This window comes from Lemur catta, chromosome 4 (genome assembly GCF_020740605.2).
Source record: "Lemur catta isolate mLemCat1 chromosome 4, mLemCat1.pri, whole genome shotgun sequence".
Classification (NCBI taxonomy): domain Eukaryota; kingdom Metazoa; phylum Chordata; class Mammalia; order Primates; family Lemuridae; genus Lemur; species Lemur catta.
In genome coordinates, this window is record NC_059131.1 from 90,502,545 (window position 1) to 90,646,723 (window position 144,179).

The window sequence follows — 144,179 nt, forward strand, 5'->3', positions numbered from 1 at the left end:
GAAATCCCCCAATTTGTCTTACTAATCAGGTTTTTAAACTTTTATGTTCTTTTTCTCATTTCAAATTCATGCACATCTAATTGTAATTTCTGTAATGTGCTTGGTTTAGACAGGAATATTTAGAGAACAAGGATGTAGAAGGTGCTACGGTGGCTTCCAAAGCATAGGTAGCACTCTGACTTCCAAGTGAATGGAGCTGGAGGTCACCCAATTTCCCCAAAATGTAGCTTTTTGTTCTGTGACATACCTTCTAGTTTTGATGCAAAAGCATCTGTTCTTTATCTAATGTCTCAAGGAGAATGTAAAGCAGTCATCTAACTTTGAATCCTTTGCTTTGGTTGGTTCGTTATTCTATAGTATCGTTGCTACTTAAAAATTCCATTTTTATAGCCCAATTATCTTTCTGGACCGAGTTCCATGTTTTAATATCCATTACTGTTATTGGGTTAGAATTGAACACATCAGCTAAAAAGGACTAAAATGGTATTACTGTGTCGCAGATGATTCTGGGAATGGTGCTTTGATTTATAGCTTTGGATGTCCTTTTCTTTAGTTTGAGAAAACATAAAAGCCAGTTTGAAGTCATTTACCTAATTTAGTGGATACATTTGTCTGATATTATATTAATGGAGAAGTGCTATTTGCCACTTGGAAGAAATCCATGATCTTGTACGGATCCTGCCTCCATAGAGGGGACTCACTTAATTCCTTCACTCCCAGCCACTTGTGCCTTTTAATTTCAGTCCTCGCTCTTTGAGGATAGGTCTCCACCAGCAAAAGCAGCTAATCCCTTTTCTGTGATGAAGCAAAAGAAGGAAATCAGAATAGGGATGTTAAAAGCATTTTATATTGAATTATTATTCTATCTTGTTCAGCAAAAAATGAAAGTGACCTGCTAAAAAGATTTTGCAAGCAGTTTCTGTAGAGGCTCATAATGGCAGGACTTACTGATATTTCAAACTGGGAGCCACAACTTCTATTAACTGGCCCCCTCCCCTTGCCTTCCCACTCTCCCACCCCACCACCATTGGCTCTAGTATGTTGGGACCACAGAACAATTTGCTTTGGATGTATTTGTTTTCTCATTACTCTTTTGAATGAACATAGGTGAAATTCTTTTATGGTCATTTTCAAGCTTTCATGTATTTGCGTAGCTCAGAGCAAATGAAGAGAGACTTCTGTGTTTGTAAGCCTGTTTAATTTTTAGAAAAAAACAATTATGTTGGAATTTGCTAAACTTGATGTGCTTCTATGTTAAGAACTAAAGGTAAATAGTATTATTAATGAATTTTTCGAATTTTGAAATAACTATTTTCTGTTTTCTTGCTTTTAAACTTCTTTCCTGTCATAGTCGACTGCATTCGAACAACCTGTACTGTGATTGCCACCTGGCTTGGCTCTCCGACTGGCTTCGCCAAAGGCCTCGGGTCGGCCTGTACACTCAGTGCATGGGCCCGTCCCACCTGAGAGGCCATAACGTAGCTGAGGTTCAAAAACGAGAATTTGTATGCAGTGGTAAGGGAGAAAGAAGGGTTATGTTATCCTATTGTTGTATGCTATCACGTAATGGAATGTGAAGAGTGCATGCTTCAAAGCCTTTGATGTTGTTCACTAACGTGCAATTATGCACTAATCACTCTATGGAGGTCCTCTTTTTTAGTGATAATAATAATATTTTCTAAGATGTTTGTACACTGGTTGGCAACTACTGATTACTTGCATCTAAATTATAATCAAAGATTTTTCAGTTTTTACTCCAGGGAAATACAGGAAATTCCTAGACTGTGGTTTTACTTGTGACTCATTATTTTACCTTTAAGTAACAATTATAGCTACTTTTACATTAATAATTGAAAAATTATTAGATAATTCTGGATCCTTGTTGTGAAATTCAAAGAAAAACGCAACCATAGTTGCAAAGTGTACTTTTCCTGTATACATACATAGTAATGGTTCAATTTTACTTAAAACAAGTGACTAGCTATAGTAACAAAAATCTGAAAACAAAAATAAGACATGGGCTATGTCTAATTTCAATAGCTAACATTTACTGAGTTTTTCTATGTGCTTAAGCAGCAATCTAAGTATTTCACGTATATTTACTGCATTCTACTTCCTTCATAACATCTGTATGAGAAATGTATTATTATCTCTATATTAGAGATTAAAATGCTGTGAAAAAGAATAACCTTCCAAAGGTTATATAGTTGAGTCCAAGGATCCCTACTTAGCCAGTCTGATTCCTGTTTTTATTTATATTTATGTATATAGTAATATATTTGTTTATATATCCACATTATTACATAACGTATTTTATGAATATAGAGCTGGTTCTGCTTCAGAAGTGTCTATTCAAAATATAATAAAACAAATTATTATTTTTATGTATATAAAATACAGATAATGCATCATAAATAGTTGAGTGTTTTTGAAAAAGCCATGGGGAGACATTGCTAGCACTTGATTCTATTTTATTGTTATCTTTTGGACCCTTTTATGTATTTTTCCACACATTTTATATGCTAAACAAAATTCTCTTACAATATCATGGAATGTTTGATTGCTTTTTAAAAAATTAAATAATGAAATAACTAACAGTTCGTTACTAACCACTGTTTTCTCTCTTCACTTTTTCCTTCCTGTTTTCTAGATGAGGAAGAAGGCAAGTTCACGTTTCTTTTTTAGACTGAGGATATTTTTGTAGAGTTTGAGAGCTTGTTTAAAGGGACAGGGATAACAATAGCTAGCAGCCTCTTTCTGGGACATCACCTTCACTGGGGACCTTTCCCAGCAGGGGGGCATGGGCAGTCCGTGTTCTCTAGAAACCATGAATTTGCAGATGCCTATTTGGTAGAGCCCTGCTGACATTCTGGTGCTCATCTTCCAAGCAGTAAAATCTCATGTCAAAATAGCTTTGTTTCCAAATACTGAGTAGTAAAAAATACATACCTGAAGGTAACTACTTGTGCTAAAATTTTAATCATGTGAAGCTCAAAAAAGAATTATATAGATTAACAATTACATAGTGACATGACACAAATTGTTATAATAACTTCAAAGAAAGTGGTAATTTTTTACCTATCCAGACATAATATTTAGGGTTATCTAATTTTACTCCACATTCATGATTACTTAATTTGAGTAACAGTTATATTCTACCAAGATGGAAGTGTTATTATTTTCCTTTTGTTTTTTAAGACAAAGTAAATTAAACCACATAAATTTCTTAAAGACCAAACCCTATCTGAGCTTATTTGAAATGAATATATGTTAGTTTGAAATTGCTGGGGTTTTTTTTTGGGGGGGGGGGACTGGAAATCAGAATAATTTTGAATAGAGTTCTGGTTTTAAAACTGAATTTAGCCCATCTCAATTTTTTTCAAGTTTTAAAAATTACCGCTTTTATGACCACATTTTAAAATCTCATTTGCTTTATCTCATTTGCTTTGTTGACCTAAAAAGATAAATGCATGCCTGCTAACATACTATTTTAGAAATATAGGACCATTTTATGATCAGGTATTTAGAGAAATTTATTTCTGTCACGTGCTTTATTATTTAAGCTAAGTCTGCATGTTTCACAATTATGAAATTCAAGAGGAAAAATATAATTTCTGTTCATTTCTTTTTTAGGTCACCAGTCATTTATGGCTCCTTCTTGTAGCGTTTTGCACTGCCCTGCCGCTTGCACCTGTAGCAACAATATCGTAGACTGTCGTGGGAAAGGTCTCACTGAGATCCCCACAAATCTGCCAGAGACCATCACAGAAATGTATGTGCCCCCAAATTTTTTCTTATCCCTCCACCTCCCCAGTGAATCAAACCTTAATTTTCTTTAGGAGATTCTGGGTTTATCAAAGGCACATCTGATCAATTAACTTAAACAAATGTTCCTTTCAGAAGTGTATTGACCTTTACTCTGTTCAATTAAATACATATCTTGTTAAAGTGGCTAGGATTTGGTGGGGGCCGGGGAAAAGGTAGAATTAAAAGGAATGCATTTTAAGGAATAATAGTATTTTCTCCACCTCAAGAAGGGGTCATTAGGCTATTTAGGAAAAATAAAATAATTAGGATGGTTTGTGTCTTGTCCATCCTCTCTGATCTGTAGATCTGCTGTTATCCATTTCCAGTTTAGTGCAGTGGGAGTACAAAGAGAGATAGAGCTGCTTTAATACACCATAGAAACAAGAGAGCAAGATGCTGCTCTGCCTCCTCAAAAGCTCATGTTTTAAAATGCAGTTTCACTAGTTTGTTCTAATTGATAGTTCAATGCAAAGTGTAAAAACGATAATATTATTAAGTCAAGTATAAAGATTTTTTTTAATTAGTGGGAATTTTAGCCTATTTGGGCCAATAACTACCTCCATCAAAAGTGAAATTCTCATAAGGTATTGTATACGTGTTTTGTGTGCAGCTGCTGAATGCGTTTCTATGTCCTTGCCAAATATAAGTCATGTGGATAAAACAAGGTCACATATGATGCAAAATGGAATGCTTTTACCATCTGGAGAAGTAAGCACTAGGGAAAATCTTTACCTCAATATCCATTTATTAAGAAAGCCCCTCTTAACCACCCAGCCCATCATATTACTGTTTTATAAGCTGCTTCTATATTGTAACTAAAGAAATGGTTTTGGATGTTCTTGGATGAAATAATAAAATAGGAACAGCTTCGTGTGATAGGCCTACAAAGTAGGCAAAAAAAAAAATGTTATTTTTAAAAACTTCTCATTTTTTAACCAGTTTGTTTAATTGCTATAATAATGTAACTGCTCTAATTTACTTTATATGAAAATAACCTTAGTTCACAAGACCTATGACCATTATTTTAAAGTTCCTAATATGTGCTTTACAGTGGGCTTAGAGCTTCTCAGTGTAAGACATGATTCTCTGCAGAAACTCTAGAATCTGTAGAGATTTGACACAGATGCCAAATAATGTAGGCACATAATAATATTATTCTCATCAAAATTTAAATTGTTGTGACACTACCTCTCCAATATAAGACATTTGTAAGTATTTTTTTAGCTGAATCTTGAAAGAAGAATAAGATACAGTTTGGGATGAGTGGGTGACGTTCCTGAAAGAGAAATGTTGGCAGCAAAGGGCAGAGGTGGCAGTGAGCATTATGTTTGAGAGATTGTGCAGTTGAACCTAATTAGAACAACAGGTGCATGTTGTGACATCATGGAAAATAATGCCCTAAAAAGGACATCTGCATCTAATTTTAAAGCCACAGATAACTTAAGGCCTTTAAGCTTAGTCAGAAGATATTAGATGTGATAAAGTAGATAGTAGAAAGACATAGTGAATTTTTTATATTCATTTATCCAGGCATTTATTTAAGTAACCACTTACTAAATAAAGGCACTATGAATTCTCCAGAGATCTTCCATCAAGTAGCTAACAAATTTGACATGCAAATTAAAAACTATGAAATGAAGTACAAAGTAAAAAAGTCAGTGTACACTATTTTGGTCATGGGTACACCCAAAGCCCAGACCTCACCACTATACAACATACCCATGTAACAAAACTTGACTGTATTCTCCTAAATCTATTGAAATAAAAAAAAAATGTTCTAAGAGATGAACACATCAAGTTCAAGGTATTATAGAGGACATAAAGTGGAGGGCAAGATACAGTGGTTAATTACAATCAGAAAGTTTTCATTGGAACCCCAGGTTTACCTACCATTTACTGTCTGTGAGACTATGGTAAGTTACTTGTCCTCTATGAGCCTGTCTCCTCATCTAAAACTAGGGGTTACCGTCAGTTTGAGATTAAATAATTAACACGTGTACAGCTATATGTGATTAGCATAGTCATTATATAAATGATACATTAATCATGGAAGCCTTCTTGTGGAAGTTAACATCCAAGCTAGGCCTTGAAAGATAGGTAGCAAATGGAAATACAGAGATGAGAAAGAGGATTTCAGAATTAATAGATGACCACGAGCACAGGCAATAGGAAGGAAAGTACCAGACATTCTCAAGCAGGACCTGGTTGGTATTTGATGCCTGAGATAGTACTGGAAAATGAAGTTGGAAAGGTAGATTGGAGCCAATTCATGGAAGCTCTTGTTAGTATAAGGATCTTAGACTTTATTTGGAATGCATTAGCATAGGAATCTTCTAGAAGAATTAGTGTGATAGATGTCTGCCAGTGATTTGGCGAAAGGAGAGAATGCAAGACGGGATGTCAGAAGAGCAGGAGCTAGTCAGTAACAGTAGGAATGGTGATGTGGAAACAGACATGATAGCTAATGTACAGGCAGAATTAATGGGACTTGACATTTAATGAGATGAGGGAGTAATGGAGAAAAATAAACCAAAGATGATGCTGATGCCAGAGTTTCAGGTATGAGTGATAGGCAGGTTGTGGTTATATCATTGCATTTAAGAAGCTGAGGAACAGACCAATCCTGGGGAGAATGATGATGGTGAGCTCAATCTGTAAAATACTGAAATACTAATGACACATCCAGCAGCACTAAAAGAATACATCTTATAATAATTTTGGAGCAAGACAAAAACTTGAGACAAGTATTTCAGGGTAATTAACATGATAAAAAAACCAAGTTGATAGTTGAAGCCATCAATTTTCCAATGGGAAGGAGAGTAAGAAAAGAGATGCCCAAGAACCTAAATAAAAACAGCAAAGGGCTCTAACAGGTCAGGGAGGAAGGGGTTTCTAGGAAAAATGATTTGCAGAGGCAGATACTGCTGCTAATGAACCAAGCTGAGATCTAAGAGAAGGTCTTTGAACTTGTCCAGCATATTGTTCTTGGAGGATTCAATTTTGATAGAATGTTAGGTAAGTAAGCCACTTTTTAGAGTGTTAAGAAAGGAAGTATTGATGAATATTGGAGAGAGCGGATATGGAGCAGTTTGAAGAGTTTGGCTGAGAAAAGATTTTTAAAAAATCCTTTTAAAAAAAGACAGTTGTTGCTATAAAGGAAAAACTTGGGTTTATTTTAAGATGAAAAAGCCTGCAACCATTAGAAAGTCAGAAGGGAAGAATAGGTTTAAAGAGAAATGTGAAAGGGTTAGAATTGAATAAGATACATGTGGGGGCAAGATGATTCTGGACACAGGAGGGAATCGATCCAATCCAGATCATAGGAAGGGAGAACAAAAAGCTGCTGTAGGTAGACAAAAGGAGAGAATAAGTTGTAGACATAACATATTGAAAGCAATATGAGACATTTAAAATGGTTTATGTTATGTAGTCTATTTTATTTTTTATTGTAATGCTTTTCTTCTATTTAGTATGCTCTTTAGATTTTGTGTAATGGTTGGATTTAGTAGCATAGAAGTTACACTAAATAACATGTCCCATTGGGTTTGCCATGTTGAGGAGGTGGTGTAGCAGGTAATGATACAATAAATTAAATTTATAAGGAGAGATGAAAACATATGTGAAGCTCTAGGTGAATTTTACTTCTCTGATTATTACATTATCAGCTTTGTCAGTAGAGCATCTGGTAATAAATTATATTGATCTTCAACTCCAACAAAATACCTCCATTTTCATTCATTATAGTCCATAACTTACTAGCTTAGTAATTCATTTTTTATTACTCTCTTATTTTTTATAAGAATAAAGAACATCAGTAAGATTATGAAATGTGGAAATGAAGCTATATACATCTTTATATCTTTATAGATTCAAGATTTTTAATACATGATGAACTGAAAATTATAAATTCCCCTCCATATTACTCACATATATTTCTTAAGTCTGGATTTTTACCATAAATTGTCAGTAGAATTTCTTTATTGTAAGTTATCAAATATTTCATTTAACAATGTTGACTTGATTTCATGCTGTGTGATGTCTTTATTCTTGCACCTGTCTCAATATAATTATAGGAAAAAAGAAAGCATGTATATGCTATATAGGAGTGATAAACTGCCTATAAATCTAGGTAGAAAAACATAACTCATCCTTTTTTATTCTACATTGTGTTTGCAACTACAAATTCATACTTCTGGTATACACTAACACAATTATTTGTTAAACTATAGAAATGAAATATTCTTTTAAAGTCAGAATTGAAATAATTTGGAGAAGGAATAATAGAAAGAGACTAACATTTATCTAATACCTGCACTGCTGTATACTGTATACACGTAATATAATTTGATCTTCTCATTGACCTGTGATGGGGTATTTCTGAAATTAAATAAAATATGAAAACAATGCAGAGGCATATGCCAGATAAAGACTGGTGGTTTTCTCCAAGAGGCCTCGTTATACTGATTACTTCACCATGGTCCGGGAGCTGCCTTCCCATTTGTAGGCTAGAAATCTGATTTTGACTGCACCTAATTATCACATTTTGTAATTATGTAAGTATTTGTGTGTTTCTTTTTTAACATCTGTCTTCCCTACTAAAGTTATAAGCTCTACAAAGGCAGGAACCAGTTCTGTTCTGATCACTGCTGGATACCCAGCAAGAAATTTAGTACCTTAGCACATAGCAAGCACTTGATAAATATTTTTTGGGTGAATGGATAACTTAAAAATTAAATATGTAGAGTAATTTGTCTCTGAAAAGGTGGAGCTGTATTAACCAAGATTAATAAATAAAACCATAAGGAGCAGCCTATTATCAGCTGTAAGCAAATTGGTAAATTTTAAGTATAATATCAGTTAAGAGAAAAGTTAAATGAATAGAATGTTTAATGGCATGAGCTAAAATCCGGCTAGAATACTAAAACTTCATTAATAAAATTTCCTTGTTCCTCATACTGGTTTGGATTCCACTCTCTACATATTTCTAGATCTTTTTCTTTGTTCTCAGCTGACCAAACCAGCATCTAATAGATATCTTTTTGTTGAGATATAATAATTAGTTCAATCATATTACAAATAAGTTTTAGACATCTTTCTCTAAAGTCATATTTCCTCTGTACGGAAACCTATAGACATTTAACTCAAATTTCTCAAAGACTGACAATTTTAGTTTTTAAGAAAAAATGTTTTCATTATTTATTAAAAAAACGAGTCAAAAAAATTAAGAAATTTCTTAAAGAAAAAAAATCAATTGGGAAGCGGTTAAGTTGGCTTCAATCTTCATTTTTTTTTTATTCCAAAGCCTGTGTTCCTTCCTTGATCAAGCTGTAAGAGAGGTAACCATAGTTTGGTCTTGCTGGGAGAAAAAAATTGAAAAAAATCATGAAGAGACTGATATTCAAAAACAGGACAAAAGATATGTTAAGAAATTTACCTACGAAGAGAACTTAGAAGAAGCAGAGAGAAAAACAAAGTGTTAACATAGAAGAATGTTTGCAAAACTGAGAGCTGCTTTATATTACTTTGTATCTAGAACTACTAATTGTCATCTTTCCTATTCTCTGTCAAATGTTCTCATATCTGAATTTTCTCTGCACAAAACTCATCAAAGTTTAATATTTTAATTAATGTGAAACTATCCCATTAGACTGCAAGCTTGATGAAGGCAAAACCATGTCTATTTTCCTCACCATTTCTGCCCTAATACTTAGCGTAGTGTGGGTGGGGAGAACAGTGTTGTGAGAAGGTGGAGGAGGTCTCAGGCATGCCATCTGGAGAGCCTCCAACTCTCCATTTTTCATGGTAAAAAAAAAAAAAAAGTGACAAAGCAATATGGACCAATGTCGACAATATAGAGGGGGAAAATAGAATGTGTAATGTAATAAAATCAGGTGTAAAATAAAGAAGCTGTTGCTCCCTGAAAACCTTCCCAGCCCTTTGCTGCTTTGAACTCTGCTGATTGAAAACTAGGTTCGCAAACAGATGGAATGCCACAGGCAAGTCTATACATGCTCTGGTCCTTGGCAACAAAATCACTAACAGCAAATTGATTATATATGTCAAATCTTAAGAATTAATTTCTTAAGTCATATTTTGACTTATAAAATTTTGAACATGATTTGTTGGATTGCTATAAGGTGGACATTTAGTTCATTCAATCCAGTTATAAGTTTCCTATGGCATATGGCCTTTTCAAACCATTATGCAACAGTTTCATAAATCGTGGAGCATAGTTATAAAGAACACATGTTGTACAATTTAGTATGTCTTGTTTATTCTCATGTCCTCCTGCGTTTATACTTGGCTTCGTTTTCAAGGCTCAGAAGCTGGGAGCCTCACAGTTCTTTCTGTTCACTTATCTGAAAGGAGATCAGGGAAATGTTCAAATTGAGAAGAGAAAGGAAGGTAGCGGAGTTCACAGACATAAAACCAATCTTGTGAGAGTTGTTTCGATGTTTTCAAAGATGTATTGCAGCATCTAAGAAGCTATAAGACTTTTGTTAGACATGCTATTCAAATAGGTAAAATATAAAGGAAATGCAATTTGTTGAGTAAACTCACTGAACTACTTTTACTGGTCCAGTAATAAAGAAGGCTCTTTCAAAGAGAATCGTAATGATGAAGATTGAATATTAGATTTGGAAGCACTTTTGTCCCTTTACTTTCCTCTTGATAGCTTGCATGCATAATTATAAAGAAATGAAAGTAAGAATGATTTTTCAATACTATATTTGATTTCAACCTGCATTTATAATGTGGAACACAACCTTAAAAATTTCTTTTTTGTCCATTTCTATTTACATAAATGCTTCCTCTCATATATACTTCACCCTTTTTGCATGCTATTTCTGCATTGCTCTCTCAAAAATTTGAATCCTCAATTATATTAAATAATACTTACTTGGTTTTGATCCACATATTTCAGAGTCATCTGACTTTCTGTATATAAAGATATGCAAATTAAATTTCATCAACTTGTCTTTAAATAGCCTATTCTGTGCTGGTTGATTTAAAAGAATTACAGATACTCATGAAATTAAGCATCACCTTTAGATTGTTTAAGCACATACTTAGTAATATTTCAACTAATAGTACATCTTTCATGCTGTGTAGTTAGTTGATTTTATTTTAATTATGCTAAATTTTTAAAAATAAATTTAAAAAATAAACCCACTGTACACTTTGGCCAATGTTTCATAGCACATGTAGATAAACTTGACTTTGTTATCTAGATAGTATTGATAAAATATCTAAGGCAAATGGTACCATTTTTTAATGTAACTTGGTATAAAAGAAGTAAGTAGTCAATAATCTGAGTTTGTCTTGTTAAATAACAAGTAGGTTGATCATTTCAAAGTGCAATTGTTTTGACTGTGAAAGAATTTAGTTGTAATAAAATGCAATAGAAAATAGGCAGAGTTAAGAAAATGTTATAAAAGTAAAAATATGAGCAATTCTACTTCAGTTCATAGTTTTATCAGAGCACTTGTTAACTGGAACACTTGTTAGCATTTTGCAGTTTTACATATTCCTGATATTTTTATTCCTTCAGATCCACCCACAGAATTAGCTAACCTATAGCATGGCTTTGGCTTTGCATTTTATATTTTTTACAATTCTGTACTCTTCAGATTAGATAATATATAAAACTCTCAATATTTTATGTCTTTTAGAAATATGGATGACATAATACTTTTTACAAAGCATCTTGTGTAGGAGTTAACATGTTCTTTATGGTAAAAAATTTGCCAAAACATTTTTGAAATTGTTCATTTCTTTACTACTGAAACAATATAGAAAGCTATATATTCTCCAAAGGTTAGCAGAAACCTTTTAATTTTTTGTACTTTAGAAAACAGTTTTGTTAGTGTTTTTAACATAAACCTGGTTTTAGAAAAGTAGCTATGATTCTGATGTAGGGAATTCGAATTATAGTCTCAAATTTTGCTCTGAGATCCTCATAATAGCAGAAACTACATATGTATTCCCTATATGCCATTAAATTACTAGCCGAAGAACATACACAAGTCAATATTAGTTGAACTCTGATTATATGCTAGCATACATATGGTTAGAAAAACAAAATGCCATGATTCTTTTCTAGAATTTTGAAAAATTAGATGAGTAGTCATAAAGTCATTTTATATAAAAGAAGTTTTTTTTCATGTAAACATTAGTCATCATTTTTATTTCCTAATGTTTTTTGGGTTGTATTTTCTTAAGTTTTCATATCATGATTTCATAAGAAGGGCCCATAAAATGATACAATAATTTAGCTTCTTATAAACTGCATAGTGCCAATTCATTATTCAGCATAGAAAGCAGAGCTCTCCAATATGCTACCTCAGAACAAATGTCTCATGTTAATTCTTAGCTGTCAGTATCCACATTTAGTATACTCCCTCAGCAACTTTAATTCTGCGGCAAAACTATGTAAGATAAATTATGTAAAATACATTTATAGATAGATTAAACTATCTTTCAGTAGTTCCATAGGCTATGGTTGAGTTCACTGTTAGTCACTGGGGTGTTTTCATCTATATTTTGGGAGAATTCCCAATTTCATAGGTATATCCTGAGTAATCTTTAATTGCCATTGAAAGAATAGTAGAATAGAAAATACTCTACCACTGAAAGAATAGTAGAAAAATTATCTTTAAAGGGCTATATATATTCATTACATGCAAAGAAACCATTTTTATTAAGACTTTGTGTTCATGATAAGAAAATTATTTATTTGTACCTATTTCCCCCTACTTATTTCTTATTTGTACCTAATTTCTCCCAAAATTATGTATGTAACATATATGTAATACGTACATATACCCATACATGCAAACACTTTGTATGCTTTTTTTGGTTGAGTTGTGTGATTATTTAAGCAGAAAGCTATATAATGGCTTTTTTAAGAGGAAAAATACAGGAGATTGAATCAAGTTTTTGTAATATTAATAGTTAAGAAGTAGAAATGAGTATAATGAAACTATAAATAAATTGGAGAAAAAGAAATATTAAAATGACAAGGGCAGAGATTAAAGTGGTAAGGAAAAACAGAAACCCCAACTTGTTTCTCTTAAAAAGTCCTAAGAATTTGATTAGTACTATTGCAACAGAAGAAAGACATTTAGAAAAATAGCATTTTTGTTTCATGTACTGCATACTCAACAAACATTTCTGAGTGCCTACTCTGCATCAGAACACAGGCCCAGACTTCAAAATGTTTACAGTGGAGAGAATTGAAGCTTTATACAAACAGAAATTTTAAAACTATATAAGTAATAGAACACATATGAACAAAGAACATAGAGGAGGCCAACCTTGATCTGCCTGGGAGAATCAAGTAATCTTCAGGTAAGAGGATGTGTTTTGCAGGCGGAGAAATTGGGGACTTTGCTAGACAGAGGAAAGAGCGCATGCAAAGTCCCAAGAAAGTGATAGGGTACTTTGTTTTGGAGGAATTAAACATTTCTAGTTGTTAGAACATACAGCAGAAGCCAAATCTTGGAGAGACTTCTTCAAGTCATGATGGCAGTAGGATACAAGGAAAATTTTTGAGCATGGTAGTAGCATGATTAGATTTATTTGTTAGGAAAAATCACTCTAAGATGGAGTGGAGAGGAATTTGGAGGAAAGAAGCCTGCTGAGAATGTGCAGCAACAGTCTCTATAGTGATGATGAAGGTAAGCTGAGCAGCAGATAGTGATGAGAAATTATTCCAAGAGGTAACTCTAGTGCTAATGCAGTTGATTTCCCCCTAGAACTTCCACAGGAAAAAACTGGAAACCCTGCAAATGTAAATTAAAATAAGACCTGTGCAGACTCTAACATATAAATGAAGATACTGCTGGGGTCACAGTCATAGTATTATTCATTCTCAGAATGAATGAATGTGTCATTTGCTTTTTCAACAATTATGTTATAGATTTATGGCTAATCAGCTGGAAAGACTGAGTTGAAAGTTTATGTAGTTCAAATACTACTAGTGATCGCAGTGTTATCTAAACTTTAGGAAAGAGATGATGGATAACTTGGGAGAAAACTCAGTGCAGGGATAGGGAAGAATGCAAACTACTATCTACTCATCAACTAATTGTTAAGTGATGTATAAAGATGATTTTTGTAAATTTTTGTAATTTTTTTAAAACAAAAATGATTAGCAAATGGGTGACTTATCTTAGTGCATAATTCATAGTGTCTACATTTCATTTAGTTATTAATGAGAAACAAAACAGAACCTCTAAGTGTTTTTCTTTCTTGGGTTGATAAAAAAATTATATATGAAAACAAAATGTTAGTGACATTGTGAATATACTCTGTCCCCCTGAAATCAGTGGGCCATGTGCCTAAGCCCATTTCTTTGCTCTAAGCTAAACCATTTGATTGCGTATATTGAGTATATCTTTGCATTTAAATAGGTGTCCATGTGAATACATACATGAAAATTTTAATACTCACTCAGAAAGCACACACATACACTCATGCACACACACACTCATGCACTCACACATAGTTTGGTTTTATTTAAATGCTTTAAGACCAAATGGAAAAAGAATCATTTCTCAACTATAAAAACATCAATTAAATTTATGCTAAGGGGAATGTATCCTAAAATGACATCATAAGAAATAAAATAAAATTAAGGAAATGAATAATTTTCAGGAACAAGTTCATCCCAAGACAGGGATGCCTGATAACCAATTAGTATAGACACAATCTTAAGGCAAAAATGCTAGCTATATGCAAAGTCTGTCCCTCTAGAGGTCAGTATTCACTCAGCTGCTGAAGATAGTTATTAAATTTATAAATTTCTGGAGACTGCAATTACAAAACAGAAATAATATTGTAGGCTAAAATATGTTTGGTCATTTTATGGAGGGACATATAAAGGATTTCAGTGGACTTCATTTACTGCCAAAGCTGGACATAACATCCCAGAAATATAAAGTACTTATGCTGGAATTATTATGTAATAGACAAGAGAATCCTTATTGTCAAAGAAATATTGTTATTTCCTCCTTTCCAAATGCTGGGCCAATGTTACCTATGATGAGAATGTATTGCTTATACCGAGCAATTTAAGATTCAGAAGCTGGAGTCATTCTTCCTCCCTCCTCTCACTCCATTAAATCTCGGCTTTATTCTCTGGCAGCTGTTTTTGCCATTTACGTTAAAAGCAGATGGAGAAAATGCAAAGAACTGTCAGTTTTATTGCCATGTATAATCAGCATCTGGGCTGTATGTTACAGAAACAATCAATCCAAACAAATACTTTACTGGATTTTATAAAAACTTTTTTTGTGTTTCTAAGATAGTCCCCAAATCAGAGAAAGTGTTATATTTTAATCATGTTGATCATGGACATTGCAAGCAGTTATATTGTTTCAGCTTCAGTGTGAATGGTATGTGTGTATGTTTTTGATATACAGTTACTGAGTTATCTGCAATCTTGTACTGCTAATTTGTTTGAAAACATCGTTTGGAGCCATATATATTTATTTCACATTAGAGATAAAATCATGTGTCAGGTTTAGTCTTTTGTATAATGTGTGAGTGTGTGTGTGTGTGTGTGTACAGTAGTCCCCCCTTATCCACGGTTTTGCTTTCTGTAGTTCTACAGTTCACAGTCAACCAGGATCAGAAAATATTAACAGTATTTTGAAAGAAAAGGAGAGACCAGATTCACATAACTTTTATTACAGTACATTGTTAATAATTTTTCTATTTTATTATGACTTGTTAATCTCTTACTATGCCTAGTTTATAAGTTAAACTTCATCATAGGTATGAATATATATGAACAAACATAGCATACATAGGGTTCAGTACTATCCATGGTTTCAGGATCCACTGGAGGTCTTGGAATGTATCCCCTGTGGGTAACGGGGAACTACTATACGTGCTGTAGACTTTTTATTATGTAGTGCTATGTATTATATTTGTGATTAGCTAATACACATATATAGCCCCATATTTTTATTCTTTTGCTGTTTTGGGGTAATAAGCAAAATACCATTTTTTTTACACTTCCTATAATTTTGACCAAAACATTTATGGTAAGTTCTATATTCCCCATTTTTCAGAAGGAGAAACTGACACACAGGAGAAACAAAGTAACTTTTGCAATGTCTACAGAGCTAATCACTGGCAGATTCTGAATTTAATTCAAGTCTATATGAGTCCAAAGCTCATAATTTTAATCATTAAATGACATTTTTTTTATTTTTACATATTTATGTATACAAAGCATATAAATACCTCCTGAGGAGGGCTATTTAAGAATTGGCATATGGATGTTATTTTCTATAGTTTTTTAAAATAATATAATTTTTGAAACATTGAGAATAATGTCTAAGAATTAAATGCTAGTGAGCTGTAAGTGTCATTTAAATCATGCTTAAATATTCTTCCATACCTTGTAAATAGCTTCAGAACTAGTTGGGGTTTTTTAATTGCCCAATCATACTTACATTGTTTACTCATGAAAGATCTGCTCACTGCTAACCACTGCAGAGTATTTTATATGTCACAGAGCCCAGCAGTCCACAGGTGACAGAATTGGAATTCATTGAGCTAAAAATTGTACCTACACATAATTGACATGTTCTAAAGGTCTTGAATATTAAAGCAGAGGGTTAGTACGTGATTTTCTATTTTCTATAATTTTTGAAATAGACATCATAAAATGATAGATACTGTTTGTCTTTTATTCTTTAGGAACTCTAAAGTTTTAAAGACATGTAGGATAAAAGAGCAGTACTTAGCAGGAGAAAAAAATTAGATGTGTAGCGGGGAAGAAGGGTCTTTTATTGGCTAAACATTCTTCTGAGTTTCTTTTTTTAATAGGAGCAGTTGGAAAACTATCTCCATTTTCTCATATTATTGAGCATGCAACGAAAATTTCCTTCTAATTTTGGAGTGGTAATAGCCATTGCTTTTGGGGGGGGGTTGTGCATGTGTGTGTGTGTTTGATAGAATGTTTTGCAATCATTCACATAAATTTTGTGTAGACAAAGGGGCTGGCCCCTTTTACATAAAAATATCTTCCTTTTAATATGTGTTTTATTGGATTTTCTTCCACATTCACTTTGCTAAATCTATTTTTATTTTGAAACTCACAATATTGAATTTTCTCTGAAGGACTAGCATTTGGAACTCTCTTAATTACGGTGAATTTTATCCACAGTATGCAAATATATCTTAGCCATTACACTTCCTATGTTTGTAACCCTGGAATGTTTTTAATTAGCTTCTTTATGGAACAGTGTATTCAAATTTTCACTCTATAAAATTCAGCCAATTCTATGCTATTAAGGCATAAAATTAGGGGACAGCAATGCTACAAAATGTAAATTTCATTTGCTTTTTTTTTTTTTCTTTAACCTGAAACTCTAATATTTCTATTCCTTCACTTTTATAATCTGGTTTATATACTTTCTCCCTTTTTGTAGGAAGAAGGGCACCATTTGAGATGAATGTTGTTTGCAGTTTATCAAATATATTCTAAAGTTCTTATAATACAAAAGAAAAGCACTTTATCCTAAAGACCTAAAAGTTGACAAGAAGTATAATTAGTTTCTTGTTTTTCCACTAAAGAAAAGACAACAGACATTCTGAAATGTTTTAAAATTTATTATTTGACATTTGTCAGTAGTAGAATATTTTCCTACTTAAGAATCTGTCTCTTTGAATGAAGGATGCAATTATGTCTTGCTTTAATGAACTGCTGAGACAGTATGATAAATACCAATTAGCTGCTGAGTCAGTGTAAATAACAATATAAGCTCTGTTTCAAATACTTTCTTTTCTTGGAACCAAGTTGAAAATAAATAGATAAATAAAAGTGAGCAAATCCATTGTACATGTCATTGTTCAGCTTTCTGTTGTGTATGTTGTAAATGAAATAGTCTGCAATGTAAAGATGAAGTCATGGTAAATTGCAGTAACAAATGATACATGCAATACACTATGTTACATTTGAAGTGTTATTTTTGCATATAAAATAGAGTACTATTTCATCATGAATTCTCTTTGTTTTATTAATTTTTGAGTATATATTTTCTAACAAAATTTATTGTATGTCTTTTTTGTTTTGTTTGCTTTAAGAGTGATATTTATCAATGAAATTCATAGTAGATTAAACACAAATTATCATAATGACATATATTTGAGTGCCATTAGAAAAACTTATGATCATTGTAAGTATTCTAGACTGTGAGACTCTAAAATAATAAATGAATTTTAAAATTTCTAAGGAAGATCTTCATTTACATAAAATTATGGAATTAGTTTGACCACATTTGTCAAAGTTATTGACATTTCAGAAGTCTCAGTGATGAATATAGCATTTTAATAAAAGTTATATCAAGGAAATTAGCTTTGAAATCTGACTGGAAATGTAGGCTCTTTAACAATAAAACCTCCATGAGGGTATGAACAAGTCTGCTTTTGATCACCATTGAATTCCAATCATATAGCACAATATTTTGTGCAAAGTAGACATTAAATATTTATAAGGCAAATGAATGAATTAATAAGTACTGGTTTCTTTAGATTATTTTTAAGAAACTGAAATGATATCTATGGAAAGTAATTATATTAACTAGTTTTGCATTACTGTTAAAAGAAATCTATTAGTCATTAAGAATTACTGATTTTTCCTTATCATAGTGCTATGTTATTGTGAGCAAATCTTTAACACATTGAAATGATATTTTGTTGGCCAGGACTCAAAGAAAGTCATCTAACTGGTCAATAATGTTCCACCTATAGCTTATTTTCTTTGTATTTTTATTGATTACATTTTAAGCCCTTAAAATTTAACTTTAAGAATGTATCAAGGTAAAATAAAGTTTCTCTAAACCATCTATTCAGAACATTCTACTCAATAATATAATAGTGAAATGATTTAAATACCCTTTGCACTGTTTAGAACTTTTGGAAAAAAAATACCCTTACTTAAGACCTAGATAAATAGTGCAGATGCTAAATCAATATTTTCTTTGTAGGATTTATTCCTGTTTTATAGAGTAAATCTGCCCTTAGCAGCCAACAACCTGGTGAGCAGGGTTATGTGAAAAATGTGTAGAATACAGTGAAATAAAAACAGAGGAGTTTAGAGCATGTCGTTGGGTATATAGGGAAAAGCACAACTAATCATACCTGAGAAAATGAAGGCTTCCAAAGGAGATCATGCTTTAATTGTCTTAAAATAACTAAACAATATTAATAATAGTGTAAAATTGTCACTAACCTAAATGTCTAATAGGGAAGGATTAAGGAAAGGGTATATTTTGACAATGAAATACTATGAAGCCATTAAAAGTAATGTTTTCCAAAATTTTTAACAATATAGGAAAACATGTATGATATGATATTGGCTATAAAGATGTAAAAATTCTGTATATGGTAAGTCCTCAATTGTTTAAAACATGTAAGTAAAAAAGAAACTATAGTAAAATTCACTGATCTGAGTAGTATATTATAAATTATTTTAATTGTTTTCCTTACATAGTTTTACATTTCTCAAACTTCTGTCTTTTGAAGAGGGAGAAATCATGACAAAATTTAAGATTATAGAAAAGTGATTTTACTTTTTGTATGAGAGAGGAGGGGATGGAAACCTGGGAAATAACTGTATTCAGGGGATTAAATAGTGAAACCATAATTGACATAGAGAAGAGAAAGAATTGAGAATTAGTACAGTAAGAACCAGGGCCAGATAGTGTCACATCCTAAGAGAAGAAGGATTCTTAGCAATATCAAATGTTACAGTGAGTTCAAGAGTGATGAAAATTGTGGAGACGCATTGCATATGGAGATAAAGAGGTCCGGAGAGTGAACCCTGAAACTGTTAAAGAACCCGTGGCACTGTGAGAAGGGCTTTGGAATCAGAAAACACCAAAATGTAGGCGATTTGATTTAACCTCATAGGTATATTTGGTTTATTTGATTTTATTCATTAAATGTTAGTAATATATATATGGATGTTAAACTACTACCAACATTCAATAAAATGAGCCAATGTATATGACACATATATAGTCAATATATATTGTCATTTATGTATACATATGTATGTATATGTATATATGAGGGCTGTCTGGAAAGTATACAGCCATTGTTAATATAATTTTTCATATTACATGGCTGGATACCTTCCAGACAGCCCTCTTATATATGCATATATATTTTTTTAATCCAGGCTGGAAAATAGTGCTCATTTCAGGTGAGCTTTATTTTTCTGTTGAAGATGAATTCTATTCTTCTACTTAAAAATAGAGGAATTTAATATGGTGAATGAGTTAAACAGTCGTAGGAAGATGACAGAGAGAAAAAGCTGCTACCTGCCCAGGGCTACAAAGAAGGAAGAAGAAGGTGATGTTATACAAAGTTAGGAGGCGGCCCCCAGCAGGAACTAAAATTAAGAAGGAGAGGAGACTGCTGCCGTGAAATCTCCTGATCAGAGAAGAGGAAAAATACCCTGGCTTGTCCCCTCCCGCCATCCCTCAGTCTCCCACCGGTGTTTCTCATTGGCCAAATCTCACAGGAGCCAGTTGGCAAGTGATCTGGGATATATGAATCACTGGAGTCAGCTCTCTGGGATACAGAGCAGAACAGAAGAGAAGGGGGCGGGAAATGTTTGTGAGGATGTTTATATGTTTATAAAGGAGGCTGAGAGGCAACATTTTTTGATGGACTAAAATATTTACCAAAAGGCTTCGTGAAATCTACTTCTTTCTGTCTTTCATAACTAGATGGGTAAAATCTTGTCTTTCTCTGTTAGCAGGACCGTAGAGTAGATGATGTCAGAGAGTTATTTTCAACTCTGTGATTTTAGTGTATCATAAAAGTACTTCAGTTGTGTTTTAGAATGCACTTTGCTGCAGTGATTTTTATGTGAAATATTCAGATAGTGAATTGACGTAGTTCAGACTGTCTTACTGAAAATCTCTGTAGCACTTATGGATTTAGAATTTAAGATTTTGCCTCATAAGAACCTTCAAAATTAATTTTGTGAGTATAACAGTTATTTTTTTAATCTATAATATGCTTTCTGTAGAAGAAGTAAAAGGTTTATAAAATTTAATATTGAACAGTAATTTTCTATGTGGAAGAGTTTTATGATTATCTCTGAAACATGTTATATGTCTATTCAGTGTTAGTACATATTTCTCTTGCTTATATTTAGGTTATTAAAATGTACTCCCAAATTAATTTCTTAAAGGTGTTTTCTCTTTTATACAAAGTCCATATTTAAATATTGATGGACCTGTAAAATTTAAAAATCTGAATATTTTATTATTTTTATAATTGCCTTATGTTTAACCCCAACTTATTTCACATTTGAAAAGCACGATTAATTTTAGTAGTCATTTTTGAGGAAGAAAAGAAAATATCACTCATGAAGAGCATCAACTTTGCTTCGTGACATGAATCTTGAGACTTAAACATGTCTGAGAGTTCACATTTCCATTTAAAAATTGAATTTTTTTATTGCAGACGTTTGGAACAGAACTCAATCAAAGTCATCCCTCCTGGAGCTTTCTCACCATATAAAAAGCTTAGAAGAATGTGAGTGAACAATATTCTAGAGTACACATAATTTTAAAAATTATACAGGTCATGACCACTCAAAGAAACCTAAGCATGAATATTTAAGTATTTGACAGTTTAATATTAAGTGATGTGCCTATCTGAATGCTAGTTCTATAATAATATTTTAAACTTCATACCTGAACTGTGTAATTTTTAAATTTCTCTTTAATTTAACATATTGATTCATACAAACTTGAATGCATGTGATCAATACATTATGCACATTCTTAGGTGTTCTGTTGTAATAATAAGACATGGCATCTTTAATAATAATTTCGGAAAATAGACAATGGTTGTTTTAAAAAGCGTGATTTCTTTTTTTAAATTTAGGATTCTTCAAATGCTTTATGTTGCACATTTTATACATGTATTGATAGGTACAAAACCAACATGTAAAAGCCACAAATAGCTTTCTCCTGCAGTAAATCTCACTGACATGCTATTTAATTTAACCTAACCTTATTTCTAATTTAGCGACCTGAGCAATAATCAGATTTCTGAACTTGCACCAGATGCCTTCCAAGGACTGCGCTCTCTCAATTCACTGTAAGTGTTGACAGCATCACTGAAGCAAAGCAGAAGCCACGACAAACAGTGGCTGCATTTTTATATCTGGGTTTAAAAATATACTCTCAATTTTTATTGTGGAATATGAACTATGAATAGTGTTAATGATTATTAATTATTTATTAATTCTATCGTCTTTATGGAGGACTGCTACTAAAATTAACCACTTTTTTGGAATATATATTTTATGATTTGATAATTTTGCTGTTAAGAGAGCAAGAGTTAGAGCCCCTTTTTTGAATTTTTTTTTCTTTCTAAAAGAAAGGGGGAATGTTTATTTTGGAAAGCAGAGAGCCACTGTGTCTGAAGACAATATCAGTCCCCTTTAAAACGATGCTGGGTGAAGTCTTGCTGAGAACAGATGAGGATGACCAGTGAGAGGCCCCCTCTACTCCTTGTTTCATCGTTTTATGACTTTCCTGAAAGAACCAGCTTTAATCTCTCACAGAACAAAGATAAGAAAGTATGACAGCTTTTTAATGTCAAGAGGACTTTCAGGAAGATAGCTATGTAAATTAAAGAAGTTCTCAAATAAGTTTGTAGAGGCTGTTATGTCTTCGAGCTTGTAAAATTTCTTCAAAAGTCCACTAAGTAAAGTAACCTTTATATCACATTTTAAAGTTGGAAAGTGGAGGCTGGCTTCTTTTTTTTTTAAGAGTTGATGCTCAGAGAAGGGTTCTTATTGATGTAAATTCCTGCAGAGCTCTTTCAAATTTCCTAAGTCAGTGGTGGCCATAAGGATGCCAGGATGCACATGTGTGAGACCCAGATAAACCCCTGCGGTGTGTAGAACAGTTTGCTCTCATGCCTACCAGGAGAGAACTAGAGTGTAGTGCTCATCTGGGCCCATGGTGTTCAGATTGCTATTATGGTCTCCTCAAAACCCTACAGTTTTCTTTAAAGGAAGAAAATGGAAAACTGTCACTTAACCTGCAATATGTGCTTGGGTTCATTTTTGGTTGTTTTTTGTTTTAGAGGGTTTTGGCTAGAGGAAGCCCAAAACTAGAGGAACAATTGTCAGCAGGAAATGTAGAGAGTGTAGTCATGTGTTGCTTACAGGCTGGAATGTCAGGTTCTGAAATAACAAATTTTAAGATAAAACTCAGTTAAATCACCCAGTCATGTTGTTCATAAAGTACTGTTAATACCATCCTGGACTGTGGTAATTCTATCCGAAGGTAATGTTGACAACCTCCTAGCCTTACAGGACAGAACAAAAGTCAAATCAGCATACCAATTCCTGGTCCTTGAATTCTTTGTGCCTCAAAGATAATCATTATATATAAAGAAGGAGAGAAATATGTGGAGAATTCTTATTTATATCTGCTTGCTTGTAGTATTTACTATTAAGCTCTTGCCTTAATAATGTTAATTGAGTGTTTTGAGGTTGTGAGAATTAAAAGATAAAAAGAAATAAAAAAGTAAACAATAAATAGAACAACTTAATAATTTATCACTTACCTCAATACATTATACTATGTTTATTAACACATATAGTTATGACTATATTATGAATTATTGTGTAATAAGCTATTAAAATAATAAAATAATAACAAAGAGTAAAAGGAATGATAATACATGTAGCAGGTACAGGAACTGCCTTAAGATTTCCCTGTTGTGTCAAAGGACTATAAAAATTCTCTATCAGCATAATTGTATACTTCAGATAGTATGCTGAGTAGAAGTCATATATGAGAAAACTAGAGAAGGTACTCAATTTGGTATTCTTGGTATTTGAATGATATTATCCAAATCCTTCTTGTACTTATTTTCTTTTCACCCAAATTCACTTTTATCTTTCAATTTTTTTTTAAGTTTTCTTTGCCTTTTAAGAGTGTAGCACAAATTCTCACCAGCCTTCTTCAACTTTGTATCTTTATGTGATGATATGTCTTTCCCTCATTTTTATAGATTTTGGCCCTATTTCTTTGACTGTCATCCTACTTCTCTGTCCTGGTCTTTGGATTTTTGATATTTCAACTCATTTTCATTGCTGCCATTTTGATCCTATTGCTGTGTAAATCACTGGCCCCAACCCTAGTATTGCTGTAACTTTTTGTAGAGAAATCTCATTTCCATTACATTCAGTATGACTTTATGATCATATTATTATGGAAGATAGTCTATATGCCAATAACAGCTATACAGATAGATTTCCTCTATCCTGTGATTTCCTCTTTCTATTCACCATTTACCCATCTTGTCTCATTAACGATAAGCATCTATTATTTTTTAACATGGTCTTAAAACAGAATGATCTGTTGGGAAAAAATAGTTTCATATATAAATATGATGCATCTCCTGGGTAATCCTTTTTCGTGCTACCTGAGCCAACCTTTGAAGCAAAAGTTTCAAATAGATGTTCTACTAAATTGTTCATCTGTTGATTCTTATGTGGGACCCCCACAATTTGTATGCATCTTTGTTCCTTTCTAAGTTGTAATGGATTCAAAATATGAGACTCTTCCAGTATTCAAAAATTACTCTTTTAGACTGCTTTTTGAAGCCATACCTAATTCATCTCAGTCATATCAGTGCCTGGTACATGGGTAAATGATGAACATTCAAAGAATAACAGTTGTATTCAATTTAATTGGCCACCAAACTTAGAACCTAGCAAAGTTGCTGGCATATAGTAAGTGCAAAATATCTCCTGTTGAGTGAATTAATTGAATGATACTGAATTGAATATCCTGAATCGCCATCTAAATCTGTACAGTTATATTTCCAAATGCCTTCTCTTCTCTTATTCTTGACCTCAAAACATATTTATTCATGCTTGGTTCCTTCTTAATTTCCTTTCCAACTGTCTCTGACAATATATAATTCTCTCCTTTGTTATCTGATTTTTAAAATTATTTCTCCTCTAATTGATTTACCTTTCTAAAAAAATCTACATTCTATACAAATGAAATCTTATGTTATACTTTATGGCTGTATCACTAAAATCCAAAGAGAGAAATGGAATGTCTCTGTGTACCAGACAGCAACCAGTTTTATTTATTCTCTTGAGAATTTTCTTCATATTTTGTAATACATCACACCTTTCTCTGACATCTTCAAAGGGAACCAACTTTTCCCTCACTCTTACTTATCTCTTTTGTATTGTTAGTTTCTTCTTTTTCAGACAGAAATCATGTACTGCTGCCAAACATATTAATTATTTAGAGTCTCATTCCATATTTTTCTTTTATATATCATGATATCTGTTTGATTCTTTTTCAAAAGAATACTTTTCTGATTTTTGAAAGTAATATATACTTATTGTAGAGAATATAAAGATACATAAAAATATATAGATACAAATTCAAGTCATCTCTGAATGGCAAATCACCTGCCATCTAAATATTTTCTACTTTTTTTGTATATGTGTATATATTTCACTCAAAATTAATATAATACTATAAATACTATTTTGTATTTCTTTTTAAATTAATGTTATATCATGATGACTTTTATGTCACTAGATACTCTCCAAAACTTGATGTTTATCAATGTGAAATATGTATTTAACCAATCCCCTATTTGGGGATTTGAGAACATTTTATTAGTACTTAATTTTTTACTGTTACAATTATGCCATAATTAACATTTTGCACATAAAATATTGTGTTTGTCTCTGATTATTACCTTAAATTGAACTCCTAACAGTAGAACCACTAAGTTAAAATTCATATAACATCTTTATGACTTTTTATACCTATTGTAAAAATGTCCCCGCAAAATATAGTCTCTATCTTTTTATACACTTAGTTCTTTTCCCCATACTTTAGGGCTAAAAATAGATGGACATCATCCTAGACCTATTGTTTGTAAAGGATATGATGAGTCAACCATTTCCATTCATTTGCTCTTGAAATCTCACATCACCCTTTTTGTTAATTTTACTCCTTAATTTGTTTTCCTGCTGATTTATCATATAATTTCACTTGTCCGTCCAAAGTTTGAGCCTCACTATATGCGAAAACCTATGCTAGGTGTACTGAGGTGATTAAGTCATGGTCCTTGCCCTTAGTGTCTATACTTAGTGTCAGATCAGAGGTGGGTACCGTAATGATTCATTCCAGTTTATATTTCCTTGAGAATATAAATTTTGAATGTAAATTTCAACAATTATCCTAAATTCATATTCATAATCACTGTCTTCACAGATCTTACGTTTCCCAAGCATACACATTATATGTTTAAAAGAAAAGCTGTACATTTATAAGTTCCTTCTACTGTCTACCAGTATTATCAGCCCAAACCTCTTCTTTTTAAGGATTCTATCATTAGTGTTCTTCTTTGTTATATTATGAATTATATTACTTTTTTTAATCTTCCTTTGTTTTTCTGTGTTTTCCAAATTTTCTCCAGTAAGCATACATCTGATCTGTAAGCAGGGAAAAGACATTTGCAAATGAAGTTTGTTTACTGAACTGTAACTGCTATGATATATTGAATGCCTACTGTCTCCTCTATGCCTGAATACATATGTATTAGATAAATTTGCTATGCAAGTTTGGTGTCTGATTTTTTCCATTTGAAACATTTTTTTCAGTGTTCTCTATGGAAATAAAATTACAGAACTCCCAAAAAGTTTATTTGAAGGACTGTTTTCTTTACAGCTACTGTAAGTATTTGATTGTTTTGGATCTTTTAAACCTAATAATATCTATTAGTCAGTTTACCATCTCATATTTTCATGGAAGCTTCAGAAAAAATTGACCCAAAATTATATAGTTTAATAAAACAGAAAAGATTAGTCTAGTAAAGCTAACGTTGAAGATGGTTCTTTACTTGAGGACACAATGTTTTGGAATTGTCCCAAAACTTTTCTCTCTACACTTTCATGAATGTATTCATTCTGGCTGTTCTATCATTTAAATCTTGTACGATCCCTGCCCTTGTGAAACATCTCTGTTTTGATGTAAGCGGTAGTTGGAACCAAGAGAGATACGGTGATATGCTTATCGATCTTAGTCTGAAGAATCTGCAGGAGCTGCAGTATTGGAATAACTTCCCCAAACACAACGATGGTGGCAGTGAGCTATAATATAGCAGTACTCCTCAGACTAACATTTAGTGAGAGAATTATCTGTAAATCAAAGACCACTCTGCTTAGACAATAGCTATTACTCATTTGTCTTGAAAGAAGTATCTACTATACATATTTACAAGAAGCAGATTTGATCCCATATTTTAATGCATGCTTATAAAAACATGCAAATACTAAGATTGTTAGTGTTCGATCATCAAAATTCTGTTTAAATCATCGAACATTTATAATATAGCTCATTTGGGGTAGAGACTGGCCTTGATGTTTTGGATATAAAGATAAGTGTGATGTAATTTCTTTTCTAAACTAGCTCACAGTCTGTCTCTTTTAAAATTCTTAAGTTTAAAATGTTATTTTTCTCTTTGGGGCATATTTATTTGTTGGTGTTTATTTGGTAAATACTTATTACTAATCCCACAATCTTCCTAAATGTAGATTTTGTTCCTTTCTTGATAAACTTACATTCATAATTATGTTTTATTATCCATGTCTTAAACTTTTTCACCACTATGCACAAATGTATTTTATATCATCTCCCAGTTCACACACACACAAACGAATGGATCAAAATGTTAACAAAAAAATATTGAACATTACTATGTGAGGCTCTCTCCTTTCTCTTTCTGTCACCCCTCCCATTATCTCTCTCTCTTTTTTCTCCCTCCCTTCCCCTCTCTCCCCTCTCCTCTCCTCTCTTTTTCTTTTTCTCTTCTATTCTCTTCTCTTTTCTTTCTTTCTTTTTGTGAGACAGGTTTTTGCTCTGTTGACCAGGCTGGAGTGCAGTGGTGTGATCGTAGCTCACTGCAGCCTCTAACTCCTGGGCTCAAGCAATCCTCCTGCCTCAGCCTCCCAAGTAGTTGGGACCACAACCACGTGCCACCATGCCCTGCTAATTTTATTATTTTTTGTAGAGATGGGATCTCGCTATGTTGCCCAGGCTGGTCTCAGACTTCTGGCCTCAAGTAATTTTCCTACTTTGGCCTCCCACAGTGCTGAGATTATAGACATGAGCCACCATGCCCAGCTCTCTCTGCTTCCTTAATGCTATATAACCCAATAAATTTATTTTACAATAGACCAGTGAGTCATGAAAAATACTGGTTTTGTGACCTAATGACTTTATTTGGGTTTCAGTTATTTTAATCATTGCAGTAAAATTATCAAATATAGTTTCTGATATGGTAAAATCATTCTATTTATGTTAGATACACATAGTAGATATAGCTTGGTGCTGTAGCCAAGTATTGCCCGCTTGTCACTCACCTCCCTGCCACTTTCCCACATTTTACTAGAATTACCCTCCATGCCAGTTACTCACAATCACTCTCATGATCACTGCCCTATTTAAGACCAACACTTAAAAGTCCACCTTGTTTTTCTTTCCAAACACACTTATTGGTGGTTGATGCAAAAAACATGCTAATAAAATCTGGAGGTCTGTATGTAGATAAACCTTATTTATAAAGCCACTTTTATAATGTTCCATCTCTAGCTTAAGGCTCATTCTTAAGCCTGCTGGGGGTGACGGTGGGGGTGGGGAATGGCATGATTATCTCTTTATAGTTAGCTGAAAACTTGATAAAGTTATTTATCTTAGTTTTGTTTGACCAGATGAGAAATTAGGGAGAAGAAACAGGTAAATGAAAGAAACAAAAGAAATTGATATTCAGTAGTTATTTTCCTATACCTTGGACCACATTGATTTAAAAGAGTACAGACTGCAGAGAGGCAGGATGCCGCAAACAGCATCTTGTTTCAGTTGCTTCAGGCTCCCCACCAGTTCCTTGTCCTCGGTTTGGCAGTTTGCTCTCTACCTCCTTTATGCAGGTAGCTTATGAACTGAGGAACATGGTCAGTGTTACTTGTGTTGTGGCGCAAAGGTCTAGGTATAGAATTAATCGATGCCTACCCCTAACCATCCCTCAAGGGCTTTTGAAAAAGTATTAGCTATAACAGGAAGAAAACCAAAACTTTGGCTCCTGATGAGGGATCAAAGAGCACAGTGAAGAGAGGCACCAGGAGAAAGTCATGGCTTTGCATATCTATGGAGCACCTAAAAAGCAAGCAAGTAAAATGGAAATACCTTATGTTAATTAAAGACAGAGATCATTTTGTTGTCAAAAGAGAAAACATTCTTTAGTATGTTAGATAATGAGGGATGCCCAAACCACATGGCATGTATTTTTTGAGCTACTAAATATTTGTCTAAGTTCTACATATCAAAGCCCTATGAACTAGATGGTGAGGAAGAAAAAGAGCATCAAAAAATGTCCTGCCCAAAGAGGATGAAACTGTCACTGGGCAATCAGGCGGGCCTGTGTGAAACAGCTGACAAGAGGGCCTAACACAGAATAGTATCCTTAGGAACCCAGAGGGAGGGGCGCTTTAGTTGAGGGGAAGTCCTGCTCTGGAGGAGGCTGGGGAAAGTGGACAGCAGGGTAAGTAGATCCCCAAAGGTGAACCCAGCATGAACTAAAGCTCAGACACAGTCACGTCAAACCTACAAGGATGATGGTTGCCAAAGTATGACCTGTAGACCACAATTTTACAGAATATGGATATAGTTTATGGGAAAAAATGAGTTTGTGGGATATTGTGTTAAAAAGCTAAGCAGTTTATAATACAGGACTAAAACCTTTACTGCAGTAATGTACCATGTCACTCTCCAAGAGGGTTGTGAAGTCCTCATTCAACCACAAATATTTCTCGAGCCTTTCATACACGGTAGGCATTTGGGAAATAAAAGAGAGCAAAAGAGACAAAGACCCCTGATCCCCGGCCCGGTGGGGGAGGCATACAAATGACAGTCAGCAATAACAAAATAAATAAGTTATGTATGAGAGGAAGAAATACATACTTTAGGAAATGGGAAAAAAATACGTCAAAGTAAAGGAAGTTGAGAGTGCTAGGGGGTTGGGAAGGTGGCAGAGTCAGGCTGCGTGTATTAGGGGGTGGTCAGGGGAGGCTGGGTTGAGAAGGGAAGACGTGCATAGGCCTGAGGAAGCAGAGTGACTGCAAAGACATCTGGGAGAAGAATATTCCAGACAGAAAATAAGAGCGTCTGGTGTGTTTGAAAAAGAGCCAGGAGGCCAGTGGCCGGAGCTGACAGCCAGAGGAGAGAACTAGGAGGCTGCAGAGTCCAGAAGGGTGGGCCATGGTCCGGCTATTGTGAGGACGTAGGCTTTTGCTCAGAGCCAGTTGGGAGCTGGTGTGTGGTTCTGAGAGCAGAGTGGCACGATCTGACCCATGTTTACAAGGATCACTCTGGCTGCTGTTTTGAGAATAAACTAAACTTTTTTCCCACAGGGCAGTTTGAGGGACTAAGAATGTTTTATGGCGTTTGTATGATGTCCTTGCTAATAGAGGCTGGATCTCACTCACCTCTGTCTACTATTCTGCCTCTACGTCTTCCAGGGAAAATGTTTAATAATTTCTCATTGAATACATATATAAGTACCACTGGATTGAGATTCATTTGACCACATGACTCTTGCTTTATCAAGTAAAATCCCAAATCTCCAAACCATAACGCCTAAATTATTCAAGTTAAAATGTTAGTGTTGAGGTTAAAAGAAATGTATTTCTTAATTGGGTTTTGTCAAGGAGGACAAAATCTTGCAGGTGAGTTAATGAGCTGCTACACGTTAATTCTACAACTATTTGATCAAACAGATTATTGAATGCCAACAAGATAAACTGCCTTCGGGTAGATGCTTTTCAGGATCTCCACAACTTGAACCTTCTCTCCTTATATGACAACAAGCTTCAGACCATCGCCAAGGGGACTTTCTCACCTCTTCGGGCCATTCAAACTATGTACGTATAAATGATTTGGATCAAATCTGATGACTGTTGTTTTCACTCTGAATGTGAGAACTGATTCAGTTGCAAGTCGTATATGAAACTGTTCTGTGTGTGTCTCTGAAAGGCATTTGGCCCAGAACCCCTTTATTTGCGACTGCCATCTCAAGTGGCTGGCGGATTATCTCCATACCAACCCGATTGAGACCAGCGGTGCCCGCTGCACCAGCCCCCGCCGTCTGGCAAACAAAAGAATTGGACAGATCAAAAGCAAGAAATTCCGTTGTTCAGGTAATTTCTTCCTTAGTGCGGCATTTCCGCTGGGACTAAAAACAAGGGCTACATGAGACCTAACAAAAGCAGCTGGCCTTCGGCTGATGACTAAATATTATAGAATTATATTTTTCTTCTACTCGTGAAGAAAAAAATAAAGAGAACTGTAGACACAGTTCATAGTAATACTTCTGTATGTGACATTTTTAACACATAACACACAGCAGACGAGATAGAATATCCACCAAGTTAAAAAGATGCCTATATACTTCATACTCCTTACCCAGGGTTCTCATGTTTGTTACTATGACCAACCTACAGTGATTAATCATGTTTTTATTTCTTCAGAAAGTGAACTGAGGCCTGATTACGTGGTTTACTCAGGCTCAGGAGTAGAAGGGCAATGGGGACACTCCTGATCCTTGCTTCTCACTCTGAATGCACTCTCTCATTTTGCATAGTACTGTGAGGATACTTTTTCCCCCCTACAAAAGGCCATTTTTTAACATTTTGGGAATATTGCATTTATTTATAAAAAGCTAAATATAAATACATTGCATTCCTATTAAATAGAAAGCTTACCTCATTGAAATTTACTATTTGCTTTGATCTAATCTTTCCTATTTCCTTATGATAGAATAATTCTATATGTTTTTGGTAGTATGCTACCTAACTATCGAAGGCGTATTTCACATTCGGCAGTTAATTCATACTAAAAAGCTAATATCGAAACCAAGCTGATTATTATCCATAGTTATAGATGCATTTACTACTCACTGTACATTATTGTACTTCAGCCACAGCTGTGAATATACATTTTTCACTTAATTATCTATAGTAACTGTAGTCCATTCTTAATCTAATATAACTCATATCTCTGCTTGCTGACATTCAGGTGCGTCTTCTATTTTTTTTTCTCTTTTTTTATTTAGCTAAAGAACAGTATTTCATTCCAGGTAGGTTTTGCTCGGTGGTAGGACTAACTGCAGACACCCTTTTCTCACCTTATAAAATATACCTTCTAAAACTTTGATATGCATGCTTTTGAAAGTACAGTGGATACTCTATAGATAGATTGACTTATGCATAGATCACTTGTAGCTGTTTCCTGAAAACCTGACCTTTGCATGCAGCTTCTGATATTAAACATATATATTATTAAACTCCACCTTTTTCTCCTTCTTTTTTACTTTGGCACATTATCTAAAATTTCTCACAGTAGCTGAAATGTTTGAACCTATGGCTTTCTACTTAAATCATTTTTCTCTTTACATTGTATATCTGATCTTTCAACCTGTTTTTAAAATATAGCTTATTGAGCTAGTTTTAAAGACAGAGACCTTTCTGTTGTTAAAGAGCTAGTTCTACATGAAATCAGTTACAAACACACAGAATTGCATTTTCAATCATGAGATTTACTTTTATATAGCTTTTTTATACTAAAAAAAGTATACTTTACTTTTTGTCTTACTTTTACTTTTTTGCTTCACTTTTTATACAAAACAGTAGCTTTCTGCTGATTTATATACAGTTGTTCCTTGTTTGTGACTTTACATTCTTGCATATCCAGAATTACATTATAACTTCACAAAAAGAATATTGATGTCAGATGTGAAAGTATCATAAGTTCTTGGGGACTAAATGTCTTGAATAATTTAGGCAGATGGATAAAATGTTTCTAAGACAAGTAATTGCAATGTTTTACCACTTCAATCATAACACTATCAAGACTGATGATTGTAGAGCTAGCTCTTTAGAATGTTCCTTTATTTATTTTTCCTTGCCTGCCAATTGTGTAAAATGCCTCTTTGACTTGTTTGTTTTAAACCATTATATAAAAACATATTAAGTATTGTTTGGCCGTATTCACCATCTCCTGGGTATATATAAGACTATAATACATTTTGAGAGCTATAGATAAAAAGATATTTCTTTAGTATTGGTATGCAACACCATACATATTTTTGTAAGAAAAGTTCTGGGTTTGGTCTCTATTTTAAGGAGATATTTGTTGCTTGCCATTATCGAATTATAATTTGAATATTTTAATGAATTTAACAGATTTAGTTATGTTACTTATTTTGAGCTTGAATGATCAATAATATTTTATATGTTATACTGGCCTCATAGCAAATAACATGTTGAAAAGAACAGTTAGTTGGCCTTCATTGACAACCTTTAAAATTAATTACTTTTACCCAATTAAGTAGAAAGTCATTTGATATCTATTACTTACCCAGAAAAAGATGTATTCTAAACAGACCATTCACAGAATGAAATATTAATATAATTTAAATCCCCAAATTATAGTAATTAATATAATTACCAAATTATTCAAACTATTCCATTTAAATATACTTTAATAATTTAGAAATTAATATTTCTGTTTCACCAAATAAAGAACAAAAGTCAAGCGTTTTTGTTTGCTTGTTTGTTTTTGTTTTTATGGGGTTTTCTTTGAGACAGGGTCTTGTTATGTTTCCCCTGGCTAGAGAGCAGTGACATCATCATAGCTCACTTTAGTCTCCAACTCCTCGGCTCAAGCGATCCTCCTGCCATAGCCTCCTGAGTACCTGGGACTACAGGTGTGCACTACCATGCCTGGCTTAAGTTTTTAATTTATTTTTTGTAGAGACAGTATCTCACTATTGCTCAGGCTGGTCTTGAACTTCTGGGCTCAAATGATCCTCCCGCTTCAGCCTCCCAAAATGCTGGGATTACAGGTGTAAGCCACCATGCTCAGCCAAAAGTCAAGTTGTTTTCATAAATTCTGATACACTTTTTGCCTCTTACTGACAGTAGCCAAGATAGGTTTTGGAAAGTTTCTTTATAATCAGATATCGTGTCTTAATTTGACTTTCTGATAACTTAATTTACATTATTTAAAATAATAATTGTAAAAACCAGGACTCAGAAGGATTCTTTGGGCATCCTCCTCCTTTTCTCCCAAAATTTTAATTAAAATTTGAGCCTACCTAAGGAACCACCATAAAATAAGCATTATTGTCAATGCATTGAATGGAGATCATTTGAAATGTAAGATATCCAGTGTGTTTGTCACTTAGATTTTGTATACCCTCATTTTAATATTTCAAGTTGGTGTAAAGCTTAAATCACAATAGAACAGATTCTCAATAAATACCATGGTGTTAACTGCAAATGTATTGAAGTTATTATATTCAGCATTGCAAGCTTCTTAGATTCTAATCCATTTCCACTAAAGTGACATTGTATGTTGGAAAGGTCATTAGTAAGTATACCCCAGAACCTAAGGATTAACCCAAATGTGCTAATGATAGTTGTTGAGGATCTACATAATTAGTTTTCCATTCACTTTTACATATGTACTTGCCTAATACGATTCTATGTGGCATGCTAAATATTACAGTGATAACTCAAAAGAAAATCTGTCTTGCAGAGAGTTCATCTTTTAAAGGAATCGACAGAAGCTTAATTTGTACTATCCATCTTTTATGCCATTTGCTTTTCTTATAAGACCACCATGCTTCAAAATATCATAACATTTTACAAAGCATGACAACTCCCATCACACCATGCTATTTTTCTATAATTACCATAATAAAGAAAGAAGGAAGAGACCTTAGTTTTATATAGATGCATATTAATCTTAATTGGGATTACTCTGTCTTTCTTTCCTTCTTGGTGATCTTTACTTTTGCAGGAATTCACCATTTTGGCTGTAAGTAAAAGTGTCTGATCTGAAACATAATGTCCTCCCTTTTCAATCCTGATGTACCTTCTTCTAGTCTTGGTCTTTTGCACCTATTTTTTTTTTTTTTCAAGAAGAAACCACAGATCTTTTGAGCTTCTCTGTTGTCCTTGTAGCTTACCTCAACTTCTTCCTGGATGTTGTTCCCGAAAGCTGTTGTTTCCATTCTGCAGTTCTGAGGAACGGTGGCGGCACCTCTCAGTATAGCCCCTTCTTTGTGTTTCCAGGAAATCTTCGGTAGTAATACTCTTACTATGGTCATAAACATTCTGCGGGAAGAATGCATGTCATGTAAACAGTATTACATTTCCAGAACGTCTGTAGCTTTTTCTCCTACTTCCCTTCATCTTTCCTCTTGGTCTTACCTTTGGCCTAGTGGTTGGTGTAGTGATAATGTAGCGAGATTTTCTGTTGTGCTTGATCTAACCATGTGGTTGCCAGGTATGAGTAAAACATGGTTCCGTCAAGCACCATGGAACGTCACGCAGCTTTCTACAGCATGACAAGCTGCTGAGGCTTAAATCAGGATTTACTTGTCTCTTTCTATAAAATAAAAATGAAAAAAAGAGGGCTTTTTAGGCATTTCTGAGATTATGTGAGAGGGAGAGAATAGTCAAAGTCCATAGAAAATTTAAAAGCCTGAGTACATCCATTTGCCTTGAAAGCCCTAATTTACAATGATATATAGAATGCTTATTACCGGATACATTTCAATTCTTGACTCAGAGAAAAAAAATAAACTTTTTAACAATTAATACCCATTGTGTGATTAGCTGTGAAATAGGCTAGAATGGCTCAGAACTGGATCAGCAGAAAGTACAGCTGTGAAAAGCTGAAATTTATTAATGTTTTCCTGTCATGTGAATCTGGTCACTCTTTTTTCCAGAAAATTCCAAGCCTTTCTCTTAACCCTCTCCTGACATCCATTGACCAAAATTCCCCAAGTTGTCTCCCTGCTACATAATCTATAGTGATCTTTTTTCTTCCTACAAATTAAAAAAAAATCTAACCTTCAGACTCAGTTATCTTTTTTTTTTTTTTTGGCTTGAATTCTCAATAGGTACAGAAGATTATCGATCAAAATTAAGTGGGGACTGCTTTGCAGATTTGGCTTGCCCTGAAAAGTGCCGCTGTGAAGGGACCACAGTGGATTGCTCCAATCAAAAACTCAACAAAATCCCAGACCACATTCCCCAGTACACTGCAGAGCTGTAAGTTCATCCCCCGACAAAATCCTGGTTGGGAGGAAGGAAATGAAGGCATCAAAGCATAGGAATTTTTGTTTTGCCATTTTTATTCTCAGTAATCACATGAATTTTAATTAATACACATTACATTGGCATACCTCTTCTTTATACAACAATATATTAGAGGGTATCTTAGTTCCTCAATCTCTGCAAAGATAAAATTACACAAATTAATTTATCTTTCAAAATTCAGTTAGCACTTTATAATGCTAATAATAATAGTGTTTATTTGGTATTATTTATGCCCAAACCTATTTGTAAGCACTTAAGAGATTTTTAATGTATTTAATCCTTACAGCAACCAAATAAAGTTGTTTGAGAGTCACCATTTTGAATCTCTGTTAATTATGAATCTGAAGAGTCATTTTTTATCTACTTTTGTACTTCATTGGCTCACAGGTAGAAGGATTCAGTGATTATCAAGTATTAAAGTGGGAAGGGTAGCTTTTTTCTGAATAACAACATAGCAGGAATAGCTGAAAAGACAACTCTTTGGGGAATAGCCAAACCGTATGACCTGATTTATGTTTACAACTCTAACATAGGACCTAGCACATAGTAGTCACTAAAATATGTTTGTTGAATCATTTATAGATTCTATGCGCATGTATGGTCTGCCTTTACTGACTTTATTTATAAAAAGAAGACCTTTCATGTTAGCAGTCCAGAAATTCAAGAAAAACCTAGTGAAATCTCATCATTTTCTAAACATCTCAGCCATGTTTGTGTATAGCACCATCTGGCATTTGTCATTTACTGCTTTGCAAAGTTGGTTGTCTCTTTATGTGTGTATAATCCTTCTGCCTTCAACTAGATTATAGCCCCTTGATGACAGGGATTGTGTGTTATAGTTTATCTCCCACTGGGTCTGTATTTATGCCTCTTACTTAATGAATTTTAAGCAATTTGAATAATTAAAAATAATGTCTTTCAAAGAATTGACAGAAACTAACTAGCTTGTGGTTATAATAATGCTTTTTTTATTCCTATTAATTCATGAAGCTGTATCATAGCTCAAGGACTTTTAGAAATGCATGGGACCATACAAAAAAAGCACTAAACTCTATTTTTATAGTCATGTAAGGATTTGTGCTTATTACCAACAATGCTACAAAGAATTGATATCTTCCAGCATGCTAGCACCTTAAGAAGTCTTACTTGTTAAGGGAGAATTATAGTACAAACTAGCCTCTAACTGATACTTCAGCAAACATGTATGTTTTAAGAAATTTATAATTTTTAAATAGTACATATAAAGTCAGTACTGAAAAGAAAATATTTGCAAAACATACATCCAATAAAGGATTTATATCCAGAATATATAAAGAACTCTTATAATTCATAGATATTAATAAAAAGGTACATTGCCCAATGAAAAAATGGTTGAATTATCTATATTGAAATCTTCTTCTCCAAAGAAGATATACAAATGGCCAACAAAACACATGAAAAGATGTTCAATATCTTTAGTTTTTGGGGAAATACAAACCAAAACCACAATGAGGTACCAATTCACACCCACTGGAATGGCTATAAAAACAAACAAAAAAAAGACAATAGTATAGTAGAAGAAATTGGAACCCTCATACATTACTGGTATGAATATAAAATGGTACAGCTTTTTTGGAACACAGTTTGGCTATTCTCCAAAGAGTTAAGCATAGATTTATCATATGATCCATCAGTTCTACCCCTAAATGTATGTACAAAAAGTTGAAAACATAAATTTTGTACAGCAACATTCATAGCAGCATTATTCATAGCAGTCAAAAAGTGGAAGCAACACAAATGTCAGCTAACCCATGGATGGACACAGAGAGTGTGGCATGCCCATGCAGTGGAATATTATTCAGTTATAAAAATAACGAGGTACTGATATGTGCTGCAACACAAATGAACCTTTAAAACATGACACAAAGTAAAAGAAGCCAGACACAAAAGGCACATTTTATGTGATTCCATTTATATGAAATGTCCAGAACAGGAAAATCAATAAAGATGGAAAATAAATTAATGGTTGCCAATGAGTAGTGGGGAGGAGCAATTGGGAGTGACTGGTAATGAGTATGGGGTTTTGGGGGGGATGGTGAAAATATTCTGAAATTAGATAGCAGAGTATATGAATTCTGTCCTTATGATCTGAGAATTGCATTTTAATAAAGCTGTAAATTTAAAAAATATATGGAGCAAGCAATTAGGAAAAAATGTCTAAAGATGCATCTTGGATTTGGGGGTGGTATTGGAAAAAAGTCTGAGAAACTTTGTTCTAGAGATTACTGAATGAGAAATGGTTTTGGTTTTTGGTTTTTCTTACTGTGTCCTTCTTAATATATTTTATTTTGATAAATAAAATTTGGGTAAAATAGAAAAAAAACAGTATATTATACAAATCTTCTGTGATATGTGCACTATATTTTATTTTCGGGTTACCATTAAATAATGTTATAATTCAGTTTGATAAATAAAACATAATCCCTTACTAACTGTTGATAATGAAACTTTTCTGTTCTTTAATTTTTTCTCCAGGCGTCTCAATAATAATGAATTTACAGTACTAGAAGCCACAGGAATCTTTAAGAAACTTCCTCAGTTACGTAAAATGTGAGTCATTTGTTAACTATCTTTTTGAATTTCAGTAGTGTTTTGTTATGTGTTTCCCATTCATTTATAGTTTTAAGTTTCTTTGCAAATTGGAAAATATAAAAAAAATCCAGGGAAATTTCCATACAATGACCACCCGTGACATGAATTTAGGGTAATCTCTGCGAAGGACTTTTCTATGTGTTCAAACAATGTCAGCCACGTTTTCTGTGTAGTAGAGCCTTAGCATCTTTCGTTAACTCAGACAGCTGGTCTGTTATGTGGCCACAGCAGGAATCCAGCAATCTAAGCACATTAAAATGGGTTTAGTCATGTTTTGTAACTTCCTTTACTATTCCCCAAACCATGCTGTTATTTCTTTTTCAGCACATTGATGTCAACTATTTGACTTTTTGCTTCATTAAACTTTCATTAGAAGATAGTCAAAATTAATGATTGGCAAACTGGCTTGATAGCTCATCTGTGTTATTACATGTCCACAACTCATATTTTAAAATAAGTTCATAAGCTCAGCAGTTTCAACAGCACTCATTGGGGACTCCACACCCTTGAGAAGGCCTGAGAGAGGAACAGGACAGAAGCCAGGAGTGTAAGGCCAGTGGAGCACCCCCCACACATAAGGAAGCGCCAGCAGGAGGAAAGAAGCATGGCTCCATGATACATGGATGTCCACAATATGTAACTGACCCACGGTCACAGAGACTGTACATGGTGGAGTAGCCTGAACCCACTACCTGTGCACTTGACCTCCATGTTATGCTGCCTCTCAAAGGGTTTCTCATTTCTTCATTGCCATCCTTTGCATTGGTCCTAAATACACCTTCTTTTTAGCTATAAGATGATTTCCAATGCAGCAAATATTTACTGAGCAGCTACTATGTGCGATGCTTTGAGAGAAATATAAAGATAAATACAAATGACCCTTGTTTAGGGGGCACTTCTGGTCTTGGAGGGAACAGTGAGAAAAAGAAAGAAAGTCTATAGAAAAGTGTTACGTGGACTGGACATCCTTGGCCTCTGGGCAAACACTGTAGTGTTTGGTACTATATGTAATACTGACAGTTAAGTTGGTTGTTTTAACACATTAAAGGAGAAGTTCACCTGGGGATGAACTCACATTCAAGTGAGTTATTTCTGATGCTATCCAAACACTAATAATTTTATCCCATCTTTCTCTCTATGCAATTGACTTCTTTCAGTCATTAATTCATTAAACAGTTTTAATCAAGGACATTTCTTTGAAAAGTTCCTTATTAAGTTCTGTGGAAGGCATAAAGGTTTATGTAACCCAATACCTGACCTCAAGAATTTTATACCCCTGGGGACCCTTGTAGATTTTGACATGGATCAGGCTGGTATTTTTTTACCCACAGACATTCCCTCTTAGTATTTTTGTCCCTTTGTCTTGATGGGACAGAGAAATGGTGTCTTTTCAAAGCCCTGGCAGGGTGGAGCAGTGAAAAGCTTAAAAACTGTAGAAGACTTTGTTCAGTAGAAGGAAACCATCAGACATGTTGTTTCTGTGCCCTCATTGTAAAAGAGGAATGATTTAAAATCTTTGTTCCAACAATTTTTCCTTAGAAACTTTAGCAACAATAAGATCACAGATATTGAGGAGGGAGCATTTGAAGGAGCATCTGGTGTAAATGAAATACTTCTTACAAGTAATCGTTTGGAGAATGTTCGGCATAAGATGTTCAAGGGATTGGAAAGCCTCAAAACTTTGTAAGTATTCTTATTTGCACCGCAATTCTTCCAGCAAAGAATTGTAGTTCGTTGTTCATTATAATCCTGGGAGGGGGCTCCTCTGACTTCCCCCACCCCACTCCCTCTGTCTCTCTTTCACACCCTCTCTGTCACACACACAAACACATACACACACACACACACACACACACATTTTGTGAATGCAAATGGCCCCCTCCTCCAATTCTCCTGCCTTCAGTGTATTAATAGCAAATGGTCAGGAGAGTCCCTCGTGGCTGCTGTCTCTTCAACAAAATAGACCATCCTCACTCTAATGTTTGTATGGCTCTGGTCCCCCTGTCCTGCCTCACAATGATCATTCTCTTTCCTTTCCCTCAAACACCTGTGTCTTACACTCCCTCTTGTCCCAAGGTCTCTAAGCTTTAGAATCTCCTGCAACCCCTACAGTGGAATAACTCTAGCTTATCTGGAGACTACCTTTGTCTGCCCCTGCAAGGTCTTAATGTAGGAAAAGACTGGCTGCTGGTGTACCTTTTACTCTGTTTCAAAGAAAACATGCTAAATAAGACTTGTATCTACTTGCTCAGGGATAGGGAAGTTAGGAAAAAGAAATTCTATGTTTCCAAAAAGGTTTTTGGCCTAGGAGGGTGGGGATTAGATTGAATAGTATATACAACATTTTTGTATTACTTGAATTTTCTACACTGCATATATATACATACACACATGTATATATACGCACATATATACATATATATTTTTATCTTTAAAGTATATAATTATATTTGACAAAAGTGGTGCCCTAAAAACTGGAAGAGACTAACCAAACTCTGAAGCCTCTGGAAGACATAAAGGAAAATATTTGTAACCAAGAAGCAGCTGTTGGCGATTGTAGTGGAGAGAGGCCCGAGCCGCACTCTCTCCTCTAAATCCTCAACCTGCCCTGTGCAGCTTCCGAGAGCCACGTACAACCAGGGGTGCTGACAGCTGAGGGAGTCCACTGCCCTCTGTTTATCTGATGCAGAGGGAGAAGGGCATTCCCATAGCCAGGGGGATGTGCTACTAGCATCCCCAATTCAAACTCCACCATAAAAAGACCCTGCACATTAGAGCAGAAGTGTGCTCCATGTGCTTTGCAGGGGTAGCTTGGAACTTAACCGTATAGCAGGACCAGTCTGGAACCTGCCGACCCCTCCCAAGGGCTAACTTGGAGCCATTTTAAAATCACATACAAACATCCCCTCAGCCCTTTTGTGGAAGAGATACTGAGGAGTGTGTAGGAGGAGGACAGAGAAGATGTGCCATGGTGGCTGCATCTAACCTCCCCTGGAGCTGCCTCAGGTAACTTGGCAAAACACAAATCTTGTAACAAGAATCCTCCTTTCTTAGAAAATATTAATATTTGTGGGACTATTTTTTGCTACTGGAACTTGCTTCTTTGCAGAGCAGTACCCTGGAGTGGGGTGAAAGGAGTAGGCTATAACTCTACCTTTATTAATCTGTTGAGGCTGTCATAGCAAGACTCCACAGACTGGGCAGCTTGAACAACAGAAATTTATTTTCTCACCTTTCTAGAGGCAAGAAGTTCAAGATCAAGGTGTTGACAAGGTGGATTTCTAGTGAGGCCTCTCTTCTTGGCTTGTAGATGGCCACCTTCTCACGGTGTCCTTGCATGGCCTTTCCTCTGTGTGTTCATGGACAGAGAGTGAGCCTCTGATGTCTCCTGTTTTCCTGATAAGGATGGCAGTCCTGTCAGACTCGGGCCCTGCCCTTATGACCTCACTTAACCTTAATTATCTCTCTAAAGTCCCTCTCTCCAAATATAGCCATGCATTGAGTAATGACAAGGACGCAGTCTGAGAATATGTCATTAGGCCGTTTTGACGTTGTGCAAACACCATAGAGTGCACTTAGACAAACCTAGATGTGACAGCCTAGTGCTCCCGGCTGCAAACCGGGACTGCGTGGGACTGCACTGAACACTGAAGGCAGCTGTAACACAAGGGGAAGTATTTGGATGTCTAAACATAGAAGAAGTACAGTATAAAAGATAAAAATAGTACACCTGTAGAGGGCTCTTACCATGAATGAAGCTTCCAGGGATAGTAGTTGCTCTGGGTTAGTCCGTGAGTGAGTGACGGGTGAATGTGAAGGCTTCAGACGTTACTATACACTTCCGTTGACTTTACAAACACTGTACACTTAGGCTGCACTAAGTTTATTTTACAAAGTTTTTTTCTTCAATAAGTAACTATTTACTTTATAAACATTTTCATTTTTTTCAAACTTTTAACTCCTTTGTAATAACAGTTGGCTTAAAACACACATTGTACAAAAATATTTTCTTTCCTTTATCCTTATTTTATAAGATACTTTCTATTTTTAACATTTTTTAAAACTTTTTTGTTAAGAACCAAGCCACATATGCCTTAGCCTAGGCCTATATAAGGTCAGGATCATCAATATCACTATCTTCCACTTTTACATTCTGTCCTACTAGAAGGTCTTCAGGGGCAACAATGCACATGTGCTGTCATGTGCAATGGTAACAACGCCTTCTCCTGGAATCCCTCCTGAAGAACCTGCCTGAGGCCACTTTACAGTTAACACACACACACACACACACACACACACACACACACAAGTAGAAATGCACTCTAAAATAATAAAAAATGTGATATATAGTAAATACAAAAACCAGTAACAGTCATTTATTGTCATCATTGAGTATCATGTACTGTACATAATTATACGTGCTAAACTTTTATATGACTAGCAGGACAATAGGTTTGTTTACAGGAGCATTTCCACAAACAAGTAAGTAATTGTTGTGCTCAGACATTATGATGGCTATGATGTCATGAAGCAATAGGAAATTCTCAACTCCATTACAATCCTATTGGACCACCTTTGTACTTCCATCCTTGACCGAAGCGTTGCTATGTACAGCCACATTTAGGGGTTAGAGGTTCAACATACGAATGGGAGGGCACAATTCAGTTTATAACATCACCCCCAAAACTTACCAAACTATTTCTTCTGACTAATTGCATTCATGAGACTCTCTCTGAGAGTTCTCTAAATTCAGTTTTCCCCTTTCATTATATTTCTGTGGATGTTTTTGTGCTGCTTACGTTTCAGCACCTGAGACAGGTACCCACTGGCTCTCTCCTTAATCCAGCCGTGCCACAGCAAGGATATCAGAGCAATTTAGAGCCAAACAGGGTATTCAAAGTCCTAAAGTGGTTTAGCTGGACTTACCTATTCGGGTGTCTTTTTGCTTGGAGCTGTGAAGATTTTGACAGCACATCCCCATTCCCTCTACACTTTTTAACCCTCTCGGACTAATAGGCCGCTTAGTAGTTTGTATCCATATTTCAGTGAGTCTTTGAATTCCTTGACATTGCAGATGAACTTTTGTGCATATGTGTGCTTATAGATTTTTCCAGCAACAAAGAGTAAAATTTTCTTCCACTTCTCTCAGGGGTCTGTGACTCCAGAAAGATTAAAACCTAGTACTCTTTATTATTTATGAAAAGGAAAGCACTGATAAGAGTTCTTTTCTGTTTTGCATTTGTTTCCTAACGTAAAATGATGCCTTGATAAGAAGAGCACCATCTTTTCTTCTTCTCTGTAACTTAGCAGAATGCAAAGGTTTATATTTCTTATTTATTAGTGGGGAATCTAGTATTTTAAAGTGACACTGTGTTGTTTATTTTTGCCTCCCTTTTTTACATTCTGCAGTCTTTTAGTAGAGTAGTTAACTTGTGTTTAGAAAAATTAAGGAATAAATTAACTTTTTAGGAATTCTGAATAAGATTTACTGCAACTACAAATAAAGACTTAGCAAAGAAATGAGAACTGAGCCAATACTACAGCAGTGATAAGGAAATGACTATAGTGTTAATCCTATTAATGGCAGTGTTTAAAAAATGTCAGAATTTTTTCAGAGCACCCCCATTTAAAGTGTACTGTGGGCCAGGTTTAGTGGCTCACACTTGTAATCCCAGCACTTAGGGAGGCTGAGGCAGGAGAATTGCTTGAGCCCAGGAGTTCCAGACTAGCCTGAGCAATATAGTGAAACCATGTCTCTACAAAAAAAAAAAAAATTACCTGGTCCTTGTGGCATGTGCCTGTGGTCCTAGGTACATGGAGGCTGACGATGTGGGAAGATCACTTGAGCACAGAAGCTCCAAGTTACAGTGAGCAGTGATCACACCACTGCGCTCAAGCCTGAGCAGCAGAGAGAGTCAACTGGGATCTGTTATTCTTGCCATTTATTAAGTTTTAGTTATAAAGAAAATAATTTGTACATGTTTTGTGGATACTCATTTAACTTTGGCTTTCCCAGCCCATGTTTGACATTGACTTCGTGTCTCAGTCCCTGAGATACCCTCAATTCTTCATCTGCAGTGACTATTGATTCTTTTCTGCCTCCTTTTTGTTCAACCTTAAATGTAAGACTACCCAGAATACACAAATCACAGGGCTCCAAGGTCTCAGAGAGCTGTAGGTGAATTAGGACATTATGTAATCATGCAAACATAATTATAGCATCAAAGGAAAACGTTCTGCCCTCATCGTGGGATTGTAAATCCATGTGGAGACTCACTGAGCCTTTTATAACTGAGATTAATCATTGACAACTCGACAGCATTTTATTCTTACAGGATGTTCTCAGTACATATCCATAGCAATTCCTAATGACAAGCGAACATGCAAAAAATAGTAATGAATGCCACATATTTTCAAAGAAGGATTATTTTGATCCTCAGATAGGCAAAATTGATTGCCTGATGCTTTATCTCCTTAACAATGTCCTCTTTTTTCCCTCAGGATGTTGAGAAGCAATCAAATAAGCTGTGTGGGGAATGACAGTTTCATAGGACTCAGTTCTGTACGTTTGCTTTCTTTATATGACAATCAAATTACTACAGTTGCACCAGGGGCATTTGATACTCTTCATTCTTTGTCTACTCTGTAAGTACGAAAAATAGTCTCTGTTTATGTATTACTTGAGCCAGTGTATTGTATTTGTTACTTTTATTAATAGCATTTTAATGCATTATTAGGCATTGCATAAAAATATAATCAAGGGTTTAGATATTTTTAAAGGGACAAATTTGTTCATGTTAATTCATTTTAATTTTTTTAAAAATATTACCTCCTATCTTATATAAAATTTTAACAAAAAATTGCAGCATTGTTTAGTCATTCCCTTTTTATAACAATGTGCTCAATAATGTGGCTTATTTTTAAATTTTAAAATTTTAATAACTTGATAGTGCTGCATAGAAAGAAATGTGATGGATTCTCCCCAGTGTTCCCACATTGGAGTATTTTCAGAATGAGTATTATAAAAACAGAATTGATGGCGTGACTGCCAACAAAGTATGCTCAAAAGGATCATTTGAAATGACAGGAGGTACATTAGGATGACCAGACCAACAATAAACGCTGCTGACTAGAGGGCATTTACTATGATATTAGGAAAATATTGAAGAAATACTTTGAACCTGTCTGAAAGGATATTTTATATAGACAGCTTAAAAATGAAAAAAAAATTGTAGGTCTATAGATAGAACTCAAGCAGTGTTCAAAAAACTTCCTCCAAACAATGTATTTCAGGTTTCTTGTAAGTCAGTATCTAAAAAGCAGTGTTTGAAATTATTAATCATATAACTGATAAGATTTCCTTGTAATGGTGGCACGCAAATATACTAATCTAACTCAATAGGAGGGGAATATAGTTATAGTTAGAAAAATACGTGTAACATAGCTCAAGTCACTGAAGAAATAATTTGAGAGAAGCATCCATCCATCATTAAAGTACTTAATCCTCTTTCCACATAAAATGTGACATTTTACATTGAGTGACTAATTTGCACATATTAAAGATGGCATGTTTATAAATAATGAGATTGTCAATAGGTTTGTGCTGAAGTGGTGTGATACCAAAAGTATTGAGATTTGTAGAAGTAAAATCATTTTTATAACTGGCATTTAATCAACTCAGCTGTCAGTTTAGATGGGAAACCTATTCTCTGGAGCAAATAAGAGATGGAAATCTTGAGATGACAAATTAATGAAATAGCTGTTGTCAGGTTAAACTCAATAATATAAGGTAATCAGCCTTCATCTTTATATTAAATTACTGCATTATCACTGCAGAGAAGTTTGACAGCAAGTCAGATTTCTGACAAGTTTAAATTATTTCTAAATGAGATATCTATCTGGATCCACTGTATAAACCCTAAATTGCTGCCTTTACCTTATTTTTGGCATGAAATTATTTGAAAAATTCTCTTAGGTAAAAGTGTTGTTATAGTTTAAGTTCCAAGCATAAATATTTTAGCAAATAAATGTATCCCATATGTTGCATACGATTGAGTATGAATGGGGGCTGGGAACACAAGGAAGAAGAAGGAATTATTCCAACAGAAATAGTGTGGAAAACGGCAGCATGGGGTTTTGAGAAGTAAGAAGGTGAAACCCTGCACTAAACTATGCATTGTTTGCATGCGGCACTTAGAAACCTCTTGGCCAATCCTTTTAACTGTAACTGCTACCTGGCTTGGTTGGGAGAGTGGCTCAGGAAGAAAAGAATTGTAACGGGAAATCCTCGATGTCAAAAACCATACTTCCTCAAAGAAATTCCTATCCAGGATGTGGCCATTCAGGACTTCACTTGTGATGATGGTAAGAAATCCTTGCCAAATCTTTAAGCATCAGGCTTCACGTGACGTTGTTCTGATGCTGTTGTGCACAACTGTACAGCATGTCATCGTTCAGTTCAACAAATAAGGATTGCGTGTCTTTTGCTTTGCTTTGCTATTTGTTTTGTTTTGTTTTAGGAACAGGGCACTTACCTTCTCAGACTACCCTTCACGCTCAAGTCTGCTTAATATGTGTTCTGAATATTTTAAAAGATTTCTAGTTTCCTACTTGTAGTTGGTACTATTTAAATAGCTTCATTTTAACTTTTTAAAATTATTCTGGGCATCTTTTTAAGTAACTACTATTTTAAAATGAGAAAAGCAATTAACTTATAAAATAGAAGTTTTAGTAACTCTGACAAAAATGATATTTTTCCCTTTTAATGCTGTCTCTGTATCACATATGATTTTCATAATAGCTCTATGAGGTAGATAGAGCAGGTTCTATTATTAATAGTGTTTCCAGTGAAGTGAACGGAGGGCTAACTAGAGCTCTATATTGTAAAGTGAGGAACCCATGCAATTTTTGCTAAACATTTTAAACTAATCTATCCCTTTATGTCTCTTCGTATCTGTCTTCTTTCTTTGTAACTCAGTTTTGCATTTACATATTCTAATTAAAAGTATAATTTGTGCAAATAACTGAACAAATAAATAGCTATTATAATTGTATTGGTAATTGTAATTACAGTTTATAAGTTATAAACTGTAATATTTTCTGGAATGTTGCCCTAGGCAGTCTGAAAACAGTGCTGTGTAGAATTATGGTGTCAATTTGTAAATGCTTAATGCCCTACACATAAGTGCTCAAGGCTCTTATGTTTGTTAATTTAAAGACATAAAATCCTTCTAGCGCCTTTAAAACCACAAATCTGGGTTTTTCTTTATTTCCTCTGCAATTTAGGGAATGATGACAATAGTTGCTCCCCACTCTCTCGCTGTCCTACGGAATGTACTTGCTTGGATACAGTCGTCCGATGTAGCAACAAGGGCTTGAAGGTCTTGCCCAAAGGTATTCCGAGAGATGTCACAGAGTTGTAAGTAAAGCTTGTCCTTCCTTTTTCTTGACAATTAATGTTTTACACACCCAGGGGAATGAAGACCAAACAAAAATGTTTAGAATTCTGTTTGCAAATTACATTCTATGGGCAATTAATTATCATCATGTAAAATTGTAAACAAACGATACCATAGTTAGTCCGGAAACCCCAGGAATTGCTGGTTGCGTGTTTATCTTTTTTTCACTGTAGGATTTCTCAGTGCCTTTATCATGCTAAGGTGCACTATGATGCTCCAAGAGAGAATGGTAAAATGTAAAGTAGCTCTCACACTTATTTTTCCCTATATTCCTTTTCTCATAGAGCATCTGGCAAGACTAACACTTTGGGAAATCCTGTGTATTTAGTTTATTTACGGTGACTAGGATATTCCCTACGTTAAATGCTTCTTTACCCTGTGATCTCTGGGGCAGTATCTCACCACATAGGGTAAATAATTATCTTGGATGTGGAAGAAACTGGCATAATCCTTGCCCTTAAAAAGAGATAATGCTTTTTTTTTTTTTTTTGGACTTGAATAAGAGTCCTTTAGATCCAAAAGGGTATGAGACCAATTATCCCTGACATTTTCATAACTGATATTTAACCACAAATTACATGGCCAATATACACATATCTGACCTTCAAGACTGACACACTTCCCATAGAGGAAGCTGCTAGAAAGATGATACATGTGCACCCCATTCGTTTCATTCATTTATTCTCTAAACTAATATCATATTCTTGATATGAATACAACTGAGTCATTTTGCCTCTGTTTATTTTTTTGTCTGTGTGACACCATGGATCAATAACGATTTAATCCAAATGTAGTTTATGCAAATGTGTCCCTGCAATTCGTGCAGATACATGCAAGTGTTCCAAATGAGCAGGTTTGATAAACTTTCGGCAGTATGCGACATAGGTAATGAGGTTCAAGAAGATACCGCTTCAGTTTTTAAGGATCTTATTTTAAAATCATGTGCAGCTCAATGGATCATACTTTGGTCCTGAATGGAACAGTTAGGGAAAGAAAGCATCATCTTAGCACATGTGCACAGAATGTTCCTCCTAGATTTGAACTGCTGTAAAGTGTTCAGTTTCCCTTACTACCAGTCACATTTTTACATTAACTCTAAGCACTGTTTTACGTGTATGTATGTAATTAAATACTTAATTCTTATCTTATTATGTTTTTGCTTCAGAAGATCACATGGGCCCCTTAACCCTCCCCTGTGGAGGGCTAGATGCCTGTAGAGTATTCTGTGTGCAAAGCATTGATTTTAGGAGTACCCCGGGGAGGAGCATACAATCAGACCATCTTTGATGTTAAATCTCTTCTTCTATACGATTTTCACTGGCCTGTGCCTTGGTCCTTTTACCTGCTTCCCATTAAATAATTTAAACATTCTTTAATTTTCTGATTAAGCTTCATTGAACAGCCTGCTTGATTCATATCCTGTCTGCCATACATGTGCTTCTTCAACATTTCAAACAGTTGAATTTTCAATCTATTTCACTACAAATTATTAAAAAGTAGTCTTTTTTCCTAAAGAAAGTATGTTATAGTGATGAAAAAAATATTAAGTCATCTCTTGTGAGTTCACGTTTTACCTCCCAGAGAGCTTATTCTCAGCACCTTACCAAGTCCGCAGGATCCTTTTCACAGTGACATATACACGTGCATTAGAAAAAAAAAAATTATGTGTATTATATTAAATTATTAAAGATTTTGTCAATAATTAGTGTTATTGGTGGACAAGTATGAACAAATGGTATCCATTATTTTTAATCAGTTCCATATTACTTCCCCTACTATTGTTTTACATATAAACCTTCATACCACACATTCTGAATCTTTTTGACCTCTGCTCTGTTTTTTGGAAGAAAGGGAAAGTGCTGAACTGTATGGAACCATGCTTCCCTCTAGTGGTAGGAAGAAAAACTTAGCTGGAAGGAAGCAAAGAGGGAGAGGGGTCAAAGAAGAAATATGAAGTCAGAAAATTTAAGTTAGCATAGGAGTCATAACATACGCCCTGCTTTGCTCTTAATCAAATGTTTATTACATATTTTTGACATGTGCCTTTTATATACTTGCTTTCATTTTGAAATATTAGAAATAGATTGTTGTCTTAGGCAACTTCTCAGCTACTTCTATATCCTAAAAAAAAAAAAAAAAAAAAAAAATACCAACTTCACCTGGAATCTTGAGATTGGCCACAACATTGGGGTGTCAGGGGCCACATGTCCAGGATGCCAGAATTGTTTGTGGGCACATCCATAGCCAGATGGCCCAAGTTGCTGAAAGACATTTGAACTCTTCAGTAAAAGAATAGCCTTGGAAGATGAAATTTATTTTTCTTTTTGTGACACCATAGCTATGATGTCAAGCATTCAGTTATTTTTATGTCTTGCCAGTTAGCCCAAAGTGTGTCTATTTTCTGATTATTCTTCTGATTCTAATAAGAAAGGGAAAATTTACTTAGATGTGGTTATTTGATTATTACTTTTACATGTATGTGCTGTATTAGTGCACTTGCTAAATTTGTGATATTCCACAAAACCCCCTAAAACGTTCATCGCCAAGCAAATATATTTCAACTAGTTTTAAACTTAAACCTACTGATCTACAAATTTCCAAATTTCTCTTTAAAACAGGCCATTGTTATTTGCTAAGTGTACTAATACCTATTAAAGCACTGGAGAGTGGTCTTGGACACAGAAGCAAGGTTCTGTTAGTAGTTAATGAATTTCATGGTATTGTCTCCACATAAACACAAGCAGACTGGAGGCTGAGTAAAAATATGGTTGATTGAATGAACCTCGTCGCTGACACTCAGCTGGCTAAATGCTTGCCTTGCCTTGTTAGATAAACCACAGAGACCTTGGTTTTATAATTTAGCTTAAATGATCTACAAAGAATTCTGGACAACTGTTTTCTTTTTTGTTTTTCCCTTTACTTCTCTTAAATAACGATCCCAGCTAGTAGCATGACATCTTAAAGCACAAATTGCCAAGTGGTCCCTTGTCTCACTAAAGAGTGAAATATTGTTCACTTATTTTATGATAGGCCACCATTACTTTTTAAGAGGATAAAACTGTTTCTCTGTTTTTAGGTATCTAGATGGAAACCAATTTACACTGGTTCCAAAGGAACTCTCTAACTACAAACATTTAACACTTATGTGAGTAACATATTGTATTTTTCCATATTTGACTGATTCTATTTCTTGAAAATGGGGATGGCAAGGGGCAGAAGATTCAGTGAACCTTTCAGATAAAATAAATCATTTACAGTTAGTTGCTTCCCTTGTTGTTCATTGTGGTTCTGGATCACTAGCTACATCTTCATTGAATATCAATCAGGTGATGGAATGTCTTAGAAAAAGGTCCTCCTGTATTCAAAGAAGCACAAATATAAGAAAGTCTGAGCAGTCAGAGAATTACAGAAACACAGTAAAACTGTATGCTTTTGTTGATAATGGACATGGGCTATTTTATGACAAGCAAAGGAAGGAAATATAAACAATGTCTTTAGTCTTGACTTTAAGCAAACAATGGTAGATGGTAACAACTTTACTGAAAATATATTATAAATTTAGTTTATTAATAGATCTGAGTTTCTTATTTAAAACATTATTAAGTTGTGGACATCCAGTATTAGCATTTATTTTATAAAATCCAAATGTATTTATATTGTATTTAAGTAAACTTGACAAAGATACTGACTTTCTGAGTATAAAATTCATATTATTGAATATTTTTCAGTTTGGTTTAATGCCCTCCTAAAATAACATTTCTTTTATTATTAATGTGAACAATTTTAACCGTGGTTAAGTTTTAAATATAAGAAGATATTTAAATATATAAACAATATGATCTAGTTATGTGTACGATGTTTAAAAATGAATGTAATCTTGTTACATATAATATCACACTTTAAGAGTAGCCTTGTTGGTAACTGATAACATAGAACACAAAAAATTAGCTAAAAGATAGTAGATATTAGTGGAAATATCTTGTTATTAGTTTAAGTCTATCTGATTTTAGAGTAAATATAAATAGCTTAAGAGGCAGATTGCTAGTGTTCCTAGAATAAGGAAGTATTCCTAAGTGAATTCTAGAAACCTAAGTAGCAGAAAATGTTACATGCCCTGATGTAAACTTTATCTAGGCTCATTGAGGTTAGTTAAAATACTGTTGATCACTTTTAATTTTCCTTAAAGGTATGGGAAAACCAAACACTTTATAAAAAGTATATGGGATTATTTAAATGACAAATGATTAAATTAAAGAAAAAAGAATATCCTCTGATGTCTTGTTCTTCCTCAGGTTATTTATTTGATAGCCACAAGAACCGATTACATGCATTTTGTTCTGTTAAATAAACCATTAAATTGCTGCAATTTTCAAAGGGTCACTTTAGCAGAATTGGGTCATTTGTGGGACAGCGTGTGATTATTTAAATCCAGTTGGAAATGAAAAATGAGAAATCATGGATCTAGAAATGGTTTTACTAGTGACTCTATACAACTCTAGGCAAGTAACTTCCTCTGATATAGATATTTATTTTTAAAAATTAGGTATAGTACTTCAGCAGCTTAAAATATGAACTGTAAGGCTCCTATATGATTCCTACCATTTTCACAATTTTATGGATCCATTTTACTGATATTTGGATATTTTAATAAAGGAACTGACAATCCTGCGCTTTTCTGAATGTTCTATTTACTCATATATTTATCATTTTGCTTCCAAAACATATACTGAACATATATAGTGATTATGTATATTGAATAGGCATGTGTATTAGTGAATATATACATTTTTTTCGTATATATACCCTATATGTAATGGGAATAAAATCAAGTTCATGGAATAAAAATTATGAGCGATAGTCATACACACTACGCTGATAAATAGCCATTTAGCATTGGTAAAAATTCAGCATCTTTCCCATTTACTAAACATTTGTCAAACAAATATTTATTGAGGACCTACTGTAATGTGACAATGACTCATCCAGGGGCAGGAACACAGGTGTTCGTAATGATGGCGTTTTGAATGTTATTAATCAGGGGTTCTTTCAGTGATGAAATTTGAGTGTGTGTATCAGTGAACATAGGTATCAGTGAGAATAAAGTTTGAGTATCTGGGGGACTTACAAGGATTAAGGTTTATTTCTCACCCACAAAATGTATCTATTACAAGCCGCCTCCCAGAGAGCTCCCTGTGAACCATCCCCAGTCAGGGAGACGGCAGCAGAAGGAGAAGGAAAAATGAGCTTCGCTCTAAAGCATCTGCTCTGAAGTGAGATCAGCCCCTTGTCCTCACACTTCATGTGGTCCCTCCTAACTTCAACAGGGTGACGTGTGAATAATTATGAATAACAGTGCGATCTATTCCAGAGGGTGATCTGGTGTCTTTTTGTTTTCAGATACTAACAGTGCTAGCAACACTGCTATGACTATAAACAAGAAGACCCTTCTCTTTCTAAGAATCACTAATATTTCCATTTCTGTGGTTAATAGTGGACTCTATGTCTTTCTTTTTCTCTTTTAGAGACTTAAGTAACAACAGAATAAGCACCCTTTCTAATCAGAGCTTCAGCAACATGACCCAGCTCCTCACCTTGTGAGTGTGAAAGTGTGGTACTGAGAATTCTTTAAGTCATTGGACAGAAGGCGTTTTCTAGATGCTTGACAGTCTAGTGAACGAGACAGAGTCTCTGGCCTCAGGAAAGTTTCTGTTGGGAGAAACAGACAAAACCTCAATACATGAGCAAATATATATATTACAAAAAGTATTGGGTTCTGTAAAAGAAACAAAGAATACTTTATGTTTGTGGCGGCGTTAGGGGAGATCCTTAAGACAGGCTTCTGGGGAAAGAAGGGGCATGAGGGGAGGCGGAGGCAGCAACGTCAGACAGGAGTTGGCAGAGGGAAATATTCTAGGTTGTATTTAGGAAACAAATATGTTGTATTAGGGAGACAACACAAAGTAAAAAAATTTGTGTAAATATTCTGTTTATAAGATGCTCAAATAACCCTTTTCTTAACTGTATTATTTTAAAAGTATTATTTGACAATTTTTGGATACCTAAATAAAACAAATTGGCATATTATGCTTTCAGAATTCTTAGTTACAACCGCCTGAGATGTATTCCTCCTCGAACCTTCGATGGATTGAAGTCTCTTCGATTACTGTAAGTAGCTTATATTCAACAAAATATCTCTTTCCTCAGGGATCTGAGTTTTGGGTTGTCTTTTTTTTTTTTTTTTTTTTTCTTTTTAGACTGAGTCTTGCTCTGTCACCCTGGCTAGGGTGTAGTGGCACCCCATTACTGCAACCTCAAACTCCTGGGCTCAAGTAATCCTGCTTCCTAAGTAGCTGGGACTACAGGGGTTCAACACCACACCCAGCTAATTTTTTTATATTTTTAGTAAAGAAGGGGTCTCTCTCTTGCTAGGCTGGTCTCAAGGGATCCTCCCACCGCAGCCTCCCAGAGTTCTAGGATTACAGGCGTGACCCACCGAGCCAGGCCTTGGGTTGTCTTTTTGATGATTTAACTGCTTTGTTGATTGTTGGCTATTGTAGAATATATGCATTAGAACTTACTATAAGTTTGGACATGGAAAAATCATATCTTACTCTATCATTGTTCAACTTCAATTTGGACATCATAACTTTCCCTTTTGTAATACTTATTGTTGCTGTAGTCATTTATTTGATTGTATATAACATTAAGATGTGTGTTTTATATAGCTTCAATTAATTTTGAAAGAAACATGGGGAAAATCAGTTTCTTCAGAAATTACATAGTACATGAAAACATTTTGACTATAAAAATGTACTTCAAAGTATGTGAAATAAAACGTGATCCTTAATCCCACGCCCCTACCCCAGAATTAGCAGTTAAAACAGCTTGATGAACTCTTCTGGTTCTTTTTCATGTGCACTTGTTTTTACATCTTAATATATGTGTGCCCCCAACTAAATAAATTTAAAGAGACATAAATAGAATCTTTTCTTATTCTGCCATTGGCTATTTTATTTAACGTATTCTTTAGAATATTTATTTCCATCCTATTATACATAGATATTACTCAACTGTTTAACTGGTACAGAATATTCCATAGGTTAGAGAAACCATACTTATTTAATCATCCTCATCTTTACTGTAATTTGGTTTAATTACAATTTTCATGAGTACCGTATAGTACTCTCATTAGCATCCTATTATTCATCTTGGTGCAAATGTGCTAGCACAGCACTTCAGCAATGATTTAGTAGAGAGGTACTGTCAGATACAATGAGGATACCAAAAGTAACTGACACATTGTCCCCCAACAAGATTTTGTCAATTCACAAATGTATGTTTCCACCACCTGTTCAGTAGAGTACTTTTTTCAAAGCATTCTTGCAAACACTGAATATTATTAATCTTTTTATTTTTGTCTATATGACAGATTGAAATTATTTTCCATTTGTGTTTCAATTTGCATTTCCAATTACTAGAGCATTTGCCTATATTTTGTTTGTTTATTGAGCATTTGTGCTTCTTATTCTAATGAGCCTGATCATATTATTTTTCCATTTTCTATTAGGTACTTTGTCTTTTTCTTATTAATGTAGACGTCTTTATGCATCTACTACTTGACCCTATGCTTGCAGGTCTTTTTATAAAGGAATTAATTCTTGTATCTTATACAAGTTGCAAATATTTCTCATTCTGTTCTTTATATGAAATCTTTTATCTTATGGATATATTTTATGTTGTCAAAATTTATTACTCTTTTCCTTCATGATTTCTGGGTTTTATGTAGTGCTTTTGAAAGCCTTCCCCATCTCATGTTCATAAAAAGTAAAAAGGAACTCTTCTATATTTTCTTTCTTTTTTCTTTTTCTTTTTTCTTTTTTTTTTTTTTTTTTTTGAGATAGGGTCTTGGGTCTCGCTGTCACCCAGGCTGTAGTGCAGTAGCAGGATTATAGCTCACAGCAGCCTCAAACTCCTGGGCTCAAACAATCCTCCTGCCTCAGCCTCCCAAGTAGCTAGAATTACAAGAGCACACCACCATGCCTAATTTAAAAATTTTTTTTTATACAAATGAGAACTCAGTATATTTCCCAGGCTGGTCTTGAGCTCAAGAAATCCTCCTGCCTCAGCCTCCCAAAGTACTGGGATTACAGGCACATGCCACTGCACTCAACCTATTTTTTTAATACATTTTTAATTTTTATATTTAACTCTTCAATCTGAAATTTATTTTGTGTATATGATGTGAGGTAGAAACTAATTTTTTGCTTTCCCAAATGAATATCCAGTTGTACCAACAATGTTTATTAATATTAATATTTATTAATAGGCCATCTTTTCTGCACTGACTTAAAATGTTTATTAAAAAATCTCATACTTGCATGGTAATTTTTCTGAACTATCTGAAATGTAGGAAATTTAATTTTTCTTTTTCTTGCTTTTAGTTCACTACATGGAAATGACATTTCTGTCGTGCCTGAAGGTGCTTTCAATGATCTTTCTGCATTATCCCACCTGTGAGTACCTAGTTCATGAATGTAGGTTTAGGGTCAAACTCTCCCTAGTAAATGAGTTGGGAAAAAATCCTCTGCCACTTCTTTTATTGTAATATATATTAAAATGAGATTGGCATTATGTTTAAAGAAAATGTGAAAATTTTCAACCTGAATAAGGTGACCTCTGTAATATAGTTCTAATTTACCCTTCTGGCTCTTACATCCCATTAGTTGAGTTCTCTTTGCTTAACTAAAAATTCTACAAACATTCCCCCAACTTTACTAGCCTCTGCCTTTTTTCTCATTGTTCTCTGATTCTAGAATATCGTGTGCCCTTCAGTTTGGTCTGACCCAATCCTACTTTTCCAAGTCACATCCCAAGTATCACTTCCTTCACGAAGCCTATCCTAATTTTCTCGAATTGCATTCATTTTCTTAGCAAATATTACTCAGCATAAGCTGTGGAACCAGGCAAAAAAATAAATTCGACATGGTTGGAGACTTTCTAGTCTAGTGGTGGAAAACAGCCAAACCCTCACACTGGGTTTTCCTTTGTTTTCTTTCATAGCAACCTGTTTGTTTTTCCATAGTTTTAGGAAGTACAGTAAAACAGTTTTTAAAATATGTAATAATTGGAGTCCAAAAACCCCATTTGAGCTGAATTTCCATCATTCCATTAAAGTTCAGGGAGCAGCCCTGGGATCTAAAGCCCCCTAGGGTGATGCTGAGTTTGGCGCCACCTGGTGGCAGTTATCTGCTTGAGCTTAAATATTAAAGTCAGTGGGGCCCCGTTCTCTAGGAGAGGTTGCCTGCCGTATTCTCTCCCAGCTGTGCACTTCCCTACGAAACACACGAACTCCAAGAAGATAAGAATTTTAGAATATTTTAAAAAGGGAATGATTGGAGAATAGGATCCAAGTCAGTCATGTTAATGTGAATTTGCCCCAGAGGGTCTGCGTTATCAGTATGGATTTTTGTGTATACATCGCTTAGACTGTATTGTGCCTACTATTAAGATTCCTTCCACTAAACTACTAGGTCCTGGAAGGCAAAACCTCTACTTTTTCATCTTTGAGTCTCAGCACCTACCTCAATGTTGATATCACAGTTAGTCCTTTCCAAACTCTAGCTGCCCTGTGCACGAGGTACAGTGTAAATGAAGCTTTAGCTCAGGCCGTGGGGCTGGCAGAGAATGCAGCATAAAGAGCTCTGCTTTAGTCACTCTTTCCGCTTCCTCCTCTGTCATAGTAAGGACTTAGCAAATGTCAGCAGAGATGAGACCAGGTGACTCAAAAACATCATTTTGCTCATTTTTAATTTAGTAGGATTTGAATCTGACATACACGTATATGAGCATAACATTCACTGCATTCAAATTCTTAAAGTCGGGCAGTAATGTAAAGTATTAAGATATGTTTTGGGAATTGCCTAAAAAAGAATAAGATTAATTATGCTTAGACTGAAGACCTAGAAGTATCACTAATCTTAATTATAAATCAGAATTAATCCGTTTTAAAATGTTATTTTACATATCTACTACTTGTCCTCAAGCTTGACATGTCTATGATCCCACTGATTAGCTTCTCTGGTCTCATATTATTAATCTGTAAAGTGGATTATTGATAATATTGACCTCACAAAGTTACTGTTTAGGATAAAATAAGGTAAATCATGTAAATATGGCTTAGCCCAGCTCCTGCATATAGTAAGAGTGCAATAAATGTTAGCTATTATCTTTATTCCTTTGCTATCATGACTATTGCTTATGTGGGTAGGAATCATAAAATGAAAGATTTTGCAAAGGAGCAGAAACCCAGTGCAGGTCCAAATCAGCTCTGGCAAAGTAGCTTTAGATATCTTTAGTATTTCATACCTTCATGCTCTTTTTTATCTCTGTACCATTGTACTTGCTAGTCCTTCACCTGAAACATCCTTCCCAACCCTTCCCATCAACTCTAACTATCCCACATAGTTTAGACTTTCTTAACCACTAACACCTGCCTCCACCGAAATATCAGTCTATTTATTTGTACATACTTCTACTGTAGCACTTCTAATAAAAATTATTTATGCCTGTGAGTGTATGCTAATCTCCTCAGCAGGAGGAGTTCTTTGGAGGGAAGAATAATGCTTTATTCATGGTTGGGTCCTCAGAACTTTGCATGGTGATTGAGTTCTCAGGAAATACTTGGTGAATGAAGGAGGTGTTAATGCACTTAGGGTGTGCTTATACCCTGTGTGAGCCTGTCTCTGAAAATACAGGGGTTCCTTGGAAATCACAGATAAGTGTTAACACTGGTGACAACTCACTGAATCCCAGCTGCACATCATTCAGGAAAATGGGAATCCACATTGTCTCTATTTTCTACTAAATTGTTATCTTCAATAAATCTGTAGGGATTTTCTACTGAACAACACTTTGAATTCTGTTCCCGTAGGAAATAATACTTCCATACTTGTGTGTGTGTGTATGTGTGTGTGTGTTTGTGCTTTCGTGGTGTTGTTTTTCCAGAGCGATTGGAGCCAACCCTCTTTACTGTGATTGTAACATGCAGTGGTTATCCGACTGGGTGAAGTCGGAGTATAAGGAACCCGGAATTGCCCGTTGTGCCGGCCCTGGAGAAATGGCAGATAAACTATTACTCACAACTCCCTCCAAAAAATTTACATGTCAAGGTATGGTTTTTAGTTATTTGTACTTCTTTTTAATAATTACTATATTAAATACAAAAGGAAAAGACAACCATTTGGCCACTTGGCTTCAAAGGTATAGCTGAAAAGCCTGATAAATAATTACTTTGTCCACCGGTGATTGAACAAGACAGAGCAGTTACCTGAGGTGCCCAAGTAAAGAACTAGGCTTTTCAAATAAATCTCAAAAATACCCCATTGGAAATGACTGTGTTTTCTTGAACATGTATGAAAAATGTGGAGTATACGATTTCTGGAAATGCCTTTCATAGCCTCTAACAAGTGAAATGTTTTGCTTTTGCCTTGTCTGAACATATGCCCTGCTCTAGGGCTGCCAGGGCCCTGTGGCTTCCTGATACCAGGTAAGGAGAAATGGGCCCTCCCAAACGTTCAAGTGTGAAGCCCGAACCTTCTGACTTGCCTCATGTGCTGCAGATTTTGTGTTGATATTCCTGTTCCTTCCTTGTTTGTATTCCTTTCCTTTACCTCCGTTTTATGTATTTGTGAATTCCAAATAGTGTCTTAATAACAAATACTATTTTCTTCTTTTATTACAAGAGTAATATGTGCCCAATACAGAAAATCTAAATAGGAAAATCTAAACAATGTTAAATTTTAGTTCTGCAAAAGGAAATAAAATTAACCATTAATCAGACTGCTTAGATATAACCACTGTTAAACTTGTTTTGTATATCTGTCTTGTCAAATATACGGATTTAGGTTTCTTACAAAAGTGGGAGAGAAAGTTACTATTATTCTTAGACTGTAGATGTTTCAGGAGGGCCACTCAGTTATTGGATGGAGGAGAGAAATTCTTGAAAATCCTAAATGTTCCTTAAGAAAATGTGGATTAAACATGTTTTATGTATAAAACTAAATTTTATCTATTGTGGAACACAGAGAAGTTGATGGTATAGTCTTTCCTCCTAAGATTTGCAAACCTAGCTGAAAAGACGAGCTTTCAACACTTGAACATTCATGTAAGAAAAATATATGTAAGTGGGTAATATTGTGATGTGGGTCACGATATGAGCTCTGAAGCCTAGTCCGGCCCAAGTTAAATCCCAGCTTCTCTCTTTAGTGCCCAGGTAACCTTAACCAGTCTGTGCCTCAGTTTTCTCATGTGTAAGTGGAAGTGTAGCAATCTGAAAGGGCTTTATGAACATTACATGAGTTAGTGTATGTAAAACGTACTGCCTCACACACAGTAGCATTCAGTATAGGTTAGTGCTAATTGTATTTTTATAAAATTGCAGAACACCACAGAAATGATGATCTGAAACATTCCATGGTTTATTAATAAAAGAAGACATTTTCAAAAAACTATACACTCCCCCAAACACTTTTAAGTTGGCGTCTCATGCTTTTCTTAATAGCTATAAATGGTTGCAACAGATGTAATTGACAGCACATTGTGAATATTGACATTGTAAAACAAAACTTTTCCATTATTCTTTTAAATGTATTTGGTGGAATCTTAATACCAGAGCTAATTTTAAAAGAGACAAAAGCAAGATCCTCCCAAATATATTACATTGTTCTTTTTCCATCAACTTCCATTTTTCTCCTTGAATTCCTATTTCTAGTACCTCAGAAAATTGAATCATTCTTTGTTACCAAAAAAGTGTATAATTTGGATTTTTAAAATGTCCTGCCACCAAAAGTCTGTAAGTTTTTACATTTTTATCTGAATTGAATTACTGCTATTAATACTGATGTGCTATGAATTGAAACAGCAACAGCATAATTATTTATCAATATTTTAATATTTTATTACAAATTGAAAGTAAAACTCCATGGCCATGCCTCTCTGCAATTATGTGCATTGATTACAAAAATCTTTGCAAAATAACTGGTATTTTAAATTGTTCTTTTGTAATCCTAGATGTTCCCTTGGGGCAGTGCCCATGATAAGTTTCTGGTGGACTGAGAGACATACATACCATCCTTTTGTAAAGTGGGGGAGAGATGATTGTCAAAGGGAAGGTAGGGATGTTGAAACTGACATAAAACCTTATTCTTAGGCATGTTACTGGGCAGATTACATGGGGAAGTTGAGAAACTGCAGACTGATTCTTTTATACTTCTGTGTGACTGGTGATAGTCATACTTCATTTTGAAGAATGCTGGTACATATCTGTATTTCTTAAAGTTTATAATTCCCTGGAGATATTTCTTGAAAAAAAATTCATAACACAAATTTGAGAAAAGCTGGATACTTATATTCTACTCTTAAAGCATCACAGTTTATGTTAATTTATTAAATGTTCTCAGTAGTCCAATACAGATGTACAGGCATACCGCATTCTATTGTGCTTAGACAGATATTGCATTTTTTTTTTTTTACAAACCTACGTCAAGCAACTCTGTTGGCACCATTTTTCCAACAACATGTGCTCACTTCTTGTCTCTGGGTCACATGTTGGTAATTTTCAAAATTTTCAGACTTTTTCATTATTATTATATCTGTTATGGTGATCAGTCATCATTGGTCTTTGATGTTGCTCTTGTAATTGTTTGGGAGCCCCACAAACCATGTCCATATAAGATGGCAAACTTAATAAATATTGTGTGTTCTGACTGCTCCACTTACCAGCCATTCCCTCACCTCAGGCCTCCCTATTCCCTGAGACACAAAAGTATTAAAAATAGGGTAACTGCTAACCCTACAATGGCCTCTAAGTGTTCAAATGAAAGGAAGAGTCCCACATTTCTCACTTTAAATCAAAAGCTAGAAATTATTAGGCTGACTGAGGAAGGTATATCAAAAGCCGAGATAGGCTGAAAGCTAAGCCTCTTGTGCCATATAACTAAGTTGTGAGTGCAAAAGAACAGTTATTGAAGGAAATTAAATGTGCTACTCCAGTGAACACATGACTGATCAAAAAGCAAAACAGCCTTATTGCTGGTATGGAGAAAGTTTTAATGGTCTGGAAAGAAGATCAAACCAGTCATAACATTCCTTTAAGCCAAAGCCTAATCCAAAGGAAGGCCCTAGCTCTCTTCAATTCTATAGAGGCTAAGAAAGATGAGGAAGCTGCACATAAAAATTTTGAAGCTTGCAGAGATTGGTTCATAAGGTTGCCGGAAAGAAGCGTCTTCATAACAGAAAGATGCAAGGTAAAGCAGCAAGTGCTGATGTAGAAGCTGTAGCAAGATATGCAGAAGACCTAGTTAAGATAATTGTTGAAGGTGGCTATACTAAACAACAGATTTTCAATGCAGACAACACAGCCTTCTATTTGAAGGAAATGTCATCTAGGACTTTCATAGCAAGAGAGAAGAAGTCAGTGGCTGGCTTCAAAGATTCAAAAGACAGGTTGGCTCTTTTTAGGGGCTAATGCAGCTGGTCACTTTAAGTTCAAGCCAGTGTTCATTTACCATTCCAAAAATCCTACAGCCCTTAACAATTATGCTAAATCTATTCTGCCTGTGTTCTATAAGTAGGCCAAGAAAGCCTAGCTGATAGCACATCTATTTATAGCATGGTTTACTGAGTATTTTAAGCCCACTGTTGAGACCTATTGCTCAGAAAAAAAATCCTTTGAAAATATTACTCCTCACTGACAATGCACCTGATCACTCAAGAGCTCTGATGGAGATGTACAAAGAGATTAATGTTCTTTTCATACCTGTTGACAACAGCATTTATTCTGCAGCCAGTGGATCAAGCAGTAATTTTGATTTCCAAGTCTTATTTAACAAATATATTTCATGAGGTTGTAGTTGCCATACAGAGTGATTTCTCTTACGGATCTGGGCAAAATAAATTAAAAACCTTCTGGAAAGGATTAACTATTCTAGATGCTATTAAGATCATGTGTGATTTATGGGAAGAAGTCTAAATATCAACATTAACAGGAGTTTGGAAGAAATAGATCCTGAAGATGTAACTGAATTGCTGCAATCTCATGATAAAACTTGAATAGATGAGGAGTTGCTTCTTGTAAATAAGCAAAGAATGTAATTTCTTGAGATGGAATCTACTCATGGTGAAGATGCTGTGCACATTGTTGAAATGACAACAAAAGATTTAGAATATTGCATAAACTTAGTTGATAAAGCAGTAGCAGGGTTTTAGAGGACTGACTCCAATTTTGAAAGAAATTGTACTATGGGTAAAATGCTATCAAACAGTATCACATGCTATAAGAGAGATTTTTCATGAAGGGTTAAATCAGTTGATGAGGCAAACTTCATCGTTGTCTTGTTTGAAGAAATTGCTGCAGCCACCTTGAACTCCAGCAACCACCACCCTGAAAAGTCAGCAGCCATCAACACTGAGGCAAGACCCTTCACCAACAAAAATAATTAAGACTTGCTGAAGGCTCAGATAATTGTTAGCATTTTTTAGCAATAGAGTATTTTTAATTAAGGTATATAGATTACTTTTTTTAGACGTGCTATTACACACTTAATAGACTATAGTATAATGGAAACATAACTTTTATGTGCACTAAGAAATGAAAAAGTTCTTATGAATCTCTTTATTGCGATATTCAATTTATTGCCATTGTCTGGAATGGAACCTGCAGTTCCATGCCTGTAAGTATGCCTGTACATATATACATACCTAAAGGCTTTTGTAGCTAATTTGTAACTAAGCAAGATTTATATAACTATGTTTTGTTTAATGACAATAGCATCTCATGTACTCAGTGTAGCGTGAATGGAAATATGCTTGAGAGTAAATTGGTCCTTATCAGCACTACCCAGTAAAACTTCCTACAGTGATAGAAATGTTCCACATCTTCACTATCCAACATGGCAGTCACTAGACACTGTGGTTATTGAGCATTTCAAATATGGCTAATATGACCAGCAAAATGAATTTTTAATTTAATTTTGTTTTATGTACATTTAAACTTAAATATCCTCATGTGTCTAGTGGCTACCATATTAGATAGCGTAGTTGCTGCAAGAACTTAGAGGAAGAAATCATGTCGAAGGAAGGTGACTGTGAAAGACTGAGTGGTGTGAGTGAGTCTAACCCAGCTGTTCGGACTAGCAGACAACTGTGAGGCTAGTGCTACAGGTGGGCAGAACTAGAGGAGCAGAGCTTCACTGTTGGAAAGTTCTGGACCTGTGCCAGGGCAGCCAGAAAACAGTTGAGCTGAGACTTCTTAATTTACAGATGATAATAAGGCCCTAAATCTTTGAGCTCAACTGTGGTAGTTTAGTTCACTAAATTATCAAATCAACAGATTACATATATTTCAAAGTATACCTTAAATTAGCATGATTATAAGCCAGCTGGCAGGCAGCGTGGACAGTCAACAAATATAGTGCAGTTGCACTTAGCAGACTTCAGGGTTTACACATTTTCTCTACAGCTTAGTATAATTTTAAAGTGATAGCAAGCAGTGAAACTCATCATGCCCTTTGCCAGCATTTGATTCAGCATTTGTCAAAATATTGTGAAGTGCCATTGTCTTATTAAGGCTCTTCTAGTTTAAGATTTATGACAATTCAGACTAGATCTTTGCCATTCCTACTACTACTGTTACTACCACTACTACTGTTAAAAACAATAATAGCTAACTTCTCTTGAGTGGTTGGATGATGCTGAGCACTTTACATAGATTTTTATCTCTTTTAATCTTTGTATCATTCCTGTAGTAAGTACTATCCTCTCCTCATTTGAGAAATGAAAATATTATAATTTAGAAAAATTAAGTCATTTTTTCAAAATCACTCAACTACTGAGTGAAAGAGTGAGAATTTGAACCTTGACTCTGACTCCAGAGCTTAGCACTAAAGTTTACTTTGTAATTTTCAACAAAAACATTTTCAAAATAAATTATCAATGTAAATAAATTTGTCACCCTCTTATTGAAACATACTTGGAATATGGAATTTTTGAACTACCCTCAGAAGCTTTGCTAGAAATATTTACACAAAATAAATGATTGATAGAAGACAAAGTATTTTAATCTATTAATTAAAATAATTCACTCAAGGAAATCTACTGAGTACCATGCTATTGCACATACATGCTTTATGATCTTGAAAGCAATAAAATAATATTTCTTTACATATTTTATATTTGTGGTATTCATATTTTAACTTTTCATATAGTTATATCAGTCTAATGTGTTTTTATTTTATTCATGAAAATTATGTAAATATAAACTCCCAATATTAAAGTTTCAAATTATAGCAGGAAGATGAATATTCTTTATTTGAAGACATGTTTACATACCTCTACTTAAATATAATTTCAATGATTTTTTTCCTCTAGAAAAGGCTGTGCTATTATTTGGAGTGATTAATTCTTCTAGTAAAATGTTTGTCCTACATTTTTCAGAGTATTTTCTTTATGGTATACTCTCATAGTTTTGATGTACAACAGAACCAAATGAACAGGAAGAAATTGAATATCAGAGCATATTTAATTAATACTCAGACAGAGCATTTTTGAGTGGTAAGCAGATGGTCATGACTTGTCTTTATAGCCAAAATGTCCTGTCTCCATCTTTTAAATATGAGATGAAGATAGAGTGATGAAGAAGTCTGCAATAAAACAGAGGTTTTTGTCCTTCTCAGGTTTTCATTAATAAAATCAACATGGAGAGTAGAACATGGCTCATTTCTAATACTCCCTTTATTGCTTTTGGTTCAGGTAGATTTAGCTGTACAGGCAACTAAACTTTTTTTTTATTTGACAGACATTTATGAAAGATTCACATGAGCTAAAGAATGAGCAGTCTAATAGAAATGAATAATATATGCCTTCATTCATTCAACAAATATTATTTTGATACTATGTACCATCATGATTCTGGGGTATTAGGAATACAACAATAAACAATACAGAGTAAAACTCTTGCTCTCATGGAGCTTATAGTTTACCTATAGATATGTTTAAACAGATAATTATAAACAACACAGAAGTTTGGTGATAGAAATATATATATATATAAGATAATAATATATAGCCATACCAAATAATTATGGAATTGTAACTGATACTGTCAGGTCCATAAGACCATCAGGAAATTCTTATCGTGAGTCAAGTGGACCTGAGAATACAACGCAGAGGGGGAGAGGAAATCCCAATAGGAAGATGTCTGGGGGGAGCTCAAGAAACGAGGCAGGGATTTGGTGCTAAATATACTTCATTACTTCATTTGTAAAGGCCAGCTAACAGATCAAGGAAACTCGAGACCTTTATAAATTCCAAGATAATCAACATTTTACCATACCATGGTTGATCTCTTGCTCTAATTTTATATGTTAAGAATCCTCTAGATTCTTGAATTTCTGGGGAAAATTCCACATCTCGCAACAAAAACATTGTAATACTATTGTTTTTCTTAGCAACATCAAGATCTTCCTTTTGGGGGAAGTTTTTGATAAGGTTGAGTGAGGGCTTTTATGTCTCAAAATTATTGATAGTGTCTTTAGTCATTTAATTAAGTATGAAAGTGATTAAATAATTTAGCCTAAACTGGAGGAATGAAAAATTGAATAGTTAGATCAATTTTGAAGCATTATGTAGGACTTCCTCAAATCTTTTTTACATTTTCAAACTTTGCATCACTAGCACATAGCTGTAACTTTGAAATAATCTTTTTTGGGGACTTTGATTTGCTCAATGGATAAAGAGAATATTCAGATTTGTGCATGGTTATCTTCCAAAAGTACCAATTTAAAAAAAAGAAAAAGGGGCTATTTTTCATTACACTGTTAAAACTTAAAATCCTGGGATAATTTTAACAGATATTTACTTCAATAAGTGAAGAGAACCAACAGTTAGTGCTCTGTTCCTAAATATTTTACATTTATATTCTCTCTGATACAAGAATTTCATAAAATAATTATTATTCTTTCCACTTAATTTTGATTCAAGAAGTTCATATACTGGGCCTAAGGTTACATCAAAATGTAGCAAATGGCAAAGCTGGTAATCCCAGACGTGTAATAAGTTAGCCTTTGTCTTTGTAGTTAATCATTTATGTAATGCCAATTTACAAGATTTTAAGTCCCATAATCTGGTGACCATCTCCACTCCTTCAGTGAAACTAGAAGGATACCAAGGACTTCTGTCTTATCAATTTCAGTGGCTTATTTTTAATTATCTTTATTTGCTCTCTTTTCATCTTAGACCATGGTAGCCATTGTTCCTTTCCATGCATTCTGTTGGCCTCTTCATTCCTGTTGCTTTTTCACCCACACTTTAGTGTAGACATATGTGGAATTCTGTCCTTAGGTCTATTAAATTCTCAATTGATTTCAATCCATGGCTTCAAATATCTAGCCATGACATTTCTTCTGAACCTCAGATTTATATTTCCATTCACTTGGTGGATTTCTCTCCCTTGACTGTTTGCAGAAAATTAAAACATATATTCTAAGACATTCGTTCTCTAATTGATACATGTATATCTCTAATGTTGAACTGTAAGTTTTTCCAGAAACTCAGACATTTCACTTGGCTCTGATCCTTCAAAACTAAACTGAATGCCTGGCACAAAATAGATCCTCAATAAATATTTGATAAGTGGATGACTTAATAATGAAATGTTAACAAACATGCATTTGATATTAATGCTTAAGAAATGCAGTAATGTGCAAGTGGAGCACAGAATCATTGATTTTAAATAAAAACCTCCATTTAGTTAATTATGCCCAACGTCATATATCTCCTACATGTTTCCTGAGGTTTTTTTGATGTACCTCTGACTTTATAGAAAAACAGTGCGATAGGATTTTGTTATTTGACTCATGTTTCCAAGGAATGCCAGAATGAAGGGAGACTCTGGAATATAGTTAGAAATTTTTGTCTGGAGCTTTTGGTAATAAATCAAAATGAGATACTATTCTCAGTGGGTAGCAATATTGGTGTCAGGTGCATAACTAGTGATTTGAGTCAAGTAAGCAAGTCTGCCTACAAGCTTTAATGGATTTGAGGTCTGGTATTTCTTCCATTAAAGATTAAAGTAACTGGCAGAGACAGATTGTTAACCAAACTTTCTTCTCATTTTCCCTTTGAATTATTAAGCTTAACACATCTCCACCCATATAGCTGATATTATAGCGCTCTCTTAAGTCAAAATCAAATCTTTTTTTTTTTTTTTAATTTCAGGTCATCATGGGGGTACATAACTTTAGGTCATATACATTGTCCATGTCCCGCCCATCCCCCGAGTCAGAGTCCCAAGCGCGTCCGTTCTCATTCTCCAGACAGTGCGCCTGGCACTCATCAAATCAAATCTTAAATCAAGCCAGTTAGCCTGGACTGGCCTTCTTTAATTCAGTTACATTTCTAAAGATCTGTGTCCCTGAAACAAGAGTTATTTTCTCTTCTGTGGCACACATCTCATGAGGGCTAATTTGTTGACAATATTTTAACATTTCTTGGAACCAGTTAGCTTTAGAAAGGAGTAAAGCTTGAAGATTGTAGTTCCTTACCAAGCAGCAAGGCAAGAACACAGAAAACCTCTGCTGCTCCTTCAAGCTGTGCTGTCATTTCTGGTGCTTGTCCACACCAAATTTACACAGCATAGTTGCATTCCTTATCAGCATAAAGTCACCAACTCTTGATGTTGTTCCCAGTGGTAATTATCTGTTTATGCCCACTTCTATTCCCCGTGGGTTTTGTGATAGTCCCTATAGTTTCCCCATATGTTGGCAGCTCCTAGCATATATCGAAGGTACTCAGGGAACTTGTGATGAATAGATAAATGGCAAGCTCTGGTTTGCCTTTGCCTGTGTTGAAATTTGGACAAGCAAACAAGGAACTTACTTTCTCCTTTTAAGGAAAACCCTTCTGTTCTCCCCACCCATTCTGACTCTCTGGAAGTCTAGGGAAAGAGTGACACTGTGACTTCTGTACTTGATCTCACTAGGTTCCCTGCCTGACATTCATTGACATCTCATTTAATGCTTCAAACAACCCATTGGGATGGCTGCCATTATCCTAATAACACACGCTTAAGTGGCAAATCTGACTTAATAACTTCTGTTGATGGACTTCAGATTCTGTGCCCAAGATTGCTGTGTATGATGCTAGAAGACTTTTTTAATTCCTATTCCTGGACATCTTCTTTTCATGGGGGAATAATCAAGTGTGCAAAATTCTACAAGTCTTCATTTGCCCCTGGAAAGTTGTGTTACCTCTTCTACCATCTTATGATGGCTTTATTTAGTATCTTCCTTTAGCTCTGATATGATCTCATTATTATCTTATAGTCTCTAAACAGATTAAAGCTGTCATTTCCCTTAAATAAGAAGACTGCAAGACAGAATCTCTGAGAAAGTATACTGGATGGGAAATAAATTACAAGTTAGAGGCAAACAGAAGATGGTAGATAGATTTAGAAGAGAAGCAAAATATGGGTGGGAAGATGAGGGAGAGGAGAGAGCCAGATACAAGGGATATCATTCTAAGGGATTAGACCATAGAAATAAGCAGATTTAGATAAACCAGGTAGATGTAAAAATCACATTCTAAGAAGGATTTTTAGTTAAGTGGAATTATGATCTAAATAAAATAGGAAAAGGAATTAGATCATTTTAAGACATTTGGAGATAACATGTGAGAAAACTTGTTATCTTTATTCTTTTAGCTAAACTGAATACATACAAGCAGATGATGATTTGATTTTCCTTCATATACTCATGCAATATTCCAGATATGAAAACAATTGAGCATAATTAGGTATATAGGAAATGAAATTTGGTCTTGGAAAAAAAGTGGAGATATTAGATAATGCTTATTTATCACATATAGTTCCTTAAACATTTAGTAAATAAATCTTGACTATATCGTAAAACTAGACAATGACTACTTCAGTTTGGCAGTTGTGTTCCCTATATACTCTGTTGAATTCTTCAAAATGTATTCAGTTTTTTTCCCTAAAATAATCTCTGGTTTCTCATCTAAATACTCAAATGTAATTTTTGAAAGATGTCACATTCCACAGAATGAACTTGCAGTCTACCAACCCTGAACTGCTCTATTCAAATCCTGGCTTTACAAGGTTGAAAGCACAGTAATGGGTCAAAAGACATTTTTCCATAAGGTCTTGGGAGGTGGCCAAATGAATGTTTACAGTCCTTGCATTTGCTGACTTGCTATTTTGCTGGTGTACATGATTAGCCGCTTCATCCTACGCCTTTGTTTTGAGTTAGATTTTTCTTTTTCCTGTGGTCTAGCTAAGGGATCCACTATAAATGAGATATTTCCTTTTCTGTTGCTGACTCTAAATAAGATAACTTTAGCAAACATAAAACCATTTATTGGGAGGTATTACATCAATTTCACTAACTGCTTTACCTAACTGCTACTATTCATTTCTCCAGTGTTGGCTGAATAGCTAATTTAGTTGCCCTTAATTAATAAATAAATTGAGGAAGAGAGTGAGAAATTAAATTTCTGTGAGGCTCATTTCAGAATTAAGCCCAGCGATTTTCCAGCTGTAATTGCATTATTTATTCTGGTTATCAAGAAAAAGTTGAAGGGACATTGGCACTGGCACATTCTCCCCTAGTGACTGAGGTGTCATTAGAAGCAAGCACCACCTCTTCTCATTAGCACAATCGTCCCCAGAACTGTCATTTATTCCCAAATAGTTAAAAATACACAGGAATTTCAATGTGGACATATTTCCGGGAGGATTTGTTCAAAAGAAAAACTGAAAAATGCAGAACACTATCCTTTTTGTGAATTTTAATCCAAGACCATTATTTGAATATGTACTAGTATTTCCCAGGGCAAGGGATATGAAGAGATATGGAGAATCTCTGTGACCACCATGTTGACCAATAACTCACACATGTGATCTCTAATCTTAAGAATAATTTAATGAAAACTGATTTATGTGAGCAGAAGTCATGCAATACTTTGGGTGAAGGTACCTTAGAAGGTTAGTGCAGTGCTAGTTGGGGCGGGGGAAGGCTGCTGTATAATTGTCCAGATAACTTTGCTAAAAACTATATGTGATTAAACGTGCAATTGGAATTATCACTTCTTGTTCCAATAGGGATAAAGAGCTACAGAGAGATTGGTGATAGTAGAAATGTAACTAATGTTTATATTATAAAATATTAGCCTTTTAAATGTAAAGATGTCATTCTGCCATTGTTCTTGTCAGGCAGAGTTGTCAAAAGGTGGTCTAGTGAGCTCTCACAAACAATGCAAAAAAGTGTCATCAGCAGAACATAATTTTATTGAGGACGTACAATTTCCACATTGTTAGCCATTTATCAAATAAATACATACAACCAAAGGAAAACGGCTGCAGCTAAATCTGCGTTTAATCTAGACTTTTTGTGGATCATGAAATTTTTAAAGGTGTGTCCCAAAACATGAGATTGCAAGTAGATACTATCTCTGTGATGTTTTCTTCTCAGAGAAGAAGATACAGAACACTCACCCATCATGTATTGTGCTAACAAACCAACAAATAAATAGAATCAAAAGGATATGGGGAAGAGTATAATGGAGATTACAATTTTGGTTTATTTCTATATGCATAAAAGTGACAGTTTTGTATCTCCTGTATGAAATAGCACTGAGCTAATGTTATCTAGGCAGGTCCATTCTATTGCTGTGATGAATTTCTACTTATTCATAAAACTTTCCCACCCTACCACACCCCCACACATGTAGGCCTCTCTGGGACACATGGCATGTGTTTTCATGAAGCTGGCTGAGGCCAAGGTGCAGGCAGTGCCATGGAACACATCCACATAAGCTGGTCAGCCCATGAGGGGACTCACCCTGTGGCACTGGCACCATTAACGTCAGTTACTAACCGCCTGAGCTATCAACCCAGAGTCTAACTCTGACTTCAGAGAGTCTCACAGTAAATCCCAGTGAGAAGGCCATGAACATGATATGATGATTCTGATTTCTGGTTTTGTCATGGAAGAGAAGCACGTATGGATATGTGACCAATGACAATTGTTACACAAAATTTATTGTTACGATCAAAGCACAGGAATAAGGGGCCTAAAAATAGAAAGCCTCTCTCATAATTTTCAATTAATTTGTAGGTCCTGTGGATATCACTATTCTAGCTAAATGTAATCCCTGCCTGTCAAATCCATGTAAAAATGATGGCACCTGTAATAGTGATCCAGTTGACTTTTATCGATGCACCTGCCCTTATGGTTTTAAGGTAAGTGGAAGCTGTTGCAAGAGCTACGATTTGAAAATATAGCTTTCCTCAGTGTGCGTTTATTATTTTACTGTGCTGTCTCTGTGATTTCTATTCAACTCCAATTGCCCATTTCTTCTCCAGGGACAGGATTGTGATATACCAATTCATGCGTGCATCAGTAACCCATGTAAACATGGAGGAACTTGCCACCTAAAAGAAGGAGAAAAAGATGGATTCTGGTAGGTAATTAGTCTATGATCTTCTGTGTCTGAATTGTTAGAGCAAGAATAACTAAGAAAGCATGCATTTTCCTTTTCAAATCAAAGAACACTGTTTTTTAAAGAATGCCAGAGTAAGGACAACATCTATTGGTCCATCTCAGAGATATTGCAATATTAGAAACAAATGGAGACATCACAGTATTTTCAGTTTGGGATGCTATAAAATCAAAAAGAATTTACCAATGTGCACATACACAAATCATGATTAATCAAGTCAGATTAAAGAAAGACAAAGAATTGGCTCCATTATACTAATTAATAGCCAACTGGTCCCCTACTGAAAGTCGTATATTCATCTGTTGTTTTGCTTATTGCTTTAACAGACAATATGTAATGATAAGATGTAGGTCCCACTGAAACAGGAAATTAATGATTTATTTCCAAGACACAATGTAAGTAGACAGACATGCTGTGAACAATCTTAGTCTCGAGTTATTTAATCATATGGTACAATTACTTCAGATGTACTTCATGAATTATGAAATGGAGTTCTGTATTAAATGACACTAATAGTTTCACATAAGAATGCTAACCTACTACTAAAGCTTGTTAGAAACTTCACTTTTTAGAAGAAATATACTTTGCTTCTGCATTGCATTATAAAATTATCTCTTATTCATCTAGACTGTATTCAAAGATTATTCTGATATGTACTCAAGATTAAAAATACAATGTTTTATGCCAGAAAAAATTGCATTTATTGAGACTTAAAGAGAACATTCACATTTTGTAATCATATTGAAGATAAAACTTTATTTTCAGATGTATTTTTATTTCAAGACATCAAAGACATTATACATAAGGTAGTAGATGTAATTTTTAAAAACCAGAACTAATTCCTCCTCATTTGTGAGCAAGGAAGCATGAATTATTTTATTTGAGCACAACTCAAGAGTCTATGGAGTAAAACTTTGCTTATGTTTTAGATCTACAAATATATAGGATATATTAACTTTTAAGACCATGGAGCCATTAGCTGTTTTGGAGCTAGTATAAATTTTTTTAAACAGTTTCTGATTTGGTGGATATTACCATAAATTGATGTTTACAGCATGTCATTTAAAAGCATTTTAAAAATCAATTTCTTAGAGTTAAAAGCTCTGTAGTTAACGAGTGTATTTATGCCTTTTTCAATATTTAGAACACATGGCTTTAAAATGCAGTAAAAAGATTGTTTTCTGCCTTTCCTTCCCTGGCATTCAGGTGTATTTGTGCTGATGGCTTTGAAGGAGAAAATTGTGAAGTCAATGTTGATGATTGTGAAGACAATGACTGTGAAAATAATTCTACTTGCGTCGATGGAATTAATAACTACACATGCCTTTGCCCACCTGAGTATACAGGTATGAAGAATAGGAAATATTATGTCTTCTGTGTATGGGTTTGAAAGCATCATTGTATTATGTTATATACGTTGAATAAACCATTGTGTTATTCGATAACTGGTAGGTGTTTTGAAAATTAGATGTAATGTAAATAACAGAAGGACTTAAAGATGGTTTCAGCCAAACAAATTAAAGACCCAGCAAGCTCAGTTCAAACACATGTGTTTGAGACTAAGATTGTTCACAGCATGTCTGTCTACTTATCATAAAGTTATGCTATCCAGCAAAAGAAAAGAAGCTATTGTGCTGAAGCTTTTAGTCCCACAATTCAATGACATTTTACTGCAAACCATTTTCCCTCTGCAAACAAACCCACCAACACATATGAAAAGAGGGTAACAGGGAAGGGAGGGCATTTCTTTACATAGCCAAAACATAATTAAGTATTTGAGATTACTCATATCCATACTCATTTCTTCACTGGTGAGTGTTTGCCTCTGGTAACCCATGTCCTTCAATGTAAAACTCAGTCAGGAAGATAGTGAGCATTTCAAAGAGCCTTATGAAACCATCACCTTTTTTTCTGATGCTTTTTTCTCTTTAGGTGGTAAATCTCATAAGACTTGACCACCCAAATTGCTAAACTTCCCCCCTATTCAAACCGATTTTCTGTAAGGTCAACATCAAGTTTATGACTTGTCTACATTGTTGGAACATCTGTTTGATTGATTTTTGTGGCTATAGAAAGAAACTTTATAGTTATCCTTTATCCTTAATAAATCACTTAAAGGTGACAGAGAGAAAGAGAATGTTACACATTTTATTTGTAAGAAAAAATGGAGAAATAACTTCTGTCACTTTATTCAAAGTTACCATTTTCATTTTTCTGGGTACATTTCATTAATTATGTCAATTTCTATGTAATTTAATACATAGTTAAGAATATCAGAGGGTTAAATAAATATGTAGGTGACTAGAATTAACATCTCTAAATATAAAAGAGGGACACACATCTGCATAATTAAATTTTCCTAAGGATTAGTCTGAAAATCGTTGAAAGTAAGCATGGAAATTAAGCTTTGCATTTTACTAAATACCTTTGTTGATGGGAAAATGCTGGATAGAATAATGAGGTTCTAAAGCTGCCTTTTCCATGGTCTGTTTTTTTTTTTTCCTTCTTACACTAGTAAGGCACCTGATGGCATGTAAAGTAATATCATACCAAATTTCCAGTAGAAATTTGATGTGCTGTATTACCACATGTTCTACTACACGTATACAGCCCTTAGACTGCTTAGTGGGCAGAATTTGAACATTCTTTGAGGATTTTGCACTAATAAAGGATAGCAAGTGTATCCAACATGCACCTGCTCTAAAGTGGCTGGAAAGCATTTAGGTGTTACATGACTTTGACTTTCACACCAATTACCTTTGTCACACCTCAGATACTTTCCATTAGCCCATGGGCCCTGATTCTGGAGCCACTGGAGCTACCCTGAGAAGCTGAGCTTTATTGGGTGGGCTGATTTAGACTTGTATGAAAAGCTCAGTGTTTGCACTAAAATATAGTCCCTGGACCCTTCTTAGGATAGAATAATGCTCTTTTTCCATCATTGTTCTGATCACTGGAGAAAGGGATTAAAAACTCGGTTAATTTCAGGGGCCTCCTTAAAGCAACCCACTCTGACTCTACCAGACAAATTGGACCCAAGCATTTCAAGCCCACTTTGGCTAACCAATGTCTTCCAGAAACCAGGAATTTATATTTACACACACACACACACACACACACACACACACACACACACACACACACACACACACACACACACACACATATATCTACATCCTGATAAAAACTGAGGCTTGGCAGCATGGCTGTACGTGTACTTTTAATGATAATTTATGTAAGGTGGTAGACTCTCCTGAGTTGATTTGGAGGGGTCCCCTTGCTTTGGCTTTATTCCTGCTGTTCCTTATTCTTATCCTTTCTTTTGAGTCTTTGCCTTACCTGCTAACCCTTTATTTCCCAAGCTCCTTTCCTACACCAGCTCCTCTTGAACACACATTTTCTCCTATCCTAAGTAATCAGTTCAGAGAAATTTCCTCTGAGAAGTGTTGCGAAGTCTCACTTCCCTATTTCAGAGCTCTTTCTTGAAACATATCATGAACATCCAAAGCTTAACAAAACCATTTTTAGCCAAAATGTGACATCTATAAAAGCTGTCATGTGGAAACCTGCCACGTCTTGTCAAGAGCCCTTTAGCTCTCCACAAGAACTGAGACTGTTTAATCTTTTTACTTGTAACTATTGCAAGTGTCAGTTTGCCTTAATTTGAACAAAGGATCGACAAAAACACTAAACTCAGTGAAAGTGCATGGCATACAGAGCATGAAGACATTACCGTGATTTTGGACTGGGTCCTGTGGGCCATGAAGAGTTTCACAATTTGGCATAGAGAAGATATCTAAATAGGATAAATTTATAACTCATCTATTAACTGTAGTATTTTTATGCATATGTGAAATGAGCTCATTTACAAAATTGCAAACTACCATCTGCAGATTTTGAAATCGGTGGCACATAAGTGGCCTTTAATTATAAAGAAATATAAATGGGGCTCTCGAGTCTCATATTCTGCTTCATCCAAGTCTGCAGTTAGTGAGAAATCTTATAATGTGATTATACTGTTTTACATTTGAGTTCAGAATCTGACTAGTAAGCATAAGATCTGTGAAGAGAAGCCCCGCTATGCTCAGAGAATATAATAATTTGGTCATTGTTTAAAAATCATTCCAGTCACAAGTTGCTTTTTCCTGTGAAGATTTTTTACTCTATATTCCAAACGCATTCGATGAGAAAGTAAACCCTGTTTAATAAGAGCAAATAAAACATAATAGAAAAAGCTTGTCAATTATTATGGTGAAAATTTTTGCATTTGTCTTCTATATCAAGAGTCAGAATGGACATAATGTTGTCAATGGAAAAAATTCAGAGATCTGAGAGCAATCTGACAGAGAAATCATGATGTGTGATGAGCAGGCTATAAAACATGGCTAGAAATTTCAAAACAAAATGATCCATTATTGGGGAATTTATTAAACTTTATTTAAGCCCTGAGTCATCAAAAAAATCACAGTAAACAGTTATTGACTTATTAGAATTGAAAACTCTCTGCTCTTTCCTGCTCCAGGGATTAACAACATAAATTGTAAGGGTTGCTACTGTTTTGCTGTTATCTAAACCTTGCTGTAACCTCCCCCTGCCAGTCATCAAAACTGTTCTTCTCCACCGGCTTCAATCCATCATCTGTCTATCTCATTGTATAATGCATGACTGTTGATTTCTAGTATGTTTTAGACAAGTTTAATTTTTGAAAAGTTGAATTCAGTGTGATTTTAAATTAAAATCTCTATGCTAAGTATAGGGAAAGTGGGACTTCAGAATTGTCAAACAACTAATTTAAAATTAATTCTAGGATTTTAATTTTAGCTTGAGAAACTTTGGTTTTGATTTTGTTTTTGTGTTTTTAAATCAATCCCTTTTTTCTAAAAACAAGACATTTCTTGGAGGTAAATTTCCAGGAATTCCTTAAATTATACAAGCTCAAAACCTATAAAAATGAAAATTATAAATATGCACCCCTGTTGAAAAAAAATGGACACCTCTTATTAGGCTCTGGTATTAACTTAGGTGTTTAATTGAAACACATGCTTTTTCATATTTCCCAACAGTCAAAACCCTGGATCTGCTACGTCAAGACTTTGTCTTAATTAACCCTGTGCTTATGGCACCATATACAAGTATGATACAAAGTTGGTCACATTTGAAGCCCTCATATTGCTTAGTGGGGTGACATAAATTCAGTAAAATGAAAGTTTTCATTCAATTTGGGCCTGTCAAGTCTTAGGATATATTCTGTGGAAAAAATTCAGAACACTTTAATTTTTTGCTTTATACGCATTATCTCTTTGTTTTCCAAATCTCTGATGCCCATGCACAAGCCATTCAGTGTACGTCTCAAACAGTAAAGCTGCTGGTTGTCACATCACCTGCTTTTAGACACAGGTCTCTAGCTCCCTGTGACGGCGTTTACCTTTTGCCTCATTTCTCCATGTTTGTGCGTTTGGCCCGGCTGTAGGTAAGAAATGTAAGCCTTGCTTCAGTTTGCTCTCTCACCCTGGCTTCTCTGTTGTTAATGCTGCGCGTTGGCTTCGTGTGCTCTGCTGTTGTATCGCAATGTAAAAAGTCTTTTGTCTCTTCTGTCTTTGTCGCTGCCAGCTGCTAATCTGAATGAGGTGGAAAAAGGTTAGTTGCCTTTTTAAGTCTATTATGATTTTCATTTTAGTTTCCCTCTTTCTTTTAACGCTACATAGATTTCACTGTGTGTACACTCTAAAAGGAATGTTGACAAACTATGAAATCTGAAAGCAATATGTCAAATCAGTCATCCCGATGCTTGATATATGTGTAGCTATGCCAAACACTGTAAAATGGACCTCTGACATGCACTTTATCCATTTTTACAAGATTATAATAGAAATTCTTTGAGTGGAAAGAGGAGGCGGCTAAAAAAAAAAAAGGGACTAATATTTTCTACTTGTCTATATGCTTTTACTTTTGAAATATACTAAGCACATGTATTATTTCTATAATGAAAAACATGAGTCATTTAATACAGTAGATAGGCTGTAGACAGAAAACTTTTAAAGTAGTAGGAATTTTCCCTTGACCTTAAATCAATATCTTTAGTGACTTAAAACATGAAAAATATTTGAAGATGTATACATTTATTGAAACATTTCATGAAACAAGTAGTACAAAGCCCAAGAGGTTGATTTATAAAATGACATTGTCAAATTCATATTATAGGATTTTATGAGTACTAGGGAGTATTTTTAAAGCAGAAAAAGAGCGATAGTTAATCACTGACATCAACCTGGTCCATGTGGCTCCCCAAATACATCAGGGCCCAGGAAAGGGAACCATAGAATTATTAGAATGGTAACTATGTTTCAGGAATCATCATGGAATCTTCATGAAATTTTATCTTAGAGACTCAATTTTAACAGATAACATTGGATTTGTAATCATTCAGTTTACCAAAAGTCTTTAAATACCAAGAGCAGGCACAATGTTCTAAAAGGAGCACAATATGTGTTTGTCTTGATAGTTTCCATGGTATATGAAGCATTTGCAGTAGGATTATAAGGTTAATATGGAAATATATAGCAGATATTTCTATCTTCTCTTACTATGGACTTAATTTTTTTTTCTGTTGCATTGTTTGGGTGATTTACTGTGTTTGCTCACTTCCTCTCAATGTGTGCAGAGTTCAGTTAAAAAACATGAAAAAAATGGTTTTATATTTTAGAATATAAAAATATATGCTACTCTTCGTGGATCCATGCACCCAATACCTTCCTTAGTCAAATTTCATCTTTTTTACAAGAACTAGAGCAATTGATGGTCTGGGGCAGGGGTGTCTAAGGTCTGAGTCTGTTTCAGAAACATAACAGCAATTATTCTGTCACGGGAATATGTCCTTAAATAGTTATATATACTCTCAGCAACAAGGTTGGCAGTGCAGTCGTGTTTTAAATCACCATGTGGTTTCGTGTGTTGACTAAATTTCATGCTTATGTTTATAAAAGATCTCTTTTATTTCCAAGAATTTGCAGCTGACTGAATTTGCTTTTAAATGCAGTCCAATCAGTCTCTGTATTTTTAATCCAAAATGTAATTAGAAATAGAATTTCACTTTCTTTATAGCACCTAGGGTAATTTTCGTAAATAAAGAGAACCTCTGTAATTAGTTGACATATTGTTACTTTTTTAAGAAAACTCCATGGTTTATGTGAACAATACAAATGTGGGCAATAACTTTTATAAAACAACAGTAAAGCACTTACTCAGGGATACAAACCTTGTACACAGGGGCCCAGATACAGACCAATGTGCCCCTGAGCCCCAGGGCGCATACTCTGATTTGGGGACCTTCCACTGGATCTAGTCCCTTCTTCCTTGCTGCTGTCTTCCAGGCTTTGCTTCTTCCCCATCTCACAGTGACTCCCACTAATGGTTTATGCCACACTTTTCTTCTGCTCTCCCTGATGTCTCTTCTGCTGCCTGTATACAATTGTCCTTATGTACATTTGAAAAGAATAAAGCTGTAGGCACAAAATTCAGGTGCAGACAAGCAATCTATTTCATCTGGACATGAAAAAAAGAAAGCACCCAATAAATGCCTGCACGATTAATTAATTAATTCCCCTGAGAACGAGGCTGCCTTCCATTACACAGGACAGGTGCTTAATTTGTGTAGGTAATGGAAAAAGCTCAGGTTTCTCCTCCTGGCACCATTATTTATAAACTCTGTGACTTCTCCCAATCTACAAGGATAATGAGAACTGTCCTACTTCACATAGACATTTGAGAATATCATGTAAGAATGTGTAGGAAAACACTTTAAAATGGTAAATGTCTATACTCCAGAAATCTCGGGGGCTTCCCCGTGTGACAGGTTTAAGTTTTGCGTTGCTTAATTCCAACCATCCTCACCGTAATGACATGGTTCAGATTTATTAGATGCCATTCCTGGCGACAAAATAATTTTTTATGGGAATTTTGATGAAAATTACCCAAAGTAACTTATATGTAGGAAGGAATTTCTCTCCCCATATCTTTCAGTTCTGTCTCTATCATTATTTACTTTTGCTTTCTATGCTCACTGTATATGGAAAGACTTTATTTTGGGATATAAGTCCTTGGTTCTCTTTACCCCTTTACTTAGAAGTGTAAGGAAATATTGAATACTAAAGAACTCTTGGATTTAGCTGAGTTAGATTTTTAGGTTTCATGTATATTTTTAGATTTTTTCATTATCTCTTAATAACAGTGACTTCTACTATTATTAATTCTGCATCTGTATAAGGTCTTTATATCAAAATCAGTATAGTTTAAAACATACTTGTGAGCCTCAAATAAGGGAAACTAAAGTTGCAGTCTGTTTTAACTAGAGAGAGAATACTTTGGCAGCCTAACAATATCGTGTGGTTTGCATTTGTCTTCCAACCTTTCAAAGCTTTCTTAAGTGCATTTGAATCACAGAAAACATTTTAAAGATTTCTGTTTGCTCTTTAGTTAACAGGCAGTGCCCATTGAGCCCAGAACAGCAATTTAGCCTAACCAAGTCTTATTGAATCTAATTTGGATTTATTTATTTTTGAAACCAAGTTAAATATTTTCTAGAGTTTCAGTAGCTGTTGGAATTGGCTATATTATTAAGCCTGAGTGTTCCAGTGAGGAAGTACTAAAAAATACCTACTTTTTTGTTTATTTATTTGGAGAGGTAAATTTTTTCATTTAAAAATGCATAAGATGTTTATTGAGAAAATACCTCATGCGGGACACCATGCTAAGCATTGAAAGTGATACAAAAATCCATGAAACATTACCCTTGTCTACCAGGCAAACTCTTTGGCTTTGATTCTTGACTGCAAGTTCAGATCAGGTCAGATTTTTCTCAATATACAGCCATCCCTTCTCATATCCCAAGAACATTGATAACATAATGTAGCTCCTTTACTAGTTTGTTAGTAAAGAAAAACACCCTTTCTGAATATGAACACTGATCAAGCAACTCATTTCATATTTAGAGTACAAAAATTAAAACCAAAAAATGATTTTCCTTCATTGAAACATCTTAATGTCTCTATCTAGAGCATGTTTTCTTGAGCCTTCCTATTTGGAATTATGATTAACTGTATCTCATGAGGCTTCTCCATGGTGATGTTCCGATGTTGCATATGTCCCATTTTGCACACATTTCATGCAAAGAGATCATCTGTCGGTGGCTAATGTATCTCTAAAAACTCAGAGGCTCTTATGGTTAGTTCCTTCTATTTCTATACTAACAACTGGATTCAATTAAGTTTAGAAAAGTAGGGGCAGTCTGGATAGTTTATTGATCATATTTTGAAGGTCCATTAATTATTTCTAATTAATAGGACAAGTTTTGGAATAATGAATACAAAAAAGAAAGCATCAGATTATTAAAAGGAAATCCTCAGGAAAAGCTGGCTCTTTTAAAAAGTAAGCAACAGAAACACCCTGTTCTTAAGTAATCCTTTACTTACCGATGGAAATAAAGCCAATGGTTACTGTCACCACTGTTAAGGATACTGAATATTCAGATTGAAGACCCAGCATATGCCTGTGTTAATGTGCTGTGGTGCCAAAATTAGAACCTTGAGTACAGCATGTAACAAGTAGGGATGTTCCGGTTCAGCAAGAGGAGAACCAGGTCCAATTCAGTTAAGCTGCCCTAGGATGACTCCCATAATCCCATCAGCTATATCCACTTTCTACTACAGTTCATCAGTCTCTCTGCTACACTGCAAGGTCTGTGAGAGGAGAGAGAATGTTTCTGTTTATGTAAATAAAGATCAAATGGGAAATGTACACTTTTGTACACTATTAAAATGTATAGTATTGAATTTATAAAATTCGGTAATGAGAAACATTCAGGTCCATCCATCTATCTTAACCGTTCCCAAGCATGCCATTTAAATGCTGACACATACAGTTCCTGCATCCTAGAGCTCATCCTTCTCCGTTTCCTATTGAGATGGTCACTGTTTGCCAGAAGAAATTGTAGGGATCTCTGGGAGCCAACAGATTACCCATCTAGTCCGGCTGGCAAGGAAGCACCTCAGGCTAGAATCTCAGAACACAAGTCTGCTACCAGCTTTCTTATTCCTGCTCTGCTTTGTTACATTGTCCTTAAAGCAATCTGAGTTTCATTCATTGACATTTAAAAAGCATTTTCCTGCAAGAAGCAATGAAATCAGTGCTCTCACAATTTTTTTTTTCATGACGTACATAGTTTGTGCCAGACAATTTGCTAATGAATGTGATGGAAATGGAGAGGAATAAAAATATAAATAAAGGGATCCCTTGCCCTCAAGCAGCTTACTTTTAAGAAATTAAATCTCATCTATTTTATCCAGGTGGTTGCTTCTTTTTGCTATCTTCCCTTGCTGAGCTAATTCAAAGAGAGTAAAATTAGTGGCATTTATTCAGACTTTTCTTGAGCCAAGCAAGAGCTCAAAATGCAAATATTTGAAGAATGATGTGTTTGACCCTCCAAAAATCTACGTCCTGGGAATTCTGTCAGGAATTCAACCAGACTTCCTCCCTTGTTGTAGATATACTTGAAAATGTCATAACTGATTAAGTTTAACACTAGAATTCTTGTCCAGTTATTCAGATTGCTGTCTTAAATTTCCTCTCCATTATTATTAATATTAACAGTCCTTTCTCATTAAAAAAAAACTGGCTTGTTACAATTTATGAATAGGAACAAAAACAGGCTGCAATGTCAGCTCCAAAACACTCCACACCCCCTTCATACATCTGTGATCCCCAGAATGGACTCTGAGATTTTATCTATTTCAGAGAGAGAAGAAACTAATCTACTTACATTAGAGGAAGGGTAGCAACAGTTAAATGTTCTAGTAACACCATATACTGGTATCTAAAATTACTTTTGTTGTAGATATGTCCAACCCGAATTAAAAGAGCTAACTTTTAGAAAAATTAGTGATTACTAATTGGGTACCCTTTCCTATTGCTCCATCTATTGTAAAACAATATTTTAAACAGTGATTTGAGTTGGAAAAACCCAACCTCCTTTCTGCTAAGCAGACTTTGAGGACTAAATAAGACTAGCCAAGACACACTTTTGCCCAAATTTCTTGGTAAATAGAAAGCAATTAATCATTCAATTGATAACTCGTCAAAAACTCCCTATCTGTAATTAACATGGTTTATTTTACAAAGAGAACAAATCTTTTCAAAGTAATGATGTATTTTGGAAATGTGTAATATAGTTTTCAATAATACTTAAAAATAATAATGCCCTTTAGCCCAGTTTCTAGGCCAAAATGCTGTCCATATCTCAATCAGTAAAAAAACTTAAGGAATAGTGGACAATTACATGTTCGTCTTGTTTCTTTAAATTTTCCATAGGGTCACTTCTCCAGAGTAAACGCTTTGTCATACTCATCTTTTAATCATTTGCTGGATCTAGCTCAAAAAATTTCTTCCTAACATTGTATTATGAAAACTAAGCTGAAGCAGCTTTTTTGTTTGTTGGTTTAATAAAAAATCCTCACTCTCAGATAGCACATGTAAACTAATATAAACAGTGACTTTCCTTTTACACTATTCTTACTCTTTTCAGGAAACATTGTATGCTAGCTTCCATAAACCATATAATATCTTCATTATTTGCTCATTTGCCAAAGGATCACTATAGTTTTCAACAATGCCACGAGTGAAACCAGTAATTTTTTTTTTTTAAGAAAAAAGCATGCTTAAGAAATTTGAGAGTGTGTGCAGGAAACGTAAATCAATTCAGGTATTCTCCACTTCATATGAGTTTTGATGTCTTTGACATATTTAAGTGAATAAAATACTTTCCAGATTATTATACTTAATGACAGGATACATATTATTAATAGTAGTTATTAATTGCAGCTGTCATTCAAAGTTCAAAGTACTCTCTATACTTATTGAAAAGTTGGGAAACAAGGCATTGGACTCACTTTCTCCCCTTCTGCAAGACACAGTAGTCTTTGGTTCTCTTTCCTTTGCCACCTTTTTAATACCCTAAGAAGGAGAATCTTCATTACTATTTTATAGTCTGTCCTGAAAGCCCTAACTGGTAACACCAGCTCCCTTTGATAGAGGGGAAGGGTTGATTGCTTTGCAGAGAAGCTTCTGGCCCCACGGTGAATATAGAGCTAAACTACACTGCTGTTCTACATTTATACCTCGAGTCTTTTGAAGCACAGAGATCCTGGTCACAGGCCACTCCTTCTCCTTTGTGCAACATTTATTACAGAGTCTGACTGTTGGAGAAGCTCAGAGTCCTAAAATAAAATTGGAGACAAAGGAGATATAACCACATGGAATGAAATGAGAGGAAAGAGACATCAGAACTTTTAAAAAGAAAAAAAGAAATAGTAGCATCAGTTGAAAGTTTTATCCCCTGCCATAAACCTCCAGTAATTTGGAATTTACTACCTATATTGGTTTGCTAGGCCTGCGATTACAAAGTACACAAACTGGGTGGCTTAAAGAACAGATTTTTACTGTATTAGAGTTTTGGAGAATAGGAGTCTGAAATCAAGGTGTCCACAGTGTTGGTTCCTTTTCAGGGCTGTGAGAGGAATATCTGTTCCAGGCCTCTCTACCTGGACTCTCCCTGTGTTTCTTCACATCATCCTCCCTCTATGTTTGTCTTTCCTTGTGTCCAAATTTTCCTTTTTGATAACATCAGCTATATTGAATTAGGGCCCACCCTGATGACTTCATTTTAACTTGATTTTCTTTGGAAAGATTTCATATCCAAATAACGTCACATTCTGGGGTACTAGAGGACTTGAACGTATCTTTTCTTTTCCTGGGCAGGGTAGAGGGGGAGGCACAATTCAACCCACAATACCATATCAGCATATTTAAAACTCTTGATGTTTGTTTCCAGAAAACTTGACCTTCTTCCAGTGTTCTGTATGTCACTGAAAGGTACATCTAGGTATACATACCAGAAACCTAGAAGTCCCAGACACCTCCCTCTCTCTCATCTAAGCTCATCTAATCCATCACAAAGTCCCGTCTGTTTTTCTTCCTAAACATCTCTTTGGGGCATCCATATCTCTACCCACCTCCACCAGAGCCCCAGCTGCCATCTCTCGTGTGCGTTTGTTTCTGCCCCTCTGCACTCCATCCTCCCCTGGAGACAGAATGTTCTTTTCAAAGTGCAGCTATCATCTGGCCATGCCCCAACTCAAAACCCTTCAGTGGCAGCCCATTCTCATAGAATGCAGACATTCAACCCCACGGCCCTGCCAACCTCTGTGGCTCCTCTGGCACCTGTGCTATCCTGGGATCACTCCCCACCTCTCCAGGCTGGCGTTCTCCAGGCTGCCTCCTGCAGGACCCTCTGCCAGGGCTCTTCTTCCCCCACTTCATCCTCGCCTCCAAGTCTCACTTCTTCAGGAGAGCCTCTCCGGTCCTCCCTCGGAGAGTCAATCTCTCTTCTAGAGCTCTGTGAAATTTCCCTGCCTAGCATTCCTCACAGAGGCAAGTTTATATGTGCAATAGTCCCCCCTGGGGGGTACATTCCAAGTCGCCCAGTGCATCTCAGAAATCACAGATAGTATTGAACCTGATTGCTGCCAGCCGGAACACGTTTCTGTTCATGTCTCCCACCCACAAATTGAACACCTTTTCCATCTTAACTAAACACTTATCAAGCACTGTGAACATAACTTTTGCACTTGGAGGTTTGACTACAAAACTAGCATGAATTTCATTTTCCTTCACAATTTCACAGATAGGAGACAGATTCATTTTTACCATAGATCTTAACAACCTCAGCATACGACTTATATTTCTTTCCTTATTAGTCAAGAGCTTCCACCTTTTCACTTAATGGAAGCACTTTACAGCTTCTCTTTGGCATGTCTGTATTGACAGCATCGCTACTCTTGCACTTTGGGGCCATTATTAAGTAAAATAAGTGTTCCTTGAACACAAGCACTGTGATATCTCCACAGTAGATCTGATAACTGAGACGGCTCCCAAGTGACTAATGGGTGGGCAGTGTCTACAGCTGGATAAGCTGGACAGAGAGAGGATTGACATCCTGGGCAGGATGGAGCAGAGAGGCCCAAGATTTCACCAAGCTATTCAGAACAGCATGCAACTTAAAACTTACCAAAAACTCTAAGGATAAACTATTGTAATGAGAAATTACTGAGTTACTGGATTAGTACCATTCTCCTCCTCCTCTCCTCCTCTCCTGTATAAGTCCCATGAGAATAGAAATAGTTTTTGTTGTTGTTGTTGTTTACCATTATACTCCTAGCCTTGACACAGGTTCCAATACATAGTGGCACTCAAAAATATATGGTGATGTTAAAAATCTGATTTTCTGTAGGAATCATTAGAAAAACCCATAGGAAAATAGGAAGATCACTCTATAACAACCAGGAATAACTCTGTAGAATAGTCCTAGATGATTTCAGTAAGTGTGGTAATGAGAAATTTAAACAAAAAGATAATTTAAGATTCTAGTAAAGAAGTACAAATGAAGGCAAAAGGAAGGAAGGGTTCTTTTACGTTTAAGAAGGAAGGAACATTAAAATTGATTAGGTCCAAAGATCTAAAATGAAGCAGGAGGTAAGGCCAAATTCCAGGTACTATTTCTCCTAAGAGCTATCAAACTGCATTGAGGTTTCTGCCTCACGGCAATAATGCTCTCAATATTGGTACCACAGGGGGCTCTGGCACATGCTGACACTTTGTTTTACCACTGAATGCAATAATGTTGTTTTGTACAGCTAAGCCTGCTGCTCCCTCTGGTAACTTGCTATCTGCATTATCTGTCGTTTTAGAAGCATTTTCCTTTTTTTTTTTTCTTAAAAAAAAAGAGACTTCTTAGAGACACAGTTGACCTTACACGTCTCCAATTCCAGAGCCTCATTTTATCGATGAAGAACTGAGGCCCAGAACAATAAAATAGTTCTTCAACCAGTCAGCTCTTTCATATTGAATACTATTGCACAAGGCCATTCCAAGAAGTAACACAACTAACCAAATGTCATTTCACCCAATAAGAGTAGTTTCTCCCTGGGATCTCTTTATGCTGGTTCACTCTCCATTCCAAACAGAGCGTTACAACTCTGATGATCCAGCCATTACAACTCTGATGATCCACCTAGAAGGTGCATATAACATTTATCATCCAAATCAGGGTGCCCGTGTGAGTGCATGGGGGCACTACTGACAATTACCTTGGGACAACAGGTGCAAACCGGGACTGTCCTGAGCAAGCCAGAATTCATGGGCACGTTACTACTCCATGAAATTCTTCAGAAAATCCGTGTTCACAGATGCTCAGTAGGTAATGAATTGTATCTCCTCCTACAGAGCGAGTCTTTGAAAAATCATCCCCATTTAGAAAAGCGAGTATCACTCTTGCCACTCTCCTTCACAGCTCATACTAGTGCTACTGTGGAACTTGTCCATTTCCAATCCCACTCTGTGCCATACTTACCCGACAGACACAATCAGAAAAAGGTGATCTAAGAACTAGACATAACTTTGTTATCAAAAAAATGCCTCTGTTTAGGACATGTGGTTCTTTTTCTTCAGAAAGTTCTGGCGTGCCTGGGTATTGTTTACCAACAGCCTTTATTACCAGTTATAGTAGATTCTCCACTAACCCCTATTACCCTGATGAGCTACCCACAGGCCCCTGACTGACCACTCTCTGTTTCCTCTCCAAAACACAGACAGCTGGCACATATACACACACCTACAACCCTTTAACCTCCCGTCAACAGAAAAGATGAAAACTAGAACCATAAGGAAAATTAATTTGCTCATCTGATCAAAAGTGAAATCACAAATGCCAGGCAACCACTGTGTTCCACACTGTTGCTTTATCACTGGGGACTTTTAAGGGTCCAGGGACTGAAAGTAAATAAATAGGACTTTCTAGGATTTAGCGGAGTATGTTGAAGCCAGATCATGGAGTCAAGGTTTGTCTAGACCTCTGTCTCTTGAGAAGTTCATGGGCACTGACATTTAACCTATATTCAACCACATTTCTCTAAACAGCTCCAGTGGGCTAACATCTTTCTCGATGCTAAGTTAAACATATCAAGACCTGCTTATAGGGCAATCAATTACAACACTATGTGTATTAGAATAAAGATTATTTTCCACTTTTTCTTTCTATCACCTTCTGCTTTATTATCTCAGGAAGGGAGGCAGACACTGATAATACTATCTTAGGCCCTGGACCATCAAAAAAGCAAATATAGAAATTATTTTCTGTTATTTTTTTACTAACTCACTGCTAGCTCTGACTACATATATAGCACTAAAAACCAAATAAAAATTGCATAATGTATTCACAATACTATAAGGTTTGGGGGAAATTTTTAATAGTAGTAACTAAGGATATATTAACTCACTAATGTTAATGCATTTTATTTTCATTCTTCCTGGAAAACCAATGCAGTTTTTAACTGTCTAATTTTCTTTTACGGGTGGACAAGTGGATATGCAGTCCAGCATTTGTCTAGAGGGCTTGCTACAACATTTCCTATCCTATATTGACCTTTTAAATCTCACCACTGTGGAATACTATTTCAAAAGCTGTTTTTCTCCCAAATGTGGCAGAATCTGTTATAATTAGGACAAATTAAGTAGTCCAATGGAAACATTTATTTTAATATTCACTCAGGGAAAATTTAAAGTAATGTTTAAAGAGAAGAGCATCAGCTATGTTTTTATTGATGATGAATGACTAATTAAGTAAAAATTAAACAGAAATACATAAAGGCTGAAATGAAATCCAAGTTGAATGTAGATCAAAATAGAATTCTTGCCTTAAAAAGCCTGACTATTTCTTTCAATACTTATTATTTGAGTATGTCACCATACCACACTCTAGGAAGATACAAAAGCAAATATGCTAAGGGTTTTGCTCTCAATGATCTTACAGTCAAGGAAAGGGAATGAGATAAACTCTAATAATATAAAATGCGTACATAACAGTGCAACTCTGCAATCTTACCTTACATGCTTTTCATGAATATTAAGTGACTGCATATTTATACAACATTTAAAACTGTCTGGAACACAGTAATAAGCACTACATAGATGTTCATTAAGTAAATAAATAAATACATACAATATATGTGCCATAAGTTAGGCACAAGAAAACATGACATGTAAAATTGTAGACAGATAACAAGTGGTTGAAAAGATCTAGGATGATTCCATAAAGAAGGGGACATATAATGGATGATAAAATTGACAACAGAACTTTAAAAGGATATTTATTAAAGAAAAATATACCCAGGCTAACGGTTACGATAAATTCAGAAAATAGTAAATGGACCCAGGTGACCAGGGTATAGGATGGAAGATTGGGCTTTAAAAGTGAGTTAGGCAGCAATGAGATACAGAGAATGCTTTTGTAATATTTATTAGCATTATCATGTTTGATGACAATAAAAAGAATCAAATCATTTTTGAAGTAGTCAACCAATCTTATCAGAGTCAGGTGTATAGCTATGTAATGGTCACTAAGAACTATCATATACAACCTCAGCAATGATTATTATTGCTGTTAAGCTACTCATATAGAGGCAAGGAATGCTTGACACTGATGTAGCTTTTTATGCTCAAGTTGGCATGCTTAGTCTTAAAGCTGTTGATTACAATCTGGTTATGCAACAGTTTCTTAGAACTGTCTCCATTCTCCTTTCCATATCAAGTCTATGGAGAAATTCCTTGTGGAAAAGAAAGGGTCATCTCTCTTTTTTCGTCTTTCAGAGATGAAATTCACTATGTTCTTTCTCCAGCTCAGGCTTTCTCTGCTAGTAGATTGGGAGCTGCTTAAAGGCAGAGTCCACTACATTCATCCTCGTAGCTGCAGCATCTAGCACAGCATCGTATAGTCAATCCTTATGAACTATGGCTTAGATTCGATGAATTGGATTGGATTGTATCAAAGTGAATAAGGAATAAAACACTTCTCCTTTATTATAGTTTTTAAAAGCAATTTCTTATTTAGTGGAAAGTGAAAAGTACATACAATGGCATTTTTTATGTATTTCAAGTGGTCCCTCAATTTCTACAAACTACCTTGAGTAGAGACTACTGTAAACAGCCTATATCCCAACCAGGTAGATTTAGTTAGCAAAATGAAAGTGATTTTATCACAGTAGGCTGATGAAATACAATGAATAAATTCCATCAAGGTATTTAACTTAAAGTAATATTGAAATTGCAGATCTTTAAATAAAACCTCTTTAAAAATAGTGCATCGTGTATATATTGTTAAGAATATAAACTTTTTGTATCATAGGATAAGAAACAGAAAACTTTCTTATAGAAGCAACATATGAGACTTTTTTTAACTTATACAACAGATTAATGTAATAACTATATGAGTTATTTCATGTGTTTGCATCATGGAAAAAGATACTTGAAGTCTGAATAACATGCCACATTGAATTGTCAAGCAGCTATTTATACCGATTAGCAGTTTATTACTCTAAAAGGACCATCTTGCAACAAAGGGATGATGTGCAAACTCCTGATTTTTAAAACAGTGTTGTTTAAATCTACACTCTGAACAAATGGCAGTTCTCATAGTTTCTTAGAAATGAACAGCTATCTGTAGATGTATCACTTTATTTGTTCATTTATTGTATATAAAAAAATTAAAAGCAATTTAGAAGTAAGGTAGAAAAGGAGAAAATAACTTTATAAAATATATATAATATGTGTGTATATATATTTTTAGGCACCTTAATATCTAACTTAATATTAGATAATCATTTTCTTGTCTAATGATTAGGAAACTCTTCTCAAAGAAAATTATATTTGGCCTAATATGTCTGAAATAATAACCACATTATTTGTAGCAGAAGAAATTTCCTAAGAAATTATCAGACATGCACTTCAACATAGAGTGCCTAGAATCTGCGTGGTTATGTCTTTAGCTCTCATTTCCTGGTAACATTTATTCTTTATGAGCTGCCTAACACTCATGGAAAAAGTATATGTTCTCTCACTAGGCTTATTCTCGTTTTAATTTTTTTCCTTATATCTCAGTGGATCTAGCTAAAAAATACTCTATTGAGCAGTTGTATTGATTCATAAGAGGGAAACAAAGTATTTTTCTTTCAAATGTGTAAGACCTTAGAGACCATGAAGATTTGAGGATATTTTATTCCAACATAAAACTATGGAGTAAGACACATGTAAGTGGTACATATGGAATGATTTCATTTAGGTCAAGCTCAAACCCAGGCACAACTAACCTGTCATCTTCCCATGATAGCTATCACCCTTGGGGAGTTAGTGACTAGAACAAGGCAAGAGGAAGGCTCTGGGATGCTGGCAGATGGTGTGTTTATGGATTTGGATGCTGTTTACCTCAGTTTGTGTATATTCATTAGGTATTAATTTATCCTTTGGGTCCATGCTATACCTCATGAAAAAGTCCCAAATAAAATAAATAAGTAAAACAAAAATGAAAAGTATTCATATTTTCTTTTCCTAATTCCGGTAGTGTATTCTAACGGGGCTCATATTAGTCACAGATCACAATAGTCAAGCTGTCCCAAATCATAAGACCATTTGTGGAGAACCAGAATTGGATATTGGATTTTCTGGTTCCATGCCTTGGGATTTTTGTTTTTGTTTTTTGTTTTGTTTTGTTTTCAATCACAAGCTACGCTAACCTCCAAGACCCATGACAATGACACAGTCTGCTGGTGGGAATCCTGTTAACCTTTCTATATAAACTAATACTATTTACCATGTTACAGGTGAGTTGTGTGAGGAGAAGCTGGACTTTTGTGCACAGGACCTGAACCCCTGCCAGCATGACTCCAAGTGCATCCTGACGCCAAAGGGATTCAAGTAAGTCAGAAGCTGCCTTCCAGGCTCACAACTGGGGGAGAGGACCTTTCTGTTAGGGACCACTCTCTCCTGCCATTTTTAGCTTCACACCTTTGCTCAGGATTAAAGGGACATATTCACTAGTATCAATGACATCTTTAGAAATGTTCATATACAGCGTGGACTTTTTTTTAGTACACTGAAGAAAAATAAAAAAGTGTTTTCTTTTGTTCCATAACTTTTTGGAAAGTAATTTATAGAAGTAAGCAGCCTTTGAATATCCTTACTTAAATTCATTTGAAGGCCAATCGAATTAAGTTGATTATATCTTCTAGGTGCTTTATTATCTGAAGGTAAGTCTGTGGTACAGTGAAGAATTTGATTTCAATGTAACTGAAAATGTTATGATCTGAAACAATACTTTGACTATCGAAGGTGGGAAAAGACAGAGTCACTCTATGTCCCAGGTAGCCCTGGACAGTTCTGGTTTATGCCTGTAATTATCACTGTAATTATTGATAGTGCCCCTTTCACCTTAAATGTGTCTCGTGTGATAAAGCATTACAGTCACTAGGTAGAGGGCTCCCCCAAGTGAACCCTGAACTTCAACTTCAAAATCCTGTTTTTTTTTCCTTCCCAGCGATATTCCTGAAATATGTTTGCTATCAAATTACATGATTCCTTTGCCACCATCCTGAAATATTTTAAGGGTCTATCAACAGCTTCTATTTTTAGAGCTGGCAGTAATTTAGAGATCATCTGGTCCAAATTATTCATTTTAAGCAGGAGGAAAACATGGCCCAGAGAGGTTAAGTAACTGTTCAAAGATCTTAAGGTTATTTAAGGGCAGAGCTGGAGCTGGGGTTTATATTTTCCAGTTGGGTGATTTTTTTCTAATACATGTTACCTTTAAGAAGTTTTATAGTTTATTAACATTGTAGTTGGGTTGGTATAGAAGATGGTCTGGATTCTTAGGAATGACACAGTTGGGTTCCAGAGTTGAGCTGTGCTTACATCAGACAACCAGAAAACAGCATTATTTATTCCTCCACCTAATATTTATTGAGTGCCTGTTGTGATCAGGGCATGTGGTAATAATACCATGTTATGTTTTTGTAGTTTGTGATATTCACTTTCACATATTTTATCCTCTCAGCGAAATGACCCAAGCTCCATTGCCATAGTATTCTGAGAACTAAAAATTACTCAGGTCAGGAACAATTTTATAAGAGAAGATGGGATTTGAGCTGAAACTCTAAGATTTTGATAGTTACCAAACAGATCATCAGACATTCTAAGTCAGGTGAGAGAACGGCGTCAGTATCACCAGATTCTCACTGCATTTCAAAGGTCAATCTGAATTAAATATTTATCTCAAAGTTTTCTTTTGATAATATTCTTTTGCTTTCATTTGTTTTAAAATCCAAAACTTTAGAATATATAGATATAGTTGTAGCACCTCCTGATTCCTTTTATTGAAAAATAAAAGAATAGATTATCTTATAGTTTACAACCGTATGCAAAAACCCAATCTTTTAAAATTTTTACTTTATACAAAATTCTGTATTATATTTCATTCAATCATGCACTGTAGGTAAATTATTTTAACTCCCAATGTCATAATGATATGCCCACAATTGAATTTGGCAAATTGAAAAAGCATCACTTACCTAACAAATATCTTCGTTGCTCAGAGAGATTAGTAAAGCAAGTTTTCCAGAACTGCTTATCTATTAAACAGATTTTCCAGGGCTTTATGCATTGTAATTATAAGATAAAGTATTAGTAAGACTTAATTGAAACCATTAAAAATGACAGAGTTTGTCTTCAGAAAGACTAATCCTTAATTAAATATCTTCTATTAGTATCATTGAAATTGCACACTCTTAAAAGAGCATTTTGCTGGATTATGGAGTAACTGATTTGAAAACCTACTTTTCTCAGCATTTATTCACGAGCTTTTTCTATACCTGTATGTATAGAGTTTAGCAGAAAAAAGGTTAAGTCAGAGTGTGTGCTATTACTCCTGTCTTATAAAAATTACACATTGCGGGAAAGGTAGTTGCAGAAAGAAAATGGACTTAAAAACAAAACGGTATGAAGCTGCTAAAGAAAATCTCTACTGACAAATGTTGTTTGGACAAGTTATACTGTTACTTCAACTTCATTTTCTTATTACCAAGCTAACAGAGCTGGTTGTACTTTTCTTGCTTTATTATATACCTCATAAATCTCCTAAATTGCTTTGAGATATTTTTAGACTGTGCTATGCCATAAGCAGTATTTTCAAGCATGCATCTTACTTAGTCAGCTTTGGGGCTTTCTAAACAGTGTATCTTATATCCTTGGCTTTCTGCCTCCCTCTTTGTGCGATAATAGAGTTGAAGGAATGTGATAGGTTTTATTGATAATACAAATTTTAAGAAATTCTTATTTATATTTTTCTTTCCATTTTGAAACTCAGTCTGAGGCACAAAAGAAAGACAAAAATGTTAGTGTTAGGCATAATGTAACTCCAAGTTCTAATGGGTTTGAAAAATAGTATTTGGAGAGAAGAGAATATAAAATAGCTTTTAGGCAGCCACTGTGGTGAATGTGTGGTTCTCTTATCTTTTACTTTGATTTCTTTTTTCAGATAAATAATTCAGGGTGTTTCAAAGCATTTCTTCTTTCTTTTAATGCTTGGCACTTCAACAGCTTTGCTCACATTAACATTGATGGAAGCTTTCTTCTCAGGCCTTGTCCATCTATTTGAGAATGTATATGGCCACTTAGGGTCCATTTAACTTCGGACTTGTTGTTTACTTTGCTTTGTTATGATTTAACATTAAAACCAGCTGGCTGCAGAGCAAGCATGCTTGTGCAGTGAGCTCATTTTATTCCTTAATTCATACAAGCAGAGCTGAAAGTCTGTTTGTTACTCTTAGGGTGTATATACTCCCATTTGTTTTAATTCGTCCACTCTCGAGTAATTCTTAAATCCTGATTTTGCATTTTCAGACAAAACCCTTGGTATTCAGTAATTCCACATTCTTTTAAGTGTTTTTCATTACCCTTACTTACTTGAATCCTAATAGCTTTGAAATAGAAAAGTGGATAATTAGTACAGACTAAACCATAAATACTTTTATAGAATTACAAAGACTTACATACAGAATTATAAAAAATACCATTTATTGATTGTGCATTATATGTAAAAACTATACTGATTAGAGACAGTTTTATTTAATTTTTTAATAAACCTGTGAGGTGGAAATTATTGTATACGTGTTAAAGATGAGGAAATGAACATGTAAAGAGTTTAAGTAACTTAGAGATTGCATATACTTCATGCTAAATGACATGTGTCAGACACAGTAAGGCATAACACTGCATGATCACACTTATATGTGTAATTTTAAAAAGTAAAATTTACAGAAACAGAGAATAGAAGCGTGGTTACCAGGAGTTGGTGGGGAAGGGAATGGGGGGATGTTGATCAATGGGTGCAAACTCTCAGTTATCAGATGAATAGATTCTGGGGACCTAATGTACAGCACAGAGGCTATAGCTAATAATACTGTACTGGATACTTGAAGTTTGCAAAGAGAGCAGATTTTAAGTATTCTCATCACAAAAGTAAACAGGTAACTATGTGAGGTGATGGGTATGTTAATTACCCCATTGTGACAATGATTTCACAATGTATACCTATTATCAAAACATCATGTTGTATATCTTAAAAATATAAAATTTTTGTCAGTTATACCTCAACAAATCTGAAATAAAGTTGATTTGTTAAAAGAAAAAAAAAATAACATACACTTAAGAATGAGGCCAGGATACAAGTGCAGTTCTACATAACTGCAAAACCTGAATTCTGTGGAGCCAAACAATAGTTTCCTGGGTGTGTATATATATATATTTTTTTAAGTCCATAAACCCTCTCTTAAACCCAAAACAAAAATGGTCATGGAAGCCCAATGCATAAACTTAATAAAGCACAACAGGAGAGTGCTGGGGGAAGAGTGGAGGGTAGAGGGAGGTTTCCAGAAGCCCCCTCCCCATCTGTGGCCAGACCTATAGGGGTTCCATGGTCTCCTGTAGGTCCACAATGCAGAGTTTCAAATCCACTGCGCATGACATACTGCTTTTCTCCAGGCAATTATAAAGTCCTGGGTCCTTTGTGTCCTAAGAGATTCCAATGATCAGCAGTAGAGAAGGACAAGGTTGTTTTAAAAATTTTTTATTGATAAATAATAATTGTACATATTCATGGAGTACATGTTATATTTTGATACAATCATATAACATATAATGATCAAATCAGGGTAATTGGGACATGATTCACCTGAAACGTTTATCATTGCTTTATGTTGGGAACATTTGAAAACTTCTAGCTATTCTGAAATATAATAAATTATTGTTAACTATAGTTGCCGCATTGCACTATTGAATACTAGAACTTTTTTGAGAAGGACAGGTTTTAAAGAGAGGCCTGAGGAATTAATTATCCAGCAGCAGAGTGCAGTGATTAGAAAGGCAGGCTTTCTTGTCAGATTGTTTGGGTTTGATTCCTGGCTGTGGCACTTAGCGGGTTGAGTGTTTTGGGGCAGAGTACTTCACCTCTTCGTCCCTTAGTTTCCTCACCTGTACAGTGGGTGTGATAGTATCACCAATGTCACAAGACTGTGGAGAGGATTCAATGAATCGTACGTGCCAAGTGGGCTTAGAACAGGGCCTGGCACAGAGGAAGCACTCAGAGAATGGCAGCTGCATTATCACCCCTGGTTCTTCACCATCAGTGCGACTGAGACCCCTTCCACCCCCACACCATCACGGTGAACAGGCTGAAAAGCTGTCCATGGGTTCAGCCTTAGAAAGGAATTTTGTATCAGTTCCCCTATCCTACCGCTTTAGGTCAGCCCTGTTCTGCCATAATGATTATCTGAATTAGGATATCCCATAGTAACATGCTTACTTTTCTTGAAATTATATTTTGTTCCAATGTATCTAGTCTGTATTGGAAAATTTTTTAAAAATTGATCATTTTTAAAATATGCTTAATATTCTTAAACAATTATATAACATACCAGTTTAATCATCTCAGTGGTCAAATGAATTAGGCAGAACCGATAATAAAGGGCACCCTAGGCAAATAAATTGGGGAGAAAGAAAGGAAGAGAGGGGGGAAGGGAAGAAGGGAAGAAGGAGGAGACCCTGGTACAATAATTCTGATCTTGTTGGGATTCTGGATGCTCACTGTCATCAGAGAGATGAACTCACTGTTTCTCCCATAGATCCCAGTGAGAAATGGAATACTTTGCACAACAGTACCATTTTCTAGGCATCCATTAAATTGGGGGCTCTATAAGCCTGTTCTAAATAAGTTTTTTAAAGATAGTGCCATTGTTTCTAGATGAAATGCAAGTTTTACTTATTTTGGCTCAGCTGGGTCTGAAACCATTCACCTGCTTGTTGCAACAGATGTGACTGCACGCCAGGATACATAGGCGAGCACTGCGACATCGACTTTGACGACTGCCAAGACAACAAGTGTAGAAACGGAGCCCACTGCACCGACGCGGTGAACGGCTATACCTGCATCTGCCCTGAAGGGTACAGGTAAAAGCAGAAGTGCACATTTATATGTAGAGGGAGGCCTTACAGGTCTCAGTTCACATTGGCAATTAAGTAAAATCTCATGAACATATTTTTTTTTTTCTCCTTCAGTGGCCTGTTCTGTGAGTTTTCTCCACCCATGGTCCTCCCCCGTACCAGCCCCTGTGATAATTTTGATTGTCAGAATGGGGCTCAGTGCATCATCAGGATAAACGAGCCAATATGTCAGTGTTTGCCTGGCTACCAGGGAGAGAAGTGTGAAAAATTGGTCAGTGTGAATTTTATAAACAAAGAGTCTTATCTTCAAATTCCTTCAGCCAAGGTTCGGCCTCAGACAAACATCACACTTCAGGTAAGAGGTCCCCCTCTATCATGAACTGATCTGATCTTAAAGCAAATTCAACTTCCAAGAAAAAAACATCTGTGGCAGTTTGCGAATGATAGTATGTCTTAAACAGATGGTTAAAGACAATGACAGAAAATGCTCCTCGTGTGGAAAACTTTAGTAATTCTTTCCTTCAACATTTCTAATTTCAAAACAAAATGGAAACGAGGTATTTTTATTCACGACTTGATCCTATTGGGGGAGAACAATAAAACAGACAGCACCAAAATATGTTTGTTTTATGCTCTGGCAAAGGCATTTTATTCATTTATTTTTATGGCGCAGCAGTTCAGCCTTTGCACAGCGGAGGCTCTTAGGAAACTCGGTGCTGAGAAGAGCACAGGTGAGAGAGAACACCTGGATTAAGCCAGTACCTTTTACCTCTTCACCCAGGACCTTGAAGAACTGACATGAAATTAACAAACTCAAAGTTTAAGTCTTTCTGCCAGGTCAACTGTGTATGTTTGAGAAAGTCCTTCACACCCCTATGGAAGAGAGTGTACTAGATTGGGGTAATAAATGTAGGGTACATGGGACAAATTGGGACTATGTGTTTTTTTATCTGGTAAGCAAAATAGTTTAACATATTTTGAATTCAAATGACTTTAGCCAGTTTCCCATAGACCCCACCCTATCTTATTTCATTTCCCCTGACGCTCCAGTGAGGGGCAGGGGGTTCTTTTGAATCATGAGGAAGAGGACTCTGGGAGGCAGGTGTCCCTGCCTTCCAGTATTTGCCACACTGAATTCTTATGAAAAGTACACAGGGGTGTTTGGGCTTAAGTCTTAACTTAAAAAGGACTTTTTTGTCCTTTAAAAGACTAAAAAAGCCAAAGAGTAGGATAAAACAGAGATTTCCTCCTGCACATGGCATAACTGTAAAGAATTTATTTTTTATATGGGATATGAAAATCAATCTTGCTCAATGAAGTCATATTTCATATATTCTATAAATAAAACTCATAATAGGAGCAAAAGAGTAGGTAAGTGAAAATCTCCAGCAAAGGAAGTTCTAACACATCCAGTAGGTTTACATGCATATTGGTTATTTTTCTTTTTAAATTTCTTTCTGTATTTGTTTGCAACAAAGTAATTTAGGAACAAGTCACCTTTCAAGCAATAATTTCAGCATGCATTATTATTTTTCTCGTAGCCATAAGGAAAAAAATAAACCTTAGTAATACCTCTTCACCTCACTTAGTTTCTTTGTTTTGTTTTTGTTTTTGTGATGCAATGCGTTTGGTTGACTGCACACGGTAGTAATGCCAGGGTTGCTTCCCACTAGATTGCCACAGGTGAAGACAGTGGAATCCTCCTGTATAAGGGCGACAGAGACCATATTGCAGTAGAACTCTACCGGGGGCGTGTTCGGGCCAGCTACGACACCGGCTCTTACCCAGCTTCTGCCATTTACAGGTGAAGATCTCTGTTACGGGTAAAGGTGAAAAAAATTGTTTAATGAAGAACTGCTTCTCTATCATTTTGTAATGAGAAGGGGAGGGAATAATTTGTCTCCAGCAGGCTTTACTGAGAGATCTGGCAGGAACAGACGGCTTACTGGAGTTGGATAATTTGAGGAGAGATTTATAAGAGGGCTATGTACAAAGAGGTGGCAGGGATAGTAGAAATGAGGGATGTGTTCCCACCCATATTCCTGTAGGATTGAGGGGAGAGAGCATTTATGGAAATCCATGCTCTGAAGAGACTTTGTAGAGAGGTTTGCCTGGCAGAAGCTGGGACCTTCAATAGAAGTTTGCAGTCAGCTTTCAGGGAGGGAACTGGCTTTTGAAATATACAAACTCACTCTCCTTCCTCCCAGCAATCTCCTGCTTGTGCTCCCCATTGGCCAAACCAGATGCAAGAAAACAAGGAATCCACTGATTCCAGTAATATAGCTTGCACATGAGCTTCCCAGAGCTCAGAGCTGGGTGAAGAAGGGTGTAGGGGTCACCAGAGAAGCAAACAAAGATACCCAGGGCTGTGAGTAACTTTAAGTTGCCATTCATACAGCACACATCTACCATCTAGCACCTCTACGACATGCCAGACACTGTTCTTAGCTTTAAGGAACAAAGTCCCTGCTCTTGTGGAGCTTACAAATAATAAGCAAATGGACTCATACAATACCGTGATAGGTAATCTTGATCATTGAGTTTGGAAGTTTTCTAATGATATAATGATACTGATGATACATTGAAGATTGGAAAGGGGTGGTGTTCATGGAGCATAAATGTTGGTGTTTTGTGCATAAGACTAACCATCATAGTCCTTCTGTTGAATCTCAACACCAATTCTCTATCATCCTGCAGATAGTTACCTGGTTAATTTTCTCACATATAGAAATAACTGCCACCTTTCAAAGAAGAGGTCACAATCTAATAAGCATTCAGTTTTTCTAGGCAGGTAATATAAATGAATTAAATGGGTCAAGTGCAAGAAAAGAATGTGCTCTCACCCTTTATTCTTTAAAAGATCTAACTTTTTAGATCCATATTCTTCTATTGTAAATAGCCTTGATGTTGGCAATATAACAGAAGCGGCTGTGACTGGAATGAATTAAAAGTAAATCTTTGTCAAAGCATGATTACATCTACTCGGTTCTCCCTGAATGCTGCCATGTGAAACGGTGAGCCCAGGTTTTGCCAGACTCCTGATTTTTAAAGGAAAAGCAGAAATATATGGAATTTTGGTTAGGGGGAGGTTTGGGAAGGGTTTTTTTTGTGTGGGGGGGGGGTTGTTTTTGTCTTGTTTTTGTTTTTTTTGAGACAAGGTCTCACTCTGTCACCCAGACTAGAGTACAATGGTGTGATCATAGCTCACTGTGGCCTCAAACTCCTGGGCTCAAACGATCCTCCCACTTCACCCTACCAAGTAGATATATGCTCACGCCACTATGTCTGGCTACTTTTTAAAAATTTTTTTGTAGAGACAAGGTCTCACTATGTTGCTTAGCCTGGTCTCAAACTCCTGACCTCAAGCAATCCTCCCGGCCTCGTCCTCCCAGAATGTTGGGATTACAGGTGTGAGCCACCACACCTGGCCTATTTTTTATAATATAAAGTTTTCTCTCTTTTAAATAGCAATTCTCATTTTTTAATACCCTGTATGATGACAAAACACATCTGTAGGCCAAATACACTTGTCAATAAGTGAGCATTAATTATCACATAAAGTGGAGATATTGGCCTCTGTGTTATCTATATTCTTATATATCAATGTGCTTCAGAAGACTTCACATCTTATTTGATCCTTCATAATAATTCTGGGAAAGCAGATGCCAGTTGCAGCCTAAGTGGAATTCAGTAAGTCCTTTTGGTGGTAAGCGAACCCACTTAGGAATATTTGGAGCATGGAAACAAACAAATAATTGTTGGTTTCTAAGAGGAATACAATAGTTATTTTATCTCCAAATGGTGAAGTATTAGTGTCAACACTTTAGATATTACTAGGCTCTAAATTATATAGCCTCAGTGTGTTTCAGCACATAAAAATATTTCAGAAATTTGTGGTTCATTGTTGCTTTTTATTTTTGATTTGTTTTATGTACTGAAGCAGCATAGAGTTCTCAGAAACCTTAGCAAAGGTTTTGGGGTTGGATTATTAAAGCTAGGGTGTGCACAAAATATACTGAAAATATTTCTAGGTAATTTGTAGAAACCTAAGTGATGATATCCGGGTTAGGACTTAATATCGAGAGATTTTTTTTGAGTTTATGTTCATTGCCACTTTTGCCTAACAAACAATAGAGTGTACCCTGTGGCATAAGAGGAATATCATGTTGCACGCTCTTTATTAGAAACCAGAAGCCCATGTTTCTGCTGGCAGACTAAAGACATATTATATTAGGTCTAGGGCAAACACAGCTTTAATTTAATTCGTGCCTTTTAGTTTATGACACACCAATCAAGAAAAGCTATCACATTATTTTTCGGTAAAAGAAAAGAGACAATTATTACCAAGAATTCAGACATATAAATATGTATAATGCATTTTATTAATTTATATTATATAATATATTTTATGTTAATAAAATTAATAACTTACATCAAGGAAAAAGGGAGGAAGGATTGAGAAAAGGAAAGAGGAAAGGAAATGAAGAAATTCTCTATGTATAATATTGAAATATTTTCAAGATATATTGCTCAGTTAAAAAGAAAAAAATAAGATTAAACAGTGTCAAAGGAGATAAATATAAGTATTTGTATTTCCATATATTTGCATAAAGGAAAACTAGGCATAGAGAGGAAAGAGAGGAGTAGAAACAGGACTTCTGCATGAATGTCATATTATATCATGTTGATTTTGAGCTTTCTGAATGCCATTACCACTCAAAAATAAAATGAAATCTTACAGAATTGGGGAAAAGTAATAATACATTGCGTTATTGTTTCTATAGGATATTTTTGGTTAAAAATTTCATTTTACATGTCAGTTATTGTTTCAAATAAATCAGTATGAGGACAATTATTTTATGAAGTTATGTCTAGGCTGATAATTTGCCACCCTTCATAGTGGCTTCCTTTTAATCTAGACAAGGAGAATCTTTTTTAAAAAATTCTTAATGAGAAATACAGGCTTCTTTCTTTAGATTCAAATTTATGTCATTTTCCAAACCAGACAGCTTCTTTGGATACACAGGCAACTACTATTCAGGATTAAAACAGTAGCTAACGTAGCTTTAAGTGTATTTAAGAAAATGTAAGATGTTGTAATTATTCCTTTAGCAGTAGAAATAAAGTAGCACGCACATTTTTTCATTTTACTCTTATATCCTGACAAAAGATCTTGGCTTCCTGTAAACATGCATACTGTTGAGAGAACCAGACATACAGGCAGTGGTATAGAGCAGTTGTTTTCCAAAGTATGCATTGTAATTACCTGTAAGGCATATTAAAACACAGATTGCTGGACACCACCGCTAGTTACTGATTCAATTGATTTCAGGTAAGCCTGAGAATTTACATTTCTAACAAGTTCCAGGGTGATGCTGTGCTCCAGGGACTACACTTTGAGAAACACTTGTGTAAAAGGAATACATTTGAACTGTACTTTGACAGCTGATGGTGTGTGTCTTTTCCCATAGCTAAGTTTCAGGACATCATGCTTGATGTTTGCATTAAAATCAGCCAGGTTGGAAGTATTTCTACCACAAAAATTAGTAAATATTATAAGTTTTTGTTTTTGTTTTTGTTTTAGATAGCCAGCTGTTAAAACATTTGCCAACATCCCACTGCCTAAAAGGCTCTAACTAGTAACAACAGAGATGAAATGAGCTGCCTAACAAGGGAATGGATGTAGAATATGGCACAAATGCCCAATTTTTAGAGCACTTAGAGAATAGCATAAAGAGGAACTCAGTAATGGTCTCATGAATGAATGAATGAATGGCAGCCGAAACTTAAAGCTAATATAGGCCCTCAAACAGGGATGAAGTAATAAATTTTTATTCTAAAGCAGGCTGACAATTTGCTGTTATTCAAAGTGACTTTTTAAAATCTAGATAAGGAGAAACTATTTTTACAAAAGTTCTTAATGAAAAAATATATGTTTCTTTCTTTAGATTCAAATTAATGTCATTTTCCAAAATAGGTAGCTTCTTTAGGAACACAGTCAACTACTGTTTAAAGATGAGAACACCAGATGTTAAGGCATGGTATAGTTCTGTATTAGTATTATATCACTGTATTAGTAATTATTATTACTAATATAGAACTATATCATGCATTAAATCAGTTTCCATATTTAGGGACCTATTCAACTTCAGGTGACTTTCTCCTGCCTACTATTAGGTTTGGTGGGCTACATAGCCTCCGGATTATACAATTTACAGGCTTACCTTTCAACAAACAAACAAACAAAAAACTCAACAAGGATAGACTCTGTTCCTAAGAAGTTCAGTCTCACTGGGGAGGCAGACAGTAGACAGAAGCTATCTGGTCATTTTATTTCCAGGATAAAAATCCAGCCATTCTTGATACACCATAGGGGAAGGCACCACTATTTGCTAGCTCTATAAACTTGAGCAAGTTTCTTCACACCTTTATGCTTCGGTTTTCTCAAGCAACAACTTCAGTTGTATTTGGTTTTCACTGGAGGTTGAGAATGAATGAATCTAAAGCACCTAGCACAGCGCTTGGCACAGAGTAGGCTCACAATAATTGGTGAGATAGTGATTTATACATACTTTTCATGCTCAGATATCTCCATACTGAAAACTATTTAGTATAGTATGCACAGGAACTTCAGTGCCTCGCATCTGAATCTACAGTATGTTCAAGTGTAGAGGTCCCTTTCTACCTATTTTAGTATGCTTTATTTAAATTAATCTGTTTTAAAAGCACTGATTAAAATAAAACATTACTTGATAAACTATTTTGTAAAACTTAATTCTGAAAAACCGTCATGGGTATACATAAATACCTTTAATCCCTTCTGGCTTCCTATTGCTTTTGACTTAAAGAGACAGCCAGGGGCATTCCATACTCCACAGGTGACAGATCTTCAGCCCAGAGATACCAAAATGAGATGACCAGTTAAGTTTGTTTGGTTTCTGGTTCCTATTTCATTGCATGGAATATGCCACCAGATACTTTAAAATTTTAAGGCAAAAAACTGACACTCACATAAGCAAAAATGAACTCTTTATCTTTATGAAACTACTGAAATACCTTAGGATTTATGGTGGAGATATAAATATAAAAATGTCATTGTTAATGTTTCCTGGGTAAATAGAGTAGATAAAGAAAATCCGAGACATTTTAGAGCCCCTCTTTTCTTTTCAAGCCCCAAGAATTTAAACTTTCTGTAGCAAACCACAGGCATAGTTGGATAACTGCTTTGGTTTCATCCATGCATTTATAATCTAGAGATTCAAGAAAACAAAACAAATCTCAGGTAATGGACGACTATAGTAAAACTAAACTACATAATAATGGTAATAAATGCAATTTATGTTCCCGGTGAAAGGGCTCAAATTTAAGTGTTTCACTTATGACTTTTGTGAGTCGTGAAATATATAGTTCCTTAGGGAGTGGTGAAGGAGAGTTTATCAATACTTATTGAAACTCAAAAGGATGCTGTGCATTGCAAGTGGGTGTGTAGGCGATGACTGTGATAGACTGCAAAATCAATGATAGCTCAGGCCGTCGTCTTCCCATGGAACAACTGGTGCGTCCATCACTGCTTTCATTTTACAAGGGTATGTGGGCAGAGAATCCCTGGACATCCCTAGTTTATCTCATGCTATAGAAGACAGTGTAAAACACCAATTTATATTCTTAACTCTTACATATTCTCTTCAGGCCTCATCACACAGTATCATCTTTTAAAAAAAAAAATCTAAAAATATTAATTTAACAATACATACCTGTTAAAAGGTCAGAATGAAGTCTCACTTAATTCCAGGGAGATATAAATAGAATTAAGCTCAGTGGTAATTCCTGTTAGGTTCTGAAATAATCAGATTAGACATTTTAAACTTCTAAGGCAAGAAAAATCAAGCCAGTCGGAATCTCATTCATAATTTGAGAATCCAAATTCCATTTTCAAATCCACATACTTTATATGAATTCTCATAACCTTCAAACTCTCACAAGATTATTATGTTTTATTACAATTTAATGATTTTTAGTAAACTTACCAAGGTGTGCAACCATCACATAAAGTTCCTTGCTATAAAACTTTATCCCAGGCTATTTGGAAGGGAAATCACATATTAAAGGCTTGTTAGTGGTGAGAACAAGAACACATGTCATTTGTATGGTACTGAGTACTCTTCAGGTTGTTGATTATAAAAGGAGAGCATAAATTAAGAGCATATGAGTACACTGGAGCCAGGCAGCCTGGCTTCAGATCTGTTTAGCAACTAACAAGCTGTGTCACCTTGAGTATCCCAAGTGCCCAACTCTTGTTGTGAGGCTTAAGTGAGGGAAGACATGTGAAGTTCTTAGAACAGTACCGAGCCCATAGTATGTGCTATATATTAATAATTCCTTAATCTTACTATTTGCATTTGTCTGATGAGGTAAAAAAAGGCAGAGAAAAATTGCCTAAGGTCACAATAACCCAAGATCACACATCTAATGAGAGCTAGCACAAGCTGATGTATCTCTCAGCATTATCCTTCAGGATACTGCCACAGAAATTTCTAATTTTTTTAATAAAATGAATCTTTCAGAGTCCTTTCCTAAATATACTTTAGGCCTAACATATCTCCCTTATATTTACTTTACATATATATTATATATACATGTGTGTATATATATTTTATATAAAATCATCTACAATTTACCAGAGGCTCTGCTGAATACATAAAGGAATACAGAAATGAATAATACATGGCCCCTTCTTTAAAGTAGCTTACAATTAGCAGAGGTTTAAGATATGTACTCCCCCCAAAAATAAAATGGAACAGAGAAGGGAATAAAGAAGCAGTAGCAGTAGGTACAGTGAATTGATGATGAACCTACCTACCTCAGGTTCCCAAATGAAACACTGCACTAGGGTGTATAAAACTTTAAAGGTCGTACTTAAGTCTTTCAGTAGTACTGCATCAGATACCATCATTGTCAATGACGTGCCTATATTGATTTTCAAAGACTGACAATGTGACCAAGAATCTAACTTTAAAGGAAAATAAGGGGCCTCATCATGAATATATAATTTAATTAAGGTCAGTGTTCATAGAACATTCATATAAAACCACTTAGAGAGTTGTAAATAACCACAAAAGAAAAACAATTGGCTTCTACCTTCTTAATGGCTATCTTTATTTTAATGTTTTACTTTAAAACTTTTAGTAACTTGAACAAGCTATGCCCCAAAGAAGCTATTACATTTCTGCCAGTGTTAGCATTATCTTACAATTAATATTAAATATAAAGCTCAATTAAATTTCTTCCTGAAGAAAATTCTGAAATAGTATTGAATTATTTAAATGATGATGGTGGTCATGGTAGTGGTGTTGCTGCTGATGGTGATGGTGATACTAACATTTCAATTGGCTGTGCGATGCTTTTTTTTGAGACAGGGTCTTGTCTTGCTCTATTCCCCAGGCTGGAGTGCTGTGGCCCAATTATAACTCACTGTAACCTTGAATTCCTGGGCTCAAGTGATCCTCCTGCCTTAGCCTCCCAAGTAACTGGGACAACAGGGACAACAGGCATGCACCACCACATCCAGGCTTTTTTCTTTTTTAGAGATGGGTCTCACTATGTTGCCCAGGCTGCTCTCAAACTCCTGGCCTCAAGCAATCCTCCTGCCTCAGCCTCCAAAAGTGCTGGGATTACAGGTGTGAGCCATCACGCCCAGCCTATGCTATGCATCTTTAAAAAATCATTTCATATACAACTAAACTTAACCATAGAAAGGAGTAATATTTATTAGCATTTACTCAAGAGAAAACTGAAGTTTACTAGTAATCGAGTAACTTATCTAAGGTCAAACATTTAATAATTGCAGGACCAGGATTCAAATCCAAGTTTGTCTAACTCCAAAATATGTGTGTTTAACCACTAACAGATATTACTACGCAGCATATCTTCTTAGAAGAGAGTCCCATTTAAGGCCACTAGTAGTTGTTATGCAACTTTATTTAGAAAGTAATTTCCTAGTCTATTGTTTTGTCTGTCAATTTTAATGGTGTTAAGTGTTAGCATAATTAAATGTGCAGAAAGCAAAAATGTTGGTTGATGTATCTAACACTTTTTAAAAATTGATGGCTGAGACAGGTCCCTATACACGTGAACTCTTCTAACCACATAAGCCAAGAGAACTTCAAATGTTTTCACATTACTGCAAAATGGTTCATATTGTTATCAAATCAAAAAACTTTATATTCTTTAACAGCAAACAATGGAATATGATTAGATAGTGGTGAGAGCTATGCAGAAATTTTAATACATGTTTCTGTCATTTTCAGGCTTGACCTTTTTGCAAATTTAAAGATCAGTGCCTGGAAATTTAGGCAATTATTTCATATAGGGAATATTAGGCATTCATATTTAGGAGTAATCTATCATATGCTCCCATATCTCAAATTTGGAAACTGTTCAGTCTTTCTAGTCAGCATCCCATTATGTATGTTAGTTTTTTTAATTATCACTTTATTTTTTGAATCCAACTTCCATTATGCCATATTTTGCCTGTACAGTGAAAGGTAAATATATTCCTGACACTGCACTGTGTATTGATCCTATTTTTTCTTTGATCCTGTTTCATTGATCCTGTTTTCTTTTTTCCTGCTGTAACACCAGAGTTAGATTTGCAACCACCTTTCAAAACCACATAGTGGTTTTACTAATTGCACTCAATTTTATCTTGTTTTTCAATGTCCATTTTGCATTTACCTCAGTTTCTTAATCTTTTTTATCCATTTGATGAATTTTTGTAAGCCCCTTTAAGGTTTTTAGAAGCTGGAGGTAATAATTGTTAGAACTGGCCCTTTCAAGTTTTAGAAAAGAAACTGGAAAACCACCATCATTGCTAAATTTTCTAGATATGACTGTGTTAAGCATTTTATTTCATCTGTTATTTCCATATCTCCACTGAACATAGACTCCTTCATAGTTACATCACTTAACAAGCACCCCTCTGAACAATGCACAGAAAGTAAGAGTATTTTGTCAACTAACAAATTTCAAAAATGCAAAGATTCTACTCAGTTGGTTCTTGTTATATTTGTGTATATGTTTGATTCTGATAAGTCCTAATGTACAGTGTTATGAGAGCAAAAGCCAGGGACCCCCTAACATCATGTCTCTAGAGTATATTTGGAACAAGAACAGGTTCCTTGTCTTTTCAATACTATTTGGAGCAACAGACATTATCTTAGTAAATGGAACTTTTTTGGCATTTAAAAGCAAATGCATAAATTATCCTTTGTAATTTCTACATACTGAGGGGATGTGGCTGGATAATGATAAAATGTACTCATTTCCTCTTCTCCCCATGGGAGAACGAACATTTTGTATTCAGTGCCTGGGAAGCTGGAATTGATTGCATCTCCTTAAAAATATATTTTTTTAAAAAAAAAATCAACTGGTGGTCTTTATCTTCACTAATGTTAGATGAGTGTCTTTTCCCAAGGAGTGCTTATTGAAGTTTGTATTTTAACTCTTTTTCTTTAATGAAAAGAAGACTCAGCTAAGTTGTTTTTCCATTGTAGCGTGGAGACAATCAATGATGGAAACTTCCACATTGTGGAACTGCTTGCCCTGGATCAGAGTCTCTCTTTGTCCGTGGATGGAGGGAGTCCCAAAATCATCACCAACTTGTCAAAGCAGTCCACTCTGAATTTTGACTCTCCACTTTATGTAGGAGGTAAGCTCTTTCCAAATTTAATGGGTTCCCCAAACCTCATCATTCTCATCATGGATTAATTCTAAAGTTATGGATGCCTATTGCATCAATATTTATCATTGACCAATAGTCATCAATCATTGAAAGATGGACAACAAGGATACAACACACGGGTTTTATGGGACCATTTTGTAATCCTGGCTCAGGCTCTAACTAAATGTGTTATTGGGATAGAGAAGAACATTAACTAATATTTCTTTCATGTCTATGACACTAGGTGACTTGTACATCATATCATTTAATCTTATATTTGATATGTCTATGGAAAAAGAAAGCAGGTTAACAGACAAATCAGACAATGAAGAAAATCATGAAACAAGTTCGATGTAAACCGGGGAGGGAATGACCTCCCATCAGTTCCCATGAGGAGTCAAACCCTAGCAGCTCAATCAGATGTCACCAGGCTGGAGTTTCTGCACTACAAATTGCTAATTCATGCGGATGATAGAATAATTATCAATGAAATCCACTTAGTTAATTAATTAAATGTATAAATCGTATTGAGGTAGCAGGAAGTAGTTCTGTTAAGCTAAGATCTCAAGGTCAATGAACAAGAGAGTAGGTTGCAAAGGTAGGTTAGGGCTTGGAATAATAAAGACTCTGGACTTGATTTTTAAGCAACAGCAAGGCAGAAGAATTAATAGATGAGGGACAGAAGTATGAGCAACGTCTACAGAAGCCTAGGGAAGAGGACCCACAAAGGAGAGAGCTCCCACTCTTCCCTCTGTCTAGAGGAGGAAATACAAACTGGAGGCATAGAATTTCAAAATCCAGGCAAAAGAGCAAGAAAGCAGCTAATATTGAATTGGGATGCTTTGAATTGAATTACATCAAATTGGGTTGAATTAATGATAAAACTAACTCATTTGAAGATAAAGAAGCTAAAGCTTCTGAAGAGGTCAATGTGCCCGATTTCTTCACCATGACTGGTATTTGCATGAAGTTCCCATCATTCCCTGCAAAATAACAATTTGGGGAGGTTACATCATTATCTGCACCCCTCAAAGCCTTCTCTGAGGGCATTTTTGAAAATTGTCCTTAAGTCCAGAGCACTTCTGTTTTTGGTAATTTCAGTAGTAGAAAATCTTAACACTTTGATAGTTTTCATTGTTTTTAGAAACAGTTCAGATTCTTTGGTTCAATTCTGTAGATATGTATGGAGCACCTCCTACAAGCTTGGAACTACGTTAGTGGATACATAAAGTATACAAAGTTAAAAAGAAACTTCCGTTCTGCTCCCAGGGAAGTGGGAAATGCAGATACATCTTCAAGTAACTACAGTGCATTGTAATTAAAGGATTGCATATTGAATCTTCTCTGCAAGTCATCTGATCTAATTGCTTCATGGGAGTCACAACTTTGAGCCTCATTAAAAAAAAAAAAAAAGCCTTCCATTCCTGCCTGTACTCCAGTTAACAGGGTTGCTTTGGGATGAGTGAAGCAAGTCACAGATGTACCTGTGATTTGAGAGAAAAGAAATTATATTTATTGAGTACATGCTATGTGCCCAACACAATGCCCCTTTTACAGCCTTAATCCTGAGAGACCTTAAGAAATAGGTATTATTTTCTGTTTTATAGCCTGGAGAACAAGGTAAACAAGTCCAGTTTAGAAACAGGGATGCTCCCCAAGGAGGACTGCCCGAAGGTCATGCAACCTATGCCATGGCCCCTTGCAGAGGTATCCTCTGGCAAAATGGAGAGGCAGCTTAACCTACCCTTGGGTTATCAACTGCCGATGATACAGGCTTTACTTAACACGAAACAGTTGAATAGTCATGTTTTCCTGTATAACAGTCCCACCGGAACCTTTATTACTTAATGGACAAAAGTTAAATAAATAAAGAAGATCCGCACACAGATACCGACGCGTGCATCGCAAACCCCTTCCTAGTGGTGCTACGGGATGAAGGACGTCAGTCTTGATAGTCGGTCCCTGTATTGTCATTTTGAAGCATGTAGAGCTTAAGGCTAAAAATCGTCCACTAAGTTATCTATTAATTGACTGATTGACTGAATTCTGCCCAGGTCCATGGCATAGAGGAAAGGCTTTTAAAAAAAAAATCATGAATCTACTTCTGTTTATCAATTAAGACATAGCTCCCTGGCCAAGCACATGAAAAGGTTGACTCAGAATAGTTCTTGATTTTATGATATCCTACCGAAAGTCAAATGTAAGTGTGATGTATAAACATTTTCATTTACAAATTACTCTAATCAAAGCTGGGCCTTTTGTAATTGTTAGCTTTGGGACTAAAAGAAACACATTTACTAATTGTTTCTTTCTGCTGTGGAACTTTGCCAATCTGTATTCAGTCTTGACATGTGCACATACGTGGATTGTGCCTCCATCAAAATGAGCTATTGCAAATAGCCTGGGAAGAAATTTATTTTTAATCTCTGAAGGAAGGATCACTAATGTGTGGTCACTGAAGTCCACACCTTTATGATGGATGGATATGATGAAATTAGAAAGACTTACCCCAGAACAAGGAATTTCCTGTCACTGCTCCTCTCCTGGAAATGGTAAATTTCATCCTTATGAACCTGATCTAGAAAGAAATCAGTTTCCAAGGCCAGAGGGACATGGACTAAAAGCCTGTACTCGTGGAATTTCAAAGTCAGGATACTTATTTCAGTACCAAAGTGTGACCATGGACCACCTGCATCAGAATCACCTGAGCTGCATGTTAACATTCAGGTTTCTGCACCTCTCCCCTTCCCTACAGAATCAGAACCTCAGGATTGGGCGGGGGGTTGGGGGGGGGTGCTGGAAAGCTGCCTTTGCATATGCGTTTCTGGTGGTTCTTGTATATGACAAGCTTGGAAACAACTGCTCTGGCCCATCCACTCATGTTATAGATGAGAAGACTAAATCCCAAAGAGAAGAAATGACTGACCCAAGTGCACACAGAACCGAAAACAAAAACTTGACCTCTAACCTGCTGGTCTTCTACACCTAGCTGTCTGACTTTGGTGCCTGCTAGGACACACAGGGGGCTGCTTCTGGCGGAAAGCGGGAGGGTGGCACAAGGCAGGGCCCAGAGAGTGCTGCGGTTCTTGGCCTTTATAACAACACCACCCTGAGGAATAAGAGCCTGGGTCCTCCCCAGCCTACAACCTCCAGCCAGTAGCTCAGAGTCCAGGCACAGCCAGGGCATGAGCACCAGTGGGGAAAGTCAGCCGCCAGCCCAGAGGCCGCCAGTTCCCTCCCCTCACCCCACGGTGACCTAGATGACTGCTGCCTCCTGTGGCTGCAGTCCAGGAAGTATTTAAGGGTCTGGCTTAGGCTATGGAAAGATTCCTCAGTTTTGCCAAAATGAGGGTTACCAGATGACAGTCACTAGTGTAATGTGTATGGCCAAAGATTGCAAACACTCTGTTTTTGAAGAATGTCTTTTGTATTCCTGATTTCCTTGGACTATGAAGGCTTCACTCTCAATTAACAAGCAAAAAAAAAATGATGTGAATGAGATACTGTCCTGATGTGAATCAGGGGCAAGTGTTTCGGGCACTGACATCAGTGACTGAGCTCAAGGACGTTGCCAGTGATGAGCTGGACTAGTCGCTAACTTAGGATTCGGCAGGGCCAGGGGGGATGGTCAGTGTGAACCCAGCCCTCACCCTGTGAAACTTGGTGGACCTAACCCTGACTTCAGGGATTGAGGAGGTTTGTCTCACCCACCTGACTCTTACCTGAATTTGCTGGGTGACATTGGGCATGTCACTTGACTTCTCTGGGCCCTTATCTTTAAGATAAGGGGAAGAATTAGTCAGGGGATTAGAAACTGAGCTTTGTGGAGCTCTAGGCTTCCAGGGGTGTGGGGCCGAAGGCAGTGAGGGGGGAGCATAGAGAGGAGTGAGCACTAACCCCTCCAATCTTGCTTGTGAGCACAGCAGCTCTGCCTCTAGCTTTCATATATTTATGTATGCATGTAAAATTTTGTTTGAAACAAATTTTAACAGTTAAAGATTGACCACCAATGAACTAGGTACTTTAGTTGTGCCTTAGAATTGCTTACAGCATCTTCCAAAAACACACCTCTCTGTCTCTACTCCACGCCCCACCCCCCACCCTGCCCAGATATCCTGATACAGTAGGTGTGGGATGAGGTCCCAAGCATCAGTATTTCTGGGTAACAAATGGCTGAGGAGCCCCGAAAGAGCCTGACCTCTGACATGGTGTCCCTCCTCAGGCATGCCTGGGAAGAACAACGTGGCATCTCTGCGCCAGGCCTCCGGGCAGAATGGCACCAGCTTCCATGGCTGCATCCGGAACCTTTACATCAACAGTGAGCTGCAGGACTTCAGGAAGGTGCCCATGCAAACAGGCATTCTGCCCGGCTGTGAGCCGTGCCACAAGAAGGTGTGTGCCCACGGCACGTGCCAGCCCAGCAGCCAGGCAAGCTTCACCTGCGAGTGCCAGGAAGGATGGATGGGGCCCCTCTGTGACCAGCGCACCAATGACCCCTGTCTCGGGAATAAGTAAGTTTGTGCTGCTTGGTAGTTGAACACACACACTCAGCCCCTCAAAGCAAAACCCAAGAAAGGAAGAAAGGCAGATGGAGGAGGGGAGAGAAGGAGGGAAGAAACAAAAGAATTTAGCCCATTAGCACTCTGCCCCTCATATTTGCTCAGTCATCCTCCATTCTTACCTTACCTCCCTCCATTCTTACTTCCTCTGCCAAATGCATTCCCATTCCTGTGTTCCTCTTCCCTGTAGGTGCGTACATGGTACCTGCCTGCCCATCAACGCATTCTCCTACAGCTGTAAGTGCCTGGAGGGCCACGGGGGCGTCCTCTGTGACGAAGAGGAGGATCTGTTTAACCCCTGCCAGGCGATCAGGTGTAAGCACGGGAAATGCCGGCTCTCAGGACTTGGGCAGCCCTACTGTGAATGCATCAGCGGATACACAGGGGACAGCTGTGATCGAGGTAAGCCAGCCCAGCTGGGCACCTCCCTCTCTTGGCGAAGCAAGAGGGCCCCCCCATCTTTGAAAAGAGAGATAAACGGTGAAAAAAAACAGACGAATAATATGAGAGAATATCAGGTCTTTGCACTACTTGCAGTTGCTGCTGTTGATTTATTTTCCAGTGTTACGAAGGCACCAGATGGGAAATGTCCTAAACCTCCAGCACAGGGTTTTACACGGCCTTTAGATGTCTTCTCCCAAGTTGATGTGCTGTGAAATCCTTTCTATCTTATGGAGAAGCACGTTTACTTTCCTTGCCTCTTACCTTTACCTGCTCTTCTCATCCGTGTATATTATTAATTCATCTTTGGGCACAGAGAAGATGGGGCTAATAATTCTGCTCCAGTTTTAGTAGAAAATCACTTTTTACCTTAGAATTGACTGATTTATCACAGCAAATTTTGCGGGTGAGAAGGACGGAAACAGGCTGACTTCTTATTCCACCTTCCTCCTCGTTTGTCTGCATGATCAGAGCCCACTCTGCCTCCAGCTGGCCCGGATTCCCTGTCGTGTATCAGGGACGGGACAACAGGAACGTGCCCGTGGAAGCTTTTAGCAGATGTCTCTTTTTTGAACTCCGTACTTCTTACCAGAGTAATTTATGAAGTCAGTGGAATGTTACTTGTATTAAGTAACAGATTGGATACTATTAAACTCCAGGTCTAGTAAATTAAATTGCATACTCTCTGAAACTGCTCCCCGTGGTAAACAAAACCAGCTGTTAGTGGTGTAAAAACATAAGATATGTATTTTTCCCGTTTTTTGCAATGAAGGAAGAGATTTAAGAATCCAATTTTCTTGTCAGTGCAATAGTATTGTATTTATTGTCTACATATCTAGCATTCACTTTGCTGAAAATGAAAGACCAAAAAGAAGTATTTTTGAAAGAATAGCAGGCCGTGCCACCAGCCAAGAATATGTAGCATGTGTTGCAAGCGGGGAGCCAAAACAGCACCTCCTGATTCACGGTCACTCTGCATGATTTACAGTGACTGTCCTTAAAACGCTTGTGCTTTTTGCTCTTTTCTAGAAATCTCTTGTCGAGGGGAACGGATCAGAGATTACTACCAAAAGCAGCAGGGCTATGCCGCTTGCCAGACAACCAAGAAGGTGTCGCGGCTGGAGTGCAGAGGCGGGTGTGCAGGAGGGCAGTGCTGCGGGCCTCTGCGGAGCAAGCGGCGGAAATACGCTTTTGAGTGCACGGACGGGTCGTCTTTCGTGGACGAGGTCGAGAAGGTGGTCAAGTGCGGCTGCACGAGGTGCGCGTCCTAAACGCGCCCCTGGCAGCTCCGTCTTTGCAAAATGTTCTATGCTTCTTGACCGTGTTGGACTAATTAATAATGCTTCATAGTGGAAATATTTGAAATATATTGTAAAATACAGAACAGACTTATTTTTATTATGAGAATAAAGACTTTTTTTTTTCTGCATTTGGGGAAAAAAAAAATAAATAAATGCTTGAACTAAAGCTTCCCCCGCGCTGGAGAAGTATGAAGAAAGACCTACCTGCAGGCATTAGAACCACGGTGGGAACCGTTGCAACTCGGATCCAGCTTTGGCACATGCTGAAGACGAGCAGAAGCACATACACACACACCAGGGACAGAGGAGCTACTGTGTCCTGGGGTGACATTGCCCAGAGCGTAAAACCTGTGTGCCCTCCTGCACATCAGCGACGTTCGCTAGGACGTACCAAGCACACGTGTGTGAATGAGGATGCAGGGAAAGGAGCTCCAGAATTCACAGGTAGAACAAACAGATGAGAAATATTTCGTCCAAGATACAAAGTGTCCTAGAGATCTGAGTTCCACTCATGACAGGAAATGAAAGTGCAAAAATAAATTTTATCTTCTTTTAAATGTCAGCATGTCAGCAGAAGCAGCACACGGAAGTGTTTATCTACCGTTTTCCAGTATTAATGTTTTTGTAATGTAAATGATAAAGGAGATGATAAAGAACCAATAGATTATTGATAAATAAATTAGTAATAATATGAATTTTTTGTTTCTATGAGTTCTAAACAGCCCTATACAGTATTCAGTTTCAGTGAGAAATATTTATTGTATCAAAATACATTGTACTTAACATTTTAGGCCATCCTTTTGCTGTTTCTCGATGCTTTAATATATATTAATTTATAATTATCCTGATATTTTTGTACATTTTTCAAACTTAAAAATCAGGATTTTTTTTTTTTTTTTTTTTTTTTTGGCAATAGTACTAACATAGGGTTTTATCTTGGGATAAATGTGCTGGTCTGTTGGTGAACCTTGACATCTGGCCGTGGGTGGCACCGACCTCCTGGCCCCACTCAGGACCCCTGCATGAGTACGCAAAGTCCAAGAGAGGAAACAGAAATCTGTGTCTGAGATGGTCACTGTACAGGAAGACGTGACCCCTCTACAACACGCCCTCGCAGAAAAGAAACGGTGTATAGCAAGCGACACTAGAAAGTAGACCCTTTACAAATTAATATTTCCTTGACATTTTTTGCCCATTTATTGGAGGGTGGGGATAAAAAAGACTGTCATGTCAAGAACTGTGATTTTTTTTTTCCGAACAATAAAACTCCTTTATTACCTTAATGTTCCCATGTTAACATGTTTGCTGCTAAATTACAGTATAGAATTGATGATGATTTATAGTGGACTGTGCTCTTCCCTCATTAAAATCCCAGGGTGCCCTGTAAAGATGCAGATGTTTCTTCCCAAAAACTTTTTTTACAAAGAAAATTAGATGTACCTGTATAATTCAGTGTGCTTTGTCTTTCTCCAGACTAATATCAGTTACACTACTGATGTTTGTAAATTAAACAGATATTTACTTCATTAACAGCTTGGTGGTTTTCTTAGAAATTGCATAATAGGCCCCTCCTTAATAATTTGTTAATCAAAATGATACAGAAAGAGCAGAGAAGAAAATCGATACCTTTTTGTTGCCAGAAATTGGTTTCATTCACATATTGTTATATCTGGGGACTTTGGAATGGCCACGTGAAAGAGATGGATATAAGAACACACACTCTGCTAGAAAAAAAAAGTACATATTTAATTAATTTCTTTATTAAAATTGTAAGGTGAAGTTTAAGGTGAAATTTTTTTTGTTGTTGTTCTTCTCTGTTTCTTTTCCCCACAAATAGAACCAGATGGAAAACAACAAAAGCAGGAGTGCTTTTGCCACTCTCAGGCCAGGGCTGGTAGCAGCAGACACGCCATCTGTAACAGGGACGCAGCACTGGCTGGGTGCAATATGAATACCCACCACTAGATTTCTTTATTTCCTTGTAAGAGAAACATGCACAGAGGGACACACTCACACACACTGTGTCGTACGGACGTGGACATCCTATCTTTTATTCATTCTTGTTTAAAATGTCTTTGTTTTAATTATATAAATATTATATCACCATTGTAAAACATTTGTCTATTCCCATTGATTGCTTGTTTTTTCCAAGGGGTTTAAATCATTCATTAAACAAAGAAACATCTGTGAAGATGACGTGATTTAGATTTGTGTTTCTAGGTTTGTGTTATCTATATAGCCACTGCATTTGGGATGCTTATTATGTGCCAGGTGCTATGTGAAGCCTTTACATGAACTATCTCATTCATACCTGTAAAAGTCTGGGATTGTTGTGCTCCCCATTTTACACATGCATTGAGGGCTCCTAGACAGAGAGGTGGACCCCACCTCAGTCAGGCACTTCCGACCAGTCTCCAACAAAGTCAACAGCTCAGTAACTACTGCCTTTACTAGGGGACTTTGAAGCCTGGGATCCTCATTTCTACAGCCCAATAATTCTTCTCTATTGATTATGTAGACTTACGTAATGTAGATTAGAGACTTCACATTCATTGTTTTTGTTTTTTGAGGAAAACAAAAACTGTGAAGTCCTTGTAGCTTCCAGACTCTATTCTTTCTTCTTACTGCATATTAAGGGCACACAATAAAGTCATGGTCACCTGGGATTTGGGCTGATTTAGCAAGTTTCTTATGGGATCGTTTGCCTTGTGACTACCTTCTGTACGTGAGCCCTTCTTTGAGAAAATCCAGTAGCCAAATAATTACTAGCAAACAAGACCAATTAAAGGCAATTATTTATGTTATAAAAGGCTCCTTATCTATAAGGCATTGACCATAGGATTCCTTTAAATAGGAAACCATTCTAGAGTATATCCAACAGAACTCAATCCATTAAACAAAAGTCATTTTGCACATTTCATAATCAAAGCTCCTACATAGAATAATATACATTTATAATCCGAAAAGATAAAGTGATGAAACATCCCTAATGTGTTTACATTCAATTCTCACGAGTGAGGCACTGTTAGGAAATGCCATGGGGATTTAACATGTGTTCAATTTAAGATGTGTTCATTGAATAATAACCATCTCAGTCTTTGGAATTTGTTTTCACCACCGATTTCCTAGAATTATTTCTAAGCAATAGAGACCAGCCCCGGCTTTAAAATTGCTGTGAGCATTTTCATTTTTGGATGATTTGCTTTGTCAGCAGCAATTCTTTCTGGAGAAATGATTAAAAGGCTGTTGAAATCGATTCAGGACTTAAGGATCTGGAGCTTTATGGTGTCATCTAACTCATGGAGTGACCATTATTTCAAAAGTAATGTTTGTAAAAAAAATAATAATAAACTATAAAAAGTATGTGAGGCTTCATACAAAGCTTTATAGTAAGTGTATAAAGCTATACAAAATACATAAGCTATCATCATTCTTGATCCTGTGTATCTAAAAGTTATTTAACAACAAATTTTTATCTGCTATGTCCTATCTTCTGCAAGAAACTACACTAAACATTTGATATACACTTTCGGATGACACAGACATTGCTTCAGCCATTTTAGAGCTTATACTCTACGCAGTTGGGGTTGAACTTAAAGAGTATAATAGACATTATACAAATGATTAAACTAATACATAATTTTAGATAGTGATAAGCACCCTGAAGGAAATTATGGGATATTAGAAAAACATACAGCAGGTAGATCCAATCAAAGACATATCGGGAGGCTCAAGAATGCCTGCGTGAAAGAAATGACATTTAAGCCAAGTCTTGAAGGCTCAAGTGGGGTCTCAGATAGAGGCAGGTGGAAATTTGTGTGGGGAGGGGGTTTGGGGGTCCATGCCTGAGTTGGGAAAGATCTCTTATATGGTCAATGAACCAAAAGAAGTGAGTGTGGCCGGACTGAGACATACATTTGTGTTTTCTGTATAACGTGACAGTGGCCATTTTCCTGCTTTCTTAACTCACTTTATACAGTCCATGTTTTTCTTTTGAATATGTTTGCAGTTGATGTCAAAATGTCAACAAAAAGGGATGTCCTTTTTAAAATAGCAGCTAGTTAGCTGTGCTTAATGCACTCCTTTCAACTTCCAAATGAAATACCTCTGAAGACATAGAAGTTATGAATACTCAAAATAGCTCTGGAAACTAAGAATAATATTTCCAGAATTTGATTTGCATTTCCCTAATGATTAAAGATGTTGAACATTTTTTCATATGTTTGTTAGCCATTCTTATATCTTCTTTTGAAGAATTTCTATTCATGTCCTTTGCCCACTTTTTGATGAGATATCACTTAACTCCAGTGAGAATGGCCTTTATCAAAAAGTCCCAAAACAACACATGTTGGCGTGGATGCGGAGAGATAGAAACACTCATTTACTGCTGGTGGGACTGCAAACTAGTGCAACACCTGTGGAAAGCAATATGGAGATACCTTAAACAGATTCAAGTAGACCTACCATTCGATTCAGCAATCCCATTATTGGGCATCTACCCAGAAGAATAAAAGTCATTCTATAAAAAAGACACCTGCACCCGAATGTTTATAGCAGCACAATTCACAATTGCAAAGATGTGGAAACAACCCAAATACCCATCAATTCATGAATGGATTAGTAAAATGTGGCATATGTATACCATGGAGTATTACTCAGCTATAAGAAATAACGGTGATATGGCATCTCTTTGGTTCTCCTGGAGAGAGTTGGAACCCATTCTATTAAGTGAAGTATACCAAGAATGGAAAAATAAGCACCACATGTACTCACCAGCAAATTGGTTTCCCTGATCATCACCTAAGTGCACATTTGGGAATAACACCAACTGGGTATCGGACAGAGGTGGGGACTGGGGGGGAGGGGATGTGTGTATACCTACGTGATGAGTGCGATGTGCACTGTCTGGGGAATGGACACGCTTGAAGCTCTGACTTGGGGGGATGGGGGGGACATGGGCAACATATATAACCTGAACTTTTGTACCCCCATAATAAGCTGAAATTTAAAAAAAAAAAGAAAAAAAATATTTCCAGAATTTCAGAGGAATTTTAATGAACTGAAAGCTGCTAAAGCTGGATTGAAAGAAACAACTGCTAGACAATCCATGCTTTTAAACTCATATGTCTTCCTTCCTCTCTGTTTATACCAAGGCCAGAGACTCAGAAAATGAGTCACCTGGAAACCTAGCGGAAAATATCTGTACATTAAAAGTGCCAGTGAAAACGTGACCTTTAGTTGCAGCATGGTGTCTGCATCAGGCTGGAAATACCTTGTAGGATCACAGTTGTTGCTCTGGGAAGCCCCAACATTCTGCCCTCAACCTGTCCTCTGCTCTTGAGTGAAAACAATTTATTCCTCTAGATCATGTCAAAATATCTTTAATGAACTCCCACTGTAGGATAAAACCCAAACTCTTCAGTAGGGCATTCCAGATTTCTCACAAAGTGGCCTTCTCAAGTCACCTTCAATATGGGCTCTTAGATTTAAAAATGCTAGGAAAGGATATTTTAAAGCAAATTCTGAGCTGAGATGTCTAAACTGTGTGTATAAGATTCATCCACACAGGGGTGGTAGTTGAAGCCAAGAAAATGGATAAGCTAATTTAGAGACACAACAGAATGAACTTGACTGGAAGACTAATAACCCATTTTAGATGAAACATCTCTGGAATGAAGTGGTCCCAGAATAAAGAAAAAGGGAAGTTTTAACAGAGTAATGAGGTAGTGTCTGGATAGCTATGGGTTAGGAATAATAGACTCCCTCTTAATAAGTCTGACAGCAAAAGAGGAGAGGGTGGCCACTGGAAAAGTTGATGAGGTCACAGGGTTGTCATTTAATGAGTCAAAAAGGATTTGTTTATCACCTACTGTCACAGCTTGTGAAGGTCTGGGACAAACACTTGCCATACATTATGGAGAGAGTACTGAGGTCCAAGCTGGAAGAGTAAGACCAAACTGGGTCATCAGTTCCAACTTGTTGATTAGTGGAGGTAAAAAGTGGAGCCAGATGAAGAAACTTGGTGCCTGAGAGCAAGAAGCCACAAAATCACCCAGAGTGAAAAGGGTAATATATATGCAAGAATTCTTTTCCAAATGGACTTCTCTGTTGTCTTCCTCTTCCTCCCACAAAGGGGAAATAGAGAACACTCATGAGGACTAACTTTGTCTAGAGGTATAAAATTCGGCTGACTTGGAGGCATTGCCATCATGCATTTGGAATTGGCTTTGTCTCTTTGTCAATATGTGGGTGGCTGAATTTGGACTCAAGAGAAACAAAAATAAAGAAAAGCACACACACAAAACCAGGGAGTAGAAGAAACAGCCACAGAGACAATTTTCTAGAAAACCTGTGATCATTAATCTTTCTCTCTCTCCTTGAAGTGGCTAGAATTATTTTCATTGTTGATCCACATAGATTGTGGCAGAGAGATTAAGTGACTTGCCCAAGGTCACACAATCCAGGTCTCCTGACTCCAACTGTAATGCAATATTGATTTTCCTGGAATTGAAAGGCAAACTATGAATGGCCACATGAGATAATGATAAAGGAGTAAGTATTTCTCAAGGGGAGTTATTTCGGTTTAAAGAAAAATGCCCTTGAATAGCAATCACTTTTTCAATAAAAATATATTAAAATCTTAATATTCCCCACTTTGTAAGTTAAAATAAACAGCACCCTTAACCTGAATTTTCTTCTAGAAACTGAAACTGTAGGAATAGAATGAGTTTTACATGGTTGCTTCAGTATTTTTGGTCATCGTGCTGGTCAGGTGTGCCGTGGGCTGACCAGGAGTAATTGAATTCTGTTGCTAAGATAGTCACAAGGACAGGAAAGAAAATGCCCTAGTCCAGTTCTATCAGTTGCAAAGTCACATCCTTGGACTCATTCCAGGTCGCAAGACAGTCTTATAGGGGGAAAAAACAAAAAAAAAGACATGGAAAAAAAAACTAGAGAAAAACTTCTATTTGAATGAACGTGCCTGATAATGTCTTTTAACCACAATCTCAGTGGCCTTTGTTATCTCAGAAGGGGAAAAGATGCACATCTGTGAATTGACTGATCTTTCAGTTGCTTGATCCTGCTTGGTCTCTGCTTGCAATATTACCATTCAATTACTTCCACCACCAGCTCTTACTTTCAATTACAGCTCCACATTGATTTTTTTTCTTCCTATTATTCCTACACTAGCCACAGTTCTTCTCTTCTGATGCTTGTCAACTCCTTTTTGGAGCTCTGAATGAGCAGGAGCACATTTCTGAATGACATGCACAAGACCCTGTTTGATTAGGAAATAAATCTCTAATCATTTGGCAAACAAACAAACAAACAAAAAAAAAAAAAAAAAAAAAAAAACCATGGTGGTCTAACAGCTCAGAAAATGAAGTGGAAATCCTTCTATCTCTGTCTCCTCATTTAACTTTGTTTTCCTTTTCTCCCCTTTCTTTTAAATGCTTCTGTATTTTAGAAAATTAACACACAAATGTGTCAACAGAAAAGAGAGTCTAACAAAGAGAGTGAAAGATTCACATCACTGCTCCTTCCCAACTAAGAACATCCAGTAGGAAAGAGGCCCGATCAGTTCAACTGAGTCAGACCTAGAGCTGCTCCTCCAGACCCTGGTGTACACATGCACACACATACACACATACATGCATGCACATACATAGGAATGTAGGAATAAACATGTAGGAATAAAGGTAAAAATCAAGTCACTCAAGGGATTGGCTGATTTCCAAATCTGAAAAAATAATATCTGAAGCTTTTTATACTCTCTTCTTCTTTACTTGAATCCTATCCCTTCTAAAAGCAGAATCACAGTACACAGAAAAAGCAGTTTTGGTATGGAGCACAACCCATGGGTACGTGAGGGGAAAAATGTCATGTCTGGAAAGACATCCTTGGCCTGAGAACATCAGAGGGTTGCTGCTCTGGGTCCCTTTTCTCACTCTAGCTTGGATCTTACTTCTCCTACATTACATTGTAATGGAAGTGTGGATCCACTCCCATCCTCAGGATGTACTAGAATGCCCTGGTCAATCCTGTATGGGTACTATGACATATCTGCCAGGAAAACTTTAAGACCAAAGGACTTATCCTGCCAGCAGCTGGGACCTCCCCCAGTGGACAGTCCTCAGCTGCCAGCCCACTTTGGAATTGCCTGACTGAAGAGAAACATCTTGCCCAAAGTCACACACCTTTCTCAGGGCAGTCCATGTGCCATGACTGGATGATGTGGGGATATAATGTCTGACCTCTCTTCCCCATTTGAGACATTTATGAACCCCAGCTTCAAGGCTCCTCATGGGATCAGCTGAAACCTTCTTTAAGACAGCATCACAGTACAACGTCTCCCTCTGCCCAAGCCCAGTTCTTTCCCTTCCATCCACAGGTGATGCCCCCGAGAGCATTGTCTCATAAACCTATGTACGCAGCGTCAGCCTCCTGGGGAACACAACCTCAGATACTCCCATCTGTGGTTCACACAGTGAACAGGAGGCTGCAGTGCAGGGATGAGATACCCTTTTGAGGTTCAGAAAGTGGCAAACTTCCACTCACAGGGCAATCAGGAAGGTAAGGAGTGGCATTTCTAAAATGAGATGTGATGACAGGGTAGCAGCCTACTTGGATTAGCCAGTCATTGCTGCCTGAGCCCCATGTGGTTAGTGCTCTAGAAACTTCCAGAAAGTTGCTTCACAGCTGTCCTTCACCTTGGCCTCAGGCCTCACTTGTATCCCTCAACCAGGGATCCAGACTGCTGTCTTACAGACTCAGAACCCCACTGCTTTCCCCTTTGTGGTCTTCCTTCAGCCTCTCCAACCTAAAAAGTGGTTATTACCATGTCTTCACTGGAGAATAGAGCTCCAGTTCCCCTAAGAGAGCTTGACCTTGACAACTTAAAGGCCTACTATGACTCATCACCTTTCATTCTTCCAAGACCATAAAAGGAATTTTCTGGTGTCTTAGTCAGTTCAGGTGCTATGACAAAAACCATAGTCTGGGTGGCTTAAACAGCAGAAATTTATTTCTCACAGTTCTGGAGGCTGAAACATCCAGGGTTAAGGCGACGGCTGATTTTGTTTCTGGTGAGGGCTAATTTCTGAATGTTAGATTGAATGTTTGTGTCTCTCAAAACCCATATGTTAGAATCATAAACCCCAGTGTAATGGTATTAGGGATGGAATGGGAACTTTGGGGAGGTAATTAGATCATGAGAGTAGAGCCCTTATGAAACAAACAGTAGAGAGCTCATTTGCCCTCTTTCCGCTCTGTGAGGGCACAGAAATCAGCAGTCTTTAACCTGGAAGAGAATCCTCACTAGAACCCAGCTTGACCTGGACAACCTGAAGCCCTACTATGACTCGTGGTCTTTTATTCTTCCAAGACAAAGAAAGGAATTTTCTGGTGTCTTAGTCACCAGATCTCAGAATTCCAGCCTCTAAAACTGTGAGAAATAATAAGAGTGATTTTTACTTTTTAAATGTTTGAAAAAAATCAAGAGAAGAAGAATATTTCTGCGGTTTATACCACCCTGTCTATGGTATTTTGTTATAGCAGCCTGAACTAAGACACATGGACTTTGCTCAGTTCTTGCACTCTGGAGGAAGGAGAGAGGGAGGGAGGGAGAGGGAAAGAGAAAGGGATAGAGAGCTTCCCTTCTCTCCTTCAAAGGTCACTAATCCCTTCATGAGGGCCCCACCCTCATGACATAATCTAACACTAATTGCCTCCCAATGACCCTATCCTCAAATACTATCACATCATCACACTGGGGTTTAGGGCTTCAACATATTATATAAATTTGGCCATGGGGGTAGATACAAACATTCAGTCCAAAGCACCTGACATCTCTCATCAGGGCTAAGACAGCAATTAAGTTCTCTCTGGCGTGATGCAAACTACAGTCATTTTTATTGGCCACAGAAAGAAGCAAGAAATGAGGAAGTATAGGAAAGAAGCTCCCGCCAACCAGATAGTCACAGGAAGAAGTGGTATTTTAGCCATTGGTTATTGTATAACAAATCACCTCAGAAATTAGTAGCTTAAAATATCAATACTCATCTTATTTTTTCATAGTTTCTCTCAGTTAGGATTTTGGGCTAGACTGTGAGTTCTCATAGGCTAGAGCTGCCATTATCTGATGGCTTGACTAGGGCTGGCTGAGGGCCAAGGCCTGGATTTTTCTCCATAAAGACCTCGTCCAGAGCTGTTTGAATATCCTCATTGCGTGGTAGCTGGCTTCCCCCAAAGTAAGCAATCTCAGACACCACAGTGGAAGGTGCCTTTATGACCTTGCCTTAAAGTCACACACCATCACTCCTGCAGTATTCTATTAGCCGCGGGCTTAGTGCTGATTCAGCCTAAGAGGAGACCACTCCAGGGCTTGAATACCAGCAGTGAAGTCATTGGAGCCATCTTGGAGCCTGACTCCTATAAAAAGCATCTAAGACAAGAGTTAGCTATTCACATAGAAAATACCAGAAGAAGCACCAGCCAGCAGCTAACCCAGGACCAAACTCTAAAGTAAAAAAAGCTGTGTCTGGTATTGTCCCCTAAAACAGCAGTCCCTGACCTTTTTGGCACCAGGGACCAGTTTCATGGAAGACAATTTTTCCGTGGACCTGGTGGGGAGGGGAGGCAGAGCTCAGGCGGTGATGAGAGTGATGGGGAGTGGCTGTAAATACAGATGAAGCTCTGCTCGCTCGCCTGCTGCTCATCTCCTGCTGCATGCCCGGTTCCCAACCTTCACGAAAGTAAATTTTTCAGGCAGGGGTGAGAGGGTGGAAGGGGCTGGAGCTCTGCGGCCAGGTCCCTAACAAGCTGCAGACTGGTACCAGTCTGCAGCCCTGGGGGTGGGGACTGCAGCCATAAAACATAGAGCTAAAGACCATTGTCACTTAAACTGAGTCCTTTTCTTGCTCTTTGCTACTCAATACTAGTCTTCCCCAGTAGCCTGGGTGCTACTCAATATCTATTCATCCCAAAGATTAGGGAAACTTCCAAATACATAGTGGATTTTTTTTTTTTTTTTTTAGACACAGCCTCACTTTGTTGCCTGGTCAAGAGTGCAGTGGCTTCATCGTAGCTCACTGCAACCTTAAACTCCTGGGTTCAAGTGATCCTCCTGCCTCAGCCTCCCAAGTAGCTGGTACTACAGGCATGCGCCACCATACCCGGCTAATGTTTTCCATTTTTAGTAGAGACAGGTTCTGACTCTTGCTCAGGCTGGTCTCCAACTTCAGACTTCAAGTGGTCCTCCTGCCTCGGCCTCCCAGAGTGCTAGGATTACAGTCATGAGCCACCGTGCCCAGCCCAAATACAGAGTTTTTAAATACATTTTGAGTGACTCAATGTCCTAGGTGCTGGGTATAACATACTGAACAAAAAGAAAGGTGATCTCTACCCTTATGGAACTTACAATCTAGAAGGGAAGCAAAAAAAGAAAAAATCAAGTAAACCAACAAGTAATTGTATAATTCAAAATTATAATAAGTTCTGCTATTGGAAAAGAAAGTCATAATAGGGTGGGCTTTGTTTTATATTAGCTGGTTAGAAAAGGTTTCAATGTGGAGGTAAAGTTTGAGCTGAGACCTGACAAAGGACAACACCCTCAACCGAGAAGAGAGAGCATTCCTGGAAGCAGGAGACCCGGCCTGCAGAGCCCCGCGGTGAGAGACGTATGCTGGAGCAGCGGTGCAGGGAGGTGGAGGCACAGACAGGGGAGCAGTGGGCTGAGCGAGGATTGCCAAGGGAGCAGGGGCCAGGTCTTGAAGGGCTTTGCAAGGGAAGGAATTTGAAATTTTTTCAAAATCAAATATGAAGTCATTGCATACTTTTAAAAAGATTAAATATTAACTAAAAGTGTCATCACTCCCCCAGATATTCACATTTTATGAGCGACTGTCAAAGGCATCCACTTCCTTGCCTGGCCTAGCTCCTCCCTCGCTCTTCAACACTCTTGCCCTCCTCTTCCTCCATCTTCAGTAACTCTCCCCTTTCTTTCCCCTCCACCCAGGAGAGCCCTGTTTTCTCGCCTTGGCAACTATTATTCCGTGATGAAGTCATACATTCTTACTGCTCCTCTGGAATGATATAAAGATGATGACAGAATGAAGTTTATCCTTCTGGAGAGAATAGGGAGCCGGACCCAGGTCCCAGTGTTCCCTGTTCCTCTAGAGAGACCCCATTAGTACCATGTTGAAGTTTGTTAGCCTCAACAATGTGAGGAATTTCCTCTTCCTTCCTTCCCCTAGCTCAGACCTCACCTGCCTCTGGAGTCACCACTAGCAGAATTTGTCCAAAAATGTTAATGTGCTAAATCAGAAGTCTGAATTTTTTTTCTGTAAATAATAAGATAGTAAATATTCACCTCTGCCATTGTTAAAATGTAAATGATAGCCATAGATAATACTTAAGTGAATGAAAGGCTATACTCCAATAATACTTTATTTATGGACACTGAAATTTATATTTTGTATATTGTCATTGTCGTGTATCATGAATTCTTCTTTTGATTCTTTCCAACATTTAAGACTGTTAAAATCATTCTTAGCTCAGAGTTCACACAAAAGCAGACAGCAAGCCATTGGTCTATTGGCACCCCCTGTGCTAAATAATTGAGATCCAAAATAAATAAACTGTTGTGCTCTGTCTGGAAGAATTAACAATCATGTTGGAGACATTAACATATTCTCAAATAAATGCCCCATAATGTGGCACATACCATAGCTGCAACTTGAACAAAGAGCTATGGAAGAGTACGGAAAGAATTCTCTTCAGTTCCATGGAAAATCCCTGTCACTGCATCTTCTTACCATTGTTGCTTTGAGACAGCATGATGTCTGGTACAGGGCTGGCGCTCTACAAACATTAATTGAATAAATTAATGTTTAATTAATTTATTACTTACTAAAACATCTCAAGGACACTTTCTAGGGATTAAGTAAACATAAATGAATATCCTGGGACACTAGTCATCAAGTAATTGCTAGTATGGGAAGGGAGACAGGTATTTAGGAAATTAATAACAGCACGATATGACTTGTATAAGTAAAATAATTTGCAGTAGCAGAGAGAAGGGAGTGATACGGTCTATTGGATCCAAGGGGGTTAAGAGAGGATTCCTGGAGAAGGTGGCAGGCATAGTCTCACAAAAATGATGGGGAAAAGAGGATCCAAGATATTGTTCCATTGTGACACTGAGAAGAAGAGCCGTTACAGGCAGCTGGGGCTGGGATTGACAGTTTGGGGGAGACAGGTCCTCTACAGGGCTGTCCACCTGGGGGTGCCAAACACAGAACAGGTGGCCACACCCCAGGCTGTCTCTCTAGGCAATGGGTGACCACATTTCTCGAGTAAAACTAACTGACAAATAAGAGGGCTGTTGTCTTTCTGTTGATCTCACCCCACCTCAAGCTCTTACCCATACACCTACCCTGTTGGAGCCTAGAATACAGTTTGATTGAGTCAGTGAAGGAATTGAGTACCTTTATCAAAGGGTGGAAAATCAACACATTGAACATGAACTTTAATTCGATCGTTTCCAAAAATATTTCAGAAAATACAGGGTGTCCCCAAAATTGCCATACATAGGGAAAAGGGGAAATTGTAGCTAAATGTACCTTTATTTACAAAATATTCATTACAAAATTTTTCCTTTGTAGTCTCCATACAATGCTTCTTATTTGCATTGGCAGAAGCAAATGCAAATACCCTCTGGAGGATGAATGCCAGCAATTTAAACATTAGCACTAAATTCAGAATTATAAAATATAAAACACTGGAGAAAATAAGCTAGCATGAGTATGATCAACAGGAAGAACAGTCAATAGAATTAAATTTATTTGTCCTATATATACTGGAATTTATCAGATATGAAATATAAAAAGAACATCTAAAATATTTTTTAAAATAAGAGGAAATTATTATAAAACATGAGCCAGGATTAAGACCAGGTAGTTTTAAAATAGAACAAAAGAAATACAAAAAACATAATAGTTGTACTTAAGCATCAATGAGTTAAATAGTATATAGATACAACTGCAAAGAGAATTAATGAACCAGAAAATAGATTTGAAGAAATTATCAATAATGCAATAGAGACAAAGAAATGCAAATTTTTTTTAAAAAGGGCAATGATAAATGAATGATAGGATGAGAAAGTCTAGCATACATCTATTTAAATTTCCAGCAAAAAAAAAAAAAAAGATAGATGAAATGGAGAAAGCAAACATTAAAAAAGATAATGGTTAAGAATTTTCCAAAATAGATCAAAAGTATGATTCTTATGATTAAGAAAACACAACAAAACCCCAGGCTATATAAATAAGTAAAAATTAACTTGATAATTATATTCAAACTGCACAACACCAAAAACGGTAAGATCCCCAAATCAGCCAGCCAGAGAAAAAAAGATTTCCTACAAAGCATGCAATTATTTTCAATTTTTTTTACAGACAACATACTTCTCAATGACTACGATGGAAGTTAGAAGACAGTGCCAATGAATCTTCCAAGTGGGGAGATGGTCAATGCAATGTCAATAAACCCGAGGTAGCGTGTTGGCCCAGTGGAAAGCTGGGCACCATTATAGCACCTATGCTGTAGCATTGTTACAAAAATTGAATGAGTTATATAAGAAAAGCAGTTAGCACAGTGCCTGCCAAGCAATTAGCACCCAAGAACTGTTTGGTATTATTAGTTACGATTGTGTATTATAGTGGAAAGGACACAGAAGTGGGACATGAACAAAGATGTCTTCAAATTGAAATATGTCTCCTATTAGCTGAGCAATCTTGTCTGTGTTCTGCAGGCTCTCTCATCCCCGTTCTCTCCTCTGAAAACCCATGCTTGTGGTCTACGTCACGCTAAGGTACTACGTGTGCAACTCTCAGCTTAGTGTCCAGAGTAAAACCAATACGCAATAACCATCATATTTCACAGCTCCACTTGCTTCTTTCTAGCTATTATCTTAAAATACTATTAACTTCTCTAAATGTAAGTTTCTTCATCTGAAAAAAGACGATAGCCCCTGCTTCACAGGAATCATTAATTTTTTTCTATTTGGTCATTCAACACTCATTTTCTGAGCACGTCTGTGTCAGGCACCGTGCTGAGTTCTGGAGAGACAGATCGGATCAGGGAAGCTGACGGCCTGGCGGCTGGGAAATTATTAAACGAATGAAGGCATGTGAAGGAACCAGCATCGTGCCTGTCTCACAGAAAGCCCACATTCCAGGCTGAACTACCCATCCTTCCTTCCCCTGCCCCTGTGTGTCAGGCACCGTACTCACTCCCCCCAGATAAAATGATGCGTGACACACAGCCCTCGCTCTCGGGATTTGGGGAAAGTTTTGCCCAGTGATTAAGAGGGCAGGTCTGGATGCAGCCAGCAAAGTGCAGATTCTGGATCCTCCATTTACTAACTGTGTGAATTAATTTCAACGTCCAAACACAGAACCTAAGACAGGGATTTGGATGCAAGCGTTTTCTTTGGGAGGCGATCCCATGGAGCACACGAGGGAATAGGGAAGCAGAGGGAGGATGAACCGCTCTGCTCTGTGTCTCTGAACAGCACGCTGAGCAGAGCTGACCAAGCCCGCGGACCCCTGGCATCAGAACTGTTACAGAGAGACAGAGAAGCTTCCGTGTCCTCTAAGCCATATTTGGGGCTCCTCTGTGACAGCACCTTTCCTTACCCTCACCAGGCACGCTTTTGTGGGTGGTTATAGACAGGAAATGAGACAGTCTGTGGAAAATGCTTAGAACAATGCCTGGCATCTGGTAAAGTTCAGGAAAATAATTGTTATTATTAATTACCGTTTCCTAAGGTGTGATCTCAGTACGACCTGAACCACTTAAACTCAGATTGCAGGGGAGGAATGGATCTCCAAATATAATGACAGTGTTGCTGTAAGGATGACAGAAACTGGGTCCTGATCGACCAAAATGCCAAATGTCCATCCCACATGACAAGGACAACAATGCCTGCCATTATTGAGGGCCTACTTTGTGTCAGTCCCTGCACGAGGAGGTTCATCTGTGCTATTTTATTCGCTCTCATGGCATTCTTGTGGCATAAGTATTAATATTTATATTTTACCGTTAAAACGGAGTCTCATGAAAATAATGGAGCATTAATCTTAAAGGCAATTGTCATTTGCAAAAAAGAAAGAAAAGAAACCCTACCTCAATCAAGATTCTCACTGAATGCTCCGATATTTGGAAATGGAAGTGACTTTTAAGAAGATGCAATAAATGACAAAGGTGCAGGGAATTTTTGAGTCATCTGAGGGAATGTTAAGTAACATGTAACATTTTAATTCCACTTTGTCTGACTCCTCCACAGCTCACTCTTAAGGGATTCTAATCATTAATCACCCAAAGACTTTGTGTCTACGCTCAGGCTGCTTTTTCTGGGGAAGTGATATATCTTGAATTTTAAAGTCACAGTAAATGGTCCCCAAACAAGGCCAGGGTACCAATTTTCTCCATTAGCCACACAATCACCATTTCTGGACCTCCTGGACAACAGCAATTTTCTCTCTTGGGTGATGACTTTGTATAAATATGCATGCAAACATAACAGCCCTTTTTTCAGAGAAAGTTTCTGCAGGATCACTTCACAGACTCTGTGTTCTCATCCAAGAGATATCCTGGGGGTGGGGAGCAAGCTCTCAACTCTGCGGAGTACATTCCCTGATATTCAGAGCTAAGGATATATTTTCCAGGAAAAACAAAATTACACCACATGGGTAGCTTCCCAGCTAATCCTCCTCTCTCCCCAGCCACCATCAACCATCCCCTTCCTCTAATCCTCCTCTCTCTGGCCTTAGAGCAGCCCAGGGACAAATGGAGCAGCTGCCAGAGGAAGTGATCACTCCAGGCTACACATTACTCAGCTTTTAAAAACAAGGGATGTGAAAAAGCAGCAAAGTTAAACTGTCAGGTGGAGAGAACCAAGGGGTGTCCTGGGGCCACTTTAGGACCTATCATGACCAACTTCACTGCAGTGGCTGCGACAAGGACTCTTTCTTTAACTAAACTTTAGGTAGACTCCTTTGAGATTTCTTCCTGCTAGGCCTGGTCCCTGATGAGCTGAGCCCAGGTGTAGCAAAGAGTCCTGCTAAGGCAATTCATGGAGGCAGCCGAGCAAGCTCCTCTTTCCTTACTTACCCTTGACCTCCAATCAAGTTCCTCTTACGTCCCCCCTTAATACCTAACAAAGTGCCCTTAGGGATTTCCAACCCAATTTTTACCCCTGTCTGGTGGCTATAGATCTCCACTAGTCCCTGTTTTGTTCAGAATTGAGTCCAATCTCTCTCCTCTACTGCGAAAGTCTTGTCGCCTATTGCAAAATCTTGAATAAAGTCTTCCTTGTTTTTAATAAGTGTTCAGTGCAATTTTTTTTCTCTTTTCCTTGGCCAAGAGAGCTGTAAATATCTGGGTGCTTTGCAACTATGTATCTGTGTTCTGTGAACTTGGGGTTGACTATCTAGATGAGAATCTTGCATAGACACTGTCACAGCTGGGTTTTCGAACAACTTGAGGAGGTAAACTGAGCTTGCTTGTTCTTTTTTGCTGACCTTCTAATATCCTTAAGCAAGTTGTTTAACTGAGACAGGCTTGGATTTCCTTGTTGCTTAGACTAGAGAAGAAGAGCTGCTGCTCACCCCCTGCCCCCCAACCCCAAGTCAAAGAGTTTGTCCTGAAGCTCAGCAAGAAAACCAAGTGAGGTTGCGATGCCTGTGGAAGACCAAGGCTATCCAGGGAAGCAGTGTCTGTTCTGTGGGGGCAGCCAGTACTCAGATGGCACTGAGACATTTGGGGAAATGTTCATAGCATATGAAGTGGGGAAAAAAAAACAAAACAGGGGGCAGAATAGCATAAGCAGTATTATCCTAATTATGAACTATAATATACAAAGATAAAAGGTGGGGAATGGCAAAATGTAAACCCCGGTTCTTTGGCTAATGACACTGTTTTATTCCAGCATACATCTGCCATATTTTGTTCACTGAACATGTATACTTTTATAATTAAAAAAAAAGGATTAATGTTATATGAATTGGAGTCTATGGATAGAAGATCTGTTTGAGGGATTCTTTGCTAAACAGACTAGGGCTTGAAGGAGAAGTTTTCATTACAGAACCAGCCTTCAATGACATTCCCACCCACTTCCTCAGCAATTCCCACCTTTTCTCCCTTCCTTCTTCTCCCTGCCTCCCTTTCTCTCTCGCTCCTTCCCTTAAAGACAAAGCAAATTTTTCTCTGTCTGAAGCAAAACTATTTCCCCCACACCCAGGCCCTTTCTCGGGATCATCTTCTAAGTCATTCTCTTTCCTTTCCAAAATGCAATGCCCTTCAAAAGATGAATTCCCTTGAATAAATTTTCTCCGTCACATACAGGGATATTACTACATGCCCTCCCCACCTCATTGCTATTTTTGTGTGAATATTAAAAGAAATATTGCATGTGAAGTCACTTTGGAAACTGTGTATCACTGTAGAAATAAAAATTAGTCATTTTTCACAATTCTCAGGTACTCTTATTATGAGTATTTGTTATACTGTATTAGTTGAATTGGAACTGAACATTCACTTGTCCTTTTCTTTTTCCATGCCACAAGTTCTGTGAGGGCCAGTGCTATCTTCTTCTCAGTGATGTGCTCAATGCCTGGCATGGAGTAGGTGTTCAAAATATTTGTTGAATGTAGTCTTTTCTTGACCAAACTTTAATCAGGCTCCTGAACTTTCTCCTAGGCCCATCAGTGCACTTCCTTGTAAAATCTAGTTTTAGCAAAGGACCCTGCTAAGTCAGTTTAGCAAGAAGCACCTACCCTCGATAGGTACCTGGTCACCCTCGCCATCTGATCAGGTCCCTCACCCTCCAACAACTTCCCGGTGATATCTGATCGTCCTGGCCTGTCTTCAGCAAGAATCATGTTAAGTTGGTTTAGCCAGAATCCCCATTATTCCTCCTAATAACTTTCCAGCCACTGACTCCCACACTACTCTTTTGCTGTAAACTCCCACTCACCCACGCTGTATTTGCAGTTGAGCCGGGTCTCTCTTCCCCACTGCAAGGCCCCGTTGCCCTGGTCCCTATACTTATCATAATGGGCCTGAATAAAGTCCTTTTTACTGTGCAAGTAAACAAGTACCATTGAATAAATTTTCCTTTAACAGTAGGAATCAAAATATTTGATGAAACATAGAAATTTCATCAGAGGATCATGTTCTTAGTGAGAAATGGTGTTGTGGCGCAGGTGAGAAGCTACACGGCCGGACTCCAGCCCTCTGTCGGGACTGTGACATTAAGCAAGTTACTCAAGCTCCTTGTGCTTCACTTTTCTCAGTTGTAAACTGAAGATGAGGTTATCAGCTCCCTACAGGTCATTATGAGATTATCGATCAAAATGTCTGAAATGCTTAGAACTATTCCTGGCACCCAGGTAAGTCCCCTAAGTGAGCTTTATTTATTTATTAACTGAGTTTTATTTTATGATTATATTTAAGATTCTAGTACTTTCCTCGGTCAGAGACACAGAGGTTTACAGACATGCTTGGACATGCTCCCCATCCACCTTCCATTCTTAGCCTAGAAGGATTCCTCAGAAACCAAAATCATGGAAGGGAAATACCAAAATAACACGTAACTTCTCAGCAGTTTCTACCACTTTCTACCTCCCATTACTATTTTTAATGTACAATATCATCTCCCCTTCTAGAAGGATAGAGGTAGTACAGGCAGGTCTTACATCTGACTTATATTTATGTTGCCTAAAACATTTATCTCAGTGCTTCCCCCATCATGGAAATTTAACACTGTGGTAAATGGGAGGAAATAGCAATAATGGGGCTGATTAGAGAACATAAGAAAGGGTCCACATTTTGGGGGACCTGGGTAGGAGGTCTGAGCAGGCACTTACTTGTTAATGCAGGTCAGCAATTTTCATATAGTGGCCCAACCCCCACCTTCTGTGCTTAGTGAGGACAGCCTTCCTTTTTCTTTCTTCCACTCCTTTATAGAGGGTTCATATGTGAAGAAGAATCTTCTGCCTACAAACATGCGAAAATGCCTATTCAAGCGCTGACTCAATTAGATCATGTGATACTTGAGGTTCACTTCAAGTCCCCATTGTTGGCTGTGAGGACCTTAGTATTCTGTAGGCATTTATTATAAGGGACTGGATTTAAGGGTGTCATGTGTTTCCGAGGAGGAACATAGAACATACCCGGTGGGTTCAGATGATGGGCCTTGGAGTTTCCCCCACCCACTTTTACCAGGCTCCAGCCCCCTGCAAATCTCTTTCTGACATTTTTTGGCAGTTTCTAAAAAAGGAGCACAGTTCTCTCCACTCCCACCAATAATCCCCTTTCAAGGTGCTGCAAAAGTGTGGTTCCACCTTTGCCTCTACTATCAGCCCATAGTGGCTGAAGACGAAAGGCTACAGCTGGGGAGGCCAGTGACCCTACTCCACGTGTCAAAGGGCTCCAACAACGTGCCAAAGGGGGAGGAAGTTCTATCTCCACCATCCCTTCTCTCACTCACTCGCTCACTCATCCACTCACTCATTCAGTCAGGCAGTATTTCCTGCAGCCCTACTGTGTACCATACAAACCTGCATACTGTGTGATTACATAGTCCAGAACTCAGTGCTGATTTAGACTGTCAGTGTCTCACAGAGGTTTTAGGACATATTTATTCACCTATGGTTGTAGACCCCTCATTGGTGCTACAGTATAATTTTCAAAAAAGGTAAATGCAAATCTCTCACACAAGTATAAAACAAACACATAAAGATTTTATTTATGTTAGTCAGTGACGGAACCCATAAGATACTAAACCGGCACATTTCAAGTGCTCAGTAGCCACATTTGGCTTGTAGCTATCACAGTGGATGATGCAGATAAAGAACATTGCCATCGTTACAGAAAATCACACTGGGCATTCCTGCTCTAGACAGTGGTAAGTACTATGGAAAACAAGCCCATGTAAGTGTAGAGGGTGCCTAGAGTCTGAGCAGGTTGAGGAGCTTTATGCTAATTTAGCAAGAATGGTGTTGCCATGGTTTCTTGGAGGAGACAGCCTTTGTGTTGAATGACAAAGCATCCTGTTACAATCTGATGAACGACATTTTAGGCTGATAGCTTAGGTCAAAGCTCTGAGGCAAGAACTGCAGAATTGGAGGAACAGAAGGTAGGCGGATCCAAGGACAAAAGGAGGAATCTGAAACTGTGAAAAACGAGTTTTACTTCCCTTTTGTCTAGAAGGGATCACTTTGGCAAACCCTCCTGTTACATGCACATAAGTCAGGGGTCTATTCTCTCACTTTATGGTATCCCTGCACTTTGATGAGGAAACCCTAATGCAAATACTGCAAACTAGGATGTTAATGAATCATATGAAAAGGCTGGGAGGTCAGACAGGGACAGTAGTGGCTCTAGTTAGGGTGGGCTTTTCTGTCCTGAGAGATTCGTGATTAAGATATTTCTAGGATTTTTGCCAGAGATCTGGCATAGGGATTTAAGGGCTTTGCCCCTGGGAAGGTTCTCAAGGGAGGAAGACTCTGATTTGAATGAGGCTGCAGACCAGAGTCCAGAGACAGAGCTGGCCCAAAGGGAACCGAACCTGTGAGAGGGAACCTGACTGAGAAATGTTCAGAGAAATGGAGTCCGACAGCCAACTTAAAGTTTTTAGTGTTATGATCCCCTTACTTTGTTCTACAGTCTTCAGTGGTACACAGCACCAGCTCTGTGCTAGCACTGTCTTTGTGAATAAAGTATGAGGTGAGCTGAGCTAAGAAAGACCAAAGCATCAGGGAGTAAAGTAAGGATGTGACCAGAGGTAATCAGGAAGAAATCTGGGGTAGACGATTAACAAGAAAATGCAAATTCTCCTGGGGACATGCAGGAATTCTGGGAGAAGACTGGAATTTCTGAAAGACAGAGGGATACTCAGAAGGCTGTGCAACTTAAGGGTATTTGAGTTATATAATAATCATCACAACAATTACAGTAACTAATGGAATAACTAATAGATCCCAGATACCATATTTACATGCATTGTCCCATTTAATCTTCACAATAACCTCCATCGGATAAATATTATTGATTCTCTAATTAAGAGAAAAGGAAATTAGCTGCTATAAAAAATAACCCCATATCCCAGAGGCTTTCCTAAACAGAAGTCAGTGTCTCACTCAGGTAAAACAAAAAAAGGTGTGTTCTTCATCAGCATGGAGTTCTCTGCCAAGTGAGCAATGAAGGACCCAGGCTCCTTCCACATTGTGGCTCCATCATCCTCAACAAGACTGTGGTGATAATGTGCATTTTCCTGGAGGAAGAGGAAGGAGCACAAAGCACTGTCCAGGTAGGGCTTTGTAGGACATCTCACTTGCTAGAATTCAGTCATATGCCCACACCTACCTGCAAAGGAAGCTTGAAAACAAGGTTAGCTGCTTCCTGGGAAAAAGAGGAAATGAGTTTGGGAAACAGCTAGTCTCTGCCATGTTAGGCAATTGCTCTGATGGCTGACCTAGGATTGTCAGAGGAGGGATCTAGTATGACATTTTTTGTTTCTAGAGTCACTGTTTATCCACATGGAGTTTAGAACTTTAGGGTTGTTAGAATCATCTTCCTCAATTTGTTGTTTTATAAGCTTTGCCTTCTAAAGTGGATGTGAGGTAGAGGTAGGTTACCAAATGACGTCTACAATAATAAGTGGATGGAGAACGCTAGTTTTGGAGTCAAACAAATCTGGTTCTCTTCATCTGTAAAATGTGGAAAATAGTATGTGTTATACTGGGTAATTGTTAGAAATAAATAATACATGTAAAGTGCCCCAAAATATGCCTGGTACATGGTACAAGCTCAGTAAATAGTACTTCTTAGTTGTGATTTTCCTAATAAAATAAATAAATTACAGTGCAGTGAAGTGAAGTTTGACTAACAAGAGAAGTTCAAAGTATTTAACACATGACTATCTTAAGGTCTTGAAAAATGCTAAAGAGGCTGACACATTAAATTCTGAGCAACCAAGTGGCCCCAACAGTGGGAAATATGATCACAGCCCATATCCAGAAAATGGAAACATATCAGTTGCCCAGAGAAACACAGAATTTCCTGACACTGAAGCTCGAGAGACAGTTTATATAAAGAGACAATGGTTTAGGAAGTGGGTCACATTCTCAACCAATGTGACCTCAAATGAGTAACACATTTTCTAGAACCACCTCTTATTGTAATTTCCCTCAGGAGCACACTACCAAAACCAAGTTTGGATTAAAATCGTAATTCTATAAGGGTCAACAAAATAAAGTCCAAATAAGAACTCTATGATTATTTAACTTAACCCGTGGATAACGTTTAAAAATCCATAGGAATGAATGTACACACCAAAGACATATAGAGCTGAGTTACTTGCTCTGTGGAATTGTGATGTCCCAGCTGTCTTTTCCTCTGGCATTGATGACATTTATATTAGTGTGGATGGTGCCCTAACCTGGGTGCTGGACACATAGTAGCTGCTCAGGGTAGGGTACTTACCTCACCTCAAGGGCTCACCTTAAGGGCTCAGCTATTTTGTCCCAGTGACCGGGCCTCCAGTTCTGCTCAAATCCCCAATTTTTATGTTTCAGAAAAGAGAATTCACACCAGGTAAAAACTAAACACAAAGCTAAGGAAAATTCAATTCCCTTCCTCACTCTGGAGTGAAATTCCCTAACCTGCTGGAAGGAAGGTGGGTTGGACAGCAGTTGCCTGAATGCATCAGTACTCTACCGTGCAATGGGACCATGGTAATATGGCAGCTTGGCAGCCACTGCTGATTTCCAGTGTCTGATTTTGAAACTCCAACTCCAGCTCCATCCGCTGTGTGACCTTGGACAAGTCAACTTACTTATCGGTGCCTCAGTTTCCTCATGTGTAAATAGTGTTCACCTCACAGGGTTATTGTGATGATAAAATGACTTCCACTTTATCAAATGCTTAAAATAAGCACTTATTAAATATTCAATAGCTGCTAGCTATTATTATCAGTGGTTCTGTCCTATTTCCTCTGTGGAGTGCTTATGCTGAAAATGAATGTTTTTTTTTCCTTTGAGTTGCTGCTGCCTCCTCGGAAGAGAGATTCCAAACCCAACCAGAGCAGGGAGAGCATCTTCATTCAGTGCTTTGATTCCTATGTTGGAACCACCTCTCTTTGCTGGTTTCCTCTTGGATCATAAACCTAAACCACCATCCTATTTTTCAGAATTCCTGGTCAACTAAGTTGCCCCCTGACCACGCAGACATCTGCTCCTTCTGATCCACACAGTGTTTCTAACCCCCGTCCTCACCACATGTGCTGCTAAGGATGACACGAGGCCAGGAGCACTTTCCACATCCAGCTCTCTCGGCCGCAACCCCCAAGCCGCAGCGCCCGGCTCTCTTCCTTTCCAAATCTCACCCCAAACTTTCCGCTTTGCTTTGTATGATGATTGTGGCTCAATTCTGCCCATCTGGACTCTGGACATATTTCCAGCTTCTTGACTTTTCTTGGAATTGGATTGAGCGTTTATTTCACTCTTCTCTTTTGTAAGTTTTCTTTTGTTTAGTTTAACAGTACATAGAGTCACTTATTTTTAAAAGCTTCCTAATAACCCCTTGTCCTTTTCTATTGGGACAAGCATTACAAAATACTTTCAATGTGAAATACGAATTAAACTTAATGGCCCATTAACTGTCTTGGTACTGGCTCCTCGGAGCTCCACATGTTGGAAATCTACTGGGCCTTCACATCTAGTCAAGGGCCAGACCACAATGATTCAGTGAGGTCTCTCCACTTTTTCAGAAATATTCAAATGTTGGGGGAACCTTTTAAGAGGATCAGTTTTTCCTCAAAGTAATAAATAGCAGTTCCTACATTAAAGCCTCCCCAATCTGGATTCTCAAACCCTAGTATTCTAGCAAGATAATTAATACAGATGAAGAAGCAATGGGACGAGTAAACTCCTAACTAATGGGTGTGGAGCACACTGTATGTGGGATGGGCACGCTTGGAGCTCTGGCTTGGGCAATGCAAAGGCAATATATGTAACCAAAATGTTTGTACCCCCGTAATATTCTGAAATTTAAAAAAAGAAAATAAATAAATAAATTGCAAAAATAAAATAAAAAGAAGCTATGGGAAAAGCACTTGAAATTCAAATCCCTGTTACTAGCTGAGAAACACTAAGCAAGTTTTTTCCCCCATTATCCAGCCTCGGTTTCAAATCTATAAAATGGGGGTAGAAATGCCTACGTCACAGGGCTGTAGCAAAGATTAATAATAATATGAGGAAGGTGCCCAGAGCCATAGCTAGCATATAAAAGGTGCTTAATAAAGAATTATGATTATTTTCAATCTTTGAGGAAGTTCTAATTTATTTGCTTGTGATGAGTCCGTACTTTCTTTCCTTTTGACTGGGAATTTATGAGCTTAGTATCCTGACACCGGTTAACTGACCAAGAGCTATGATCAGCAGTTATATACGTCTGTACATGCAATTGGAGAAAATAAATTATTTCAGGGTGTATGGCAGACCAAATCTTTCACAAGATGCAGCCCACAGGTGAAAGATTACACTGAGCAATAGCAAGTGGGTGTCATTAGAGAGCTGGGTCTGGGAGTCCGTGTGACCACCAGTGAGCCTGTGAACTGCTCTGAGATTTTGATTCATCGTCTGAGAAATGAGGATGATATATTTGCCTTCCCCAGGGTTATCGTGATAACCAGCATCGAGATACTAGGTAATCATTCTCAACTCTCCCTTTGTGGAAAAACAGTGGGAACCACAGTTTCACCCCCACACTCTACTCACTAATGCGCACACGCATGGGAAGAAGTCTTATTCCCAGCAATGACGGTGCCATGTATCATTAATAGCAGATGATTAGGTTAGGATGTAATCCTGCGTCCAGAGGATTCAGTGCCTGCTTCCTTAGATCTAATTAATCTCACAGCTATGTCCTAATTTCCTAAATAGGAGGCCACTCTTAAAATTCCTTCAGAAAGCATTTTTTCATTTTCTTTTCCTTCCATGTACACTACTGAGTACTAAAATGGACTTTGTCCTAACTGAGTTCATTCCAGCCTCCTCAGCCGGCGGCCACCTTGCCTCTTGTGCCGACAGGCTCCTAAACTCCCCATGAGGCTTGCTTTTGTGGCCATCAGCATCCCAAATCGCCCCTTTCTGCCCTTGCAAGAAAAGTGCTTCTAAGAGCTGGGGGAGGAGCGTGCTAGGGAAAAGCCTCAGAATTATCCCGGCTGAATTTGGCATTTGCTTCAATCTTTGATCTCGGATGCAGTAAAGTGTCAGCCAGACCAAAGTCATTTTATATATAGGCTGCATAAGCAAAGTGGAGGGGCTTCATGGTTAATTGATTAAAACGTTCCAAAGAAGGTGTGAGATCAAAGGGCCGCTCGCTGGTGTTATGTTTCTCTGGGGTCCCACAGGCCACGTGGGTGACACAAATGACCTTGGGCATGAGAGTATTCAAAGGCCGGTGTTTGTTTGTTTTATTCCACAACACGATTTGTGTTTCCCAGGGCTGCCTGGTGACAGGTTGTATTGTGGGCTCCCCACAGCCTTCATCTGTGTTTAGGGGGGGCCTCAACTGGAACAGAAACCGTGAGCAGGAGGGCATGACCCTGTCACGCTGCAATCAGCGCCTCTGTCTGCCAAACCCCAAGGAAACAGACTCCATTATATTACTGGAAGGCAAAGACCACAATTTTCTCTCTCTCTCTTTTTTTCCTTACTTCCAGTAAGAGTCAAGAAGAGTTTCACAAAGTGCAGTATCGGTCCCTGGAACGGAGACAGAAGAGAGGCTAGAAAATGTCTCATTGTCTCCAACTGTCCTGATAAGAGGGGCCAGAAATCTGCTGGGCAAACATTTTTACAAAGGGCCTCCGGTTACCGGAAACTTAGCAAAGGAGGAAGAAGTTGTGGTAGGAGAAGATGTGCCGTCCAGAGAAGCATCATAAACTATCTTTGGTGACACAGAGCATTAGCAATGGGATAACAGCTACCATCGATCAAATAGCTGCCGTTTGCCAGGCACTAGCTAGTGGTAAGTGCAGCACACCTCTTGCAAAGTCTCATTAATCCTGCTTCATAATGGACATAACTGAGGCCAGAGACTATAAAGGACTCCCTTCAGATCACACAGTTTGACATGGGAGTTGAACCCACGTTGATCTGGCTCTGAAGTCCACACGTCCTCAATCACCTCATGATGGGCCCACCTGTGTCCACCCAAAATTCATGTGTTAAAGCTCTAACCCCCAGTACCTCAGAATATGACTGCATTTAGAGAAAGAGTCTTTCAAGAGGTACTTAAGTTAGATTGAGGTCATTAGAGTTGCCCTAATCCCACATAACTGGCATCCTTTTAAGAAGAGAAAACTTGGACCCATACTATTACCCAGGGAAGACCATGTGAAGGGAGAAGATGACCATCCACAAGCCAAGGAGAGAGCACGGCTCAGAAGAAACCAACCCTACCAACACCTTGATCTTGGACTTCTAACCTCCAGAATGTGGAGAAAATAAATTTCTGTTCGTTAAGATACCCAGTCATTGTACTTTGTTATGGTAGCCCGAGCAAACTAATGCACACCCCCAGCCTATGTCTGATTCCCATAGAAACAACCCAGGGAGGCAGGTGCTTAAGAAATACCCTCCCCCTCCCAACTTGCTGGGTATAAGACACACATAATGCAGCTATCAAAGAGTTGTGAGGGTTTTTTTTGGGGGGAGGGGCAGTGGGGAATACTTGAATACATTTTCTGCTGAAAGAACATTCTTCTTGAATGGGGAAGGTCTGATCAAAGTGTGAAACACAGAGTGAAAATTTTGCACCCTTTGAGAAGCCTTCTACAACCTCACATCTCCAGAATAATCCCTTTTACTACCTGAGCACCTGATCTGTCTCCTTCACAGCACTTAGCACCCTTCTCTGTAGTTACCAACCCTC

The 144,179-nt window shown here is 36.7% G+C and overlaps 1 protein-coding gene across 2 annotated transcripts; it reads left to right on the top strand.

Annotated features, from left to right (window-relative positions):
* Positions 1–1,197: 1,197 nt before the first annotated feature.
* Positions 1,198–118,364, top strand: LOC123637329 (slit homolog 2 protein). Of its 2 annotated transcripts, XM_045550446.1 has the most exons (30): positions 1,198–1,515; positions 3,634–3,772; positions 21,307–21,378; positions 21,877–21,948; positions 26,510–26,581; positions 30,680–30,823; positions 30,936–31,099; positions 32,014–32,037; positions 35,872–36,022; positions 38,585–38,659; positions 40,241–40,384; positions 45,203–45,346; positions 46,899–47,065; positions 47,987–48,119; positions 51,236–51,304; positions 53,682–53,753; positions 54,253–54,324; positions 56,601–56,672; positions 59,164–59,327; positions 72,345–72,469; positions 72,593–72,690; positions 73,936–74,075; positions 92,487–92,580; positions 98,026–98,163; positions 98,272–98,512; positions 99,831–99,961; positions 109,710–109,864; positions 114,099–114,387; positions 114,626–114,837; positions 115,906–118,364. In XM_045550446.1, the coding sequence occupies exons 1-30, from the start codon at positions 1,284–1,286 to the stop codon at positions 116,145–116,147; spliced, it is 4,047 nt and encodes a 1,348-aa protein (XP_045406402.1). In that variant the 5' UTR covers positions 1,198–1,283; the 3' UTR covers positions 116,148–118,364. The 2 variants fall into 2 exon arrangements, with proteins under 2 accessions (XP_045406402.1, XP_045406403.1); XM_045550447.1 differs by lacking the exon at positions 32,014–32,037.
* Positions 118,365–144,179: the final 25,815 nt, after the last annotated feature.

Bases quoted from the DNA above. Each gene is read 5' to 3' on its own strand.
- LOC123637329 (XM_045550446.1), top strand. From the start codon at position 1,284: ATGAATTTTTCGAATTTTGAAATAACTATTTTCTGTTTTCTTGCTTTT. The intron at 51,305-53,681 runs GTGAGTAACATA...TTTCTCTTTTAG, and splicing joins TACAAACATTTAACACTTAT to AGACTTAAGTAACAACAGAA. The intron at 53,754-54,252 runs GTGAGTGTGAAA...TTATGCTTTCAG, and splicing joins ATGACCCAGCTCCTCACCTT to AATTCTTAGTTACAACCGCC.